Here is a 136,740-nt window from a genome sequence, read left to right as displayed (position 1 = left end):
GATGTTTACATTCTGACTAAAAGTGGGGTTGTATCTGGTATTAACTGTAATATTATGTTATTGTTATTGTTTTGTTCCGTTGTGAATTGTACAATAGGGAGGTGTATCTTCTCCTGTATTCGGTTGTGTAAACTAGTATAGTTTGCTACCTCCTGTAGGTAGAATCTTCAGGAGCAAATCTTTAAAGCTTGTCGGATTCCTCCAGGGCCCAACAATGTGTTGCAAGTGCTAGTCGTAACCCAGTCCGGGGTGGGGTTTCAGCTGTTATTATCGTATGTGCTATGTGATTGTTATCGTTGTATCTTGAATTGTAATGAAAACAGAGTAGGATGGCGTAGGTACAGTATTTCCGTAAGTACTTAACAAGAACAACACAGGTAGAATGAGTTATTTAGATTGGGCCGTCTAGAGGGGCTTTCTACAATGTCAAATGCCCTCAGGTCCCAACAGTGCGGACGTACCCTCCCCCACAGCCACCTAAGATAAAGCAGATATAGTGGACTATTCTGGTAGGATTTTCGGAACAATTCTTTACAGCACACCAGATACCCCCAGAGCCCTACCGCGTGCTAAATATTGAGAAATGATACAAGACTGTAATACAAGAAATAATCACCAGAGGGCAGCAGAAGCTTCTGAAAGTCTAGCATAAGCTTGTGTATCAGCCAGGTATGGAGCTGTGCTGCCTGCACAGTGGCTTGCAGTGAGATGTCCAGCACTGATGAAGGGGGAAGCCTTTTGGGGCAACAGAGGATCAGCACAGTCAATCAAATGTACATGCGATATATGGGATATATTGGGGGGAGCAGATGCCTTATGTGGATGTGTCACAAGCAAATTAGGGCCAGTATAGAGGGAGCGGGCCGCATGCAACAGCAGGGGTTAAGGGTAATGGGGATCTCAGGAAGTTCGGGAATAAGCCCAGGGGGTATATTGGACTGATACTTGCTGCTTAATCAGGGCAAGAAAGTCAAGGTCCCGAGTTGGTAGCCTCTAGTTAGACCCTAAAGGCACTCCTGGGGAGGTGAGGGTGAAAGCAGGATCTCACCATGTGCAGTATAACTCCAGGAGGGGACAGACGCACCTCAGGGCTCCAACACTCCCAATAAGGAATCCTCCTATAAAGGGGGATCTATCTCACCCCAGACGGGAAGCCGGAGTTCAGTAGGTCACTCCCTGGGGTCTCCACTGCAGTGGGATTCGGGCGCGGTGTCCCGGTACATACCACCTCTCCTACGTGCAGTCGCGCGTGGTCTTTGTGCCTCCAGCAGCAGCGTGGATCAGCTGGGCGGGAGCCTCCGGTCTGTGTGCGCCTCTCCGTGTCACCTTCTGTACGGCGCACTCCGCTCCTCTCGTCGGGTCTTTAGTGCAGCCGCGTGGACTACCTCCTTCTCTCTTCCCAGGAGTCCCGGTCTCCGGCCCGTGCACCTCCGATATAGTAGACCGCCGCAAGCCGCCTCCGGGTGTCCAGCGATCGCCTGGGTCCCCAAGTCACACTCTCATCACCCGACGGTGCTGAGGTAAGGTGGAAGAGCGGGTGGGACAGGGGCTCCGGCACTCGTCTTAGTGTGGAGGATGCTCTTGGGCTGATTAGGGCGCCATTACAGGCCGCCTGTGTCGACGGCCGGACCCCGGTGCAATATGCGCTGCTCCGGCTCAAAGGTGTCTCTGAAGGGGTTCCTCTGTATCCCACAGGTGGTGATTGCAGGAATTTAATTGCAGAGGGGTAGTAATGAGACCGATGGAGTTAGATTCCAAGAACCTTGCCCGGAGCTCAGCTAAAAAGCGGCCATGCTAGATGCCCCGCCCACCGGAACTCCCTTCTAATGAATTTAAATTACATGCTCGTTGGGGGCGTGGCCTGGCTGGCAATGTGAGCGGGTGCCGGGGGTGAGAGCTCCTGCAAGATCCTTCGACCATATCCTGCCCCGGGACCCCTGGACGTTGTATACTTACCCCCACCTGCTCCGGGACTGTTCTTGTGTTCTCTGCTTCACCTGAGGTTCTCTTCTTTGGAGCGTGGAGAGCTATCTGAAGATCTGGGCCTGCTGCGGTCTGTGTCTCCTCTCCTTTGAGTGCAGGCGCCATCTTGGATTTTCCGGCGGCTCTGGCTGGGCTCCGGCGTTTCTGAGGTGGGGTCCTGCGAATTGACTGCGCTGGTGTCCCGCCCGGTGTCTAGGTGGGTGAGGACGCCTGGTGACCCTCCGGAGGACTGGCGGTGGGGAGCAGGAGCTGTCTCTGCTGAGGTGCGCTACTTTGCCGCACGGAGACTCCGGCGCCATCTTGCCGGTCTGGCACCTGGGCTGGGGCATCTGTGCTGAATTACTCCTGCATATATACTGAGTTTCACAGACGTCCCTGTTCTAATTGGAGCCTGCGAGGTGGGGTCTGTATTGATGTGAAGTGCTGATTCCTGTAGCAGTGGCTGGTCACCTGCTAGTCTACGTGTTTGTGGATCTGCAATACCTCACTAGTGCTAGCTATAACCTGGGGAACTTTTGTTACTGGATCTAAATTAAAGTATACTGCTCCATTGGTACTTATGTAGTATCTGGGCTGCCGATTTTCTGATTGTATGCCTTACCTTAAGGCATACAATCAGATGCGAATTGACGCGATTTTCGGCAAAATCGCATATATGCGATGCGATTCGCTGCGATTTTGCATAGGATTCAATGTTAACAAGGTCCTGTTCATTTTCCCACTATCCAAGTGGGCATAGAGTTGATTACGTAAAATGTTTTCCGCGTCCCCTCGCAGGGCTCGCTGCGCTCGCCACACTTTATAAAATCAACTCTATGCCCACTTGGATAGTGGGGAAATGAACAAGACTATGTTAACATTGAATCCCATGGAAAATCGCATCAGATCCCATGCGATATCGGATGCGATTTTTCCGACCCGATTTTAAAATCGGGCGCCCAGATACTACATAAGTACCGCTCCATCTACTGTCACTGGCTAGTACATTCTGATATTGAGGTGGTGTGCTAGCCATCACTATCTTGCCTCCACTACTTCTTTGGAGCGTGTTTTCCATATATTACTCCAGCGATGTCTGACCCTATATTTCAAACCCTTATGGCCATCGAGGCTTCCACAAAGCGGATTCTTGCTGCTTTTGACGATGAAAGCACTATTATCCCATACCCTGTGCCTGAGATACAGGTACCCTCTACAGAGACACAGCTTCTGGATCCACTCTGCCAAACTTGTGGACTTTATATTCATACTGGATTTCCAGTTTATGTGATGGGTGCCGTGAAGCCCCGTCCTACACCCCTACTGATTGTACTTTCGTTGGGGGACCCCCTTCTCGCTTGCTCCTTCCTACTTCCTTGGACGGATAGGATGACTCTGGAACTTTTATCCCTACACTACCGATTGCTTTCTATGCATTTTTGGACCTATGATGGTGGAACTTTTCTATTTTTAGCTCTATATGGAAAGCAGGCCTGGCCTGATTAGCATCCTTTAGGTTCTATGTTTGTCACTACTACTATGACTCCAGGGTTCATGATGCTGTTTTACTAAGTATAATCTTCATACTATCTTGTCCATAACGTTGTTTTATTTTGTTGTTTCTCATTTATGCTAAATATGTTTATAGGCTACATTATTGTGGAGACAGTGCCCTTTAGATATATATTGTCCTTTTTAAATATATGAACCTGTGCGCTATAAACGATATATATGTGGCAGGTGTAAAATTGTTATCTTTGCAGGTGGGAAAACTGAATCTTGATCCGACGGTAATTAAGGACTAAGTTCATTGTCCCCGACATATATCCTTGCTATATTATCCTGACATTTGGGGGGGGGGGATAGGGAAGTTAGAGGGGAACTAGATAGGTAGTAGGTTTAGTTAGTTAAGTTAGGGTATTTAGTGGGATGGGCTCCAGGTATGCCTGAGTTGGGGATAAGTTATACAGGGTGGGGGGTTATGGGGAGGGTTGCTTTGGGGGTTTTATGGGATTATATTTTATTTTAGTAGGGTTAGATAGGTCTATTTGGGATTAGGTGTGGAGGTTCTGGCAGGAGGTAATCTTTTGCTAGCCCATTTTGATCCATGATATAGCAGTACATTCTTTAAACGTATCATTGCACAAATATACTCCTATATATCCTGTTCTATTGGTTGTCTGATTGGCGCCCTCAGGCAACTATGCTGCCATTATGTGAGCAAAGGGAGCTAAGGTTTTGTCATTTTTCATGTCTTTGTTGCAATCTTAATGCTCTACATATAATTAGGTACAGAATATTGTTTATGCTTATGGATATGAGCCTTTTGTGCCTCTGTCAGAACTTCCATGCCAGTCGGTTTTGTATATGTTTGAAAAACCAATAAAAAATACGCAATTAAAAAAAAATTATGTGCTCGTTGACAGGGATCAATACTTATATCCAGGGGTTAATGCCTATTGTCAGGGGTTACCGATTGCCGCCTTCCTGCCTGCTCACTGCCACCTTCCCTTGCTGTGCTCCTCTGATGAGACAGATGCTTAAGGGCATATATCACCTCTAGCATCTGACGAGGAACACGGCGCTGCAGCATTACCTGGAAATGCTGAGAGCGCTTATCGTTGTGCTCCCTGTCGGATGCTAGAGGTGAAATATTACCTCTACCGTCTGTCGAAGGTGGTGGAGGGGCGGGCGGCCGCAGAGCCGAGCGACTGTTTGGCGACCATTGGTCTAACATAACCTCCACATTCAAACATTTTAAATTCCTTGCTGCCATAGAGAGCATACAGTGTTCAGGGTGAAGCCTAATTCCTGTGTCTATAGGTTATTCCATCATTGTATAATGCCTGTGTGAACAGAGGTGTTTCCACATCTGTCTCCATGTGCTCACAGCAGTGTGTAAATTAAACTGTTATATGCTGGATTCTTGCAATGAATTATGCATAGCACAAATGTGACATTTCTGCTCACTTTTGTCTCCAAGAGGGTCATACAGACACAGAAAGCACCAATTACCAAAAAAAAAGAAAAGACCATAGAGGTCTGTATTATTGGGTGAAATCATTCAATTTATTACAATAGGCGAATGACAGATGCAGAGTAGTCATCTAAGAAAAATGAAATACTAACAAGTACAGTACCTGGACAATCAATGGAGATTAAACACCCTCAGGATCCAAAATATCCCCGAGTCTGGAATCTGCCCACTTGGAAGACTATCCCCTCTGCAATTTTCACACCTTGGCCCCTCTGTTGCAGGTCATTCATATTCACAGATTACATTTAAACAAACAATTATCATTTTCCAGAATCTTACCCATCATGGGGGGAGATGAGAGATGTCACCAAAATTCTCTAGGATCATTAGATGAGATAAAAGTGGGCTTTCGCATTTGCATAGCAAGTCATGTCTGCTGATAAGATCTTGTCCGTTAAGACCCATACACATCACCCAATCTGCGCTAATGCAGATATTGGCGGTGGCAGCATTTGCAAGTGCATACACACTTGCCGATGCTGGCGGTGGAGGGAGCGACTGCCATGCTGCAGCCGGACCATGGCCGTCATTAACAAGGACCTTGCTCGTCTAAACATGTTCAGACGAAGGAGGGGGTTGTTAACCTTGCATGCACCGTTAACAAAATTGAGTATACACAATATCGCTCAGAAAGCTCTCAATATTGCCTAATGTGTATGGGGCATAAGTACTCCAGATAAATACCTTCAGTTCCTGAACATCCCATGCTCCTGTTACCACTCTTGAATAAAAGACCGGCGTCTGCTGGCAACAGATGCTGGTTATATTTCTGTTCCTGGTCCAGATGTCCAGCCTGTCCTTATACTCTTACCGTCAGCTGGCACCACCAGGATGACACAGAAGCAGCAATGTCATCTCATAAGTCAGGGGCTATCCCTGCAGCCTATTTGTTATTTTTCTCTGTATTGCCATCCTCTGCATTGTTGCAGCGGCCAGCACAGAAGGGTCAGGTATTTTTTTTAGGGTCAGGGGTTTAGTCCCTATGCTGGTGGTTACAGTGCTCATTTTGTATTTCTTTATATCTCTGTGCATTTTTGCATTGTTATATTCTCTTGGTTACATCATCCAGGTAACATCTGTGCATTGTTGCACCCGTGGATTCTAACCCCACCTAGGTAAGACTGAGTGTGCCCGCTTAATCCGATCTTGCAGTTCTCCTAACTCCTGCGGGCAGCCTTGTCTAACGTAAGATCTGGCAGCGCCGGGCTGGGGCCGGTACTAATTCTGTCCCAGCTTGTAAGAAAAGCAGGAGCCTGAACTTCTTGAAGTCAATAGTAGACGAGCCACATAGCTCACACCAGGTCACATAAGCCTTTCAGAAGCAATGGTTTTGTCCGGAAGTATCCACCTTTCAGGCCCTGAGCATGGTAAGGATAACAGCCGATGGAATACTCTTCTGTCTCAAGATTGCCCTATGAACAGCCACACCGTCAAACGTAGTCACCTTAAATCTGGATATACGAAAGGGCCCTGTAGTAAAAGATCCTCTTGCAGCAGAAGAAGCCACAGATTGTCCACCAGTAGCAAGTGAAGGCTGAAATACCAAGCTCTGCAAGGCCAATCTGGAGGCGCCAACAGCACCCTGACCCTTTTAGACAAACAAAAATTCCTGGGTGTCATGAATGCATCCACTGCCACTGTTTCTGCGTCTCTAGTCTGAAAGTAGTACAATGGCAGTTGGTTGGACACCATGAGGTTGACTTGTGGAAGGCCTCACTGATGATTCAGGTGTAGAAACACCTGGAAATTAATAAATATTGCTGATATTGCCATGGTGTACATCTCCACGGGGCAACAGCAATGGTCGTCTCGGGCCCCCACACTCCAGTCTGCGGTGGGGGGCAGGCAGGGGGTCCCCGCAGGGACCCCACCACTGCCCATCCGCTGCAGGGACCCCCTGCCTCACCCGTGCTGCCCCTGTTGCCTTGTGGTGGATCCTCCACTGCCTGTAGGGAGGGCTGTTGCCCTCTGTGCAGTCAGTGTGGCAAGTTTGGAAGGCTCACCTGGGTCTGAACGTGCAGCTCCACTGCTCACCTCACTGCACACTACAGCACATGGGAGGCAGACTGACAACGGAGACCGTGCACCACTGAGACAGCCACAGCAGGAAGCATAGTGGCATAAGATGGATTTTCTTAGGGTATGTAAATCATACGATATGGCCAAGATGTCCAGGGGGGTTATTATGTGAACTATTTCTGCAATATTATTGCTTGCGTTTATGATTTGTCAGCAGATTGCAGGGATGTAGTAAACGTCTACATGTTTAAGCATATGTGCAGCCAGGGGAGGGGGGGGGGTGAGAGAAGGGGGTGCCCACAATTTTTGTTGTCCAGGGCCCCCAGAGATCTTAATCCGGCCCTGACTGAGGGCCTTATTTTGGTTCATTCTTTCTGACAAAATCCTTCTTAGATGGACAAAACCATGTGCACTGCAGGTGGGGCAGGTGTTACTTGTGCAGAGAGAATTAGATTTGGGTGGGGTTTTACTTCAAAGTGAGATCTATATTGCAGTGTAAAAATAAAGCAGTCAGTATTTACCCTGCACAGAAACAAAATTACTCACCCAAATCTAATTCTCTCTGCACATGTTACATCTGCCCCCCCTGCTGTGCACATGGTTTTGTCCATCTAAGAAGGATTTTGTCAGAAAGAATAAACCAAAATAAGGCCCTGAGTTATTTTTCAGAGGGTTTAGATAAGTGTGTTTAAATACCTAAAAAACAGAAATTCCGTCCCTCAACCTTTGGTGATTCCTGCAGTTGGTGGGAAGGTGGGGGGTAGCTATCTGTAGAGTACATATATTGTTTATCTTTATAGGAACAAACTGAGTGAATGGTCCTCGAAAACGGAAGTGGGGAAAGTAATTGTATTTCCAGTCGAGGAGCAAAAAATCTCCTTTGATTCTCTAGTAGTGGGTGTAGGTGGGGACATACACACCTTAACACTAGTTGTACTTGTTTACCCTGACTTCTTGCTAATCAGTTGTGTACTGCACCTGGGACTAATTTAATTTATACTTGCTCCTTTGTGTGTTCAGGGACAATTTATCAAGTGATATTCCAGTGTGCATCTGTTCCCAGTGTCTACATTTCTTGTTTAAAGATTATTCTCTCTTATAGCTGAGGGCTCCAGTCTTCTCAGCAATGGTCCTTCTCCATTGATTCCATTCCATAGAAAGTATTCAGCATTCATCTCTGTGACTTTTTGATATATATTTTCAATATTCCAAGATTGTCCACAATATATCATCAGCAATTCCAACTGCTCTGGTTGACTGCAAGAACTCTTCAGTGCATCAGTATCTGTTCCAGCAAGCTCTGTTCAGACCTAATGCCTGCCAACAGAGGCGTAACTAGATATTTGTAGGCCCCATAGCAAAAGTTTGTAAGGGCCCCCTATTTAGCAACTGATGGTGCTAAATGTTTGTAAAACATATTGCTTATACCCCTTTTACACCGCCGAAAAATCCGGGTCAGCGGCGGGTCAGACCCGGATCTTCGGCGGTGTAAATCCCTAACGCCGTGTCCCTTTACACGGGACTTCTACACAGGTCCTGACCTGGGTAGAACACGGCTAGGACCTGGGTAGAGGGCGGTGTAAATGGGAACGCCGGGTCGGATAACCTGGCTCCCATTTACATGAATGGGGAACGTCCAACCTGCGAACCGCAGCGTCCGCAGGTTGGACGGGTTGTCAGCCTGACACTGACAGCCGGCGCTGCTGTCTGCTATACCCTGCAGACAGCAGCGGGGGAGGGAGGTGAACAGATGCCTGTGTGCGGCATCCATTCACCTCCTGTGCGACGGCGGGGGGGTGCGCGCGGTGACTGGGGGCAGCCCAGCAGCTTACCTTAGTGCTGGGCTGCCCCCAGCAGCGTTTCGGTCCGGCGGCGGTGATTGGCGCTTGGAGATGACATCATCCTGTCATCTCCAAGCACCGGGAGGGGAGGGGGGGGTGCGGGCCGGGCTGTCCGCCCGGTGTAAATTGCACTAAACGCCGGGTCGCACCCGGCTTGAACCTGGGTCTAAAAAAGCCGGGTGCGACCCGGCGTTTTGGTGTAAAAGGGGTATTACACAGCAAACATGGTCCCTTTTCAGCTCTGGGTCCCATAGCAGCTGCACCTTGCCTGCCCTATCTACAGTGACTACATCTTGGCAAATGCTAGCATTTATCTGAGAATTTATTGTTGTATTACTTTATTCTTTTCTACAGTAAAGTATCTGTTGATTCCAAGAGGCATGATTGCTGAAGGTCAACTTTGGTCAGTTTTTATTGATTTAGATTAATTAACATCAATCTCAATCAATGTTGGTCTACTAGGGCTAGAATTAAAATGTACTAACACTTAAAAATTAATATAAAAAAATGATCTGTAAATGTGTGTGTTAGCCCTGGAAGCCCAATATTGATTAAGAGCGATTTTAACCCCTTACCGCCGCAGCCTGTTTTTGCCTTCCTGACAGAGCCCTTTTTTTCAAATCTGACATGTATCACTTTATGTGGGGATAACTTTTTATTGCTTTTACTTATCCCAGTGATTTTGAGATTGTTTTCTCGTGACACATTGTACTTTAAGTTAGTGGTAAATTTTGGTCGATACAGTCTGTGTTTTTTTGTGAAAAATACCAAAATGTCGTAAAAAAATTGAAAATTTTGCAATTTGCAAAATGTTAAATTTTCTGCTTGTGAGACAAATAATCATACCACTCAAAATAGTTAATAACTAACAAAGACCATATGTCTACTTTATGTTGCCATCATTATTTCAACCTCCTTTTAATTTTTTTGGACACTAGGAGGCTTAAAATATGAATAGCAAATTCTCAAATTTTCAAGAAAATTTCAAACACTGATTTTTTTAGGGACCAGTTCAGTTCTGATGTGACTTTGAGGGACTTGTATGTGAGACACCCCCATAAATTATGCCATTTCAAAAACTGCACCCCTCACAGTATTCAAAACAGCATTTTGGAAGTTTGTTAACCCTTTAGGTGTTTCACAGGAATTAAAACAAAGTGTAGGTGAAATTTCAAAATTTCATTTTTTTTTTTGCAGATTTTCAATTTTAATACATTTTTCTAAGGAACACAGTAGATTTTACTAGAGAAATGGGTACTTGTGAGTTATCTGGGCGTCCGATTTTTTGATTGTATGCCTTAAGTTAAGGCATACAATCAGATGCGATGCGATGCGATGCGATATCGCATCGCATCGCATGCGACCATCGGATGCGATGACCCGATTTTTCCATAGGAATCAATGTTAAAATGGACTGAGTCCATTTTAACATGGAATTCAATGGGAAAAAGGGGTCCTTTTCATACCCCTACTATCCAAGTGGGCATGGAGTTGGATATAAACCTGTGGCGAGCGTAGCGAGCCACCAAGCCCGAAGCGTGGCGAGGGGACGGTATTCCGTGTCCCCTCGCGGGGCTCGCTACGCTCGCCACGCTTCGGGCTCGGTGGCTCGCTACGCTCGCCACAGGTTTATATCCAACTCCATGCCCACTTGGATAGTAGGGGTATGAAAAGGACCCCTTTTTCCCATTGAATTCCATGTTAAAATGGACTCAGTCCATTTTAACATTGATTCCTATGGAAAAATCGGGTCATCGCATCGCATCGCATCCGATGGTCGCATGCGATGCGATGCGATGTCCCGATCTGACCCGATTTAAAAATCGGACGCCCGGATAACTCACAAGTACAGAGAAATGTGACTAAAAATTGATTCCCCCAATTCTTTTGTTTTCATAAATATCCTATATGTGGCCCTAGTGTGCACGTTGACCAAACCACAGGCTTCATAATAGAAGGAGCACCTACTTGATTTTGGAGCCTCCTTTTTATGAGATTATTTTTTAGGCACCATGTAGGTTTCTAGGCACCATAAGATGCTAAAAGTTAGGAAACCCCCCACAAGTGACCCCATTTTGCAAACTACACCCCTCAGGGAATTCATCTAGGGGTATAGTGTACATTTCAAACCCCCAGGGGTTTCACCAATTTTGGTACAACTGGGCTGTGAAAATGAAAAATTACATTTTTTTACACAAAAATGCAGTTCTGGCTCAAAATTTTTCATTTTCACAAGGAATGATAGAGACAAAGCATCCCAAAATCTGTGCCGCAATTTCTCCCGAGTACGGCAATGCCTCATATGTGACCAAAAAATACCATTTGGGTGCATGGCAGGACTCAGAAGGGAAGGAGTGATATTTGGATTTTGCAGCACAGATTCTGGTGGAATGAATGGTGGGTGCTATGTCGCATTAGCAAGACCCCCAAAGCACCAATACAGTGGAACCCCCCCACAAGTGACCCCATTTTGCAAACTACACCCCTCAGGGAATTCATCTAGGGGTATAGTGTACATTTCAAACCCCCAGGGGTTTCACCAATTTTGGTACAACTGGGCTGTGAAAATGAAAAATTACATTTTTTTACACAAAAATGCAGTTCTGGCTCAAAATTTTTCATTTTCACAAGGAATGAAGGAGACAAAGCACCCCAAAATCTGTGCCGCAATGCCTCATATGTGACCAAAAAATACCATTTGGGTGCATGGCAGGACTCAGAAGGGAAGGAGTGATATTTGGATTTTGCAGCACAGATTCTGGTGGAATGAATGGTGGGTGCTATGTCGCATTAGCAAGACCCCCGAAGCACCAATACAGTGGAACCCCCCCACAAGTGACCCCATTTTGCAAACTACACCCCTCAGGGAATTCATCTAGGGGTATAGTGTACATTTCAAACCCCCAGGGGTTTCACCAATTTTGGTACAACTGGGCTGTGAAAATGAAAAATTACATTTTTTTACACAAAAATGCAGTTCTGGCTCAAAATTTTTCATTTTCACAAGGAATGATAGAGACAAAGCATCCCAAAATCTGTGCCGCAATTTCTCCCGAGTACGGCAATGCCTCATATGTGACCAAAAAATACCATTTGGGTGCATGGCAGGACTCAGAAGGGAAGGAGTGATATTTGGATTTTGCAGCACAGATTCTGGTGGAATGAATGGTGGGTGCTATGTCGCATTAGCAAGACCCTGAAGCACGGTGAAATGATGAACCTAATAATCCATAGAGGGTGGTATATTTTAAAACACTCCTTCATACATAGGCCGGGTTTGTCGGGGCAAGTTTCACAGTGGAAAATAGTTTGCTTTCTTATTCCCTTTTTATAGCAAACTTTGCACCTTTTTTGTGTCCTGCCCTTTTTTCCAGTGGAGGGGATTTCGTTAGGAAAATGCTGCCCTGATACAATACGGGGGCCAGTACTAGAAGTACTGGGGCCAGTACTAGAAGTACTGGGGCCCTCTGCCTGCTGGTTCCCAAATATTAGGCCCTTTATGACTTTCTCTTGAAAGTGCATAAATGTCCCCGTCTGGCTGGTAGAACGGAATAGTACGTAAGCGTTATACAGTGCCATCTGGATGATATACACGGCCAGCTTCTTATATCATATTTTTGTTTTCCGCAGGGCACTGTACGGCTTCAGTACCTGATCTGAAAGATCCACTCCGCCCATGTACTTATTGTAATCTAGGATACAAATAGGTTTTGAGGTGTGGGTACTGGTACCTCGTGCAGGGACGGAGGTGGTACTGTCTCCGTGAATTGTTGTCAGTATAAGGACATCCCTCTTGTCCTTATATTTGACCAACAACATATTTTCGGTGGATTGTGCCCTGCTTTCACCCTTTCTCAGTAATTGGGCAACGTGCGTTTTTGGGAGGCCTCTTTGGTTCTTGCGCACAGTACCGCAAGCTGCTGTACCTCTTGAACCAAGGGCCTTAAACAGGGGGATGCTGGTGTAAAAGTTATCCACATAGAGGTGATAACCCTTATCCAGGAAGGGGTGCACTAAATCCCAGACAATCTTTCCACTAACACCTACGAGGGAGGGGGGGCATTCTGGCGGTTCAATTCTTGTGTCCTTCCCTTCATATACCCTAAACCTGTGGGTGTACCCTGAGGTACTTTCGCACAGCTTATGCATTTTTATGCCATACCTTGCCCTCTTATTGGGAAGGTACTGGCGGAATTTAACCCTTCCTTTAAAATGTATAAGTGACTCGTCTACACAAATGAATTTTTCGGGGATGTACATCTCAGCAAATTTGGCGCAATGACCGGCCTGACTTTGAATAGCCGGTCAAAGGTGGGATCATCTCTGGGTGGGCACTGTGCATTATCGTTGTAATGCAAAAATTTAAGGATCGTCTCAAAACGAGTCCGGGTCATGGCCATACGATGAAGTGGGGTGCTGTACAGAACATCTGTACTCCAATATTGTCTAATTTCTGGCTTTTTAACTATGCCCATATGTAACACCAGACCCCAAAACGTCATCATCTCTACTGCATCTACAGGGGTCCACCTAGCAAATGATGACGTGGGGTTTTGAGCAATAAACTGCTGGGCATATAAATTACTTTGGTCCACCATTAAATTTATAAAATCATCAGAGAAAAATACTTTGAAAAAGTCAATTTCTTTGAGGCCTGTAGTATCAAATTGGATTCCTGGGTTGGCCAAAAACTCAGGAACCTGGGGCTCAAAATTGTCTGGTGGTGGGGTCTATACGGGATCAATCATTTGGGGGGGGGGTCTCAGCTGCTCTACGGGGGCGTCTTTGAGGGGGTCCCTCATCACTAGAGGAGGAAGAGGAGCTTAAGACGAATGCAAATTCATCGCTTACATCACTGGCTGTGTCAGTGTCAGAGGCAATAAGGGCATATGCCTCCTCCGCTGAAAACAGTCTTTGGGATGATTGGGACATTTTTATTATTTTTGTGTTTGTGTAAGTGTAGTGTTTCAACACGTGTATAGTGTAGGGGGGGTACAAACTTTATTTCAACACGGGGGGTATGTAGTGTGTATGTAGTGCTGTAACACGTGTAAGTGCACTTAAGGGGCAGCAGCTTCAAGGCAGCTTTTGGTACAACCTTGAAGGGGTTAAAAGAAAAAAAAAAAAGCTCCTGCGCCAAAAATTGAGCACAGATGTTGGTCAGTAACGTCCGTCACTGATCAGCGTTTAGCGGCCACAGGACACCCACAAAATCACCGTGGGTATAAAAAAAATATAAAAAAAGACCCCACAGCACCCTCAAAAAAAAAAAAAAAAAAAATGCTGATCAGTCAAAGGCAACAGGAATTTGATCCAAAAAAAAAAAATTAGATCAACCCTGTCCCAAAAATGCTGATCAGTGATGTACGTCACTGATCAGCGCTCAGCGGCCACAGGACACCCACAAAATTACCGTGGGTGTAAAAATTTTTTTTTAAAAAGACCCCACAGCACCCTCAAAAAAAAAAAAAAAAAAAAAACTGCTGATCAGTCAAAGGCAACAGGAATTTGATCCAAAAAAAAAATTAGATCAACCCTGTGCCAAAAAATGCTGATCAGTGATGTACGTCACTGATCAGCGCTCAGCGGCCACAGGACACCCACAAAATCACCGTGGGTGTAAACATTTTTTTAAAAAAAGACCCCACAGCACCCTCCAAAAAAAAAAAATTAAAAAAACTGCTGATCAGTGATGTAACACTGATTAGCAGTGAGGGGCAGCAGGCGCACAACTTTTGGTGCAACCTGACGGGGTATATATATAAAAAAAAAAAACCTGCACCCCAAAAAAGTTGCTGATCAGTTAATTTATAATGATCAGCACAAAAGGGGGGCAGCAGGGGGCAGCAGAGACAAAATTATATTACACAATGACGCTGCAGCACAAAATTATATTACACAATGATGCTGCAGCAGCAGCACAACAACCAGGAAGCACCAGGAAGCACCAGCAGCAGGCAGCACGGATGCCACCACACCACCAACGCTGATCAGGTCAGTATAAGAGGACAGATGGGCACGGAGACCGCTCTGCACGCTGTTCCTGACCGGAATGGTGGCTGCAGGGCTGTCTCCGTTATTTTCTCTGAGGTGTAATGGCTGTGATTGGTCCGTCGGTCCAACGGACCAATCACAGCCTTGGGGGCAAGTGGGGTGAGGTGGGGTGACCACCAGTGACCCCTTTACACCCGGTGGTGATTGATGCTGTACTTAACAGCACCAATCACCACCGATCCCTGTGTTACCGAGCGCCGTTATTCGCCGGTACACAGAAAACGCTGCAATTGGCTGTTCACATTTGAACAGCCAATCGCAGCGATCGCCGATGGGTGGGGGCATCGCTGCCCCCCCTGGGCAATGAGGGAAGATGTCTGCTGTCAGGGACAGCAGCCATCTCCCCTCTGTCACCGCGTCTATAGACGCGGTGACACTTTAAATGCATGACGTACATTTATGCCATGCGTCGGGAAGTACATCCCGACCATGACGTAAATGTACGTCAAATGTCGGGAAGGGGTTAATCACTCTGAAACTGATCAAAATTGACCTTTAGTAAATATATTCAGAAAAGAAGCAATCCAAAACAGACCTTTAGTAAATGTACCCCATAGTGACTATTTAAACAAATGCTTTATTGATACATTTTGCATATCTAACTATGGTTTCTGCATTACACCCAATGTGTGCTAAATAAGCACACACGTTTACACTATTTCTGGTAGCAATGCTAACTTTATTTGAGGTAACTTTAAATACACAAGGGAAAGCCCCTTAGAAGAGACAATGTGAACTTACCAAAAGAGAACAAAAATCAGGATACCAAGTACAGTCCAGTAGCTAACCATCAAGCTCCCAAGTCACAAAATTCCATAGATACAAGGGGCCAAATGTAATAGGGCGAGAGTTTCAGAAAGTGAGAGAATTTGGGAGAGTTTTTCCATGTTTTTTAAAGCAGCAATCAACTACATAGCAAAATCAACCTGGTTTTGCAGTATAATTGATTGCTGCTTTAAAAAAAGGGGGAAAACTCTCCCAAAATCTCTCACTTTCTAAAACTATTAAGGCCCATACACACTTGACGATTTTCAGCTGAAAATCGCTCAAAACAGCCGTTTTGAGCGATTTTCGGCTCAAAATCGCATAGTGTGTATGGCCCAGAGATTGCCCACTAGCGATGATGCGCGCTCCCGCATCATCGCTGGGAAAGTGGTTCATCTGCTGGTTTTACCAGCAGATGAGGCGATGATGGATGGTTTTTCATCCATCATCGCCATGTGTGTACGCCTGCCGGGCTGAAAGATTAACCACTTTCAGCCCGGCGGACCGCCCCGCTGCCCCCTCGCCTGTCATACTCACGGCACCCTGCGCTCTCCCTCTGGCCGCCCGGATGGCGCTGCTGCTGCTGCTCCCCGGCCAGGTTAAACACCCGGCTGGCCCCGCCCCCCGCCCTGCACAACACGGAGCAGACAGCACAGAAGTGCTGTCTGCCCAGCTAAACACACTGACCACCAATGTTTATATATTTCTGCCCACTGCCACCAATGTATTAATTTAAAGGCAGCAAATATTATATATATATAAATATATATTATATTATATTATATGGCCAGGTAACGCCCCAGGCGGGGGGGGGGGCGCTCCGGCACTACTCGCTCCACTGGGGAAGGGGGTGTGATGCGGGTGCCGCGTTGCTCCACGGGGTATCGCTCCGAGGGAGGGAAGGGGCTGCGGGTGATGCGGCCGACGCTGCATGGCTCCACGGGGGGAGGCTGGCGGGTGATGCGGTGAGGGCTGCCACGTCGGAACCCTTGGAATTCAAACCCAGCCCATTTATAATGAAAGATTTTCAGCAAAGTCTTTCGCCCTTCTGAAAATCTCTTGCTCTTTGGGGACAATAGCTCAGTGTGTACTCACTACTTTGGTGAAAGATATATCTATCAAAGATTTTGGCAAAGTCTTTTGAAATGAAAATCTTCAAGTGTGTATGGGCCTTTACACTATTTGGCCCAATGTAACTTGGAGTTTCCAAAGAAGTGTTGGTCCGACTGCAAATCTTGTTAACCAGAATATTATTTGTAGTGCCTGAATTATTGGAGGAACAGCTGGACCCCATCAAAATGTCTTGGGGAGAATAAAAAATATGGTGACTGCTGGACATTCTTCTGCAAAAAGCATGTTTTGGCATCTCCCACAACTTAGTCTTTTTTACGCTGGACACCAGCATCATAGGGATCATAAGCTCTGCCAAGAGCTCTAAATCTGCTACACAGCCTGAGTTGCTTCACTTTAGAGCCACAACTCCAGGTGGGTCTTCAGTGCCACAGCCCAAGGAGGAATCCCCAGTTTATCTGACAGTCAGGGGTCTCCTAGACCCCTGCCCCATTGGGAATCTCCAAGTTTCTGGCCCCAGATGGGGGTTCCAAGCATCATGCCCCATATGCTGCTCTTGCAGGGTTGGAATGTATGACCAACATAGGCAATAAAGAACAGGGAGATATGAGGACTTCTACCTCTTCTAACTGTAGGACCAGGAAAATTTCATCTCCAAAAAGGACTGCACTTCTTTTGGGAGATTCCATAATTAGAGGAGTTAATCTGGGAAATGCTACTAAAGTAGAGAAACAAGTAAGGTGCTTACCTGGAGCCACAGCTCCAAGAGATAAAGAATGCATGCTAAGAATTGTAAAGGCAGCAAGAAAAGATGGGGAGGTGGATGTCATCGTCCACCTAGGCACAAATGACCTGGTTAATGCTGAAGTCATGGCCGTAAAAGATGAATTTAGAAAGTTAGGAACTGCTCTAAAACAGGTGGCAACCACTGTAACTTTTTCAGAAGTATTGCCAGTACACCAAGGGGAAGATAGACCTCTGAGAATTAGAAACTTCAATGTTTGGCTAAGGAATTGGTGCAACGAGGAGAGATTTGGATATTTAGGTCAAAGTCAAGCTACCTGGCAAGACAGAGCCTTATATAAAAGTGATGGCCTGCACCCATCTTCAAGGGGAACGAGAATATTAAGTGAGAAGTTTGGAAGCTTCATAAGCAACTATTTAAACTAGCAGAGGGGGGCAGTGAACCAAATAAGAATGAAGAAATCTGCTCCCCCAACCTAGAGGTATTGTCTCTGCAGGCAAATGGAACAGAAAGCCTATCCACTGCAACAGAAGATAATGCCGATCAAAACCGAATAGATATAGGCAGAAAGATGAACATAGCTAGCAGCAGGAGAAGCACAAACACAACTTTAAGAGCTATGTGTGCAAATGCTAGGAGCTTAGGAAATAAAATCCCAGAACTAATTGCAATAATGACAAGGGATGAACTGGATATTGTGGCTATTACAGAGACATGGTGCAATGAAAATCATGACTGGGACATAGCTATACCATGATATACTTTATTTAGGAAGGACAGAATGGGAAAAATTGGAGGAGGGGTTGCAATATATGTGAAAAAATATATAAAGACTACCTTAATACAAAGTATTGAAGAAAAAACGGGGGCCCTTTGGGTGACCATAGAAACAGGGGGAGAAGGCGATTCTTCGTATAGGGGTGATCTACAGACCACCAGGTCAGGAAGAGGAACTAGACAAGAGCCTATTGCAGGACATCAATAAAATGGCATTAAAAGGAGAGGTGATAATCATGGGAGACTTTAATCTACCTGATGTAAACTGGGAGCTGCCTGTTGCAAGTTCCACCAGAAGTAGGGACATGCTGAATTCCTTGCAAGGAGCATCCCTCCAGCAATTGGTGAGGGAGCCCACTCGTAAGGACGCAATATTAGACTTAATACTTACAAATGGTGACAGAATATCTGACATAAATGTGGGTGAAAATCTGGGATCTAGTGACCATCAAGCAGTATGGTTCAAAATAAAGACAGAGACTGACTCATCGCACACAAAAACAAAGGTGTTAGATTTTAGGAAGGCTGATTTTGTAGAGATGGGAAACTCTGTAAGGGATTCTTTGGCAGAGTGGAAGAACTTGGAAGGAGTGCAGGATAAGTGGGAAAAATTAAAAAGTGCAATTCTAAAGGCCCCCATACATTAGGCCGACTTGTCCTAGGGACAAGTCGGACCCAATTTACCTGCGAGCCGCCTGGCAGCTCCCCGGGAGGCTCACATACAATTTGGCACTTGGGCCCTTATTCTGATTGACGCGGACTTTACCGCATTCTTACGGATCGCGTCTTTTCGCCGTCTGCGCATGCGTGGAGAACGCAACGCGCATGTGCCACGCCTAGACTCCGTACCAGTTCGGCAAAATCCCGTCCAAAACTGTTGGCCGCAATCAGTCGGGAAATATGGGCGTATTATGGGCGTCATGCGGAATGGCACATGGGCGTAGTTTCAAAGTGGGCAAAACGGGGCGGAAACATGGGCGGACACGGGGGAGTACACTTATGTTGGGGGGCGTACATTCGGAAACCACTCCGAATGCACGCGATCAAAAAGGCCAGAAATGTGCGGTGTCCACAAGTGTACTATTGCTTTGCGGACACCACTCGTTCATGCGGTAGGCGAACGTACGCCTAATGACTACAACCATTAACACCTGAACCCAATAGAATCTACTCCTTTACTCATTACTCACTAATAGGACGCTTGTCAGTGCTTTAATTGAAACCATTGCTGCTTCAAGGAACCCGTACTAAACACCCACAGGATCCATGAGGATAGGTAATTGAATAAGTGGGTCATGTGATGTATAGCAGAAGATACTTCATAGTGGGTTGTTTGGCGTAAATACTCCGCTTACGTGCGGTAGCACCGCTTGGCTCCCGTTCGGATGCGGTATTCCCGAGCATACTCTGTAATACTCTGTAATACCGTGCCGAATCGGAGTGTTTCTCCCGCACACGCATGGTTTGTATGTCGTCCGTAAACACGCCCTGTTCTTAAAGAGTGAGTCCGTCCGAATGCGGAGGACACGTGGGCGTTTCTACGGACGATGGCCGCACGCGGCAAAACACCGTGGCGTGCGGACCGCACCGTAAGAATGCGGGAATATCCGCACCGATCAGAATAAGGGCCATAATGTGCCATTTTTACATGGGATAAATCGCATGCGATTTATCCCATGTAAAAAAAACCCCGGGGAGCTGCAGGGCGGTGAGCAGTAGTGGGGGCGGGCAGCGGCAGTAGTGGGGACGGGCAGCGGTGGTGGGGGCGGCCAGCGGCGGTAGTGGGGGCGGGCAGCGGTGGGGGGGGGCGGGCAGCGGCAGCGGGCGGCGTTTGCTATGAGCGCAGTGTACTTACACATAGCAGCAGCGGCGGGGACGGGACGCGCAGTGGCGGCTATTATATTTTTAAAATACTTGTCAAATGACCGGCCGCTCTCTGATTGGCTGAGAGCTCTCCGGCCAATCAGAGAGCGGCCGGTCATTTGACAAGTATTTTAAAAATATAATAGCCGCCACTGCGCGTCCCGTCCCCGCCGCTGCTGCTATGTGTAAGTACACTGCGCCCCCACCACCGCTGCCGCTGGCCGCCCCCACTACTCCCCCGGTGTCTGTATGCATATGCCTGTCAGGTGGCAGGCATATGCATACAGGGAGGTCGGACGTGATCGTATGTACAGACCGTCCGACCTCCCTGATCCGGTCCGATGCGCACGGGACCGCGCATCGGATCGGATCAAATGTCACATACCTACGATTTTGGGCCGATTTCATCCGATTATCGGCACAAAGTGCCGAAATCGGATGAAATCGTCCCAAAATCGCATAGTGTATGGGGGCCTTAAAAGCAACAGAACTTTGTGTCAAAAGAGTTAGGAAAAACACAAGAAAAAGAAAGCCATTGTGGTTTGCAAAAAAAGTAGCAAGTATTGTGAAAGCAAAAAAGTTGGCCTTTAAGAAATTTAAGCAGACGCAGAAGAATGAGGACAAAGAGGTGTATCTTGTTAGACAGAAGGAGGCTAAGAAGGTAATCAGATGTGCAAAAGCACAGGCTGAAGAGAAAATGGCCCAGTCAGTGGGTAAAGGGGGGAAAACTTTTTTTAGGTATATAAGTGAAAGGAGAAAAACAAAAAGTGGAATAATTAGACTGAAGACAGAGAGTGGAAGTTTTCTTGAGGGGGACAATGTAATAGCAGATAATATTAATAATTATTTCTGCTCAGTATTCACTGCTGAAAGAGAGGGGAAGGGGCCACAGTTAAGTTGCAAATATAGTCAGAAAACTGAGGGAGAGACAAGTACATTTACAGAGGAGAAAGTCCTCACAGAACTCTCAAAACTGAAAGTAGATAAATCAATGGGGCCAGATGGGATACATCCAAGGATACTAAAAGAGCTTAAAGGGGAGCTGGTAAAACCAATAACAGAATTATTCAACCAGTCACTAGCTACTGGAGTAATCCCAGAGGACTGGAAAACAGCGACTGTAGTCCCACTGCACAAAAGTGGAAGCAAGGAAGAGGTAAGCAACTATCGACCAGTGAGCCTTACATCAGTAGTAGGGAAATTGATGGAAACACTCTTAAAACAAAGAGTTGTAGAATATCTCAAAACCAGCAATTTACCCGACTAAAAACAGCATGGGTTTACTGGGGGAAGATCATGTCAAACAAATCTTATTGACTTTTTTGACTGGGTGACTAAAGTAATAGATCAAGGTGGGGCTGTAGATGTAGCTTATCTAGACTTTAGTAAAGCTTTTGACACTGTCCCACATCGCAGACTGTTAAATAAACTTGAAAGCTTGGGATTGGATTCTAAGATAGTTGAATGGATAAGAGCGTGGTTGCAGGACAGAAAACAGAGAGTTGTAGTAAACGGAGTACAGTCAAAGGAGGGAAAGGTTACAAGTGGAGTACCCCAGGGATCTGTACTTGGACCGGTGCTTTTTAATATCTTTATTGGTGATATTGCAAATGGAATTGAGGGTAAAATGTGCCTTTTTGCAGATGACACAAAGGTATGCAACAGGGTAGACACACCAGGAGGGGTAAAACAAATGATTAAGGATCTAGGCAGATTAGAGAAATGGTCAAGAGAATGGCATTTACAGTTTAATGCCAAAAAATGCAAAATCATGCACTTGGGTCTCAGAAATCCAAAGACTCAATATAGTATAAATGGCACTATAATGGAAACTACTGAGGAAGAGAGGGATCTAGGTGTCACTATTTCAGGGGACTTAAAAGCAGGTAGGCAATGTAACAAAGCAATGAAGAAGGCAAGTCAGATGCTTGGTTGCATAGGGAGAGGTATCAGCAGTAGAAAGAAAGAAGTAATAATGCCACTGTATAGGTCATTGGTACGACCTCACCTAGAGTATTGTGCTCAGTTCTGGAGGCCATATCTCCAGAAGGATATAAATACATTAGAGACTGTACAAAGAAGAGCAACTAAAATGGTGCATGGACTACATCACAAAACGTACCAGGAAAGACTAAAAGATCTTAATATGTATACTTTAGAGCAGAGAAGGGAAAGGGGGGACATGATAGAAACTTTCAAATATATCAAGGGCTTTAACAAGGTACAGGTGGGAGACATTCTTCACAGGAAGAGGAGCAACAGAACACGAGGACATGCACTGAAACTAGAGGGAGGAAGATTCAGGGGAAATGTGAGGAAGAATTTTTTCACAGAAAGAGAAGTAGATAAGTGGAATAGCCTCCCAACAGAGGTGGTAGACGCAAATACAGTAGTACAATTTAAACATGCTTGGGATAAGCATATTGATATCCTTACAAAAAAATAAGGATCAAATATGGTTTGAGGTAACATGTTTAACAAAAGGGGCAGACTAGATGGGCCAAGTGGTTCTTATCTGCCGTCAAATTCTATGTTTCTATGTTTCTATTTGCGGACTCCTGTCCGGCAGTCTCATTCGGTTTATTACTACTGACACCAGTCTCAGTTGGGAGCTCCAAACTGTCATCTCTCACAAGGATGCTGTCCCTCCACCCTACTGTCCTTGCATTCAGAGGTTCCATCCAGTATGCCTTCAACATGATGTTTGGTCTACCCATTTTGTTTGGGCATAATGTTCCGTGTGCACTTGCCTTTGGTGAGTGAATTGCTGCTGTGTCACCCACCAGTCTATTGGGACCACCTGAGAGTCCGGCTCAGCCAGGGTTCTAGTCCTGCATATAGGCATAGATATGAGGTTTTTATGAAAAACAGTGCCCGATTTTAGTGTTGGATTACATTTCTGACACTGAGTTTGTGGATGATTCATGCTGGGGGTCCATGCATCTATTACCAGGAAGGAACATCTGCGCTTTCAGTGAGATCTCAGCAGAAGAGAAAAATAAATCAGAAAAGATGAGCTTTTCTGCACCTTAAGGATTTACTGACATGATCTTTCACTGTACCACCTCATGCCAGTGTGCCAGGAACCTGAGTTAGTTCACGTTTGTTTTCTTAGTGTCCAAGGTGTTTCGAGGCCTGTTTGTATCCATGCTGCTGCTTGTATCCATAGATGGGCCACCCAAACCTTCACCACTGTACATAAATTGATAATATACCGTTGTGTGCATTTATCTATGGTATCGCCCTCAAAGGCAGCTAATATGCACACCTAAAGGGGTAAAGACTTAGGTAAGCCTGAGTTAAATGAAAGGCCTCTCTCATTTAATGACCAAAACCTTTGTCCACTCAATAATTATCTCTCACCTTGACTACTGCAAAGTGCCTCACTCCTATTGTGTTTCTTTCCAATCTGTACTTTAAATGTACATTACATTATGTCACGACTGGGGATTGGTGGACCCACGCGTGACCTAGGTGGATAGCTGGGTACATTGAAGGAAGTTTATTTACACAGTGGTAAATTATGGTACAGATAAATACTTGAGAAGAGGTGTATACTTTAAGGTCAGGCAAAGGGAATACTTTAAAGGAGCTAAAGACTTGATCAGGATACTGGACCGGACTTGGAGAGTAACACTGGAGACTGTATTGGAGAGTATCAATGGAACCGGACATGGAGAGTAACACTGGAACCGGACATGGGGAGTAACACTGGAACCGGACATGGAGAATACAGCAGACTGTGAGATGAAGCAGGTAGAGGAGTATGGGTGACATGTACCGGAAAATGACCAGAAGACTGGACCAGAGACAATGGAGTAATACAGCAGACTGTAGAATGAAGCAGTGAATGGAGTCTGGACACAACCAAGAGCAGGAACAGGTGAGATTTGCAGGCTGGAAGGTTCTGAAACAAGCTTAAACAGCATCAGAGCTGATAAGAGATAATGCACAAGCCAATGACTGCTGGTCTAAGCTGGGCACTTAAACCGCTTGGGTTGCACTGATTGGAGGGCATGGCAATAGGAAACTGCAAGCATTGGAAAGGATTCAGAATGGAGCAATCAGTGTGAAACTTGCATGATTCCACCGAGCTGAAGAGTTAATGGCAGCAGAAGCTCTCACACAGCTAGGAAATCCACAGGTGTTAATTATTAGCAATGCACAGTCTCTCAGGAAACATAATTGCAGTCTATCTTCAGCCGGCTGAAATACAGGTGACAGTACCCCCTCCTTCAAGGTGGTCTTCGGACACCTAAGGAAACTTTTAGAATAGTCACAATTCAGGCCTCATCGTCAGAACAGGTGGAGCATCCATCATCAACATAAACAGAATTGACATTGAGGATAACTAGAAGTGGGACTGGTACTATACATTGGACTTCCCTCTTGAGGGTAAACTTGGCTAGGTTGAAGAGGAACAATAGGGAAAGGCGTAGAGTCTTAATCCTCATCATAATCGGAGGTTGAGTCCAGAGGATTCAGTGGTATGAGGTGTTGTAGAGGGTTCCACTTGAGAATGAGACAGGGTGAGATTTAATAGGATGAGAGATTCAATAAGTGAGAGATTTGGTAAGAAATCTCCAGGTTTTTTTTAAGTGGCAACCATTTACACTGCACAACCAATTTGATTTTGAAGTGTAAATGATTGCCGCTTTAAAAAACCTGAAGATTTCTTCCCAAATCTCTCACTTTCTACATATGTCATCCTATTAAATCTCACCCATAGAGTGACATCCCACTCTTCTGTCCATGGGTACTTTAAATGTATGTTACATTATGTCACGATTGGTGGACCCAGACTTGGAATACAACACTGGAACCGGACATGGAGCGTAACACTGAAACTGGACATGGAGCATAACACTGGAACCAGAACATGGAGTGTAACACTGGAACCGGACATGGAGCATAATACTAAAACCGGACTGCGCAGCCAAGCACCTTCCTGCCCCTTCAGCAGCCCCTGTTCACCTGTTTCCCACTGTGGTGTTTGGAGGCAAATCCCGGGATTGAGACATCATTAACGATGATTAATATAGTCTGAACAGACAGGTCAATTTGGTTACATAGAGAGCAGATCAAGGTGACATCAATGAATGACGTTGGCGTCTGATATTGTTCTGCCATGGCCCCGTTGTTCAGTGTGTATGCGGTTTAGCATTCTAAAGGGAAGGAGAGACAATTGGAAGATATGCAGTAAGTTAAGGCCCCCATACACTATGCGATTTTCGGCCGATTTCACCCGATGTCGGCACTTTGGGCCGATAAATCGGGTGAAATCGGCCCAAAATCGCATGTGTTTGACATCTGATCTGATCTGATGCGCGGTCCCGTGCGCATCAGATCGGATCAGGGCGTTGGACCTGCTGAAGATAAGATATATCGGAATCTGGGCACATCTTGGGTGCTTAAAAGCACCTATGATGGGTCAGATCCGATATATCTATTGTGTAGCTCTAGACACTCCTCCTACTGACCCCCGCCCCCCATAGTACCAGCAGCCGCAGCATGTCACCGGAAGAAGCAGGGAGATGGGAGAGAGGAAACTCCGCTGCTGCAATGTCCTGAGCCGAAAGTGAGTTGTTCTCTTTGTATACAGTATGCTGAAATCAGGCTTCAGCTCCGGCGGAGTATGGTGCCTGATTGCTTATGCGGCTCTCCATGGACTGTGTTTACATTTTTATAACACAGGAGTCAATGGAGAGCCGCACAGGCAATCAGGCGCTATACTCCGCCGGAGCTCAAGCCTGATTTCAGTGTACCGATGTTTCCTGCACAGGAGTCCATGGAGAGCCGCATAAGCAATCAGGCGCTGTGCTGCAACGGAGCTCAAGCCTGATTTCAGTGTACTGTATATAGAGAGAACAACTCACTTCCGACTCAGGACATTGCAGCTGCGGTGGTTCCTCTCTCCCATCTGTACCAGTGTCCACCAATTATTGTAGTTTTACTTTGTCTAAATATTGTGTGGCTAACGGCTTAAGGGATGCATTTATCATTATATAGCGAGGCCGGCGTGATGACATCGCCGGGCATCGCATTGAGGTATCCAAAAGGAGCCCGTCCCTGCGAAGCCCTGACCCGGAAGCCGGGGGGTCTGCGCATGCGCGGTTATGTGCTGACCCCCGCCGACCTCTCTGACCACATTGCCCTGCCAGGGCAGTGTGATGTGTAGCCATAGGCTACAATGGGCTATCCCCATATCAGAATGGCGATAGCCCAGGGGTGCGAAGCCGGGCTGCCCGATGTTGATACATCGGTCAGCTTCGCATCCCCCATAGAAACCTGTGGGGGATGCGGCCGGCGGCGGTGTAGGGGGGGGATCGCAACAGGGATTGTAGATTCCTGCTGCGGTCCCCCTTTAATACATTTGGGGGATACTAAATATTTGCGGTTAACCCCCGAAAACAGGTGTTTTCGGGGATTTAGCTGCAAATATTACTTGATAAATGCTGCCCTAAGTGACCTACTGTATTGCTTGGTACTGAACATCAATGTGGCAGAGAACATAAGATGTGTCAGCTGATGAGAGTGCTTATCTGTCTTTGCTTGTCTAGATTTTTGGGTGTGTGGGGGGGACAATGGGGAAATTTACTAAGCAGAAATGGCTATGAATACACATAATCATAGCCATTTCTAGCCTTATCTAGCCAAATTTACTATGGTTGATATACATTCGTATTTGTATTCCAGGTGAATTCGTATTTTAAAATACGGTAAATTACGGTACATCCAATTCGCATAAGATAAATGTCATGTAATTTATCACAAGTGATAAATCACATGAGATTCATCTGACGCAAATTGGATGTAAAAAATGGCACATCATGTGTCAAATTGGATGTAGCCTTCCTGGGAAGCTGCCGGGGAAGTTCAAGGGAAATCAGATGCAATTTACGGGTCAAACAAATCTTTCTAGTGTATGGGGGCCTTTAGTGTAAGGGAAGCTAAAGGCAGGAAGAATGGATGGTGCAAGAAGGTGAGATAGACTACATGGTGACATTGTTAAGTAGTGGATGGATACCTTTTTTATGGTTTTATGAAAGTGTGCTTTCAACACCTGCTTGAAGCAACGTAGGCTGGGAGACAGTCTGACAAAATGGGAAGAACTTTCCAAATTCCAATGGTGAAGGACAGTAAAAAAAAAAAAAAAAAAAACTCAGCAAAATATGGTAATCAGATGGGAAGAAAGGCAGCAGTCATTGGCCAATTGGAGAGAGTGGGATGGAATGTGTATGGAGATGTTAGAGATAATAGGAATTTGGTACTCACCGTTAATTCCCTTTCTCCGAATCCGTAGGGGACACTGAAGTCTACGCTGGGGAATAGAGTGGTGTAGAGTCGGCACTTTAAGAACTTGAAATGTGGCTTGGCTCCTCCCCCTCTATTCCCCCCTCAGACCTCAGTCTTAGTTGACTGTGCCCGAGAGGAGAAAAGAGACCAGGGAATCCCCAATAGAGAGAGAGAGAGAACAATAACAATAAACAAACAACCATCCAGAGATGCTAAGAATTCCCCCGGTTCCAGCCCTGCGACCACAGAACGGAGTGACTCCATTTTGAATTTGTGGTACGCAATGTATTCGTTTAAAGCTTTCAAATTCAAGATTGGTCGAACTGAACCGTCCGGTTTTGGCACCAGGAACAGAGGAGAGTAAAATCCCTCCGTGCGTTGTTCGGAAGGAACAGGCATTATAACTCCCGCGGACAACAACCTCTGAACCGCTTGAAAAAGCAACTGGCGGTCCTTCTCCGCGTGAGGCAAACCCATCGTAAAAAATTGATGGGGAGGGGTACAGGCAAACTCCAGTCTGTACCCTTGTGCAATGACGGAAAGAACCCATTTGTCCTTGCAAGACCCCTCCCAGGCCTGCCGGAAGTCCAGCAGGCGAGCCCCTACTCTGGGATCCCCCAGGTAGGCGGGCCTGGAGTCATGCTGCAGGCTTTTCTGTTTGCTTGGAGTCTGTGCGACGAGCGCCTGGTCCCGAGGAAGTGGTTGCGCCACCAAACCCTCTGCCTCTGCCCCGAGAAGCGGTAAAGGACCCCCTGGACTTACCCCTGAACTTAGGTGCCCCCCGAAAGGAGCGAAAAGCCGGTCCTTGATAAGGCTTTTTGGGAGGAGGAGCCGCGGAAGGCAGGAAGGTCGATTTACCTCCTGTGGCTAGAGAAATCAGCTTGTCCAATTCCGGCCCAAATAGGACATCTCCCGTAAACGGAAGAACCTCTACCGCCTTCTTAATGTCCGCTTCCGCTTGCCAGGACTTAAGCCATAATGACCTCCTGGCCGTAATGGACTGAGCAGAAATCCTTGCCACCAGAGCCGCAGAATCCCTTGCAGCCTCTCCAATATACATTGCAGATTCTCGCATCTGCTCCGCTAACTGAATGAACTCCTCAGATGAACCCTGGTCATTCAGACCCTTTGACAAATCCTCCGCCCATTTCTCCATGGCCCTACTGACCCAGGAGATCACAAAAATAGGACGAAGCGACACACCTGCAGTTGAAAAAATCTGCTTAAGCCCCGCCTCCAGACGCCTATCTGGCGCCTCCTTAAGGGCCACCGCCCCAGGGATGGGAAGCGCCGCTTTCTTGGAAAGCTTTGACACTGAAGCGTCTGCTAACGGCGGAGTCTCCCATTTTGCTCTCGCCTCCGAAGCAAATGGATATGAAGCCTTAAAACGCTTAGACAATTGAAACTTTTTTTTCTGGAGACCTCCAAATGTCCAGAAGAGGTTTCTCCAATTCTATTGACTCTGGGAAGGTGACTACTGTCTTAGTAGGCCGCCCAAAAATAGAAACCTGCGTCGGCGGCTCTTGCTCGCCAACATTGAGGGTAGACTTAATAGCCTGAATGAGGGCCTCTATACCCTGGGCCTCCTCCTGAGGAACCTCCTCCACTGGAGCGAGAGGATCCTCCTGAAACATATCCCCTTCCAGAGGGTCCCCCGGCTCTTTATCTGAAGTATCTACCTGCAGCAATAATGGAACACCTCTTTTCCTAGGGGGAGGAGGAGCACTGCCGGACCCCGAAGGCACCGCAGTGGCTTGGACTAATGCATCCACAGACCTGATAAGATCTTTGGCCCAGGAAGGCTCCGCAGAAGACATGGAAGCCAGTTGCAAATGCAATGACTCCCTGTCCCTGCGAGACGCAGCCATCTCTGACGCCAGAGTGGCTAAGACACTGGTAACCCCCTCAGTGTTCAGGATGGGGACCGCCTGACTCTGTCCAGCATCCCCTTTAAAGCAATCCTTACACAAGGATACACCCTTCACATGCTGCGTAAACTGCTGTTCACACTTACTGCAGACAAACAGCTTTTGAGAAGCTTTTGACTGTGACTTGGCTGCCATACTGCACACACACACCTTACACACACTAAGGTGATAGAAGGTGAAATATGCTAAATAACCAGAGACCCAAAAAGGACCCCACACCTAGAGCAGAAGCACCCAAATTAATAGGGGGAGAGGAGCGCACCTTCCCCGAATTAGGCCCACCCTGAAAATCTCTCCAGCGGGGAAGTCTCACAAGAGAAAATCCTCTCCACTCACCCAGCGCAGTATATCCAGTGAAGCTGAGGCTGTAGTGGGAGAGAGAAACGTCCTGCTGTCCTGTTCCGGGGACCGTAGAGGCACAGCAAGCAAGGGCAGCAGCGTGGGCAGGTTATGGCGTCCGTACACGCCGAGGACCGCAGCTAGGAAGAGACAGCCTCAATAGCACGCCCCTTCCGTCCTCCGTCACTGCGCGCGCTGTGTACAGCGGCGCTGATTGGACATCTGCTCCCTGCTGGACCAGCGCATTAACCCTGGTCCAGCCGTCACCCAGCGCTATGCGCCCAAACGCCCTGCTCTCTCCGGCGGGCGACGAGGCCGCGGCCCCGTAACACAAGCCGCAGGCGGCTGTGGCGGGACCCCGGTGCCGATGCACCGGTGGCCGGAGTCAGCAGCGGGCGCCGCAGGCGGTGCCGCTCTGACCCCTCCGGAGAGCTATCCCACGATGCAGGCAGCCGGCAACGCGCTGGCTGCCTGTTCCACATTAAAAAATAAAATTATAAAAAAATATTAACAAAAAACAAAGAGCCCCCAAACGGAGCCCCTTGCCCAGGGATCCGACTCCTCCGGGCACTAAACTAAGACTGAGGTCTGAGGGGGGAATAGAGGGGGAGGAGCCAAGCCACATTTCAAGTTCTTAAAGTGCCGACTCCTCCATTACACCACTCTATTCCCCAGCGTAGACTTCAGTGTCCCCAAGGATGAAGGAGAAATAAGGAGAAGTGGAGTTGGAAAGGGCCTTGTTTATGGAATGATGAGATTGCAGAGGATTCTTTAAGAGCCAAAGAAGGGCTTAGCAGGGAGGTAAGACAGATGTGAAGTTTGGTTGCAGCACTGAGTACAGATTGGAAAGAAAAAGTATAGGAGTGGGGAACTTTGCAGTAGTCGAGGTGAGTGATGATTATTGAATGAACAAAGGTTTTGGTAGCATCCTGAGGGTTTGTGAGCATAAAAGGATGGAGGAAGAGAGGGCCATATTCTGTAGGAAGTGCAGTAGGAGAGGGTGGTCTATGGTGTCAAAGGCCGCAGAGAGAAGTGGCCCCTTCATTTGGCTGACAGGTAACTTTGGCCAGGGCGGTTTCAGAGAAGTAGAGGGGGTGGAAGCCAGACTGGAGAGGAACAAGGATATAGTTATTGGAGAGGTAGCACTTAAGTATTTTAAAGGTGAAAGGGAGAAAATAAATGGGTCTGTAATTAGAGAGTGATGGTTGGGGTTTATAAGAATGGGTGAGACAAGAGCAAATTTCGCAGACTTGTGCGACGTAGGATTTCACTGCATGGGCAGCAGCTAATTGAATGCAGCCCTCTGCAAATTCGCACAGCAGCAATCAAGTCGGAATCAGGCCCAACCAGACAGACCTACCAGGCACATCCTCCAGTGTGTACCCACTATGTCGATGTGCGCTCCTATGTGTTAGGACTGCTAGCAAGGGCTATTCTGACAGATATAACATGGTCGCAGCTCTGTTGCTGCCAGCATCTGCAAGTGTGTATGCACTTGCTGATGCCACAACTCATCAGCTGCAATGTCACTGGGTACACACATCGCCTAGTGCAGTGGTTCCCAACCCTGGTCCTCAAGTACCCCCAACAGTGCATGTTTTGCAAGTCTCCACACAGAATCACAAGTGATATAATTAGCTCCACCTGTGGATCTTTTCAAATGTGCCTGAATAATGAGTGCACCTGCCGGGTGATCTGGAAAACGTGCACTGTTGGGGGTACTTGAGGACCAGGGTTGGGAACCACTGGCCTAGTGTGTACCCAGCTATAGACTTAAGGTGGCCATACATCAGAAAGATATTGTACCCAATCATACAATCTCAACTGATTGTAAGATGGATTGTATGCAGATTGTGTGCACATCTTATGTACATAATCATACAATCAATCAGCAGATGGATTGTATGACTGATTGTAAGATGGATTGTATGCAGATTGTGTGCACATCTTGTGTACACAATCATGCAGTAGATGGATTGTATGATTGATTGTATGATCGATTGTGTGTAGATTGTGTGTCCAAAAACCACCAAGGACTGCCGGGGATTTCAAGGGAAATTGTACACAATCATGAGCGCAATCGATCTTAAGATCGATCTTTCTGATGTATGGCCAGCTTTATACAATATTTGGATTACTATCCTAGTCAGATGGGTTCGATTCCCACCATGGATCCATCTGTGTGGAGTTTGTATATTCTCCCTGTACTTGCGTGGGTTTCTTCGGGTCCCAACAAATTAACCCTAGAACAAACCTCCCAACTTTCGTGCTGAAGTAATAGGGACATGCGAGCGCCCGAAAAGGGGTCGGGGTGTATGCAAATGAGGGCGCGGTTTATGCTAATTAGTCACAACCTAATTTTCATATGAGAATAGACGCTGTGCGCCTGCGCACAGCGTCTATTCTATTAGATTGGGGGGGTCTCCCAACTGCCACCCCCGCAGCGAGACAATGCCTGCCGCGGGTGGGACAGCGGGACAGGACCCGAAAATCGGGACTGTCCCGCTGTAATCGTGACAGTTGGGAGGTATGCTAGAATGTCTGTATGTGCGTGTACATGTGGTAGGGAATATAGATTGTAAGCTCCACTTGGGCAGGGACTGATGTGAATGTTCAACTATATCTGTAAAGTGCTGCGGAATATGTATGCGATATATAAGAAACTGGTAATAAATATATAAGTACCGTCACCTCTAAACAAGTTTGTCTCGACTAATGACACCATCACCTATTTGCAGCTTACACTGAAAAGCCATGGTTTATCTTTGTCACCTTAACACATATAAATTAATGTGTCTTAAAGGGACCGTGTGTGTGTGCACTGCATGTGGCAGCGGTAGCACACTCCACGGAGCCTTTAATGATGTGCTGTGAGTGACTGCGGGGGAAGACTGAATCTATCGGACCCGATCGGCCGAAGAGGCTTCGATACAGCGGATATCCGGAGCTAATCTGTGTCACGTGATCAGTGGGCGTGGTTAGCGTTTACAGCTCGCCTCTGCTACGCATGCGCAGAGAGCAGCTGGAGACTCAGCTGCAATTACGCATGCGCAGCACTCTAGAGACGGGCACCGAGTGACAGAAACAGACAGAGGAACCGGTCGGGAGGACGTATCGACCGTATAGAGCTCGGCCTTTGCACGGACACCGGGAGCCCCGAGTCTCTAGGGAGTGAAGAACATCTACTGATGCCGAAGTGACCGTCGAGACCTCGTGAAGGGCTGGATGTGACAGGCCACAGACACAAACACCAAACTGTTTATTAGTACCCCCCCCCCCCCCCTTATCCAGACTGTCTGTCCCCCTCACCCACTCTGCCTGCCTGCCCCCTCACCCACCCAGTCTGCTTGTCCCTTTCGCCACCCCTGCCACTACATAGCCTCTGCGTTGTCTCTCTGTGTTCCTATGGCCTTCCCTGTATGACAGCCACCGGGGCTGGGCCCCTTCCCACACCTGGATAACAACCCTCTGTGGTCCTCTCACCCGGCTGGATTACCATGGGGGAGACCAAGGTTATCTACCACCTGGATGAGCAGGAGACGCCGTATTTGGTGAAACTGCCTGTGCCCTCTGACCGAGTGACGCTGGGAGACTTTAAGGGGGTGCTAAACAAACCCAACTACAAGTTCTTCTTCAAGTCTATGGACGATGACTTTGGGTGAGTAGCATATAGTAACCGGGGCAGAATATCTATTGGGTGTTCTGAGGGGGCATTATTTGTGTATTGTTTGAAATGTCAGCATATCAGCATTTTGTATTAGGCAAAGCACAAACATACTTTTGACTCAGACTGTGTACACACGGGGGTGATTATGTCTAATATCGTTAGCAATATGGTCGCATGAGCGACCATATTGCCCGCGATGGGACTGTGCACCGGCGATATATCGCCGGGTGCGAGCTCTCATTTTCTCCCCCATAGTGATCATTGGTCGCAGGAACATGCTCCTGCGACAAGCTGATTTCCACTGCCGGGCTCCCCTAGCAGTTTTTTTCAAACGGGACACTGAGCGATATATCGCTAATCGCGGGCGATATATCGCCCCGTGTGTACGGGACTTTAATGTTGCTAATATTGGGGTTTCTTTTATACCTGGTACTTTCATCTGCACAATGGTTTTTAATGTTTGAGTTTTTTGTATTTCTTAAATACTTTCAGTATTTATTCAAATGAGTGTGACTGTTCTATTTACACTTTGTAAGAAAGGTTACTTATGGTTTGGTTTCAAGGCAGGATGTGTCCCATGTTCTGCAAGTGACCTCATAGATTGGTAATCTGGTAGTTTACCATTCTAGTTGGGCACATGACCCTTTGGAAAGGAACTACTTTATATATGTAATCTGTTTAGGGAATTTGTAATACGTTGGTAATTCTTCATCTTTGTGGCCACTGCTTATGCTACGGAACTTACGTACTGTGGCGAGTGAAGCGAGCCCGCAAGGGGACAATGCTGCTGCTACTAAGCTTCGGGCTTGCTCTGCTCCGCTTCTCGCGCCACAACTTTACTAAAGGTAATAGATGGTGGCATGGACACAGGAGGGTCTCATGTCCATTGGCACATTTTCTCATGTCTCTTTGCTGCAAAAAAGTCACCACATCCTCCTCAGTTTTTGGTAAATTAAATAAAATAAACATCTTTTACCTGAAAGAATGCCTCTAGAGCAGATTTGTAACGGTTCCCTAACTGAAAATCCTTACGTAGTGATTAAGTAGCAGCTAACGTAACTGGCGTAGGGGTTGCCGCAAAGATGAGGAAGTACTAATAAGTCTTAATATAAATGTTAGGAATCATTCTGACGCTTGGAAATATGAAATATATAATGTCTTTTTAGATTTTTATTGTCTTGTATTTAAGTGTAGTTTTTGGAGACCTTAATAGAGAGACCAGTGTCAAAGCCGAACATGGTTATATTTTGTGTTTTTGATGCCTTTCCTTGTTACAAAATGATTCCAAGCACCCTTTTCTTGAGTGACATGAGTTCATTGTTCAGTGGGATTAGAGTATAATAACATTGCAGTGATTTTACAATTGTATGAATTTGTGTCACTAATCTCAAAAATAAGTAATGGATATGAAGTAATTTTTAGGGATGTAATTTATGGCCACAACTGCAGCAGTTTGTAGATGTAAATAAATACAGCGGCATTGCTCTTGGTCTGTTCTCGTCATCCAGTTCTCCTGTGTGCTCTGCCCAGGCCCTTTGTCTGTGAGAGACAGCGAGAGAGCACAGCTGCGGAAGTTAGCTTTGCTGTCACAGGCACCCAGGAAGAGTTTGGAAAAAGTAACTGTCTTCCTGCCAAATGTAAACCAGTGGCATAGGTTGATGAACATTGGCTGCTATTGCACATTATGCTATTTATATTAGCACTCTGAAGGAGGGGAATGCTGCTTCATTACACATTTCTATTTCAGGGAATTCATCTGGTTTTGCTTTCTTATGATTGAAATGAATTAAGTAGATTCCAAGCTTCAGCGATTTTGTAAGAGCAATTTAACAGTTGATCTGTGCTGACTATAGTGTAGTGTGACTGGCCAAAAATGGAATGCCTATTTTATGCTTTATTGCAGTGGTTCCCAAGTGATGTCCTCAAGGCACCCCAACAGTCCAGGTTTTAGGGATATCCATGCATAGGTACAGGTGACTTAATTAGTACGGATTAGGGGGAAAGGGGAAGGGGATATTTGAGAGTGTATCCGCACTGGTCAGTGGCTTTTCAGCCGCTGTGGGTTTAATAGGAAAAAGTATTAAATGTCTGTGAGAGACTGGTGACTGATCCTAAATTGGATGATGAGTCCTAGACACATATACAAATTTTTGCTAATGTGTGTCTATTTATTGGACCACCAGTGGTGCCCCCTGAGTATGAGTAGTATTATGTAAACACTGTTTCCAAGAGAGGAAAGAAGAAAGAAAGGTATACTCTTTGTGGGGGCACTCTTATCTCATAGACCAGGGGTGGGGAACCTCCGGCCCGTGGGCCGGATACGGCCCCCGCACCCAGTTTGTCCGGCCCGCCCGCCTGCCTATATTACAGCCGCCTGCCCGCCAATACTACAGAAGTATCATCCGCCCGGCCGCCTACATTTCATACCAGCCGCCGGGGATGGCTGCTGCTGCTGCCGCTGAGGAGATGTGCAGAAGACGCGCCCGCCAATCACTGCCGGCGCATCCCCTCCACAGCCACTGTGATTGGAGGGCGCGTCTTCTACACATCTCCCCGGCGGCAGCAGCCATCCCCGGCGCCTGGTATGTAATATAGGAGGGCGGGCGGCTGATACCTCAGTAATATAGGCGGGTGGGCGGCTGATACAGTAGTACATCAGTAATATAGGCGGGCGGGATGGCGGGCAGCTGATTAATCGATAATATAGCCGGGCGGGTGGCGGGGGAGATATGCAGAAGATGCGCCCGCCAATGCTGCTTCTCTCACCCTCCCTTCCCCAGTGACTGACACATCCAGGGGTTGTCATTTACCCCTGGATTCACCCCCAAACAGGTTAATGTGATTATGTCTGATTCTCATAATCAGACATAATCACATTAACCTGTTTGGGGGTGACACCCCCCCTTCCTCCACACTGTCACTTTTTATGTCGCTGCCCGTGTGTGTAATGCCCACAAGTATATGCCGCTGCCCGTGTGTATAATGCCCACATGTATATGCCGCTGCCCTTGTGTATTATGCCTACATGTATATGCCGCTGCCCTTGTGTATTATGCCCACATGTATATGCCGGTGCCCTGTGTATAATGCCCACATGTATATGCCGCTGCCAGTGTGTATAATGCCCACATGTATATGCCGCTGCCAGTGTGTATAATGCCCACCTGGGTGGGGGCGGGTGTTGGGTAGTCCTCTGTCACCCTGATCTCCGGTGCGGTGGTTAATAATAGCTAGAGTATTAACTAATGTAGCAAGTTCTGGGTATAGAAAATTGAAACAATGTTTGGGGTCCGCTGGACGTATCCAGCGGTTACCTTGCTTACCGGAGGGCTTTGCGATAGCTGTCAGCCACGAGCAACGCCGTGCAGGTCCTTCTCCGTCTGTCAGCTGTGCGCCGGTCACGTGAGTGCACCACATGATCGGCCTGTCCCCGACGTATGTTTCGCTTTGCGCTTGTTCACGGGTAATTAGTACCTCAGTTTTTTATTATACCATCTAAGCACAAGCAGTGCTATCCCTAAATTGGACTTTTGGGGTGCATTGAGGACCTAATTTCAGAACTACTGTGTTACTGCATTTCTTTCTTAGTTACAACAGGTAGAAAAATAATTGGTGCTGGTTTGGAAAGTAGAAATATATTTTCAACTGCTTGGAGATACAGATGGAGCACCTCTCTGCGGCTGGCGAGATAGAATAGAATCGCCAACCCTTGCAACAGTGGGAGGGGCTACATCTGTATGCTTATAGAGGTGTGTGGAAATAACCTTCACCAGTGCTTAAACCGTGTATAGGAAATAGTACTCTGAATCATAAGATGTCTTGTGCAGAGATTTTCCTGTGATTATGTTCTTCCACAATCCAATTTTATAAGTACATGAAATATTAACATAAGGATATCAAGTTTTTAATGTCTCGTTAACCTAAATCACACAATAAAAACATATATTTTCTGAACATGAAATTTATAACAAATGTGGAACATAAACGGCACATATATCAACAAGCTGTGATATGCCTGGTCGGCTCTGGGGATAATTATCAGTTGGTATTGAACTGTGCAGTAAACCGTTCAAGATAGGAGGACAGAAATACCAGCGTAAGCCCGGGCACCACACGGGATTCAGCTTCTTGGGTGAAATATCCACAGGACAGTCCCCACATCCACAAATCACTGACGCATTTCAGACCCGATCTGGTTCCTTCCTCAAGGTGTGTAGTTGTGTGCCTCCTGCTTCATGAGTCCCGTTTTTATAATTTCAAAATTCTTCAAGTCCGGAAAACACCTGTGCCGGTGTACATTAGAACTGCAAGCTGTGTTGACTGCTTGTTAGATGTCTTCCTTTGTGTCTTCTTTGTTAATGTATGTTTTCTTGTCATTTGTTTTCTGTATGCATGTAAAAGAAAAACAAAATGTCAATAAAAAGTATTGAATCTAAAAAAAAAAAAAAAACCTACGGGTACGGCACTCCCGCCGTCACTTCCGGTCTCCATGCTGGTTGCGATCATGTTGTCCTTCTTGCGATCACCTGACCAGTTTTGTGTCCTTCTATATCTCTGTTCATAAGTGTGTCTAAAAACACAGTTCATCTTGAACTTCAATAAATAAGAATAAAATATGGAATCAGAATCCTACACTTAGCAATGCGGCCCATGCTAAAGCAGCATACATTTTGAACTAGATGCAATCTAGTAAGTAATGACGTTGCCTTTACTATATCATAGTATAATGCAAAAACTCTGAAAATAATAGTTTTTATATGCTTTTCTTCAAAGATATTCTAAAATGGCCTAGCCCTAGACCGATTTTTTTTATTTATTTTTTTATTATTATTATTTTTGTACAATTTAAGAAATATAAAATAATTTGATTGTAGTCCAGTTTCAAAATAACTGCTTTAAATTTAGAAATCCAGTCACTGCTGTTTGTTGCAGAAAAATGGCAGCAAATGCTCTGGAGTCTGGACTGATGAGTCGATATTTGGCTGTAACAGAAGGCAGTTTGTACACCGAAGGGCTGAAGAGAGGTACAATAATGAGTATCTGAACTTTCTTATATAATGAATCCAGCTAAAATCTATTCTAGTTCAGTAAAAGTAAAAAAAAAAAGTTAAAAAATTCAAAGATGTTGTGCTTGCTTGTGACATAACCTAAAACCCAGAAGGTAACATAAAACTCAGAAGCCACAGTAGCATAACATTGATCTGTGTAACTAGACCGGGACTGGGCTCTGATTTTTTTTCGAGTGCAGTGTAAGCAGAACCGCACATTTTCTAGTATAGTAACTTAAACTTTTTGCATTTCTTCTTTGTTTAAAAATAAAATAATTATTAAGGTAATGGAGTGGGATATCCAGTGTAACACTTTCTGCTGTGTTGCTTCTAGCACAGAGTGGTTCTGTATTTCTGCACTGATCTGTAGATAAGACCTTCTAGAAGCACCACAGCAAACCTTTTAAACTTCCTCTGGAAATCCTGCTATTTTGCCACATAAAATACAATATTGCTCCCAATCACCCTCACCAATGTGTCTCACGAGATCTGTGTGATATATTTCGACACACAGTCTACCGATCCACAGAGGGGAGTAGAAAAGGGACCACTAGATCGGGCGCACAAGGAATCTCCGGAACAGGTGTCAATTATTTACAGTGTCAATTGCAGCTCTCAATTGATGACCTCTGTGTCTCTCAACATAGACGAAAGTTATACAGATTTAAACAATATATTGTTTAAATCAGTATATTTTGCCACATGTCTTCACCAGTACATTAAAAACATTGGGTTTTGCACCAAATTTACTATGCAGTGATTTTTAAAACATATTTTTGTCAGTTTGGCCACTCCATAGAAAATGAAACCAGTCTGTGGTTTGTTGTGTGTGTTTTTGGTTTTTAATTGTGTGTGTGAGAGACTATAATGAGATTTATTAACGTTCCTATAAAGCAGGCGCGGGGAACCTCAGGCCCGGGGACCGTATGCGGCCCCCCGTAGCCGGTCAGAGTGGCCCTTCCACCCGCCTGGCGGCTTTGCCGGGAGTAAAGTACAGGGGCATTATCGCAAGAGGTCGTTAGTTTTTGCGAGATTCCTCTTAATCAACAGCAGCCGGAGACTGTCAGTCCTATTCAGCGGCAGCCGCCTGAGCATGGGACGGCTGCAGCAGGACAATTTGTAAGAGACATTTTTACATATGGCCCCCGAAGGATTTTTTCCCCATACAAACGGCCCTTGGCACAAAAAAGGTTCCCCACCCCTGCTATAAAGGATAAGTGGAGGTGTTAGCAATAAATCTGATTCTAGCTATTATTTTCTAGACTTCCCCATGCTCTATTTAGAAGACTTGATAAATCTCCTGCTATGTACAGTATATTAACCACTTGATCTGCTTTAATTTACAGTGGGCAGCAAAGTTTCTGTGTGTAAGCTGGATACATGATAGAGCATGTCGTCCAATCCCACGAATCGTCTAGTGTGTACCCATAATATGGGCTGACAGGATGTTGATACCCCTTTCAGACAGAAAAAAAGACCCGGGAATTTCCCTGCTCTTGCCGTGTCGACCCGGGTTATTCTTCTGTCTGAAAGGGTCAACACGGGTCTAAAGTTCCGGGACTTCGACCCAGGTATTTACCTGGGTTTTTCCCGGGTCTGTATTCCAAAAACCCGGGTCGCCGGCTGTCTGAAAGGAAACGACCCGGGTTTTTGGGATTATTACACATTGTTAGGCACTGATTGGCTCTCCTGGAGAGGTGCTAGCTGATTGGTTGTGAGGATAGGCTTCTCTGATTGGCTGGGAGGGCATGGCAATGGAGCTGCCCTCTGAGGTCATTAGGGAGCTGAAAAAAGGATAGCATGGCCCACTGGTAGAAGCAAGAGGTGAGAGGGGAGGAGGATATCGGCAAACAGATGACTGGGACAGTCAAAGATGCCACAGTGTACTCAAACATTGCAAATATACTGACAGCCATGTGAGGTAACATGTACCTTCCAGTATATAAAAACAATAAAACTTGTTTACAACATATCCTTGTGTCATGCCATGGTTAATACACTGCAGTGAGCAGTCACCACCCACTTTTGATGACCTCATCTCTGTGTGCCTTTAAAACTGTCCTATTCTTATGACACACAGAGTTTTGCAGGAAAAATCCGGCTTCTGTGTGAAAGGGGTCGACACGGGAAATACCCGGGTTTTTGCTCCTGTGTGAAAGGGGGTCAGCCCCTTGCTGCCTAGTTGTACCCGGGTTTTTGTATCCGGGAAATACCTGGGTTTTTGGGATTTTTCTGTCTGAAAGGGGTATAACATGCAGCAGACTGAAGTCTCGTTATGGGGCAGAAGCAGTATCTGCGCTGTTATATGTGCTGATAACACTTCTCCCCCATGTATGATTGCAGGGATGTGTGCAATGTGACAGGGGTGTCATCTATATCCACGCTGCTATGTACAAGACTACAGGCTAATATGCAGGGGAATACATGGACGGTCACTAACACCTATCGATTTTGGCAGGTGTTGTTGTCCAGTCACTACAGCAGGGACAGCGGTTTCCTTGGCTGTGGTGACTGCTGGTTCCAGGCTGTATATGAGATTATGCGATAGTAGTGAGATCTCGCACTTGCTAGTGTTCATTCTAGCATCCCGCATCTTCCAAAATCCATGCAGTTCCTATTCCCTGCCTTGGTTGTATTCTCTTCTGTGTTGCTTCTAGCACGGTATGGTCTGTATTTCAACACTGATATGCAGAGCAGACCTGTGCTAGAACCACCACAACAGAGATCCCAAGAAGGGAATAGGAACTGCATGGGTTTTGGAAGATGCGGGTTGCTAGAACGAACACTACATGCCCTTGTGAAGATCATCCAATCTTTTTATCAATTTTTTAAGGTGCAGCTCTGCTTTCGTTCTGTTTTTCTCTTACATGCCCTGTGAGCAGACTCTCGGCTGAGAGACAATGCATTAGCACTAGGCTGGTGCTTTGTGGAGGCTGTCAGGGATTGCCAGAGGGGGTGGTTACATTCTCCCGCTCCAGCAAATAAGATGTTACTACATCTTGACGCTATTGCTACCTGCTCACCTCGGTATAGAGGCAAAGCGGAAAGAGAAATACCTGCAGGTCATGTGCCTGTATTACACATTCACACCTTTTGTGCTGTCTATGCACTCCGCAGGTGTATGACGGAGGCTGAAGTTTGCGGTTGGTTGACTGCCTGGAGATACTTTTACTAAATATATGTAAAACCCCCCATACACGGTCCGTTAATCGGATCCGTTGTGTGCTTAAACAGCACACATCGGATCGCATCCCTAGTGCATGCAGTGTGCATGCACTGCGATCCGATCCGATCCGATGTATAGCTAGTACAAAAAGTATGTGCAGCACATACTTTTTGTACCGTACTATGTGATGCGCGGGAGCGCGCATTGCATAGTACAGAACGGAGCCATACACAACGAACCGTGTATGGGCTCCTTAAGTGTATAAAACTTTGTGTAACCTGGCCATATTGTTTTCAGTATCGGAATCAACTTTAATGTTTTACGTTGTAATGTAACCATATAGTGGACAGAGAATTATTTTTGGACAATAAATTGCATTATATTCATTATATTTACCCTGATATTGAGGTATTATGTGAAAATTTCACACATATATTCGTTGCATATATGCAAATGAACGAAAGTTTGCCCATAATATTATTTTCATTGAATGAGCACTGATCATTTAAAGGCTCTAAAATAAAGATCACAAATCGAAATTATTTTCCTCTGTGAGAAGAATAAAGCACTTCAACTGATTAATAATGCCAACATCTCATACTTGTATTTAACGTTCATGTCTTAGACTATATTTCAATATTTCCATGGAGTTGCCCCTCTCTAAAGTTTTAAAATAGTCAGCTGCCGGTATTTGTATTCTTCATCATTTTTGAATAGTTTAACCCAATTTCTCTTCTCACTTCGGTAATAGCTATAGCTCTGGTGTTGCAAGAACTCCTGTTCTTCTCTGCCAGCTTGGAGTAGTATTGGATTGACTAATTACACACATGTGTAATTAATGCATATCGTTAGTGAAGGTATATGTACTCAACCACTGGCAGTCACCCCATCACCTTTAAAAAAGCTGTCATCAGTGAAACGCGTCAGCGGGGGACTACTAGACAAAGCATTCACACACCCAATTCACTGCCTGGGTGGATCCAACTTCCAGTGGCACCCTCAGGTCTGTCAACTACCACGTTTATCCACGCCCACTTGCTTATATGGTGCGTTGTGGACTTATAAGAAATAAGTCCACAACACACCATAGCTGGCTGGAAGAAAGTCCAATTTATTTATCACTTCCGTAAAGTTGGCCCAGGAAAGCAATTGCAAACCATGCGAACGTAATTCTGAATCCTTGTATTTAACATGTATCCAACATCACTGCTGGAAGACATACATGAATTATCAACTTATTCTGTAAAATATGGAAGTTCCTCCTTATGTTACCAATGTTCTGCTTATTCTATAAATACTGCCTTCATGAGCTCTTTTAAAACTGATCACATAGATTAATGTTTCTGACCTGTTGAAGTCTTTCTTCAGAAGTTCTGAAGATGAACTTTAACAGTCCGAAATGCATTAAGTGTGACCATTGTTCCCCACCTGCATTTGGACATTACGGATCATGCTTTATTAATCGTCTTTGTATTGTAAGTGCATTGAACTATTAAAATTGTGTTGTTTATCAAACATGGTGCACCAGTATGGTCTTCTTTGCTTGCTTGCTCGTCTCTCCAAAATTCTTTATTTATGTGAGGAAAAGAGGCAGTGTTCTTTTCAGGCACAAAGACTGTTTATCTGATTACTTGGGCTGAGGAGCCTTTATACTGTGGAGAAAAATGTACATTTTCAAAAGGTCATTATACTGTAGCATTCCCTTCTCACTTAAGGATGCGGTGTGGACTTTTTTGGTTTTTGCTATTTTGAGGGTAACTCTGTGTGACACATTATCGCTGCCGTTCTCCTTTTTGTAGAGATTGACAAATACTATATTTGTGTTACCTAGCTGTACTATTGCGCTTCAAATTCAGGATTTTTTTTTTTATTCATATGGAAATTTACTTTATTCCACGGCTTTCTACAAAGGGAAGGGAAGATAACACTTGATAACTGCATTTTCTACCCTAGCAGTAGGCTTTCTGTGTTGCTTTCCTCTGCGATATATCGCATGCGATCCCAGTAAAGCCTGCCCAGCTTCATTGCTTCGGCAGCGGGTGCGAATCGCAGTTTCCGGTGCAATGCACACAGGATTGCGCATTGCATTATACCTGCTGTCAGTCACCTGCTATTTGGGCTCTTTTCCTGTGATTGATCACTGCAATCACAGGAAAATAACTAAAATTGCCTAGTATATGGTGGCCTATACAGTTAAATCTTAATATAGGTTGTCCATTTTAAGATTCCAAGTTTAGACTACAGTTTGTTTCACTTATATTATGTAATAATCAAAGTGTTAGTTATCTTATATGTAAGAAGATCTTCCTTAATGGCTGGAGGAAACAAAATATTAATTTACCAGTGTGTTGTCTTTGCCTTTTCTCTTTTTTATTTCCTATTCTCTTGTAATCCTTTGTGTACTGTATCCTTCTGTTTATGCTGTAACATGTTTTAGGTCAACTACTGTACTCATTGTTGTGTTTGCATTCTGATACTTGTAACAATGGTAATAAAATAGCATTTCATACTGTGCTAGTATTTTATACAAACGTTTAGCAGCTCGTGTAGGATCTTTCAGTGTTTTTCCCCACAGTATACCTAAGAAAATGCAACACAATGAAGCAGATTGTACATTATATTTGCTGTGGGTTGATTGGCGCAGTCTGTTACTGTGGGTAATGTGCCCAGAACTATTTAATTAGATACCAGCGATAAACCGGGGAGCAGCCCAAAGGCAGCAGCTTGCACTTATTTCTGCTTGCATCATCCAGAGTTGTATAAAATTCCTTATTTTCTATCTATCTAATTTTGAATGTGTCCCCCCCCCCCCCCCCCCAAAAAAAAAAAAAAAAACCAGATTTATAGGCTTTTTAATTTGATGAGTTTGTTCTGTCTTTCTAAGGGTACCTGCAGACTGTATGGAAATGCCAGAGTCCCGGGCCCGGTGTGTAATTGTGGTGGCAATTCAGCATGGGTTGCATATGCGTCCCTCTGCACTATTTCCCGATGTCCAGAAAACTGTGTATTTGCAGCACAGGTCCTGTGCTTGCATCTCTATAATGCGATCGCCTCTGCCTGATTTATAAGCAGAGTAATTCACGTGAGGTAGTGGACAGGTTAAGGAGGCCAAATTTTCTTGGCCTCACAACCTGGGTTGTGCAAGGTTAGACACAGGGCGGTATGCAATGCGGCCGGCGAGGCAGTTTGAACAGTGAGGATGGCTTTTTCTCACTGAAAACTTAACCACTTAAACGGCGAGGTTCGCCACAAATGCAGCGACGAATCCACTTTTTTTTTTTGGGTGATCCCCGCCATTTTAATAATCACTAATCACTGTATCCACCTCGCCTCAGGGAAAAGCCGAGGTGGAAACAGCAAGGGAAGGGGAGGAAGTTGCATACTGACGGCAAGCTATCGGTGCTTCTCACAGATGATAACTCGCTGTCCGGGGCATTGAATAAACCCCTGGATCCGGCAGCATTCGCAGAGGGACACAGTGACTGACGATCGCTATGTTCCTCTTAAGGTGCACATACACTGATGCGACGTCTCGCAGCAGTGTTCGGACACCCGATACCCTTGCAGCCACCGGGACCTTCCCGGCGACAGAGACGCATGCCATCTGTTGTGATGGATCGCATGCGTCCTTGCTTCCCACCCACCTCGCTGCCTAGAGGGAGGTCCCAGAATGGGGGGTGGGACAGCCAGCCGGTCCGACCACCTGGTCGGGTCCGATGCGCATAAAATCGCGCATTGGACCATGTCAGGGAGAGGCGTTTTGGTCAGATTTTACGGGCCGATTGGTCGCAATCGGCCGAAATTGGACCAAATCGCCTCAGTGTATGGGCACCTTTAAACTTCAATTGCATCCCAGTTGGATGAGATTGCAAATGCAGGCAAAGGGTGGTATCCACCACCTGCTGCATTTGCACTGCTTAACCCTTTGAGTGCCGACATCTCTGTGAGATATTCAAGATATCCGCTGAAAAAGGCAGCATTGCTCACATTTGTTATATAAATTTTAAAAAAATTATTTGTATAAAAAAACGATTTATATTTTCCAGTGATCACTCTAGAAATTGGGCCGGGGCAGCCAACGGCACACTTGTGGGCGGTCCCGTACCGCCGACGTCACTAAAGTGGGCGGGCCCGCCCGGCGGTGTCACTAAAGTGGGCGGGCCCGGCCGCGCCGAAGATGCTGTCACCACAGGGGGAAGGTGCCTTGATGCCGGGGAAGCGCCGGGCATCGCCGTCTAAGGCGGCGTTGGGCTTCCCCGTGCAAGGAGTCGGGCCGGCACCAGGCTGTTTTAGCAGGGTGCTACTAGAAGGGCAGGGCACATTTTGCCCTTTAAAAAACAGGCAGGGCGCAGCACCCCGCTAAAACAGCCTAGCGGGAACACTATTTTCTATCTAAGGTAAACATGTTAGGTTATGGTCTTCATAATCTTAGGTTAGACCCAAAACTTTGGTATGACAGTTCTTCCTTTTCCATTTTTGGATGCATTCATTATTCCACATGCTTACGTATCAGCACTTTTGAAAACAATCCTCTTAGTAGGTTATTTATCAGAGAGATAACATTGTGAGATATTTATTTATTTATTTATTTACAGCTTATATAGCACAGCAGATTCCGTTGCGATTTACAATTGTAGACAGTGATAAAACAAACTGGGTAACAACAGACAGACTTGGAGGTAGGAGGGCCCTGCTGCAAGCTTACATCTATAGGGACATAGGAGGGAAACACAAGGACAGACATCAGTAATAGCATAGCAGTCCCAAGTTACAAGTCCAAAGGGAAATAATACATAAGTGCCTCAGAGGGTTATGCGTGTAGAACTTAAATATGATAGGCCTGCCTGAAGAGGTGAGTTTTCAGGGAACACTTGAAAGTTTGGAGACTAGCGGAGTGTCTTATTGTGCATGGAAAGGCATTCCATAGGGTGGGAGCAGCCTGATGAAAGTCCTGTAATATAGATAGATATAAAGTACCAGCCGTTCAGATAGTAACTAATTTTTCAAGCACAACCTGTGAAATGTAACCCAACTGCGGGTTGGCTGGTACTTTATCGCTCTAATTTTTTCTCTCTCTCTCCGTGCTTAAATAAACCCCCCCCCCCCCTTTTTTGTAATGTAGTTTTGATACTAGCACAACCTTTCTAGATAGTAATTGCTGTTCACTCAACTTGCAATAATAAAGAACAGAGATAGTATTAAAGTTGTACAGTAAGCATAGTAAGAGCACATAACTGAAATCTTCTCAGTCTCCCTTACAGCACAGTCATTTCTGTGTTCAGAGTTGGGCACATGGAATCTGTTCTATGGTTTCTGAGATCACAAGCAGACTGGAATTTGGGGCTGGCTTTGGGTCTTTTAAAATGGCACCCCTCCCCTTCAAGCACTATGCCAGACCATCTGAGGACTGCAAGCTGAGGGGCTGACTGCAGATGTGAGATTCCCATCGTGGGAGGCAGAGAGCACAAAAAGAATCCCTTAAATATCTTACACAGTCTGTAGCTGCTAGTAGAAGGCATATGTGGGTATACATTGTGCTTACTCATCCAAATTGTTTGTGTGTGACACTGATACTAGGCACTAAAAAGAGCTGAGGTTGAGTTAATATACACAAAATTTGTTTTATAATGGAGAAGTTGTATAAAAGCAAAAACAAGCTTATATGCTTACCTAGAATCTTATGAAACTGCTAACAAAGGGCCCATGCAGAGCTGGAAGTAAAAAAATATATATATATATATATATATATATATATATACATATATAGTGTTTTTCTTGTATAGCGCAGCATTTTTCATTGTGCTTTATTATTTGAAACAGTGATAAAACAAACTGGGTTGTAACAGGCCGACATAGGGGTATATTCAATTGCTGTCGGAACTGTCTTCTTGTCGGCAAGACGACAGTTTCTGACTTAAATAGGTCAGAAGGCTTTCCTACCTATTTAGTAAGGGCTGTTTTTTATCCGACAGGTCAGAATGCTCCAACCTGTCGGAAGCCAGGATTGGCGGCACAGCGGTCAATCCACCTGCTTTTGTCAGAAACACAGCCAAATCCTTGAGGTTTTGGCCCAGTTTCCTGCAATCTTATTCTGACCTTAAAGAGTTGAATTGAGGTGGGGAGTAAAGTCTCAACCGCATTCAGACCTCTGTCATGGGGTATGTTGGTGGATAAACTGACCATGTCAGCAGTACAGATCCACCATTTTTCCAGAATGTCAACCAGTCCAATAATTTTGTTCAGAAAAGAGCTGGTGTCTTTAAGGTAGGTAGTTTGTTTCTGAACAATCGGTTGTAAATAATAGTCAATGTACCTTGACACATCATATAGTAGTGATTCCCTTGCTCAGATTATCGTCCTCCCAGGTAGTTCTCGTGAATTCTTAAGTATAAAGAATGTGGGTACCTTTTGGTGTGGGTTTGTACAGTGTAGGAATAGTCTCTTGTGTGATGCTGCCGCTCAGAGTTGCTTCGCTGAGTGTCTCATGTAGCATTTTCTGGTACTGTGCGGTTGGGTCCTGTTGAAGACGCTGATAGGTTGTGTCATCGTTCAATTGTCTGTAAACCTCCTTCTTGTAATCTGTGAAGTTTTGGATAACTATTGTGCCCCCCTTGTCAGCTGGGCAGATAGATATATCCGCATAGGATTTAAAGTCCATCAGGGCTTTGATATCATCCTTAGAGAGATTTGGAGATTCGGCATGGTATTGAGGGGTTATTGTTGCAGTCAGATAGAAGGCAAGTAAATGTCTTTATGGCTTCATTGGATGAGACCGGATCAAAGGTGGATTTAACCTTGATAGGACATCTGCTGCTGGGTTGCTCACTTGAGCCTTTACCATTGAAATATTCCTTTAATTTCAATTGTCTATTGCAGGCATTCCCAACCACGGTCCTCAAGGCACACCAACAGTGCAGGTTTTGTAGATATCCAGGCTTGAGCACAGGTGACTTAATTAGTATCTGAGGGATTCTGATTAAACCATCTGTGCTGAAGCCTGGATATCACTAAAACCTGCACTGTTGGTGTGCCTTGAGGACCGTGGTTGGGAATGCGTGGTCTATTGAGTGTATAGCTATCCACCTCATTGGTGAACCCATCATGCATGGTTGTGGGCCAGGGCTTGACAATTTTTCAAAAAATCTAAGAGCCAGGATGAAATTGTAGGAGCCAGATAAAAAATAGTGACAGTGTGCGCCAAAAAGTAACACCATAATGCCAATTACACATGTCACAAACCCATTACATATTATGCCACAATGTCCATTACACATTATGCCACACATCGTAAAGCCTATTGCATACTATACCACACACAGTAATGCCCATTACATATACCACACACCGTAATGCCCATTACAGGGTAAACCAAACACATTAATGCTATTACACATTATCCCACACACTGTAATGCCTCGATCTGCCCTTGCATTAAGCCAGAAACAGGGTTTCTGTCTTGATGCCAGGCAAGGGTAGATCGAGAAAAAAATGACAGGGGAGGCACCATTATAGGATCGTGGATGAGGGAGGTAGAGATAGACAGGGAGAGGCAGGAAGAGCTGGCAGCAGCCTCTGGTGCCTCTGCGTAAGCAGTGGGTCCCCATGGCTGGTTATCTTATCATGAGCACTTACAGCAGCCTCGGGTGCCCCTGTTATCAGTCATGTAAGCAGTTGGCCCCCGCGGTGGGTTATACTGTGCAATATAACAGCTAGCACGGTGGCAGCCATGCAGAACGGTGCACAACTCTCCCGGCTGCCGCTGTATCAGAGCAGGTCCGCGGCGCGACTATTAAAAAAAAGTCAAGGCAGCTCACGCGCCAATCCGGAGCTACCACTGCAGCTCCATGGTTGAGTTGTGAAATTGGCGCACTGCTGACCTGCTCTGATACAGCAGCAGCCGGGAGAGTTGTGCATTGCTCTGCCGGCTGCTGCACTGGCTTTTATATATAACAGTATAACCCACTGCTGTCCATAACTCAAGCCACCACTCTGCCTGGGAGTTCGACTTCCTGGCAAATCTGGTCATCCTGTGTATGAGCATTCCAGTACCTGTCTCTACATTTTGGGGAAAGACTCTCACTTTTTATGGTATTTGTGCCAACACCAGTGCACTCTTTATTGCTCAAGGTTTATTTAGAAGAGTGGGTGTACTCATATATGCACCGGTGGCAGCACTCCTTATAATTTATTGCACAAAATGATAGAACCTACAACTACAGAGTGGTATACTTTATTTGCAACTACCAGATGATGACTAATAATTAGCTGATCATTTTGACACTAAACATGTGTAGGTTAGAGTGTGTTTTAACCTTAAACTATGTAGTGCATTTTTAAGCTAAATGACTATTTTATTATTATGAGAGTATAAGACTACAGTATGTGTACCATTATTTCTTCCTCTCGCTGCTTCCGTATGCACTTCACATAAATATGTGAACACAAATGGCGGCCATGACACTAAGGTGTGTATGGATGAAATTCAGTTTGACAGTCTCCTCTTCAATTGGACGGGATCCACCTGTTTTTACATCAGCTGGTTGGTCTCTCCCCTCAGGCAAGAATAATTCTTCAGTGGTGGTTGCAGGCCAATCATCTTCTGGAGGGACTTGGTGTTACTCTCTGTATTCAACGTTCCGGGGGGAATCCTCGCTGCTTTTAGCCGCAAGTCTCGCTGTTTCTGCGGACGCATACGCCAATTCCCCCTCGCTGCAAAATCAGAGCAAAGGGTGATCGGCGGATGCAGGGGAGTCAGTTGAATACTGACAGGGCGAGCTGTGACTGCGAGCAGGCAGCACTGTTCACTGTCACAGCTCGCCCCCTCATTGAATATACTCCAAAGGGCTGATTGTGTAATGTAGGTCTGGAGCTAGTAGTTTACCAACTTTTTAATTGATCTCTTTCTGTATAAGGGGCCTACACATAATGTGAGAATGCTGAGCTTTCTAAGCAATGTAGATCGCTCAGCACCCAGTGCTGCACAACGCTAAGTGCTGTGCAATCTGTCAGGGCCAGTGTTCTCCGGTGTTCTTCCTGGCCGGCAATTACTATCCATCATGCTGGATAAATTTACTTAATCACCAGGCGACATCGACGCTATGGCCCCTACATACTGAGCGATGTAAGGGTGTTTTCTAAGCATCTAGTGAGATCAATGCCCTGAAAATGCCCTGAAATCACCCTGTGTAATTCCTTTCTAAAGACCCTTTATTTAAGGAGTTTCGGTCCTTTAACAGTACAATACTGCACCTTGTGCACCTGCCATAATGTGATCGTGAAAGGCACTCTGGTTGGTCGCCCTATATTCTAGGAAAGGTAATGGCAAACTATTCCTTCCAGGCTGTCGTAGAAGGACACCGCAGCTTGTCTAGACCTCCCCTATTATGCTGCAAGTTCGAGTTACAGAAATGGTGAAAAGTAACAGGTAACATACCTTCTAGTTCTGGCTTGAAAAATACCTGAAACGAAAAGAGTTCTTTGAGGGAAATTAAAATAATAGAATTTATTTATTAGGGAACTAGACTAAATTATTCTACCATATGTGTGTGTCAGTGAATTACAGGCACATACATTTTAATGCGTTTGCTCATATTTTTATAGTGGCAGTAATTTAAATGGCAAAGTCGGCTTGTTTTTTGCCTTTTTAAAATATTTGCGCTCTAAAAATATGTCCAGACTTGCAAAAATTGTCCCATTCCTGCTTTGCATTTGGTCATATATGGCCTATTGCTTTAAGTATTGCATACACATAATGGTAGTCTATACACTTTAGGTTGTTTGTTGAACTCCTTGTTCGGCTCTACATTATTATTAGGTGTTAATGAGCTATCATTGTATGCCCCGGAATATTAACTATATTAGATGTGCACAGAGTATTACAAAGGACAGGTGTCCTCTATTTCATCTCTCTACTGGCAGCTGCTTTGTCCCAAGGGGTGTGAGAAAGGCCTTCTGCCAGAATGACACTTCATATATTGATATCGAGCTTCTCACAGTCCAGGAAGATGGGGGAGGTTTTGACAGTTTTTTTGGTTTAACAGCTGTGACCCAGGATTGTCTGGAGTTTTTGTATTGTATTGAGTGCATGATTCACAGCATAAGATACATAACACTGTTCAGTGTTCCCTTGCCATACATATCTTCACAAGTGGATGAGAAACGAGGATGATCTCTCAGGCCAAAATGGCAGTGACATGATGGGCATCTAGTTATTGTTGCCACGTTATACATTTTTGGAAGCTAATACAATTTTTGGTACTTGTGGATTATCACAGCTCCCATCGCATGCCATTTTTGCAGTTTTTATACCACGTTTTACAAAATCGCATGCGTTTTTTAACAGAAAAGCATCCAAATTCCTTGTTTTGCTATGCGATGCACATCGTGGGAGCCGTGATAATCCACAAGTACCCAATATTTTTTTTATTCTGCTTCTTAAAATGATAAATTAACATTACAAATGTATTTTGTATACAAATGCATGCAATGTATACAAATGCATTACAAAACTGTACGTTGATGGGTCTAATTCCAACCCATCTTACAGTATGGTCTGCCTGTCTGTCCTACGACTATGATCTGATGCGCATGGGACGGTGGGCCAATTTCACCCAATTTCTCAGCCTGATCTCTCAGAATCGGGTGAAAACGGGCCATAATCAGACTAGTGGATGGGGAGCCTTTAGTTGGGTGCCAGAAAAGATGAAGAACCCCTGGTGTGCACACTGTGGTGATTGTTTTTCTCCAGCATTTACGTCTCCATTTCACCATTATTATCTTATGTGTGTGAGATGTAATTTTCTCAGTGGGCGGTCTGGAATGACCACCTATGAGATGGGCACAGGTGGAAACTGCACACACGTTCATTACCAATGTCTTGTATCTAGCATTCATTTTGTACTGCTGTATAATGCGCTAAGCAGTTATTTGCAGATTTATTTTTAAGACCAGCTGGCATAGGCACAAATCACTAATCTGTGACTAGAGCAGTTCATTTTTGGCCTAATTATAACTTGATTAATCATTAAACAATATGCAGTCAATAGGGTAAAATGCATGTCTGCTACTTACTATTGAGTTTACTGTGTGCCTCTTTTCCCTTGTAGCATTTCTTGGTTTGTTCAGCTGTGCTAGTAGATTTAGTCCACAGCCATCCACTGTTCCCAGCAGGAATCCCTATACTCCTGTCTGTTGTTATTGTGTTAGTATATTCCCAGGGTGGAATTTATTCCAAAGGTTTATGTTATTGGGAGTGTCTGCTGCTTTGACTCTGCAGACATCTATTCATGTTCCAGAGGACCCTAATTGGGTGTGCTAGTGACAAGAATGTTTACTAAGACAGTAAAGGTCATGTCTCTGAGAGCATCCGAGTCTACCCCTAATATGCCATGTGGTTTTGTTTATAGCATGTATTCTCCATTTTGCTGCAGATTTGTTTCATTTAAGGCCTTTTCTTTGGAGTGCATTCATTTTCCAGGAACTAACTAAAGGGTATTAAGTAATACTGTAGGTGCTGCTGAGTTGCATACCAATAAAAACACAATTGGATCTGCTTACAAATATAACCAAATTGTTTAGTACAATTTGCACCATAAATAAATTGGTGGCCACCCTGTTAATGTATATGCGTGCATAAATAACCATAATAATCCTATAATAAACCGAAAAAAAGCTAAATATCTGGACTTTCAAACTGTGTCATTTTAGTGTAGATGGTTCTCTAACCACTGAAAGGTATTCGTTGGTAATACATGGGATATTGCCAAACTGCATAGAGTGATTTTTATGTAGCCATCTCTGATGACTTTTGTTCCAGCACAATTGGTGCGCTTTTATAAGCTTTGGTGAGTACAATTCATACTTGAAATGTAGTCCCGAAGGCGCCTGGATTATTAATTTGGGGCCTGATTCAACTTCACTCGGCCCGCAGTGAATTCAATGCAGGGACTGATGGTGCGGCACTGCGCATGCGTATTGGCGGTTATACGCATGTGCAGGGCCTATCACAGTCACTGAGTAGTTCGCACAAAGGGGGGCATTTCCTGGGTGTGCCCACAAAAACAGTGAATGCGCCCAGAAAACCGCTGGGTGCACCCATGCAAACACAGGCGGGTCGAAGACTGCACGGGGCAGGTGGCTGTCATCAGCACCCGCCCCGATCTTGGACATTTCCGAGCCCAATTTAAAGACAAGTTCAGACTGACTTTTTTTGCGAATGGGGGAAAAGCTTGCAGGCGAATTAATGTGTTAGTGCACACTTTCCATCTGCATGCTTCCGAGGGGATTCACAGGGGGGAGGCGGGCGTATGTTCACCCGGTAGGTAGAATTAAGCCACCAATTTAGCAGCAAGCGGTATTGAATCAGGCACTTTTTGTTTTGTAGTTTCCCACTAACTAAAGGGTGCTACTTATAGTGTCTTCCTTCTGTTATACACTAATGGAATACAGCAGAATGTTTTTTGATCATTTCACTCCCTAATAATCTACTGGGGTTGCATATTTAACCCCTTCACGACATTTGACGTATAAATACGTCATGGCCGGGAAGTACTTCCCGACACATGACGTATATATACGTCATGACTTTAAACTGTCACTGCGTCTAGAGACGCAGTGACAGAGGGACGATGTCTGCTGTCCCTGACAGCAGACATGTCCCTGCATGCCCAGGGGGGGCTGCGATGCCGCCCCCCCGTCGGCGATCGCTGTGATTGGCTGTTCAGTGTGAACAGCCATTCACAGCGGTTTCCTGTGTTACTGGCGAATCAGACGCTCGGTAACACAGGTGTCAATCACCGCCGGGCGTCAGGGGGCATGAGGGGGTCATCGGTGATGATGACACCTCACCCCACCCTCACCCCACCTGCCCCCAAGGCTGTGATTGGTCCGTGGGACCCACGGACCAATCACAGCCAAGGCACGACATTTAAACTAACGGTGACTGCGCTGCAGACGCCATTCCGGTCTGGAATTGCGTGCAGAGCGGTCACCGTGCCTATCTGCCGTGATACTGACCTGATCCTTGCTAATACTTACCTGATCCTTGCAAATACCTTACCTGATCACTTGATCACTGCTTGTAGCGTGCTGGACGCTTCCTGGATCTGACTTCCTGAGACTTCCTGCTGCTGCTGCAGTGTGATAGAGAGATAGAGAGAGAGATAGAGAGAGAGATAGAGAGAGAGATAGAGAGAGAGATAGAGAGAGAGATAGAGAGAGAGATAGAGAGAGAGATAGAGAGAGAGATAGAGAGAGATAGAGAGAGAGATAGAGAGATAGTGACAGAGAGAGCTATATTTTGTGTCTGCTACCCCCCCTTTTTGGGGGTGCAGGGGTTTTTTATATATAACTGTCAGTGCTGCTGCTGCAGTGTCATAGAGTGATAGATAGTGATAGATAGTGAGAGATAGTGAGAGATAGTGAGAGATAGTGAGAGATAGTGAGAGATAGTGAGAGATAGTGAGAGATAGTGAGAGATAGAGAGATTTGTGTCTGCTACCCCCCCTTTTTGGGGGTGCAGGGTCAGTGCTGCTGCTGCAGTGTCATAGAGTGATAAATAGTGATAGATAGTGAGAGATAGAGAGAGATAGTGACAGAGAGTGATAGAGAGTGTATATTTTGTGTCTGCTACCCCCCCTTTTTGGGGGTGCAGGTTTTTTTTTATACATATAACTGTCAGTGCTGCTGCTGCAGTGTCCTAGAGTGATAGATAGTGATAGAGAGAGAGAGAGAGAGAGAGAGAGAGAGAGAGAGAGAGTGAGTGTATATTTTGTGTCTGCTACCCCCGCCTTTTGTGCTGATCACTATATCTGAGGTGATCAGCAACTTTTTGGGGGCGCAGAGGTTTTTTTTTTTTATATATACCTGTCAGTTGCTGCCAGTTGCACTGTCAGTTGCACCAAAGGTTGTGCACCTGCTGCCCCTCACTGGTAATCAGTGTCGCATCACTGATCACCTTTTTTTTTTTTTTGTGGGTGCTGTGTGGTCTTTTTAAAAAAATTTTTTTACACACACTGTGATTTTGTGGGCGTCCTGTGGCCACTGTGCGCTGATCAGTGACGTACATCACTGATCAGCTTTTTCGGCACAGGGTTGATCTATTTTTTTTTTTTTTTTTATCAAATTCCTGTTGCCTTTGAGCGCTGTTCAGTGACAGACGTTACTGACCAACATCTGTGCTCAATTTTTGGCGCAGGACCTTTTTTTTTGTTTTTTTAACCCCTTCAATTTTTTTTTTTTGTATAAAGTATTTTTTTTTTCTGCACTACATACACACTACACACTACATACCCCCCGGGTTGAAATAAAGTTTGTACCCCCCCCTACACTATACACGTGTTGAAACATTTCACTACCAGTAACACAAAAATAAAAATGTCATCCCAAATGTCATCCCAGTCATCCAGAAGAATGTATTCAGTGGAGGAGGCATATGCCATGCTTGCCTCTGGTTCTGACACAGCCAGTGAGGCAAGCGGGGAATTTGAAGGATTCGTCTTAAGCTCCTCTTCCTCCTCTGGTGATGAGGGACCCCCTCAAAGACGCCCCCGTAGAGCAGCTGAGACCCCCCCCCCCCCAATAATTGATCTCGTATGGATCCCACCACCAGACAATTTTGAGCCCCAGGTTCCTGAGTTTTTGGCCATGCCAGGAATCCAATTTGATTCCACAGGTCTCAGAGAAATTGACTTTTTCAAATTATTTTTCTCTGATGATTTTATAAATTTAATGGTGGACCAAACTAATTTATATGCCCAGCAGTTTATTGCTCAAAACCCCACGTCATCATTTGCTAGGTGGACCCCTGTAGATGCAGTAGAGATGATGACGTTTTGGGGTCTGGTGTTTCATATGGGCATAGTAAAAAAGCCACAAATTAGGCAATATTGGAGTACAGATGTTCTGTACAGCACCCCATTTTACCGTATGGCCATGACTCGGGCTCGTTTTGAGGCAATCCATAAATTTATACATTACACCGATAATGCACAGTGCCCACCCAGAGATGATCCCACCTTTGACAGGCTATTCAAAGTCAGGCCGGTCATTGATCATTTCAGTGCCAAATTTGCAGAGCTATACATCCCTGATAAATGTATTAGCATCGACGAGTCCCTTATACATTTTAAAGGAAGGGTTAAATTCCGCCAGTACCTTCCCAGTAAGAGGGCAAGGTATGGCATAAAAATGTATAAGCTGTGTGAAAGCACCACAGGGTACACCCACAAGTTTAGGGTATATGAAGGGAAGGATTCAAGAATTGAACCGCCAGAATGCCCCCCCTCCCTCGTAGGTGTTAGTGGAAAAATTGTCTGGGATTTAATGCACCCCTTCCTGGATAAGGGTTATCACCTCTATGTGGATAACTTTTACACTAGCATCCCCCTGTTTAAGGCCCTTGGTTCAAGAGGTACAGCAGCTTGCGGTACTGTGCGCAAGAACCAAAGAGGCCTCCCCAAAACGCACATTGCCCAAGTACTAAGAAGGGGTGAAAGCAGGGGAATATGCACCGAAAATATGTTGTTGGTCAAATATAAGGACAAGAGGGATGTCCTTATACTGACAACAATTCATGGAGACAGTACCACCTCCATCCCTGTACGAGGTACCAGTACCCACACCTCAAAACCAAATTGTATCCTAGATTACAATAAGTACATGGGCGGAGTGGATCTTTCAGATCAGGTACTGAAGCCGTACAGTGCCCTGCGGAAAACAAATATCTGGTACAAGAAGCTGGCCGTGTATATCATCCAGATGGCACTGTATAACGCTTACGTGCTATTCCGTTCTACCGGCCAGAGGGGGACATTTATGCACTTTCAAGAGGAAGTCATAAAGGGCCTAATATTTGGGAACCAGCAGGCAGAGGGCCCCAGTACTTCTAGTACTGGCCCCCGTATTGTACCAGGGCAGCATTTTCCCAACGAAATCCCCTCCACTGCAAGAAAGGGCAGGACACAAAAAAGGTGCAAAGTTTGCTATAAAAAGGGAATAAGAAAGGAAACTATTTTCCACTGTGAAACTTGCCCCGACAAACCCGGCCTATGTATAAAGGAGTGTTTCAAAATATACCACACATCTATGGATTATTAGGTTCATCATTTCACCGTGCTTCGGGGGTCTTGCTAATGCCACATAGCACCCACCATTCATTCCACCAGAATCTGTGCTCCAAAATCCAAAAATCACTCCTTCCCTTCTGAGTCCTGCCATGCACCCAACTGGTATTTTTTGGTCACATGTGAGGCATTGCCGTACTCTGGAGAAATGGGGGCACAGATTTTGGGGTGCTTTGTCTCCTTCATTCCTATTGAAAATGACAAATTTTGAGCCAGAACTGCATTTTTTGTGTAAAAAAATTTAATTTTTCATTTTCACTGCCCAGTTGTATCAAAATTGGTGAAACCCCTGGGGGTTTGAAATGTACACTATACCCCTAGATGAATTCCCTGAGGGGTGTAGTTTGCAAAATGGGGTCACTTGTGGGGGGGTTCCACTGTATTGGTAATGCAACATAGCACCCACCATTCATTCCACCAAAATCTGTGCTCCAAAATCCAAAAATCACTCCTTCCCTTCTGAGTCCTGCCATGCACCCAACTGGTATTTTTTGGTCACATGTGAGGCATTGCCGTACTCTGGAGAAATGGGGGCACAGATTTTGGGGTGCTTTGTCTCCTTCATTCCTTGTGAAAATGAAAAATTTTGAGCCAGAAGTACATTTTTGTGTAAATAAAATGTAATTTTTCATTTTCACAGCCCAGTTGTACCAAAATTGGTGAAACCCCTGGGGGTTTGAAATGTACACTATACCCCTAGATGAATTCCCTGAGGGGTGTAGTTTGCAAAATGGGGTCACTTGTGGGGGGGTTCCACTGTATTGGTAATGCAACATAGCACCCACCATTCATTCCACCAAAATCTGTGCTCCAAAATCCAAAAATCACTCCTTCCCTTCTGAGTCCTGCCATGCACCCAACTGGTATTTTTTGGTCACATGTGAGGCATTGCCGTACTCGGGAGAAATGGGGGCACAGATTTTGGGGTGCTTTGTCTCCTTCATTCCTTGTGAAAATGAAAAATTTTGAGCCAGAACTGCATTTTTGTGTAAAAAAATGTAATTTTTCATTTTCACTGCCCAGTTGTATCAAAATTGGTGAAACCCCTGGGGGTTTGAAATGTACACTATACCCCTAGATGAATTCCCTGAGGGGTGTACTTTGCAAAATGGGGTGACTTGTGGGGGGGTTCCACTGTATTGGTGCTTTGGGAGTCTTGCTAATGCAACATGGCACCCACCATTCATTCCACCAAAATCTGTGCTGCCAAATCCAAAAATCACTCCTTCCCTTCTGAGTCCTGCCATGCGCCCAACTGGTATTTTTTGGTCACATGTGAGGCATTGCCGTACTCGGGAGAAATTGGGGCACAGATTTTGGGGTGCTTTGTCTCCTTCATTCCTTGTGAAAATGAAAAATTTTGAGCCAGAACTGCATTTTTGTGTAAAAAAATGTAATTTTTCATTTTCACTGCCCAGTTGTATCAAAATTGGTGAAACCCCTGGGGGTTTGAAATGTACACTATACCCCTAGATGAATTCCCTGAGGGGTGTACTTTGCAAAATGGGGTGACTTGTGGGGGGGTTCCACTGTATTGGTGCTTTGGGAGTCTTGCTAATGCAACATGGCACCCACCATTCATTCCACCAAAATCTGTGCTGCCAAATCCAAAAATCACTCCTTCCCTTCTGAGTCCTGCCTTGCGCCCAACTGGTATTTTTTGGTCACATGTGAGGCATTGCCGTACTCGGGAGAAATTGGGGCACAGATTTTGGGGTGCTTTGTCTCCTTCATTCCTTGTGAAAATGAAAAATTTTGAGCCAGAACTGCATTTTTGTGTAAAAAAATGTAATTTTTCATTTTCACTGCCCAGTTGTATCAAAATTGGTGAAACCCCTGGGGGTTTGAAATGTACACTATACCCCTAGATGAATTCCCTGAGGGGTGTACTTTGCAAAATGGGGTGACTTGTGGGGGGGTTCCACTGTATTGGTGCTTTGGGAGTCTTGCTAATGCAACATGGCACCCACCATTCATTCCACCAAAATCTGTGCTGCCAAATCCAAAAATCACTCCTTCCCTTCTGAGTCCTGCCATGCGCCCAACTGGTATTTTTTCTTCTACGATCCCCATGGCAGCCATACTTAGGGATATTTCCCCTTTCCTCAGCTTAGACAGGGTGATTTTTTTCCACGTAGGCTCCGCCCACCTCAGGTATATAGGCCTACTCCTCCCCTTCCTCTATGTCTTTTTTCCTGTCTCCTATTAGTTTAGACAGGGCAGGGTGTTATTTTTTGTTTTCAGGGCTCACCTAGCAGGGGGGAAGAAGAAGATGCAGGGAGACCTGTTTCAGCTCTACCCTGCACTTATGGAGATACGTATACGGCGTATAGAAGAAGTCACCTGTCAGCGGCGATGTCTCCCCGACTGTCAGGGTAAGGTCTGGGTCTGCAGGGCGGCGAGTCACATCCCCGCTCCAGCGGTCAGCTCGACACAAGCGTCTGACGCGTATCCTCTGTCTCACAGCACAGGGAGACAGCAGTACATGCCGGCAGCGTCACACGCCGGAGCGCGTGTACCGGAAGTGAGGTCTCCGTTATTGCGCCCAGAGGGCGGCTCAATGAGGGGCATTTTAATAGGTCTAGTGACCTGCGCTACAGAGTACTTCCGGGTATACAGCTGGGGATATAAATCAGGCAGCCCATGCTGGTTTATTCAGTTGTTCACGGTCCCTGTATATACTGGAGTGTTTGCTGCTGCTGCGCATCATGGATCCTTCCCCCCCATAAGACTGATACTGCTCTAGCGAGGTGAGCCTGCAGATTGTTTTTTGTGCTTTAGGAAAATATTTTATTTTCAGTTAGTAATAGATATATATATATATATATATATTGCAGTGTGCCTTCTTCTCCAAGCAAGAAATGTTCTTCCAAGAAGAAGCATACTACAATCAATTGTGTCACCTGTGATAAAGTATTACCCAGTTCCTACAAAGGCAATAAATGTGGAGAATGTACTAAAACTCTGACACAAGACAATCAATCAGAAATGTTATCCCAGCTGATGGATTGGATGAAGAAATCCTTTGTGACTAAGGAGGAGCTTACTCAGTTACAGTCTGCTAAGAGGTCTAGGTCTCAAACAAGTTTAGATTATGATAATAGATCTGAAGATAAACAAGAGGAGGTCTATGTTTCTTCAGGTGAAGAATCTGGGGAAATTAAAGAGGAGAGCTCTTTTAATTTGGAGTTAGTTCAAAGCGTGTTAAAATACATACATAAAGCTATTGACTATAAGGAGCCTGATAAGCCTGTGGATAGTCAGGATATTCTGTTTGAAGACCGTACGAAGGCTGGCAGATTCTTTCCATTTCATCGGGTGATGAAGGAGCTGATTGCCAAAGAATGGTTGTCAGTAGATAGAAGATTGGGTAAGATACCCAGGATTGAAAAGATGTATCCATTTAAAGATGAGCAGTTATTAAGCTGGTGCGAAGTTCCTAAAGTAGATGCTGCGGTGGCGGAAGTTACCTCTAAGACCACGATTCCTTTAGAAGATGGTGCTTCCTTTAAAGATACCATGGAGAAAAGAATTGAGAATTCATTGAAGAAAACACACATGGCATCATCCATTTCTATGAGAGCAGGTATAGCAGTGGCGTCGTCAGCTAGAGCGCTCAGATTATGGAGTACTGAAATGCACAAAGATATAGAAGAGAAAATATCTAGGCAGTACTTGTTGAAAAATCTGGAGATTATGCAAAAGACTATACAATATATATGTGAAGCTTCTCTAGACATAGTTGCTTTCTCTGCTAAATCTGTGGGAGCAGGGGTAGTAGCCAGAAGAGCTCTCTGGTTGAAGAATTGGAGTGCGGATGCAAATTCAAAAAATCGATTAGCGTCACTACCCTTCGAGGGAAATTTTTTGTTTGGGGCGAAATTGGATGCTATGATCCAAAGAATAACTGGAGGAAAATCTGTTCGCCTGCCCCAGGATAAGAAAAATAAATTTCCTATTCCTACTTCATCTAGACAGCAATTCAGAGACGCCAGAAGTTATCGACCGGGGCGACAGTATAATAGAAGAGGAGGTGCTCTGTCACGTAGTTCCTTTCGAGGTGCGAACAGAGGAAATCCAAGACAATGACTATCGTCAATCAGGTCAAGTGGGGGCGAGACTCTTAGAATTCGCAAGCATTTGGGAAGAGTCTATCCACGACAAGTGGGTGATCACAGTCGTGAAACAAGGTTATCGTTTAGAATTCCAAAGTTATCAACCAGCAAACAAGTTTATGAAGTCTCGTCCTCCAGAGAACAGGATGGAGAGAGTAGCTCTAACAAAGATAGTGGACCAACTGATGCAATCAAGAGCAATAGAAGCTGTACCAAGAGCACATTGGAAGAAAGGGTTTTACTCAAATCTTTTCTTAGTAAAAAAGCACTCAGGCGATTTCAGATCTATCTTAGATCTAAGAAGACTAAATATGTATTTGAAGAAGACAAGATTCAAGATGGAAACTCTAACATCCATACTGGCAGGGATCAAGAAGAACGATTTCTTAGTCTCTCTGGACTTAAAAGACGCCTACTACCACGTACCCATATATCAGTCAGACCGAAGGTTCCTCAGATTCTACCTGTTGGGTCATCATTTTCAATTCAGATGTCTCCCCTTTGGCCTCACTTCGTCGCCCAGAGTGTTCACAAAGATGCTGATTGTCTTAGTGGCACAATTGAGACTAAAAGGAATACAGATATGGCCCTATTTGGACGATCTTTTGATTGCAGGAAGTTCTGTCGATCAGACAAGACGAAGTTTGTCAACAGTGATACACTACCTGGAGAAACACGGCTGGGTTATAAACATCAAGAAGAGTCAACTACAGCCATCACAGAAAATACAGTTCCTGGGAGTATTAATCGATACTGCTCAATTTCGAGTCTCCTTGTCCAAAGAAAGGTGTGTAAAGATACAAACCTTGGCTGCAGAACTTCGACACAAGAAATCGATCAATCTAGGCCTAGGCCTTCAATTGTTGGGAATGATGACCTCGGCGATAGGAACAGTGCCTTGGGCACAATGGAACATGCGTCCCCTTCAGTGGAAGCTCCTGCCGTATGTAAGGTTGTCAAAGAACAACCAAGAAAGAATTCTCTTGGGAAGGGAGGTAAAAGACTCCCTAAAATGGTGGACACAAGATCTAGAACTCAAGTCGACAGACCTTCATCTACCCCGGTTCATCAATCTTACTACAGATGCAAGCCTGGTGGGTTGGGGAGCGCATATTGCAGAACACAACATTCAAGGAAGGTGGTCTCAAGAAGAATCAGAGCTGACGTCAAACGTGAGAGAAGCCCTAGCAGTATGGCGAGCTATTTGTCAGTTCAAGTCCCTGATAGAAGGCAAGCATCTCAAGATCTTCTCGGACAATATATCGGTGGTAGCACACCTCAATCATCAAGGGGGTACGAGAAGCAGAGACTTGATGGACATTATGCAAAAGATAGTTCCTTGGGCGAGAGAACTTGATATCCCTCTCAGCACTGTATGTGCCAGGAAAGGAGAATATAGTGGCAGACTATCTAAGCAGGAAGGAAGTTCTACCTGGAGAATGGGCGCTGAAAACTTCAGTCTTTCAGAAGGTCATAAAGAGGTTTGGGAAGCCAGATATAGACCTTATGGCCTCTCATGTGAATCACAAGGTAGAGAGATTTTACTCAAGGTTCTATCTTCCAACAGCGACAGCAACAGATGCGTTCTCAGTCAAATGGGATTGTCAACTGGGCTATGTGTTCCCACCGGTTCAGATGATAGGTCGAGTACTGAAGAAGGTGCAGGAAGACGGAGTATCAGTAATAGCAATATTACCATTCTGGCCGAGAAGACCTTGGTTTCCTGCAATACTCAAACTAGCGATACGAGAATCTATGATCCTCCCAATATCTTCAGATCTCTTGAATCAGGGACCTTTACATCATCCCAATCCAGGGATATTCTGTCTCAGGGCTTGGAAGCTGAGAGGCAATTCCTGATGCAGAATGGCTTGTCTGAGCAAGTGGCGGATGTTCTATTGAAGGCCAGGAAAGAAGTTTCTTCTTTGGCCTATTATAGGGTGTGGCGTAGATTCCTGCTATGGAAGAATGACTCCACTCTCATTTCACAGACTGATACAGCTCGGATCCTACAGTTCCTGTATGAGGGGTTCCAGATGGGCCTAGCAGTCTCCACATTGAAGTGTCAGATATCAGCTTTGAGCGTATTGCTAGATCGCAAGTTGGCAAAAGAAGAGATAGTGATCAGATTCTGTAGGGCCATAAAGAAGATGCGGCCTCCCAGAAAATCTATGGTAGTACCTTGGGATCTCAACATTGTACTAAATGCCCTCATGCAAGCACCGTTTGAACCTTTGTCACATGCAGAGCTTAAATATCTGTCCTGGAAAGTCGTTTTCCTGGTAGCGATAACATCGGCCAGAAGGATTAGTGAAATCCAAGCTTTATGGGCAGAGGAACCTTACCTGAGTATGTTTCCAAATAAAGTGGTGTTAAGAACACATCCAGACTTTCTTCCAAAAGTTGTATCCAGATTCCATTTGAATCAAGAGATTATATTGCTAACATTCTATGATGATCCTGCTAATCCGGAGGAAGAAGAATTGCATTCTTTAGACTTAGTGCGAGCTATTTCGCTTTATCTTCTAAGAGTTGAAGAAATTAGAAAAACAAAACATTTGTTTGTTGTTACGGAAGGAACAAACAAAGGGTTCGTGCCTTCTAAACAAACCTTGGCAAGGTGGATTCGGAGTCTCATCATCTTTGCCTACGAACAAGAAGGAAGAACTGTTCCACAGATCGTAAAAGCACACTCGACAAGAGCGATGGCTGCCTCATGGGCTAGGAAGGCTCAAGCTTCCCTCGTCGACATCTGTCAAGCCGCGACCTGGTCGTCTGTGCATACTTTCACTAGGCATTATGCCTTACACATTCCTTCCGCCCACTTCGGGGGAAATGTACTGAAAAGTGCCTTAAATAAATAATATTGCATTGATATGGTCTCCCGCCCTTTTTTGCTTTGGTATGTCCCTAAGTATGGCTGCCATGGGGATCGTAGAAGAAAACATCGAATTATACTCACCGATAATTCCTTTTCTTCTTAGAGATCCCATGGCAGCCACAAAAAAGATCCCTCCCTATGTATTGGATGATTTATTTCCGAGTGAGTAGGAGACATTCAAAAGACATAGAGGAAGGGGAGGAGTAGGCCTATATACCTGAGGTGGGCGGAGCCTACGTGGAAAAAAATCACCCTGTCTAAGCTGAGGAAAGGGGAAATATCCCTAAGTATGGCTGCCATGGGATCTCTAAGAAGAAAAGGAATTATCGGTGAGTATAATTCGATGTTTTGGTCACATGTGAGGCATTGCCGTACTCGGGAGAAATTGGGGCACAGATTTTGGGGTGCTTTGTCTCCTTCATTCCTTGTGAAAATGAAAAATTTTGAGCCAGAACTGCATTTTTGTGTAAAAAAATGTAATTTTTCATTTTCACTGCCCAGTTGTATCAAAATTGGTGAAACCCCTGGGGGTTTGAAATGTACACTATACCCCTAGATGAATTCCCTGAGGGGTGTACTTTGCAAAATGGGGTGACTTGTGGGGGGGTTCCACTGTATTGGTGCAACATAGCACCCACCATTCATTCCACCAAAATCTGTGCTGCAAAATCCAAAAATCACTCCTTCCCTTCTGAGTCCTGCCATGCACCCAACTGGTATTTTTTGGTCACATGTGAGGCATTGCCGTACTCGGGAGAAATTGGGGCACAGATTTTGGGGTGCTTTGTCTCCTTCATTCCTTGTGAAAATGAAAAATTTTGAGCCAGAACTGCATGTTTGTGTAAAAAAATGTAATTTTCCATTTTCACATCCCAGTTGTACCAAAATTGGTGAAACCCCTGGGGGTTTGAAATGTACACTATACCCCTAGATGAATTCCCTGAGGGGTGTAGATTGCAAAATGGGGTGACTTGTGGGGGAGGTTCCTAACTTTTAGCACTTATGGTGCCTAGAAACCTACATGGTGCCTAAAAAAAAATCTCATAAAAAGGAGGCTCCAAAATCAAGTAGGTGCTCCTTCTATTATGAAGCCTGTGGTTTGGTCAACGTGCACACTAGGGCCACATATAGGATATTTTTGAAAACAAAAGAATTGGGGGAATCAATTTTTAGTCACATTTCTCTAGTAAAATCTACTGTATTCGTTAGAAAAATGTATTAAAATTGAAACTCTGCAAAAAAAAAAGAAATTTTGAAATTTCACCTACACTTTGTTTTAATTCCTGTGAAACACCTAAAGGGTTAACAAACTTCCAAAATGCTGTTTTGAATACTGTGAGGGGTGCAGTTTTTGAAATGGCATCATTTATGGGGGTGTCTCACATACAAGTCCCTCAAAGTCACATCAGAACTGAACTGGTCCCTAAAAAAATCAGTGTTTGAAATTTTCTTGAAAATTTGAGAATTTGCTAGTCATATTTGAAGCCTCCTAGTGTCCAAAAAAATGAAAAGGAGGTTGAAATAATGATTGCAACATAAAGTAGACATATGGTCTTTGTTAGTTATTAACTATTTTGAGTGGTATGATTATTTGTCTCACAAGCAGAAAATGTGACATTTTGCTAAATTTTCCATTTTTTCACGATATTTTGGTATTTTTCACAAAAAAACACAGACTGTATCGACCAAAATTTACCACTAACTTGAAGTACAATGTGTCACGAGAAAACAATCTCAAAATCACTGGGATAAGTTAAAGCAAAAAAAAGTTATCCCCACTTAAGTGAGACATGTCAGATTTGAAAAAAAGGGCTCTGTCATGAAGGCACAAACTGGCTCTGTCATGAAGGGGTTAAGTCTGTAGGGAAAGATAACACTTCTTTAGAAAGCAATGAGGAATATGTTTTAAAGTGATACCGGGTCAATTAATTTCGCCTCATGGATGGTACATTGCTGTTGTAATGGCGAGGAAACACCGACAGTGGCGGAACAAATTGTTTTTCTTTTAATGGGACTAAAGTGATATAACTCGACTCCAGGTTTTCTCCATATTATATAGTATTCAAATCTGTCATTTGGTTGTCATCATGAATTATCATGCATTTTATTGGGATACGGTCATTCGCTCGACACCACTAGGTCGACATGGGTCTAGTTTTTTCACTGTTTTTTGAGCCGACATGTGCCGACAGGCGGTATTTCATGCCCAACCATCCACTAGGGCGTGGTGGGAGAATAAAATAGTGCTGAACGTATTGAGGCACCGTGCCCAAAGCATTATGAGCGAAGCGAGTGGATGCGGTGCACTTCCATCTCTGTCCATGTTGACACTGTTGACATTCAGGTAAAAAAAAACAGTGAAAAATCACAAGTCGACTTTTTGACTGTCGACCTTCCCATGTTGGCCTAATGCTTGTGTCAACCTATACCCATGTTGACCTAGCTGCCTGTCGACCTAGTTGTGTCGACCTAATGTTTGTCGACCTAGTTGCTGTAGACCGAACGATCCCAACCCATTTTATTGTATATTATTATTTTTGTTTACTTCACTTTATTGAAGCATCGATAAAAATAATGTTAAAAAATACAAAAGTGTATTAGTCGGAGAAGTCTGCAAAAGCAGGAACTGATCACAATTTAATACAATGCTTAACATCCAAATGCAGTGAACAAGGTTTATGTGACTCAGATGTTGGCAGTGGGACTCCCCCTTGTAGAATATTTGCAGTGTACAGTATTAATCATCCGTTTTCACAGAATGGTTATTATAGTGCATGTAGCTGCAGCCCAATTGTGACATGCCCTTTCTTAGGACTTTACAAGGATTTTACAAGGTTTGCTCCACAGACCGCTCCTACTGTAGCTGATAAAGATATTGGGAAATTTTCTAAAAGCGAGAATTCTCCTAAAGGGGCAATCTTTCCATGAAAAGTTAGTGTGATAACTCTGACTGTGACAGAGCATACATCATAATCTTTAGAATGAACTTTAGCACTTGTGTAATTTCACGGCGCCACTAAATCGCATGCGATTTACTATCCAGTTCATATCCCCGCTATCCACTAGGGCATGGAGTTGATTTTATATAGTGTGGCGAGCGGACACGGATTACGCTACTTGTGTTGTTTCACAGCGACTCACAATATCGCATGGCATTTGCATGCAATTCCGTGGAATACATTCTGGGTCCACGCTTTGGGCTCGGTGGCTCGCTGCGGTCACCACACTATATAAAATCAACTTCACGCCCTAGTGGATAGTGGGGATATGAACTGTATAGTAAATTGCATGCGATATCGTATGTATACTCGCATGCGATGTAGTGGCGCCGTGAAACTACACAAGTACCTGAACTTTAAAGATTTGAGCAATTAATGTGCTAGGGCCCTAGATTTGCATAACATTGGAACACCTCTTTTTACGACATAGATAATCCTTACATATATGATCTAAACTTTATTTCTCTTCTTCCAGGGTGGTTAAGGAAGAGATTTCTGATGACAATGCGAAGTTGCCATGTTTTAATGGAAGAGTCGTATGTTGGGTAAGCCTTTCTCTAGTTAGGGAATTAAGGGCCTGCGATTCAGAGTCTGTTGTACTTTTGCAAGGTTTCACAAAAGTACAACTGCCGATATTAGTCCCAGTACAATGCAAGGCCACACCGCTCGCTGGAACCCTCCCCACAATGTGCCCACAAACATTTGCAGGAATACAGAAATGTCAAGCTACCAAGATGCTGTACTTATACTCGTGTGATAAAAATGTAAACTTAAGTTTGTTTAGAAAACTCAAATACTATACATTGTGTGTGAACAGTAGTTTTGATAAACAGTCTTTCAAATGATATGGGTGGTGTCATATTACACGCTCGGTGGTGACCCAACCCATGGCAGCAAGGGTTTATGAGCTATGGGGTTTATGTGCCAACAGAATACTCAGTTTACCCAGAACCCCATAGGTATGTGCAGGAAAATTGTCTTTGTTGCTGTACTGTAAATGTGAGTGATGTGCGCAGTTGCGCATCACATTCCACTTGGAATCCAATCAGCTTAGCTCCTTTTAGTTGTAAAACCACTTGAGTTAAATCATTTGTGGTGATCATATTCTGTGTTGACACTTTGTTGGAAATTCAGTTGTGCTGGCTGTCTATCAGAGCAATTCAATTGTTGTTTTGTTCAGACATCTGAAAGCACGAGGATTAGCTGCTTTTTCACTAATGCTGCAGTCTGGGTGTCTAAAGTTCGGGCGCCCAAACTAAAGGCTTCAAAAAAAGTGTGTGCCATGAGTACTGGGTAACTGATCAGAGCAACAGTGAAATAGTCCTGATAGATGCTGCTTACTATAGACGGCCAGCAGTGGGCATGCACTATAATTGAATCCCCCCACCTAAACAAAGAACATAAGCAATACTTTTTTGAATAGAGCACTACTACAATGCAAGTAATGAGCAGACTGGCAGAAACACAAGAATGTATGTCTTTTGTTAATCATAGGTGCAGTATTGACGCATAGTACAGCCTTACCCGCCATTAGGGACTGGCAGAATGGGATTGGGCACAGTTAGGACAGCAAAAACACTATGCTGGTGACTGCTGGTGGTTTCTCACATAGGACAGTAGAGGCACTGTGCTTGTGACTGCTTCCTGCAGCACACACATACTGGCCACTTACCTTGTTATTCCTGTCTGGGATGCTTTTTCTTTTTTTTTAACTCTTTATTTTCTAAGAGAATCAGTACATAGTAAAATCACATTAGATATAAGGAAAAAAACATTCTCTTTTTTTCACATTGAAACAAGAACAAATAAGTAGGAAACGATAAGGGAGGGCACAGACAGGGAATGGGAGGAGTAGTAGGAGGAAAGTAGAGAGAAGGGAGAGACAGGGGTGAGAGAAAAAAAGGGGGGGGGGGAGAGGGTCAGGGACAGTTACAAATATACGTCATTTTCTTGTATATATGACATGATTCAGGTAAATACAAGTTGTAGCAGTTTGAGGATACGAAAGCATAGGGAAGAGCTTACTGTGTAGAAAGAGGTGTAGCCCCGCGGGGGCGTCGGGGCGGCTCGATACAGCAAAAGCATCCGCATCAGTCACAGAAGCGCACTAGGGGAGGGCAGAGGTTACAGGTGGAAGAGGTCCAGGGGCCATATGTAGGAGCCAAGGACCCCAGACAATATCGTATTTATGGGGACAATCGTGGAGGTAATAGGTGATCTTTTCCATTGCAGCTATGGACCAGACATAATTAATTAGGGCGGATTCTGTAGGGGGGGGCAGGAGACTTCCAGTTTTTAGCAATAAGGGACTTGGCCGCGGTTAGAATATGGGATAGTAGCTTATTCAAGGAGGAGTCGAAGTCTGGGAAAGGACGAGCAAGTAGAAACGACCATGGGTCTAGGGGGAGTGGGATACCTGAGATAGACTTCAAGAGCAGAGCTATCTTAGTCCAGAAAGAGGAGATAGAAGGACACGTCCACCAGATATGGAATAGCGTCCCTCTATGGCCACAGTTTCGCCAGCACATAGGGGTAGAGGAGGAGAACATTTTGGAGAGCCTCACTGGGGTATAGTACCATCTATAGCATAATTTGTAAGATGTTTCTTTGAGTCGGGTGGAGATAGAACTTTTAGCTATGCCTTCTTGTACTTCACCCCAGCAAGAGTCGTCAGGTGGCGGCCCCAGGTCCAGCTCCCAATCTCTTTCATGGCGGCTGGGAGAAACAGCAGTGGCTGTGAGTGTCATTGAATAAACAGAAGAGATCAAGCCCCCCTGTGTAGGGGGCTCTGGGATGCTTTTTCATCTTGCTGACTCCCTTGCTCGTGGCTGGGATTTATGTGATTGCTGCTGTGCCACATCCACCTACACCATGGGAGATACATGTATATAAGCACTGTTCGTTTAATGAGAAGCTGTCGCTGGTGTAGGGTTCTGGCAGTCTCCTTTTGCTGCTGCTATACATATGCAGGTTAGGGTGGGGGGAGGAAACAAGGGAGATGATGGTAGTGCTGGAGCTGTGGTAGATCATCTTGGCTCTAGTTCCCACAATTATTCCGATGCTATTCATCTATGCCCCACTCCCGTCACATTAGCAGCAGGGAATCTGGCTCCACATCCTATCCCTGTTGCAAATGGACACCCACATCCACTGCCTGGATTGGCAAAGGGGCAGTAGGGAATCCACAAGATTTGTGTTACTTGTCAGGGCTGTGGAATGCTACGAGGTGAACCGGGAACCTCCCGCAGGATGAGTGAAGGTAGGCAGGTACGGCTTAGAGACTTTCTATTATGTTAGAAATGCATAACCATGAAATGGGTTTCTCAGGAATCTTGTCCTTACATTGTTGTTGTTGCATCAAAATTTCTTTGTTTCCCGGGATTGCAAAAAATGACATTGGCATCCCTATGCAGAACTAACACTTTTTCATAGCAGAAAGGCCATATTTAAGAAATTTCTCCCGCAGGAGATTGTTTCTGAATTTGCTATTGTATTCTGGGCTTTTGTTCAGTATATGCTGTATGATCAGCTATTCTTTTTCTTCTAATAAATGCAATGATAATGACTAAAGTTAGGAATTTGTTTTCATCCAATATCCTGCATACAGGGAGCCGCGACTAGCGATGAACCCCTCCTGCTTGCGAGAGGCACTGGGTGTCTAGCCTGGGGCAACACTCTTCCACTAGACCACCACTGGTCTGAGGGAGAGGCGTGACTGCCTGTAGCTCCTCCTCTGCCCCTGGGGCGTACTTGCAGCCTAGCTGACTGCATGCCTCAGGGGCTCTCCTCTCTCTCCACTCCTCACTAGCTTTGGGGCCATATTGAGCACATTGCTGGATGTAGAGAGGGAGGTTTGTTCTTCAGTCTCCCTGATACCTTGCTTGCTGAGCCTGGTTTCATTACTGTGTATTACTTCCTGCTAGTGCCGAATAGTTGAGATTATACCCTTTGTTATCTTCTAGTTAAGATTTAGCATTAATTGTCTCCTTCCTGCTATTGCTGGATAGTTGAGCTGCTTCATTACCCTTTCACAGCAATATCAGTTCTGGGATGTTGGCCTGCCTTCTCCCTATATACAGTAGGAACACTTGCTTGGGCTTTTTTTCTGTGCTTCACATTACAGTTATGTTTCTTGTACAGCATGCCTCCTAAAGTCAGGCCTGACAAGGAGGCCATGACGCCTTTGCCCCTTACCCTGGTGTGTCAATATCCTCTCTTCACAGGACATAGAAGATCTCTGCTCCAGTTGTGCACTACCACATGGAATGCATCCTCAAGTGCCGGCCACTTCGCAGGAACCTGCCTGGACTTAGATGCTGACACAGTTCATGGCGCAGCTTGTGGAATACTTGTCCCCTCCACCTCCAGTTTACAGTGAGCCCTCACCCTTAGTTCCTGCAAATAGCAGTGTATGGTTTGCTCAGCCTTCTCAGTGGCCCTCGGCTGAACCGCCTTGGGTGCAGACTTTTGCGCAATCTGTGCTAGGTTTGGCTAACATTCACACTTCAGTGCAGGAAATTGTGGACGGGGACAGAGGTGCCAGACGCAGGCCTGCTGCGCATGAATGCTCTACTTCACTATGATGAAGAATCAAAGCCAGATTCCCTTTCTTGTCAGGACTCATCTCACTCAGTGCACATTTTACATGATAAATTTACATTAGAAACAAAAAAAGTTCATATACAAAACAATTGCACATTGCGCCAGGATTACGCCCATTTCATATTATGGCACACACCGTACTGCCCATTACACATGGTGGCACACACCGTACTGCCCATTACACATGGTGGCACACACCGTACTGCCCATTACACATGGTGGCACACACCGTACTGCCCATTACACATGGTGGCACACACCGTACTGCCCATTACACATGGTGGCACACACCGTACTGCCCATTACACATGGTGGCACACACCGTACTGCCCATTACACATGGTGACGTGATCGCAATATGCGATCCTTTCATCTGAATGTAATAACTTGCAGATGTAGGAACTGTAACCTATGAGGGAATCCAAGATTCCTACTGCGGTCCCTCCTACATACATTCTGGTGATACTTAATATTTGCGGCTAGAATAAGCTGCAAATATTATATGATAAATGGGCCCCATAGTTCTGTATATTCTCCCTGTATACATATACAGTGCATAATAATAAAAGGAAGCCACACACACCTGCTTACAGTGTGAATGCAGTGCATGCTGCTCTGTGCTGAGGTGTGACAGGGTAATAGTGTAGCAGACCTGTTTTCTGTGTCTGCCCAGCATTGTTAGCACAAAAGTACAGTAAATGCTCTCACCTTTTTCACATCTTTCTCAACTGTGTGAAATGAAGGTGTGCACCACCAGCAGCGCAATTCTGACAGTGAGCAGAAGCAGGGACAGAGCTCCGCAGATACGCTGATGACCGGGCTAGGGAGGGGCCCCCACTGCTGTCAGGCGGAGAGAGCTGGAATAGTGGACACTGACAGCCATGAATGAGAGATTTTAGAGGTCGCATGGCTGACCTTTTGTCTTCTATCTCCCAAGGATAGGTCAAAGTGGGAAGTTCCTCCTCTAGTTGACACCCATGTTGCTCCTCTTGTATGCTCCTCAGTGTTTCCCATACTGGATACTTCTTCTTTGAAGGATCCCACTGATAGGAAGTCTGGGACTTTATTCCCAGATGCTAGACATTAAACGTCCTGCCCTGGCTTCAGTCTAGGTGGCTAAGGCAGTGTCTGATTGGTTTGGAAAGTGGACTCTCCGACAGGACTAGCCATAGATACGGGACTAGCCAAAGAGCTAGTACATACCTTTGGAAAGCAGCTATAGATTCCTTAGATTGGCTTCAAAATCTCGGTTCCTTTGGTGGCATATAGACACACCCTTTGCTTGCGGTCTTGGCGTGCTCATGTTAATTTAAAGAGTTCTTGGAGGCTATTCCTTTTTAGGTGATACTCTTTGTCCTAGAACTTGATAAAACGGTTTCCACTCTTGCAGCACTTTTCTGCTTTTTTGCTGCTTCTCCTAGAACATAACTACTTTTCATCATGGTGGACTTCGAGGACAGCTTTCCTCAAGTTTTACCCCAACTCCTAAGGCATCCAAGCCACACGCCAAGCAGCCCTGGGCTACGTCCTGCTCCCCAAGCAATCCAAAATGCCTTCAGCCTGACAGATCGGACTTCCACCTGGGGGACCCCAGAGTGGGATGCCGTCTTTTATGTTTTGGTGGTCCTTAGTGGTTGGCAACTTCCGATGCCTGGGTCAGGTGGAGTGATTTCTTATGGTTTGTAAGCTTGCGAGCAGAACCCTCCTACCTCCATGTCGGTTTGTATCTACCCAGTTTGTTTAATCACTGTTGTAACAGTGTAACCATCCGCTGCCTGCCGCTGCACCTTGTGCCGCTCCCCGGACCAGTCCCTGCTCCTGCCGCTCCCCGGACAGGTACCCACTCCCAGCCTGCTCCTGATGCTCCCCTCCAGACGGCTGCACATGATTAATCTTATGTGCAGACCGTCCAACATCTGGATCTGATCCGATGCGCACGGGACCGCGCATCGGATCAGATCAGATGTCATACCCTTCGCAATTTGGCCAATTTCACCCGATTTCTCGGTCCAACCCTCCAGAATCGGGTGAAATCGGGGCCAAATCGCGTAGTGTATGGGGGCCTTTAGGCTGGATCTTCTATCTCAGGGTCCGTGTCTACACCCGGAAACTTCCCTGTCTAGTTAGATTGTTAAGAAATATTGCTTTAGTCGCCTGTGTGAATGTCTCATTACGTTTTTCTGACCGTTTTTTGCTAGAGGGTGTGGGACAAGGGGTTGACACAAGCATTTGGTCGACATAAGCATTTGGTCGACATGGGGTCAAAAGGTCAACATGGGTTTTAAAAAAAAAAAAAATCAGCAGTCACCATGGACACTAAAACGTAGCACCGGGTCCCCTCTCATGGCTTGCTGTGCTTTGGGCACGGTGCCTTGCTACGTTCGGCACACTATTTTATTCTCCCACCACGCCCTAGTGGATGGTAGGACAGGAAATACTGTCTGCCGGCACATGTTGACTGGAAAAAAAAGTGAAAAACCTCATGTTGACCTTTTGACTGTCGATCTAATGCTTCTAGCGACCTATTTGCACGTCAACCTTTTTGCATGTCGACCTAATGGTTGTCGACCTTTTTGGTGTAGACTTGTTGTCCGGATACCTTGCTAAAATGGTTTTATTCCACTCATAAATAACAAAGTCAGAGAACCATAAATAGAATCTAAAACATTTCTGCAGTTATAACTTAATTGGATCCTTTATGCAGCAAGCTAAGGTTTTAAATCCCTTTCGAATCTCCGGTTTCTTTCTCACTACATGTTAATGAGATAATGCATATTTTTGTAGGAATGTTCGTTTTTCAGTGAACCATTTGACACATCCAATTGCCTCCTGTATACAAGGGTGTCTAAATTAGTTTCACCACAAGGTGGTAGCAGACAATCTGTTGCTATATAGACTTTCAGGGTTAAAGAGTGCTTGTGAAACTTGGTGGTTTCATATTCGTATATTTGATGTGTTGTTTATTCTTTTAACAGCTTGTGTCTGCAGATGGCTCTCAGTCTGATGCCGGTTCTGTCTGCGCTGATAGCCAATCTGATTTGCCTCCGCCAATTGAGAGGACTGGGGGAATAGGAGATTCTCGCCCTCCATCTTTTCAGTAAGTATATAAATTGTCTGACCACATGGCTGCTTTATCCAAAAATTCTTTATCCAGAAAAAGACCTAGACACTGACGCAGTTCAAGGCGCAGCTTGCGGAATACTTGTCTGCTCCACCTCGAGTTTACACCGAGCCCTCACCCTTAGTTGCTGCGAATAAAAATTGGAGGAACGTTCTATGCAGTTCAGAAGAATGTAAAAAAGCTACATTTTAATTAGCGCACTGGGGTCACCCGGTGCTATATGGGTGTAATGTGAATCGCCCTGGGCAAGCCTTTGCTACTTAACCGTACTAACAACCTTGATTCCCACACGTCAGCCAATAACACACTGTTTGTATTTAGTTGAGACTTTAATTTATATTTTATGACTAAATTTGCCTTGATGATGTTTGTTTTTCTATAGTCCAAATACTCGAGGCAGTCAAGAAAATCTGGACAATGAGACCGAGACAGACTCTGTTGTATCCGCACAGCGAGATAGACCAAGGAGAAAGGAGTCATCAGAACATGGTAAGTTTATTGAAATTGGGTATGCATTTTAGAGGTTATGGGGTTATTCAATTACTCAGGTTTTTTTGCATAGGTGAAAAGAAGGGTCTATTTTAATGCCTGTGTATCCAATTGCATGCACGTCCGCCTATTTTATTTCTGTCAGCATGGCTTTCATTAACTATGTTCTCCCTCATCTGTACATGCAGGACAATGGAGGATATCATTAAAAACACGTTTATGATATAGGTTTTGAGCATATCGTTGACTATTATCTCCTAGTGTGCACACACATTTAGGGGAGTATTCAATGCCATGGCGAGCGCATGGCAGCGAATCCTGTTTTTGATTCGCAGTGCGCTCGCCATGATTTTTCACTCCCCTTCACTTCGCTGCCAGCCCACACTATTCAATGCGTCAGGGGCTCGGTGCCCCTGACGGCGAATAGTGTGAAGAGTGACGAATCCCCCTGCGCAGATGCTCCATGCCTGTCTGGAGTCTGCAGGGGGATGGGAGGGACTGGTGTCGCGGCGGGGGGGGGCGCGCTGATGCAGGCGGGAGCCTCCGCACAGCCTGGGGACAGGTCCAGCAGCAGCAGAGCCTCCGGCTCAAGCAGTCCCAGCGCTGACATCACCGTGCTGTGGCTGCCGGAGTCAGAGGTCTGCTACTGCTGGAGCCGTCCCTGTCAGCTTGTCCCCCGCATATCTCTCCCCCCTCCCGTCCCCTCACCTCCCTCCCCTCACCTCACCCCCAGCAGAAGGGCTTGCAGGGTGCTGCTGGGGTCGGAGCCGCTGCACTCACTGGTCCCGATCATCGGGATCAGTGTGCAGTGAATATATGAATATTAATGAGCGGCTCCGGCTCCCGGCCCCCTGCTGGCGAATGTGTAAAAAAAAAAAAAAAAATATTGTTAAAAAAAAAAAGATATATTAAAAATATATTCATGTGCTGCAAGTATATGAATAAAAATAGCATGCCCCTTCATAGGAAAAATATTCTGATTTTTTTAAACACCCCAAAAAAAATTAAACACGCTTTAATTTAAAAGATCACATTACAGTTCACCTAAAAAAGATGACGAATGCTAAACGGAGAATCATGGCGAAAATCAATGGAGAAAGCAGTTTTCCATTTGAGCATTGAATACACTGTCGGCGAATTCCACTAAAAACCCCATTGAAAATCACAGGCGAATTGTGGAGAATAATTTATGGCGAATCGGCAGACATTCGCTGTTCATTTGTGGCGAATTGCCTCCATTGAATAGGGCAGGGGTGGCCAACCGGTCAGAGGTAAAGAGCCGAAAATATCGGTAGTCAAGCAAAAGAGCCGACATCATGCGCGCGCCGAAGGCGCATGCGCCAAAAAAAGGGCCGTAGCCTATTTTGACCCCTTGGGTGGGTGTGATACAAATATGCCTCCAATAGTGCAGTGCCATATATACATATGCCCCCAATAGTGCCAGATACACATATGCCCCCCCACGGTGCCAGGTATGCACCACACGTGCCGGGTATGCCCCCACAGTGCCAAAAAGCTGGTATGCCCCCACAGTGCCACAAACGGCTATGCCCCCACAGTGCCACAAACTGCTATGCCCCCACAGTGCAAATTTCCCAGCAGCAGCACTCACCGTTGTTGCTGCTGCTGCCAGGCGGGGAGAGGACAGTCTGGTGTCCCCCTGCAGTCCTCCTGTCATGTCACCGATGGGAGGAGAGCACAGCACACCACGCGTCTCCTTCCCCCTCACTTCCCTGTGACTGGGCCGCCCACCAATCAAAGTTCACTGGCTGGCTCCTGATTGGCTGCTGGCCCACGAGCTCTGATTGGCGGACGGCCCAGTCACAAGGATGCACAGTAAAGGGTAGGAGAGATGTGCGATGCGCGCTCTCCTCCCCTCAGAAGGAGAAGGGATTCAGGGAACCGGCAGCAGGGGGGACTGGGACAGATGGTGGGCGGCAGGCAGCAGTGGGAGCAGGAGCCGCACTTTACAAGGGGAAGAGCCGCATGAGGCTCAAGAGCCACAGGTTGGCCACCACTGGAATAGGGAGAATTGTTTTTTTCTAACAGAAAATTCGCCGTAAACCCAGCGAATTGCCAGATTCACTGAAAAAAAATGGCGAATCTGAGGCATTGAATACTGGCCTTAGATTTGTTCTTAAGTTATACGTTTGACTACAGTGATTTTTACAGTTAATTGTTCAAAGCAACTAGACCAGAGGGCTTTCAATTAGAAGTCTATAGGGATATGCTATTTGGTTTTTTTATTGGTTCCTCACAATTTCCACTGGTTTAAATACAGGCCTATTTTGTCCAACAAATCTTTTATTCTAAAAAGTAGATGATTTTATTTAACTGCTGGGTTGCAGACAGTGGATGGAGGATCTTTTTTTTTTTTTTTTTTTTTTTGCAAATTAAATTTTTATTGGTTTTAAATACAGGTACAAAAAGCACATTCTTTAGTTTCACTGTCATACAGACAAACAATCTGCAAGTAAAATCGTACCAATATATTTCGGGAATAAATTGTAAAGTGGAAGAGTAGAGGGGGACAGAGAGAGAAGGGGGTGGGGAGGGGGAACACTCCGGGTCACTCAAGTTGGGGTTATCAAGTATACCACAAACACATAGGCCATAGGGAGATAATGGACCATCAAATACCAGAGGGATTGAGAGCTATATAGGCATAAGGAGAGCGGGTTCTACACGGTTGGAGACGCCATAACATCTTTATAGATCTTGGAGTCCCAAAAGACTAGCCAGCGGGTCCAAGTATCCCTGAACTGGGCCTGTCCATCGCATGCTGAAGACAGGATGTCTTCCATATCCGCATAGGAGTCCACCCTCCTAAACCATTCTTTGATCGTTGGGGGAGATGTGGATCGCCACCTTACCGGTATTACCGATTTAGCGGCATTATTTAAGTGGCATAGCAGGGATTTTTTATATCTTGAGAGAGGAGCAGGGGAGAGGTGGAACAACCAGAACAGTGGGTCCGTAGGGACTGGGTCTCCTATTATAGTCCTAGAAAGCTTGAAAACCTCTGACCAGAAGGGTACTATGAGGGGGCACTGCCACCAGATGTGAAGTGGGGTGCCAGGAGCCCCAGAGCATCTCCAACAAATATTGGGGACCTCGGTGCCCATCCTAGAGAGAGCATCCGGGCATCTGTACCAACGGGACAGTAATTTGTATTGGGTCTCGCGCGCGCCCACACTCGGGGAGCACGCGTGTGCCAGGGAGAATATCTTTTCCCAGTTGGTTTCACCGACCTCCCCACCTAATTCACGGTCCCAGGTGACAGTGAAGTGGGGTCGTTTGCTGCTAGTGTCGTCCAAGTGGAGGTTGTAAAGTATGGAGATCGTATGGGAGAGGGGAGATGTGTTATTACAGAGATGCTCAAATGGTGTAAAGGGCTTAGATTGATTATTGGGGCAGCCCATGGATTGGAGGTAGTGGCGGACCTGCAGGTAGTGCCAATATTCAGCATCAGGTAGGTTCCAATCCGCCTGAACTTTAGCAAAGGGCAGTATCCGTCCCCCACTCACCAGCTGACCGACCCGGAAGAGGCCACTATTTAACCAACATCTATAGGCCCTGAGATCTAGTCCCGGGGGGAAGCAGCTGTGTGCCAGAAAAGACATATACGAAGAGGACTTAGATGAAATAGAGGGGAATTTCCGCACCAGCTTCCAGGCACTCAGGGTGGGCCCTATAGTGGGGTGTTCTAAACTAGGAGGGGAAGGGAGCCACGGGGCCAGATAGACCGGTATGGGCATCTCTTGTTGTTCAATCTGGACCCATTGTTTCAGCGTATATTTCCTAGTCCATTCAAGAATTCTAGACAGCAGGCAAGCCTGATAATACCCCTGTATATTGGGAAGTCTAAGGCCCCCTCTGGACGTTGTTCTATGTAATATATCTAGTCTCAGGCGTGGTCGTTTACCTCCCCACACAAAGTCCCGGATTATAGCCTGAATGTCCCGGAACCAGCCTTGGGGAATCTTGATGGGCAGAGTCTGTAGGAGATACAGGATTCTCGGGAGGAAGTTCATTTTTAGGACTCCTAGTCTCCCAAACCATGAAAAGGGCCGAACTCTCCATGAGTGCAGGTCGTTTCGTAGTTTAGTCAAGAGGGGGGTAAAGTTGGCCTAAAATAATCGCGCAGGGTTTCTGGTGATGGCTACCCCAAGGTATTTCAGTTGGGAGTCGTGCCAGGTGAAGGGAAAGGCAGATTTAAGTCCAGAAAGCGTTTAGGGGGGTGTAGTGATATTGAGGGCAATTGACTTCGAGTAGTTAACCTTAAAATTAGAGAGGTCTCCAAACCGGCGGAACTCTCTCTTCTAACAAGTTGGGGAGGGAAGTGGTCGGGGAGGTTAGAGTGGCCAGGAGGTCGTCGGCAAAAAGGGCCAGTTTATATTCCCGGTCGTGAAGGGTATAGCCGGAAATATCTGGGTTCGATCTAATAGAGAGGGCTAAAGCTTCCATACATAAAAAAAATATCAGTGGTAATAGAGGGCAGCCCTGTCGGGTGCCGTTCTTAATGACAAAGGGGCTTGAGAGGGAGCCGTTAACTCTGACTTTGGCTGATGGGTTGTGGTAGAGGGATAGAATGCGTTGGTAGAAGATAGGGCCTAGCCCCATGTGTTGTAACACCCCGGACATGAAGCTCCAGTCAATCCTATCAAAAGCTTTTTCAGCATCGGTGGATAGTAAGATGGCAGGAGTCCCCCGTCTTTGGAAGTGTTGTCTCGAGCCTCGCGGCCCGGAACAAACCCCACCTGGTCACTGTGGATGATGGCCGGGAGGAAGGTCTTCAATCTATTAGCCAAAAGTTTGGCAAACAGTTTGACATCCGAGTTGAGGAGTGAGATAGGGCGATAGCTGGGGCAGAGAGAGGGGTCCTTGCCCTCCTTGGGTATCACAGTGATGTGAGCTTCTAAGGACTGCTTAGAGAAGGGGGTCCGGTCAGAAATGGAGTTAAAGGCCTCAAGGAGTAGAGGGAGTAGTTTACCCTTAAAGGCCTTATAATAGACAATGGTGAAGCCATCTGGCCAGGACTCTTCCCCACAGGGGAGGATTTTAAAGCCTCTTCCAGTTCGAGCATAGTGAAAGGCTTCTCTAGGCTCTCTATATCTAGTGGGGAAAGTTTTGGGAACCCAATCTTAGTGAGGTAATCACTAACTGCACTTTGCTTCTCTGTAACGCTGGCAAAGCAGCCTGCAGAGGTGAGGTTGTATAGGGAGGAGTAATAGGAGCAAAATGCCTCAGCGATTTTGTCAGTTTCATGGAGAGCTCGCCCCCCCCCCCCCCATCCCTAATAGAGGGTATAAAGGAAATGGCCCTCTGTTCACGCAGTGCTCGGGCCAGCATTTTGCCGGGTTTGTTGCCCCACTTATATAATCTACTACGGCATTTCCTATAGGAAAATTTTACCTTGTCAAGAAGGATCTTGTTTAGTGCTGAGCGGGCAGCAATAAGTTCAGCATAGATATCGGGGGAGAGGGATGTTTTATGGGATGTTTCTAGGGATTGTATCCTCTGCAGAAGACTTTCAATCTGTCCCGCTCTCTGCTTCTTTAGGAATGAGCCCAATTGAATACACTTCCCCCTCAGCACGCATTTATGTGCTTCCCAGATCGTAGGTTTGCTATATATCCCGTGATAGCCTCTTCGAGTTGGGACCTGCAATAGGGATCATTTAGCAGGGACTCGTTAAAGCACCATGATCGGTTGTATGAGGGAGGAGGTCCCAGGGATAGGTGCAGTGTAATAGGGGCATGGTCTGACCAGGTCGTAGGACCTATCTTGGCCTCTTGGACAATTTGGAGATATCTGTGGTCTAGCAATAGATAGTCGATTCTAGAATAGGACTGGTGGGGGGGGAGAAGTGGGTATAGTCTCTCTCTGAGGGGTGTAGGATACGCCATACGTCGGACAGCTGGTGAGTGTGAAGCAGTCTCCTTACCCTGCGGGATGTCCGTTCGGGATGGGAGGGTCCAGAGGAGGCATCTAGGCGAGGGTCAAGAGCCCAGTTCAGGTCTCCTCCAATTACCAGGATCCCATCCCGGAGAGACGATATCTTGTCGAGCATCTTCTCAAGAAAGGCAGGTTGGCCCTGGTTGGGAGCATAAATATTGACAATGGTTAAAGCTGAGTTAGCAAGCTTACAATTAACAAGTAGGCATCTACCCTCCTCCAACGTATGGGCTACTGGGTCTGACACAGGTAAATGTTTAGCAAAAAGAATTGCCACTCCTTTGGACTTAGAGTGTGGGTAGTTACTATAGAAGGCAGTAGGAAAGAAATAATTGCTAAGTTTGGACGCCATCTCAGAGTTACGGAAATGCGTCTCTTGCACCAAGACTACATCGGCCCTCTCAGCGTGGAAGGAGCGAAGGGCCTGGGATCTTTTTTCTGGGGTATTTAGCCCTCTAGCATTGATGGAAAGTATCTTAAGAGAGGTAGCCATATGGGAGGTAGAAGATAGTTTGAAATACTGGAAAAGCCCCGGAGGGGGGGTGAGGGAGAGGGAAACTGAAATAAGGATAGGAAACAGCGGAGGAGAAAAAAACAACAACAATAATCACTTCAGTAATCCTTAAACATTTCAAGCTATTGGTAATTAGTATGATAGCAAAAAATAACCGCATCCGGACCAAAAGAGGGACTACCAGAGTACCCATGTCACGGAGGGGCAGTGTCTTCGTCAACCTAAGAAAGCAAAACTTAAACAAGGTATAACATATATAAGAAATCACAGTGCGGGTTCCTAGGAGGTATAAGAGGTGTAACTCAGTCATGGAGGGCATCAGTCAACCGCAGTAAAGGAAACCAACAATATCAGAAAACTAAGGATAGCCTTTTGAGACGGTAGAGGCAGAAGGGGTAACCCTCACAGTGTCACGGGGGGGGGGGGGCGGATGCATTGGGGGAGTTAGCTCCTCTAGATTTTTTCTTGGAGTTCTCCACTTGTTCCCAGCGGGGTCTCCTCGGAAGGCTAGTTGGCGGCATGGAGGGGAGGGAAAAGGCCTGCCAGTCTGGCAGTTGTATGGAGTCCAGGCCGAGTGTGGAGCAGAAATCTGGGAGGTCTGGTGGGTCTTTGATGGTGATTATCCGGCCATCGTGCGAGACCTGAAGAGACAGCGGGAACCCCCACCTATATTTAATGCCCTTTCGGCGAAGTGCTTCTGTGAGGGGCTTCTGCATCCTGCGCTGTTGGAGTGTGCGCCATGAGAGGTCCTGGTAGATCTGTAGGCGGGCATCTCCGAACTCCACTCCCTCCAAGCCGCGAACCCTACGGAGAATCTCCTCTTTTTGAGAGAAGTAGTGGACCCGACAGATGACGTCTCTGGGGCGGTCTGTTGCCAGTCCTCTTGGGCGTAAGGCTCGGTGAGCCCGATCAAATTCTATAGAGTCATTGGGGTCTAAGTTCAGGATTTCCCCGAAGATCTTGTTGAGTGCGTCCATGAGGCCTGAGGGGGGGATGTCTTCCGGGAGGCCGCGTACTCGCAGGTTATTTCTGCGTCCCCTGTTATCCAGGTCGTCCAGTTTGTTTTGCGCTGCCCGCATATCTAGGGATTGTTGGGCAAGTGACTCACGCAGGCTGGACAGTTGGGAGTGCACGGCATCTCTGTCATCTTCTAGTGTAGCCACCCGAGAGCCTAGGTGAGATACGTCAGCTTGCACAAGGGCTATTTGAGACTGCATAGATTCATGAAGGCGCGTTTCTAGGGCTTGCATATCTTGTTTGGATGGCAACGATTTAACATGAGAGAGGATCTCCGTTATCTCACCTCTGAGCTGTGACAGGGAGTCGAGTGAGGCCTCGGATGTGGGAGCAACCGCCATGATGGGGGTGGCGGTGGTACCTTCACCAGAGGGGACCCCAGGGGTGTCCGCGGACTGTGGGAAGGATAGATAGGAGCGTAAGTTCTGTTGATAAGTGTTGTCACGTGGTTTCTGGGGGGTCTTACTCTGGGAGCCTTTCCCTCTCTTGCCCATTTAGAGAAAAAGAAAAAAGCTAGCGAGCAGTTACATGCAGATGGAGCACTGTGTAGGTAGGAAGACGAAGGTCACATTCCCCTGTTAGTGGGACGGCATGGCAGGGGAGGGGCGCTCACATTAGGCCCAGATGCTGAGTATGTGGAATCACATCGCCGCACATCTGAGAGGCGGCAGGGGGTAGCCCGGAGGTCCCGTCACTGATGGTCCGTGGGATGGGGCTGTCGGGAGTTACTGCTTAGGTATATTGTGTCTCCAGAAATTCAGAAGATGCGCAGTGGGCCGGGGGAGGAGCAAATGATAGCGTTTAATGGGGGGTGCTGTGGTTTATATAGCCCACCACCGTCACAGGCGGGAGAGTCAGCAGAGGCCGGGCGCCGACACCTAGGAGGTAGTCCGTTCAGGGTCTTCTGGGGCAGGTGGAAGCCGGTCCTCACATAGGAAGTATGGAGGGGATCGGGTGTGTGCCTTATGCTGAGAGGGTGCCCCTGTATAGTCTGTTGGAAGGACAGTTCAACTCAGTGGGCTCTGAACCTCTTAGCTCAGGGGTGGGGGTGGATGGGGGAACCCCAAAGGCTGGTGCATATGTGGAGAGGGGAGCTTTGGCTGTGGTGTAGGGGAGGACAGGGATAGAATGCAACTTCTCCAGCTGCTCTACTCACAGGCTGTGCAGCAGGATCTTCTCTGTCCCTGTGATCCAAGATGGCCGCCGCTGGAGAGGGATGCCCGGCGAGTCCGGCTTCTCTCCTGTCTCCTGGGTCCCCTAGGCAGGTAAGCAGCGTCAGGGAGGGGGGTAGGGGCGCCTCCCGGCCACCACCCCTGCTGGAATCTGTGTCCCAATCCGCCGCGTCCCGCCAGCTGCCGCGATGCGGCTGTGGAGCTCCGCCGGCGGGTGCCGGCAGATACTAGAAGCTGCGGCTTCAACAGCGGCTAGGCCTCAGACCGCGGATCGGGGTTTTCTCCGTCCCCAGCTCCACGGCGCCCTCTCCTCCGGTTAGGAGTGTGCGTCCAGGTCCCCCCGGCCGGTCAGGTAGTAGCAGAGTGGCCCCACAGAGCCTTTTTTTTGGGCTGACTGCAGGAGCTCTACAGGTATGCGTCATGTTCCCTGCACAGCCAAGCCACGCCCCCCGGATGGAGAATCTTTATTCTTCTAAAACATCCCAGCACACTGTGGGCAGCAGAGGTAAGTTAAATGGCAGATGCAGTGTCTGTGACTTCCTGGAGGAATCACACCATTAAGAAAATGTTAAGGAAAATGGCACCGTTCTTTCATCTACATTCCCGAAAACACCCTTCACTTAATCTGCACAAAATGTCTGCATTCATCTTGCCCACCAACCTGCTGTCTTAACCTATTCCCTTCTCTGCTCCATCTCCTCAACCATATGTCCATATTAGCATGCCTCTTCAACTTACCTCTCTCCCCTACTTCTTTATTATCCTCTTTTAAACTTGTGCTTATATCACTCATCTTAAAGAAACCACTTTATGGCATATCTCTGCAAGTACTTCCTTGTTTCTTTCTTCCTTTTTGACCTTCAATGCTAGAGCTCAAGGTGTAACAGGGAAGGGGAATTGGTTCATGGGTAGTGACCTCTCCCTTGTTGAAGAAATGTTGACGATAGAGGCTATTACAGAGAAAGACATACAACGGTCAAGTCAACACTGCATATATCAGAGTCTTTGTTGGGGCAATAATTCAGACAATGTTAAAATGCTACTGTTAACATTTTAAAGGTTTTGTTAATATATACAATACTTAATGTAATTTTCTCATTGGGTAGTATTCATTGCTCCCGATTCACCGTTTTTTGGTTTTTTTTTGACGAATCAAGCTGTTTTCACTCCCTACTTTTTCACTGAAAATTTGATTCACCCTATTCAATGTTCACTGTTTGCCGAAAGCAAACAGTGAATACCGGCCAGTTCTGTGTTTCATGCTCGCTGCAAGTCGCTGGTGTATTTCAATGGGGTTTTCACTGTGATTTGCCGAGAGTGTAGTCAATGCTAGGATGGAGAACTGCTTTCAGCATGATTTTTGCCATGATTCACCGTTTTGCATTCGACATCTTTTAAAGGTGAACTGGAATGTGTTCTTTTAAAATGTTTTATTTTTGTGTGTGTCAAAAAATCTGTAATTTTATTTTAAGGGGCATGCTATTTTTATTTATGTGCGTTTAGCAGGGGCGGGAGACACTCATTAGATATTCACTGCACACTGATCCCGATCATTATATATGCACGAACATGGACCAGCGCAGTGGCTCCCTCCACCGCGTCCTCTGCCATCTCTCCGGTGGGGCAGCACTGTGCTGCCTGTGTCCCCGGGAGCCCTCCTTCTTCCCCACACATTCTGGGGCAGGCAGGGAGGCTTCCATCTCCCTGCCTGCTGCTGTCTCCTGGCTCGTGGTTAAAAATCGCCGTAAGGGGCAGCGAGGCTGGCAGCGAAAGTTCCAGCCCTCCAGAACCCAGCGAATGTGCAGCAAATCCTAAACAGGATTCGCTGCACATAGCGAGAAATGTCATTGAATACTGCCCTTTGTACTGGTGCTAGCATACCACAGAGAGGGGAGCCAGGCAATGCTGTACATTTATTTACTGTGACTGAAAATGTAGGTGTGTGTGTGCAGAGGCAAGTAGTACATGATTTATGGCTGTCTCAAAATAATTCATGCAATTTATCGAAATTTACATTGAGATTTGAATTTTTAAACCTGGTGCACATTTTTTTTCTCCTATTTTTCTCCCTTTCACGTCAAAAATTGGCTGCTTGGGCGTCGTTTGTAAAACACCTATCTTGCTTGCGCTTACCTGATTCCAGCTCCACTCCTTTGTGCTTAACCTTAGATGCTTTTGATACTATTGAGTAGTCTTTCTCCATTTCACTGGCCTTTGTAAAAGCTTTTTACTGATGAACTTGATAAACTTACTATCCTACTGCTCAGGGTCTCTGGCACATCCTCCCCTCACATTCACACAGCCTGTTTAACAGCAATGCTTTGACCGCGCCCTGCCCAAGTAGCAAAATGCAGCCTGCTCTAATCATGATGCTCTGCTAAATCAGCCTGCCCTGTGCTTGTAGACCTGCCTGCATTCTAACAGGGACACTAAGCATATTGCAGTCGGCTAAATAAACTCAAAGCCTAGGATTGGGTTATAAATCAGTTAGATCAGAACATGGGTGCAGAATAGGGAACATTTGTGGTCATTGAGTTATAACGATGGAAATGTTACAGGGCTCTGCAGTTGGACCAATGCTATTTAGTATATGTTGGTAACATTGCAAATATTATTGAATAGAATTGATGAGTATTTGTAAATTACACAAAGATATGCAAAAGGTTAGACACAACGGAAGGGGTAAAACGATTGATGATCATAGGTAGATTTGAGGAATAGTCAAGAATGTGGCAACTTCAGTTTAATGCTACAAATTGAAGCACTTTAAATACTAATTATAGTATCATGGGTACTATAATCATACCTCCTAACTTCTATGCAGACGGAAGAGGGACACTGAGAAGTGCGCTGAAAATGTCAGGGGAGTGACCTAATGAAAGTGACCTATACTCGCTTCTCCCTGCGAGGCCACGCCCCCATTTCCATGCTATGGGGGCATGACCCAGAGGCTCTGTGAGCCTCTAGCCATGCCTCCAGCTCCCTGGCTGTGGGAATAGATGTTGGTAGGTATGCTATTATGAAAGTACAGAGCTGCAAAAGGGTCACTATTTGAAAGGACTTAAAGGCTGGGAAGAAATGTAACAAAGCAATGAGGAAGGCAAGTCTGATGTTTGGTTGCATGGGGAGAGGAATCTCTAGCAGGGAAGTAATAATTCCACTGTATGTCATTGTTAATGTCTCATTTTAAAATACTAAATAAGTAAATGCAGGACAGGAACAATCAACAGTTGTAAATGATCAAAAGTCGATACAGGGACAGAAATGTGTCCGCATTGAACAGGTGCAGCAAAAACATCAAAAGTTTATACATAGAGATGGAGGCATCTGCCAGTGTGTGGAGATTAGTGTTAATGACAAGCACATTCAAGGCCATGTCTAAAATCCTGCCAGTGGGTCCATATTCTATGCAATGTCACTTCTGATACGTTGAGGCAGATTCAGTTACTTTGTGGGCACCCTAATGTATTGGGCACTCACTGGGGTTATTCAGTTGTGGCCCCCGTAGGGCACGCATGCCCTATATGCGACACCATTAGCACCATGTTTTGCTGCGCAAAGTAGCTAAACCCATCTAAAGTCCTGGTTAGAGAACCCAATCCACGGCATTTTTGCACATTTCATTTCACACTTTAGGAGACTGCAATCTGAAATGCGTCTCCCCGGCTGCCTACCTTCCTGAAGAGAGCAACAAGTGAATTGGTCTGTTGGGCTTTATCTAGTGGCATTTTGGAAAATAACAATTTAATCAGCCTCACAAAGACTTCATGAGAAATGGTTACATCCACCAGAGACACCCAGGTAGAAAAAGGAGGATCAGCAGCCTTCTGATCTTTAAATGCTCCCTGAAAATCTCAGAATCTATCCAATTTACACCTGCACTGCTTATACCGTGGTAATCTGCAACAACCTGCACTGTGAGTCACACACACCTTTCTGATGTGTCCTTTTTTCATGTAGACTATTCTCTCTCCTGTCTATGCTTTGTTTACATGTCTGCATTTAATTTTTCTACTATGCACCACTATACAGAAGTGCAGAACACTGTAATGTATTACAAAATATGTAAACGGTTTATTGCAAGTGACCAGATGGCTCAGGTGTGGTGTCATCAACAGCAGTGTATGGCCACCTTTAGTGTTTGGTCACTCACATTATCATGCATAATTCAAAAACAAATAATGAAAAAACCTTTTCCACATATTCTCTTCAATATTATGCAGTGAGCCCACTTTCATCCAAATTAATTATTCTTCCATCCGCATGTCGCAGCAGATATTCCACACACTAATGCGGTGTCCATGTCCACATAGAAACCAAAAAACAATAAAAAGTCCAAGTCGACTTTTTGGCCGTCTGCCTTCTGCCTGTCGACCAATAGTGTTGACCTACTGGCTGTTGACCTTATGCTTGTCATCCTAATGAACCACACTGGCTGATTTAGCTACTGTAGCACATTTTCGATAGAAGCATCATAATAGGTCTTTGCTGCTCTAAGTGCACAGTAAATTATTTATGCAGACTGTTTATTCACATTATTATGTTGAAAAAGGTTTAAAGAAATCCTACATATGAGGGCATAGTTACACAGGAGTAGTGTATTCTCTGCCTCTCATGCCCTATTCACAAGCTTCCAAAGCGGCTATGAATTTTTAATTATAGTGCTTAAAGCTTAACCCGTTTACTCTCTGGTGCTTAGAGACTATGTCATTTTACATGTTTATTGTATAGTATATCTGCTTTAGGTGTAGAAGAATAAGCCAGTTGTCTGAGCAATTATTGTGGCCAAAAACTCAGATTAGACATGAAACCTGCCTTTATTACAAGCACTTGTTGTGTAAAACCTTCAGTTGTCCAGACATTTAGGAGTATTCAATGATTTTTTTTCTCCATGTGCAGCGAATCCTGTTTAGGATTCGCTGCACATTCGCAGGGTTTCGGAGGGCTGCAGCATTCGCTGCCAGCCCTCCCTGTCACCCTATTCAATGCAGCAGGGGCTTGTTGCCCCTGCTGGCGAATTTTAGCCCCTGCTGCGAATGCCGCAGGGAGCCGGGGGACGGAGGAAGGCAAGCCTCCCTGCCTGCCCCTGAATTTCTGTTGGGGAGAAGGAGTGCTTAAAGGGACACAGGCAGCAGAAGGAGAAGTCTCTCCGTCACTCACCATGCGCCGCTCCGTCCTGCAGCAGCTCAGAGTCGCTGATGTCGGAGAAGCCGTCACCCTCATTCTCATTCACCTGAGGTGCTGGTCGCTTATCCAGCCCAGCGGCAGGGGCGCCATTATCCCCGTCTGCCTGTGCTGCTGCTAGCTCTATGTTCTTATCGTTACTATTGGTGTAACTGTATCTATCCACCATCACCACTAGTGGCTTGCAGGGTGCTGCTGGGGTCGGAGCCGCTGCACTCACTGGTCCCGATCGTGCCTATGTAATGATCGGGACCAGTGTGCAGTGAATATATGAATATTAATGAGCGGCTCCGGCTCCCGGCCCCCTGCTGGCGAATGTGTAAAAAAAAAAAAAAATATATTGTTTAAAAAAAAAAAAAAATAATATTAAAAATATATTCATGTGCTGCAAGTATATGAATAAAAATAGCATGCCCTTTCATAGAAAAAAAAATCTGATTTTTCAACACCAAAAAAAAAATTAAAAACGCTTTAATTTAAAAGATCACATTACAGTTCACCTAAAAAAGATGATGAATGCTAAACGGAGAATCATGGCGAAAATCAATGGAGAAAGCAGTTCTCCATTTGAGCATTGAATACACTGTCGGCGAATTCCACTAAAAACCCCATTGAAAATCACAGGCAAATTGTGGAGAATCATTTACGGCGAATCGGCAGACATTCGCTGTTCATTTGTGGCGAATTGCCTCCATTGAATATGGTGAATTGTTTTTTTCTAACAGAAAATTTGCCGTAAACCCAGCGAATTGCCAGATTCACTGAAAAAAACGGCGAATCTGAGGCATTGAATACTGGCCATTGTATAATATATTTCACTGAGGAAGATATCACAATGATATTTCGTGAGAAAACATCCTGGAATTATCCATTGCAGTTTAGTATGTAAATGGCTGACTTATTGTCAACTACATCCTCATCACACACGATGCTGTAACTGGAGTTTACCACAATTATATATGGGCTGGATGTAGTCATCAGGTTGACAGTTATGATATAGATACTGTTGATGGGGCCTACACACGGGGAGATTTTGCTGAGCGATGCTAGACCGGAGAACACTGGCCCTGACCAGCGATCTAACTAGATTTATCCTGCATGCTGGATCTTAATCGCCGGGTGATAGCAATGTGCGGGGCTGCGTATTGTTATCACTATGGCCCTTACACACGGAGTGATGTAGTTGCATTTACTAAGCGATCTAGTCAGATTGCATAGTAAATGCCCTGAAATCGCCCCATGTGTAGGCCCCATAAGGCTAAGGCCAGTATTCAATGCCGGTGCGAGCGGCCGGCGAGGGGGTTAAACTGCGAGGATCACAGAAAACCAGTGATCCTCGCAGTTTAACCCCCGCGCCGGCCGCTCGCACTATGCAACGTTCCGGGGGAATCCTCGCAGTCACAAAACTGCGAGGATTCCCCTAAACTGCGAGAGCCGCGGCTAGTGCAGCAAACTCGCTGTAATTAGCCTCGGCTCTCGCAGCTTTTGGAGGCACATTCGCAAATTCCCCCTTGCTCAAAAAACGGAGCGAGGGGGAATTTGCGAATGAGGGGTGTCAGTTGAATACTGACAGGGTGAGCGGTGACTGCGAGCAAAAAGTCCTGCTCGCAGTCACCGCTCGCCCACGGCATTGAATATATGCCTAAGTGTTAGGCTGTGGGAGGGCTAGCTATACTCGCCGCCAGAAAAAGCATCAGGTTGTCACTGCTGGAACAGCCGAACCAGGGACATTTAGCTGGCATTCTAGTCAGTGTTGACATGATCAATGTCGACATTACGACCATGTCTGAATTCTCATGTCGACAAAATATACTACATTAGTATGTTATAAAATATTTTGGACTTGTATTCTTTACCAGGTGCCCAGCAGTACACAGTAATTGGCAGGAACAATATGGGCCAGACAGTGGCCATTTACCAACAGGGAATTGCTGCACCACCCTCCCTACTGCCCTGCTTAATGTATTCAAAGTAGACTACTTGCTGCATGTGCAGATAATGGACATCCAATCAGGATCTGAATTGTAAAACTTATTTTCAGGATGTTTTCAATGATGATAGAATTCTCCGAATTTGTTCCTACTAACAGCAATGTGAGGGAGAAGTTCAATTGTTTTTACCGCGGCAGCCAGTAAAGGACACTTTGATAGCAGCAATTCAGTTGATCATATCTCATTTTATCACAGTTTCATGAGGTGCAAGAAAAAACGTATGCAAACTTGGCACTTTGGGCATTCAAACAGTAGTTTGGACACCTAAAGCAGGATGTTAGAAAGGGTTTAAAATGGCTAAACCCATCTATTTGAGTGCAATATGTGCGATTATGTTCAGACAGAAAAAAAGAGATGCTCAAAACAATTGAATCCCCCCCCCCCCCCCCCCCATATTGAATAATTATGTAAATGTACAAAGATGCATTTTAAAATGGCTTACTGGTCAAACAAGCATAATTGGCCACAAATGGGCAACAAGGAAAATCAATCCTGATCCACTGTGATTGCAATGTCATCCAATGTGAAATGGCATGTATGGTAGATGCACATGACCGTTTTGATCACTTTATATAATGTAGCTCCGTCAGATCTGAACATTCGGCCCAAATGCTGTAATGTTTCAACACGAAAACTGTGGCTACACACTTTTATGTATCCTTTTGGTTGAGTGAGGCTACGATTTAGTTGTTCAGTTGTATCGCTAAAACATTTTGTTTAAGTGCCTCTACTCACAGAGAATGTAAAAAATATTTTAAGATTGAACGGTATTTTTTCAAAATGATTTTTTACTTCTAGTAATTGTTAGAAAAACAGAAGTAGAATTGTCTCTTAAGATTTGAATTTTCATATCCATGGCTAGTTTGAAGCCGGTTCTTTTAGCATCAATGCTGTCAGGTTGTGAGAGCCTCTCTGTTTTCAGAGCAATGATGGTGAATTATTCAGGCCGTTCTCTAAGCTCCAGTGGCACCAGGTGTGTGAAGGGTGAACAATAGTTTCCCTCCTGACTGTCACAGAGCATTTGACATAACTTTCAGGGAGACTGGGATCTGCCCACACCCTGCAGGTAGCTGCATTGTTTTGGGTTTGTTGCTCAGAGACTCTTTGGCCACTCCTCTACAAGGTAAAAGCGTGGGAGAGGAGGGGGAGGAGATTCCACAAAGAGGCATGAAATGCTGCAAGGGACAGCAGCAGCAAAACCAACTTGTGCTTTTTGAAACAGGTGGCTTTGTGAACAGCAAGTCTAATGAAAGAAGAATTTCTGATCATAGTATTTGGATGAAGACTAACCTCTGCTGATTCCGAGGAACAGACCCTTAATATGCACCAGGAATTATTGGATACTGTGTATCGTTTTTCATACTGTTGGTCACATACTTGAATCTTTAATGAGGGATGGAATGATTCCGTGGACAAACTGCTTCAACTACAAAGAAAGCTAATGTGATTGGAAGTACCATACTAGGAAAATGGTTGTGGTTCTTTGTTTTGGAAGCAGGGAAAGAAGTCGATCGAGGGCACAGTCTGTTGCGCACCAGGATAGACATCCGCTGAATGTGCACCCTGACTTCTGGTACCCAGGGCCTCATCTGCGGAGTCCCCAGTGTGAGTGTCTGAAATCTGCCTTTTTAACTCGTTACGATCTGTCAACTGTGCTCAATTCTCTTATACAAATGACAGTTGTTTGCAGAACAGAAAGTAAAAGCAGTATATATCTTGCATAAAATATTTCAGAATTGATTGAAACCTAAAAAAGATTATATTAAGGAGCCATGCAGTTTTTTATAATGGCGTGTTTAATTCTAGATAGGCTGGGAACATTGATTTATGTACACTATGTTCAGTTCTGCCAGGCTCTGCATTCTTTCTCCTGCTTTGTTACCGCTCTGTTTGTTTGGCTAAACCGGTTATATTGGTTACTGGAAGAGACATCACATGTTGCAGATCAGATATCCATGTAAAATCTGTCCTGCTTGTGTTTGTAATGTCTACTGCTCATGCTTTGCTTGAAGTATCGTGATCAACATAAGATGTGCCTGATGTGGCCTGATTTAGATTTTCTTTTGTTGAGAAAGAGACAAGTTTGTGTGAAGATCCCTTTAATACTGTATGCCTCCACACTAACCACCAGTGAGTGATGTGCAAGATTGGGAGTGGGGCCTGACGGTGAGGGTGTAATTCAGTTCAAGACCGTGCTTTGGGAACACCTTATTCTGAGAGAAACACATATGCTGTGTGACTATTTAAACTCAAGGACCAAAATATAGGGTAATAGGACATCAAAACAAAATACATAGAAAAAGACTTTGTGTCCTCGTAAGACTATTGTGTTGTATCAAGTATTAAAAAGCATGGGTTTGTAATCTATCAGTTTGAGACCAGAGGAATGTTGTGCAAGACTGTCTTTTCATATGCTGGTCATCTACAAGATCTAGAAGGAGGAGTTTGAGTATGTATGTATATATATATAAACATACACACACCTTTCAATAGAAGTGATTGGTTTCTCACAGTTATTTCGTCTGATAAGATCAGAGTTTAGTCCCAATGATTGTCTAATGCTAATGACCGGAGCCCACTCTTATCACAGGCTTCTATAATGCATCTCATGTATTCAAGTAAGACAGCTTTCACAGAAAGTATATCCATTCCAAGGTAACCATAATCGTTTTCCAAAACGCAGGCTATTTATATGCTAGTTATAGGTATGCAAATGAAATAAAAGGTCCCGAAATACTGGCCAGCCCTGTTACAAGTCATAAAATCTAGAAAAAATGTCTTTATTTTTATTTTTTTGATAAATAGAACTAAAGCTGCCCATACATGGTCCGTTTAACGGATCCGTTTGGGACTTCAATAGTACACATCGGATCGGATCGCATCCCTAGTGCATGCAGTGTGCATGCACTGCGATCCGATCCGATGTGTACCCAGTACAAAAAGTATGTGCAGCACATACTTTTTGTACCGTACTATGTGATGCGCGGGAGCACTCATTGCATAGTACAGAACGGAGCCGTACACAACGAACCGTGTATGGGCTCCTTAAGCAATATTGTTTATAGTGTTATTACTATCTAATGTATTATTTATTTAATATATTTATTTATTTAATGTAAGCAAAAATAAAAAGCCTGTTTTCTCAGAAATATTCTTCCAAATAGCCACCTGCCAAACATTGTTTTTCTTTATTTCAGAAAACATATTTTTTCCTGTCCATACCTTTTGGCAGCTGAATATTGAGATTTAGCACTTTGTATGGTCAACATGAGCTTATTACTCACGTTAATATATTTAACCGTGATATAACAAAATCCAAATATTTATCTCCTTGTTGTGTCAAGTTTGAGTTAATTTTATTTAAAAATGGCTTCTCTATAAATGGCTTCTTTCATGTTGGTCTCTATACATTGTTTGTTTTAGTGGTGAATTGTGGTGACTGATAGACTGCATATGCTACATCCAATAGCCGTATTAGGGAGATTATGTCCATAGACTGCAGTAGCATAAACACACACATTTAAAAGAACATTACAGCCTGACAACACTGAGTTTCAATTAACTGTGTGGAGTTTGTATATTCTCCCCATGCTTGGATGGGATTCCTCTGGGTACTCCTTTTTCCTCCACACTTAAATATACTGGAATAACTGGCACTGATAAACTTTATACCTGCAGGAATGAAATCTTTGGCCAGGTATTATTTTGAACATGGAATTCAGGGGTCTTTATCACCAGCCAATCATATCCTGACTGTTAAGTTACAGGCTGGGTTTAAAAATGGACAGTTAAGAGCTGATTGGCTGGTGAAAAAGTACCAGGCGCTTGATCACTTCTCCTCCCTTATTACTGCTTCATACATCTACCCCTCAGTTCTGTATCTGTACCAATCTTTAGTAATCATTTTATATAGTGCTCTGATTCTAGCTGCTACTAAATTATGTTCATTTGTAAATTCTTTGCAGCGGTCCACATGACATGATGCATTCAGTTATCTGTTGTAACTCCATAGCAGAAAATTCCTCCTTTCCTTGGTGGTTCAAGGGGATAGTGCAGGGGTCACGCTGAATGCAATAAGCTCCATCATGACTCAGCCAGACTCCTTAATCAAATAACAAGGGCAGAGCTATGGTGACATGTCATCGCATAGCGTGGAGGAGACCATGATCTCTGCAAACCGTATCACCAAGGCCCAACATGCACATGTCTCATAAAAGATCAGTAAGATGTGACAAACCCTTTCATGTGTCTTCCTCCATTCTGTAGTCTCCTGAACTTTAGGGCAGAATATGAAAGCATGTACAAACACGTGAGCACCGTTTGGCTCAGATTGATAAATCAAGTTTTGTTCTTATGTGTATTATGTTATTGGAGAAGATGATTGTTGTTGGACAAATTGTTACTTACGGATACATTGAGGGCAAATCAATTATGTATCATACCCGATTTCCCATCTGAACATTTGGGAGATCAGGGGGCAATAATCAATTTTTTATTTTATTGCACTGGTTATGTTATGCCCAGACAGTCCAGGTTTAGCCACATATGTAAAGTAAATCCTACCAAAGTGCTGGACGCGACCGGTTTAGTTTTGTGTGCCCTATATTGTTCTAATGTGTATTTCCATGTGAAAAACATAAAATGTAGTAATAATATTAAAAGAAGTGCTTTTTGGGTGCCCAATTGGGTAATTGTTTGGACATTCCAGCTTGTCAGCATGTGCCCGAATTCAATTACTCATTGGTCGCCATCTACTGGCAACCATGGGAATAAACATTTGAATCCCTTCGCCCCCCTCAGTGAGTTTACAGTTGACAGAAAATCTGTGTTTAATTTTTATCACAGATCTCTTTCTAATGGTGCGATTTTGAGCTATTGGTTTTGACTATAGTGTTCAATCTAGGATTTTTTTAGGGCAGGGTGCTGACCACCTGGCAGGGCATTTTTTTTTTATTGGGAGGCCACATTTTGTATTAGAGATTTACATAAGAAACAACAACACAAATAATATATATAAAAAAATTGCACTAGATTACGCCCATTAAACGTGGTCATACTCTGCTATGCCCATTGCATATTCTGTCATAATGACATTATGGCACACACTGTAATGCCTCTTACACGTTATACCACACACCATAATGCCCATTACACTTGATTGCATACACCGTAATACCCATTATACATGAAGGCACACACCAGAAGTTCTCAGTGGCATGCACAGTGCCACACACAAAAAGGGCAGGGTGCATTTTGAGGTTTGAAAAATGGGCAGGGTGCGGCACCCTGGAAAAGAAGTTTAGAAGGAACACTAGAATATATAGTCCAAATCTATATTAGTGTAAATCGCACCAAGTGATTTTATCCCGATGTGTTGCCCATCTGCATCATTATAAACGCAGAAGTAGACTGTGCAGCATAGTCTATTTCTGCTATGTCAGAACGAGGGCCATGCTGCGCAATTCAGCATGTCCCCAACGTGCTGTCCCTCCCTGCCAGCCGATGCCAGCACCTGCTGATATCTAATCAATATTGAGACCCGACAAATCGCGCTCTGTATACACACCATGAGATTTAAAAACCTACAGGGTGTTATATAGTAGTAAGAATGCTTTTTTCCTGTTATATTGTGTTCATTATATTTGCTTTTGAAGAATGATTAGAATTTTTTTATTTTTTTGATGCAGGTTTTTTTTTGTTGAACTTGATAATGACAAACAGTCTAGTGTTAATTAGCTTGCTAGTGCTTTTCTTTGTAATATGACTTGAGCTTAAAAAAAAACATACATACACATGGTAAAGTCCAGAATATTAAGAGAGTTGGCACTCACAGGCTTCATTAAGAATTTTGTCCCAATAAAGGTTGTTTTTAATGAAGTTGGTTTGAGTGCCGCCTCTCTGGATATTCTAAATGTTTTGTGCACCCTTTACTTATCACGGTTGTCACACTGAAATGCATTGGTTTTAGCAACGAAAAGCAGCTAAGTCCGTTTAAAGCTGTAGAAAATGCAGCCCAGCATTTTCATTCGATTTCTGCTCTCCACCACAGGTGGGTGCGAGCAGTAATTTTGGGTTTTAGTGCTACTCCAAGTTGTCGCTTATTTTCTTTTAAACTGCAATAGAGAGATTTATTCAGTGTGAATGCTGTAAATTCCATTTTTTGTTCAGTTACAGTCAGGTCCCTAATTATTGAGACATCGACACAATTGTCATATTTTGGGCTCTATACACCAACAGAATGGATTTGAACTGAACCAAACAAGATGTACTTTAACTGCAGACTTTCGGGTCTAATTTGAGGGTATTTACATCCAAATCAGGTGAACAGTGTAGGCATTACAACAGTTTCTATACTGAGTGCCTCACACTTTTTAAGGGACCAAAAGTAATGGGACAAACTAAACAATCCTAAATCATAATATATAAATTGTAGAACTGAATCTAATTCAGGTGTGGTATAAAAATTGTATACATGTTTCACTTGTTTGTTTCCTTTCACAGCTCCCAGGCTCAATGGTACTTCAAAGATGGAGAGGCGCAGAGACACAGGAGGATATGAAAGTTCATCCACCCTAATGAGCAGTGAGCTGGACTCAACTAGCTTCTTTGACTCTGATGAGGATGATTCTACCAGCAGGTATCCACAAACTGATCTGATCTGTGTGATCATGGGGGTGATCTGATCTGGCTGATCTGATCTGATCAGTGTGATCATGGGGGTATGGGAAACCATGAATGGGTAGTTTAAACGGGTAGTTTAAAATAATACAAATTTGACCTTAATATGTCATGTGAGGATTAACTATTTTGGCAAAGCTAAATGTTTACATGGTTTCCCATACCCCCGTGATCACACTGAAATGAAGTGCATACAATTATACTATAATTTTCTAGATATTGAGAGATCATTAGGTGTATAGGCATAATTTTCATAAGCAACATTGTTTAGCTGTCCACAATTGCATAGGTTTTAAAACGTATGCCCTCTTAAGGTGCGTACACACGGGACGATTTTGTGCAAAATCGCGGGAAATATGGTCGCTGAGGGACCATATTGCCCGCAATGGGAGTGTGCACCGGCGATATATCGCCGGGTGCGCGCTCCCGTTTTTGCCCCTGTGATGATCGCTGGTCGCAGGAACATGCTCCTGCGACCAGCTGATTTCCACTGCCGGGCTCCCCCCGTCAGTTTCTTTTTCATCAGCGACCATCTCTGGTCGCTGATGAACAGGAGAAACTGAGCAATACAGGTTGAGTATCCCGTATCCAAAATGCTCGGGACCAGGAGAATTTTGGATAACGGATTATTCCGTATTTCGGAATATTTTAATATTTCAATGATGTATTTTGAAGTATCTTGCATTTATGCTGTATAAACACATAATATACACACAAATATATTTTATTACCACATAAAATACACACAAATATATTTTATTTGTTCAAAAAACAAGGTTTCAAAACGTGAAACAAAATGTGTGTACTCTCTCAGCACTGAATTTGAATGCCAAGCAATCATTTTCTTGTACATATATAGTGGCAGTTACATATCATGTCCTCAGTAGTGCTGTTACAAATGTCCCCAGTGAGTTTTTAGCAAAAAAAAAATTTTTTTTCACTTTCTGGAATGTCCGTATTTCGGAATAATTCGGATAACGGATATTCGGATACGGGATACTCGACCTGTATATTGCTCAGCCATATATGGCTCAGCCGTATATGGCTGAGCAATATATCTCCCCCGTGTGTACGGGGCTTTAGTTGCCTGCAAAAATGCATTCTCTAAGGTGACCCATCTGGGCATACATGACTCACATTATTGTGTTTATCCATACTCTGTATAGATGAAGATTGTATGTTGCAAAGAACATTCCTGCTGGGAACATTGTCATAGATTTTAGGATAGTGTGAGCAGAGCCCTTTACTCATCATCTAGTCTACAGTGGTTCAATTAAATTTATATACAATCTGTATTATGCTCTGTTTTTCCTCTTGTACTATTTTATGGAACCCCTGGGGTGCCTTAAATTATATCAACAATTGTATCGATAATAACCAAGTACTGTTACCCTTATAATTTACAAAACAAGAAATAGACAAAAAACCTTAAGCGCTTATAAATGTCCTGCTGCTGCTGCTTGTCTGGCAAAATAATAGTAACTGTAATCGTAATAGTAACTGTAAACTATAAAAAATCAAGAAAAATGTTTAAAGTTTTGGGACCCTTTACAGCGCTAGACCCTTGGATTTAGAGCAAACTAGATGCTCAAATATAGTTCACACAATGTCCAAATTTAAAGCAACAATGTCCACTTTTAATAAGAAATATCCAAATTTTATTGCATTCAAAATATTGTGAAAAACTTTAATAAAAAAAACTTCAGTAAAAAATAGTAATAAAAGTGACAAAAAATTTCACAAACAGATGTCACTATTCAGACACACAGTCAAAGGGAAAGTTTTGATGTAATAAACCAGACCTTTTGGGGTGCTCCCTCTCTGTCAAAAAATGGCCATAGGGATAAGATGTTATTCCCGGGTACCCCATAAACGTTCAATGCATAGATTGGAAAAAAAAACTTTTAACAGGTCTGGATTATGAGGAATAATCAAAGGCACTCTCACCCATCCGCTGAAATTGCTGGCAGGGTCTTTAGGTCCTTTGCTCTGGGGGAATGCTCTTAAACACGGGTAGCTGTACTGCCACTGACCTAATGCCAGGCAAGAGATTTATGCTTGTGGATTGAAAGTGACTGTCACTGTCCAGCAGCTTGAGTGTTGGGGTGACCACCTCTTAAAAATTGGGATGGCTGCGACCAAACACCAATCATAGCTTTTTGGACCCCACCATATAACTATCCCTAACCTGTAATTCTTCATATGCAACACATTAGTGCACCCCAATTCTGAGTCTGTCACACAATAGTGGTTAATAAGAGTAACGCTTAACAGTGTAAACACATCCATGTTTCTGCAGCAGGCAAATGATTTTAGATAGGCATTGGGTGATCCTCCATTCCAAAATGAGACTGGTCCTCATTCTTCAACATGGCCATTGATGAATGAGGACCAGCTTCTGGTCTGTGGGCCAGGTTACAGTAGTTAGCAAGACACCTTTGGCTTGCAGGTTGTAGTTTGGGATGCCTCTTGCTCTAAATAGTAAAAGTTCCTATATTGGTTCGTAGATTCATCCATTTTGTTTTGTTTTTTTATAATTTATTGCAGAGCTACAGGCAGTGTTACATACATGCAATTCAAGTTCATATTTTAAATGAGCATAAACTTGGAGGGATATACAGAGTCTTCAAAATAACGCTACAAGTGACAGTAGTCGCTGCAAGCTACTGACCCCATATATACCACAAACACATTAATAAACAAAACTGAAATTTCTGGCACCAGTTTAGAAGTACAGCAGCAGGACTGGCTAAATACGGAAGGAGTAATCTAAAAAAAAAAAAGTAACGAAAAAAACACGGCCATTCCTAAACTAGAATTTCTGCATTTGAATTACAAATAGAATGGCATTTCTTTTCTTGTTTACACCAGAACCCTTTACAGTTAGAAACACTGTAGGATATAGAGCTCTTTATGGTTGTGTTATTCATACTCCTTTATTTGTCTAGAATATGTTAAAGGATGTTTCATTAGCCCAAATAACCACCTTCCATTGAACAGTAGGTCACACTACCTGTGGGCTTTGTACCCCTGGCATCTGTATTGGCAGTTGTGATGAGCGGTTTATGTACTGCCATGTCCCAGGCGGAAATAACAAAAAAAAACTTACTGTACTTTAGTTTGCATCATTATTTGTAACAAATCCGTTTACCTACAAATCTGCCTAATTGCCATATCCCCTGTAAGGAATTAAGGGGTAGATGTATTAAGCCTGTTGAAGAGAGAAAGTGGAAGGTGATAACAGACCAGCCAATAAGCAATGTTTGAAAAATGACAGTTAGGAGTTGATTGGCTGATGTGTTATCACCTTCCACTTTATCTCCACTTTATCTCTTCAAAAGGCTTAATACATCTGCTCCTATGTGGTTATTCATTGGCTTTAAGAAAAATGCCAGTGACTGCTTATCAACCATCAAAGTGGTTTATGATGTGTGTATAAAGAAGGAGCGGTATAATAGAGCAGGCAGTGCCTGACAGTCACTGCAGTGTGTAGATGCGAGTGGAAGTGAATATAGAGTTATTGGTAATGGGACAATAGGTTCTATCTCCATACCCGCTTGCTATTTGCTAATATTTGTAAAGAGACAAAAAAAAAGGCTAACAAGCTGGTTAAACACTGGTCAAAAAGACCATAGAGCACGAGAGTATGGGCACCAAATGGTTAATGTTCTTTTCCCAGCAACACAGGCTCCCTCTCCCATGCCCCCTCAGCCAGCTATTTAGTTTTAGTTTGATGCCTCAAAGGTGCAGTCATGTTTTCTTTTGTTGTGTTTGTGTGGGGGTGAGGGCAGCCTCTTTCGTTATTTTTATAATGAGTAGGCAGCAGGGCAGCGTGATTGAGGCGAAGTGAACACTTGGTTTATAAGGCTGCTGATCTGCACTCCTTATTGGTTTAAGTTGTCCTCTAAAGACATTCATTGTCGTTTTACCATTTTAAGCAAACTATGGGGTATTTTCTGGATAGCATTGCTAGGTCTTCCAGTGGTCATGCAGATAAGGTTCACAGAGAAAAGGGGCACTGCTGTGTTGAGCACATATATGCACATATATGCAGCTTCTTTTTTCAGCTTCAGCCCAATATTATGATGGTGACAATATTATGATGGGTCCCCTTCAAGAACCAGTGTGGGCATCTGCTCTGTCTTAGGCTATGCTGCAACTAACCACCCAGCTGCAGGCCTATTAACCTGCTGCACCTGCTAATTCTGTTATGGTGGTATCACAGGTGGCATTAACGGTTTACTGAAAGTCTCAATCGGTCTAAGGTCCAGTACAGATGTCCAGTTCTCTTCAGCATATGCTGGGTCATCTGTCTAAGCAGTAGTCATTCAGACAAGACCCGTTACCACCGCTACCAACTTTTTCATAGGATTCTTCCTGTGTGGAGAACATAGATGTTTATTCTGTCCCAGACTGTGTGCCAGGTGGAAGTTGATCCCTTAATTAAGGTTCTCTATGCACTGTTAATTACATAAACTGGCTCCAATCCCTATGCGAGTGTGTCTCTTTTTAAACTAAAGAAAAAGTTGGCAGTGGCATTCCTACTTCTCCACAACTGGAGGATCTGCTTGTGGAGGCTTGGACACATCCAAACAAGCGCTCCATAGTGTCCTTGCACTTTTTTTATTTTTACATTCATCCGCCTGCAGATATGGCTAGATGAGATCTTCACCTCCAGGTGATGCCCACATTGCTTGTTTGATCAAATTCCCCACTTTTATTCCTAATGAAACGTTTTGTAAGATCCAACGGATAGGAATTTGGACACCAATTCTGGTTCAGCACTCTTTCCACTCCTGGAATCTATGAGGGTGGCCTAACAAAGATTGCCTTGTTACTGGATGTTAAGACCTTTTTAAAGCAAATATTCCACCTTCAGCCTCTGTTGTTTTTCTTGTTTGTTTGTTTGTTTGTTTTTTAGCCAGTGGGCCTTTGTTTTGGTGATGCAAGCAGTTCAGGTTTCCTCATTTAAATTTTGGACACAGTGGAACTTTGCTGGCTTACTTTGAAGAATGTCTTCTTACTAGTCATTGCCACAGCCCAGCAGGTGTCTGAATGGAGTGCACTGTCCCCCTCTCATCTTCCATCCAGTTCGAGTGGTGCCACGTACAACCTTCCAAAAGTTGTGTCTCATTTTCACAGTAATCTGGAAATAAGTCTTCCTTGATCTGGTTCAGGACCTCCGTATTTACATTAATAGAAGGCAGGATCTTTGAGAAAGTCAGAGAATGAAAATGGTTAGATTTTCAAACACAGCCCTGGCCAGCATCTAAATAAACCTTGGTCCGCTCGCTTTGCTCCACTATCCGCAAAGCTTACCTTCTGGCAAACTAACTGGTGTGGGCTCATTCCATCATATTGGTGGGAACTTCATGGGCAGCGCTGCGTGGTGCCTCTACTGGGAAACTTTTTAGAGTAGCCACATGGTCTTCTGCCTAGAGCTTTATAAAATTATGTTGCTTTGATATCTAGGCTTTCTCTGATACTGGGTTTGGGTGTATGGTATTAATCGCAGCACTGGAGTATCCCCTCCCTTAAACTGTTTAGGGAAGTTCCATGGCCTTTTTGCCAAGTGTTCCTCATGGATTATAAAAGAAAAGAGGATTTTTTTCCTTTCCTGTTAAAAATCTTTTTACTGAATACATGGGGGACACCAGGTGCCGACCTTGTTGCCTCTGGCTGGGGGGTGTATTTAAATAAGGTTATGTTCAAGGCTTAATTATGGTTATTTTATGAGGGATCACTGATATCAAATATGTGCGTTCTAGATTACATCCCACAGTGACAAACTAGGTTATTCTGAATAGACTCTTTAAATAGCTGCTTTTAGGAATTCCTCAAAAAAAAAGGCTTTTACTTAAGTCTCAGGACATCTCCAGTGTAAATTAATTTTTTTAATTTTGTATAGGAGAAGACTCATTAATAATCTTGATCCAGTTCTGGTGTACAGTGCGTTCATTTCCAAGCCCTTTTTGATCATTATTATTTGTGGTATAAATTAAATTTTTACTTTGAGTGTACAGTTTGTGTTCAGTGTGCTTGGCTTTCACCGATAGAAGTTCTTGAAGTTAGCAATTCCTGTAATGGTAATTAACATGCCTGCAACAAGATTGTGCATAATTATACATCTCTTCACAGGTTCAGTAACTCCACCGAACAGAGTAGTGCATCACGTTTAATGAGGAGACACAAGAGGCGGAGAAGGAAACCAAAAGTCCCACACATTGAGCGGGTGAGTAGGGAGCATGTCCATTGTGGTTTAGGGATGGTTTCTAATCCATACAGACTTGATTAACCCTTTGAGTGCCAACATCTCTGTGAGAGATGTTCAAAATCTACTATATAAAAGCGAAAATTTGTCCTGTCTTGTTTACAAGCCAAGATCGTGAAATTTTACATGTGAGCGTATTAAAACGGCATGGCAACTTAAAAAATTTGCAAATAATTACAGTAAGTTTTTAATTAAAAACCACAATTTTTGTTTTACGCTCATTCCGATTACCAAGGTCACTGATAACACCCACTTATACAAGCCCAGCACAACATATGCTCTTTATACTGTGTGTGTTTAATATATAAAAAAAGTAGTTTTTATTAGGCAAAAAAAACTCATCACAGAGTAATGCACCACAGTAAGAAAATAGTACAAACAATCATTGTACACATATGAAAAGACGGTACTTATGTGTTAGTTGGGCGCCCACTAAGCAATTTGCTTAGTGAGCTATTCTGTGTAAGGAAATCGCATCGCATCTCGATTTTCCTATGTAATTTATTCACTGCTCTCTCAGCCCTGGGCCATCGCATCGCATCTGCCGCAAAATCGCATACGATTTAAAATCACATGCGGTAGTATAGGGTGTTCGATGCCATGACATTGGGTATACAATAATATCATTGTATGTCCCAAAAATAGGTTTAACGTGAACACCCCCCCACCACCACTATCCACGCCACCCTGAAGCATGGCGAGCGGCGGCGGAACGCGTCCCCAGACTTTCATTACCTCACTATCCACGTCAGCGTGGAGTTGATTTTATACAATGTGGTGAGCGCAGTGAGCCCCGCAAGGGGACGAGGAATACATGTAAAGTAATCCGCTTCCCCTCGCAGGGCTCTCTACACTCTACACGCTTCGGGCTCGCTGCGCTCACCACACTACATAAAATCAACTCCACGCAGGCGTGGATAGTCGGGGTATGAAAAGGTCGGAGGATGCGTTCTGCCTCCCCTCGCGGGGCTCTCTGCACTTGCCATGCTTCGGGGTGACGTGGATAGTGGGGGGTGCGTAAAAGCTATTTTTAGGACATACAATCATATTATTGTATACCTATTGTAATGGCATCGCACACCCGATAAAATCACATGCGATCGCATGCTATTTTGCGGGAGGTGCGATGCAATATTGTGGTAAAAAATAAAAAATTACATCGCATCGCATGCCCTTACAATAGCCCATGCGATGCGATTTTCCTACGTTACCGTCCGTATTCTAATAAGGCGCCCAACTAACATATAAGTACCGAAAAGACAAGCAAATTATGTATATTTCGGTGCTGTTACTACTGTATATCTTATGTAGAGAGACTAATAAATGTGCCAACAGCAATCCATCGTGTCTGCACTCTGTTATTACAATATAGCAAAAATTATTTTAACGTTTAACCATAATGAAGGGAAGGAAACAGAAAGGAAAAATTTTAAATCTAAGGAAGATCGTGCACTTACATTAAGCGACCCATATTACTATATGCTTTAATGGACCGTTAGATGGTGGATGGTGCATGTAGTGATCGGTTGTCATCCGGCCATCCTTATCTAGGGTAGCCGCCACTGACACATGAATCAATGTATGGGAAAGTGTGGGGAATCTAGCCACTTGGCCAATAGCTTATTTAGCTAGAGCGCCACAAGACATATGTGAGGGTTTAATATTTAAGTTGATTTTTGTGAACAAACATTCTTAAAATTCCAGCTAGTATCCAGTAAAAATGGCAGCGTTGCTCACATTTGTTAATTCAAATATAAATTGTTATGTTTTAAAAAAAGATTATATTTCCCATAGAAGGTAAACCGTACAGGTCATTAACTAGTTGCGTGGCAACTTTCACACCTAATTTGACAAATTCACTTGGCACTCAAAGGGTTCAAAGAGGATCAGCCACATTCTTAAAATATAACTAATCCGATATATATTATATGTGCTGAAAGGGAATGTCTATAACCACGCTAGTAACAATGTACTTCTCCCCTCCCAGTCCTCTTCATTCAGCAGCATTACAGACTCCACCATGTCTCTGAATATAATCACAGTCACTTTAAACATGGGTAAGTATAACTAACCAGTCACATTTTCCCCCAATTTGCCTGTGTGATGGCACAGTGGTTACCATTACTACCTCCCAACACTGGGGTCATGCGTTTTGATTCCTGAGTGCACACTGCGTTAAGTTTGTATATTCTCCAATTTTGTGTGGATACTAATGAATTTGCAAGTGATGCGATTGACAAACATTGTTTATACAGTTCTGTGTAATAGGGCCCTTTATTAATTAACACCGATAATACGTTTTGTGACATGGACTAGTGTTTCTGATATTGCTACCCAGTATTTATCTACAAAATATTATGCAGCAGTTTACAGTAATTTGAGAAATTGTCTTATGGTGTGTACAGTCTAAATTGTATACATAGTCTAAATTGTACAAGTGTGTACACACCTAGACTATATTAGACTATATTACAGTTTAATATACAAAGAGTGGTGATAACCTGCACTCAGGACTAGTAGTGGCTGGTGTATAGTAATTCTGATGTGCACATTGCTATAAATAGTGGTATTGGTACAAATATAATGCTGAACTGCACGGAAGTAACAGTGGTGACAGAAATGCAGTGTGGTGATGTGCACGAGGGAAATATGAATAACCAGAAAACACGAGATGTACAAACTATGAGATGCACAATATATGCTACACGGATGGTAATGAAGAAAATAGGCTGTATAGGCAAGCAGTAGATGGATTTATTGTGGTAATGCACAACAATACCGCCAAAGGTATGCAAGTGGGGATGGGGTATGGTGGGCTGCTGAGCAGCGGGGTGGTTATGGTGGGCTGCTGGGCAGCGGGATGGGGGTAAGTTCACAGTCCAGACGTGAGGGGAGAAAGAAATGTCACAGTCACAATGGGGATGGGTGAGTGCACAGGGGTGGTGGTGCAGAGGGGCTGGCGTCCTGTCCCCTCCGCAGTGCACCTCTCACCTGTGTTCACCGCTGCAAAGTTCCTCTGGGTCCCGGCTCTTCTGTCCGCTTGTGAAGTCCTTCTTGCCGGAGCTCGTTCAGCACTGCGGCTGTGTGGCGAGCCCGGCTCCACAGTGCCTGAGCGGGATTGTCACTTCCGGGTTGCGGCGCAGGGTTTCACCGTCACCCAGTGTCACTGTCCTGCCGGCTCCTGTGCGCTCAACTCCCGGCCGGGAGAAGACTTAGGTGGATGGGGTAGTAGCTTGAAAGAATGGTGTTGGAGGGGTAATTATCCTACGCGTGTCGGCTTCCTAGCCTTCTTCAGGGAGTAATTCCACCCCCATTGTGACTGTGACATTTCTCTCTCCCCTCACATCTGGACTGTGAACTCACCCCCATCCCGCTGCCCAGCAGCCCACCATAACCACCCCGCTGCTCAGCAGCCCACCATACCCCATCCCCACTTGCATACCTTTGGCGGTATTGTTGTGCATTACCACAATAAATCCATCTACTGCTTGCCTATACAGCCTATTTTCTTCATTAACATCCGTGTAGCATATATTGTGCATCTCATGGTTTGTACATCTCATGTTTTCTGGTTATTCATATTTCCCTCGTGCACATCACCACACTGCATTTCTGTCACCACTGTTACTTCCCTGCAGTTCAGCATTATATTTGTACCAATACCACTATTTATAGCAACGTGCACATCAGAATTACTATACACCAGCCACTACTAGTCCTGAGCGCAGGTTACCACCACTCTTTGTATATTGTATTATTTAGCTGAGATCTAGGTCTTTTCAGCCGTAACCTTTCAGCCGTAACATTGAGTAGACAACATTACAGTGAGCGCTGCCCTCCTTCCTCTCTACTATATTACAATTTAGACTATCTGCATACAATTTAGTCAATGCAGCCAAGAATTTCTGGCTGCGATAGGAGACCGTGAATCGGGAACGCATCGGGATCGAAAGGGTTAAAACCTGTGCGATCTGCATGAGATCCAGATGAGATTTTGACTATATAGTCAAAATCTCATGCACATTGTACAAGTGTGTACACACCATTAGAAGACACAACCCCCCTTTTGTATTGTGGTCTTCATTAATATAAGTTTCCATTTGAAAAGAGAAAGAAAGTGTGACACAAGGAGTGCGAGGCCATCACTGCAGAGGAGTGAAGTGAAAGTTAGAGCAGGCAGAATAATCCTCAAAGATAAGCGGAGAATCTGAGCAACAGCAAGTGCGAAGTTAAATATTTAGAGTATTATAATAAATGTTATGCCAGAAGTTGCCGATAAGTTAGTTCATGTTCTTTTTTGTCCAGAAGCTGTACTGCTAACCTCACACTTGTAGATCCCATTTGCTGTTTGCTGTAAGCATCAGAGAACAGCACAGACCACAGAATATGAAGCTGTTAATACATCATATCTTAAAATTAGCTGTATGCAGGGTTTACAAGTACAGGTTGAGTATCCCGTATCCGAGTATCTGTTATCCGAATTATTCCGAAAACCATACATTCCAGAAAGTAAAAAAAAAATATTTTTTTTGCTAAAAACTCACTGGGGACATTTGTAACAGCACTACTGGTGACATGATATGTAAGTGGCACTATATATGTGCAAGAAAATGATTGCTTGGCATTCAAATTCAATATCTGAGATAGTACACAAATTTTGTTTCATGTTTTGAAACCTTGTTTTTTGAACAAATAAAATATATTTGTGTGTATTTTATGTGGTAATAAAATATATTTGTGTGTATTTTATGTGTTTATACAGCATACATTCAAGATACTTCAAAATACATAATTGAAATATTAAAATATTCCGAAATACGGAATCATCCGTTATCCAAAATTCTCCTGGTCCCGAGCATTTTGGATACGGGATACTCAACCTGTAAATAAATATTGCAGAGCCAAATATAAGCAACATAATATACTTGCAAATTTGTAATGTATGTAAATATATACATTTGTCACTGAGGTGCCTGGGAAGGGGATATGTTAATTAATTGTTCTACTAGACCCATACTGACATTTTGGGGGTGTGCAATGCCGGATCACGGCTGTCGAACCCTCCCGACAGCCGTGATCCAGGCCAGTTTACGTTTTGCCTGACTGAAAATCGGCAGATGGGATTCAATGTCCCGCCTGCCAATTGGCAAAAAAGTGGGTGTGTTCGCGTAAACGGTTGTTCTGCGGCCGGGAGCGCAACCATCCACGGCCGTTATCGGCCGAACTCGCCCAGCTTCTTCTGAATTCAGGCTCGTTCTGCCGTGATCTCTCTTCAATGGTGTCGGCAAAGCGAGACCCACCGCTATTTCCCCGTTGGAAATAGTGGCGGAGCATTGCATACCCCCCATCGCCCTCTGTAAGACGTCCTATGTTAATTTCTTCCATAGATGGTTGTAATTTCAGTATGCTTTTTTTATTTGTAATATTTTCTATATTTACTGTATTTCATTAGAAAAGTACAATTTCCTTGGTATCAGCATTGTTGGACAGAGTAATGAGCGTGGGGATGGAGGCATCTACATTGGCTCTATCATGAAAGGCGGAGCAGTGGCGGCTGATGGAAGGATTGAACCAGGCGATATGTTATTGCAGGTACTTGTTGTCATAAAGATTTTCTATTGGTGGAATAATTATGGTGTTTGGAAATGCTTCAAGAATTAGACTGAAAGCTTTGCATTGAAATTTCAGAATTGAACCAGTCACTAACCTATTCAATTGTGTGTAATATCTACAGGTCAATGACATAAACTTTGAAAACATGAGCAATGATGATGCAGTCAGAGTCCTTAGGGAGATTGTGCACAAACCAGGGTAGGTGTACATTGAACAGCAAGCAAAGGATCCTACAAAGATTTTTCTAAAATTGTGTGTGTGTGTGTGTGTGTGTGTGTGTGTGTGTGTGTGTGTGTGTGTGCGCGCGCGCACCACATTGTATCATGTGGAGAAGTCTTGAAATTATATTCCACCTTTTCTTTAACAGACCTATCACACTCACTGTTGCAAAATGCTGGGACCCTTCTCCTCGGGGATGTTTTACATTACCCAGAAGTAAGTTCAGATTCTGTCATAAATTGTGTCTGGACCATATTATGTTACTCCAAATAACCAATTTCCTCCACACTTTAAAATAGCTATTATGATATTAATATTTACCGTATATACTTGAGTATAAGTCGAACTGAATATAAGCCGATGCACCTAATTTTACAAAAAAATACTGGGAAAACTTATCGACTTGAGTATAAGCCTACGGTGGGAAATGCAGCAGCTACTGGTAAATTTCCCTGTATAATAATAGCAGGACACCACAGGCTGCTCCCCCTGCAGAAGAGCAGGACACCACAGGCTGCTCCCCCAGCATGGGACACCACAGGCTGGGGGGGGGGCGCTGCTGACCTACTCCAGCTTCTACTCAACTGGGGGGAAGAGGGGTCGTGCAGCTGCCCCACTGAACTGCTCCAGGGAGGTAGGTAGGGCTCCGCACTGCTGATCAGCTCCGCGGGGCATCCGCTGCTGACTTGCTCCTGCGTCCACTGCTGGCTTACTCCAGTCCACGGTGCTGACCTACTCCGCTCCGTATTGGCCAGGCCTCCTGCACTAGACATGTCCTCAGTGCAGGAAGCCGGTGGCCATGTTGCCGTAGCCATGACATGTTATTAAAGCCACTGACTTGAGTATAAGCAAGGGGGGCTTTTTCAGCAAACAAAAAGGGCAGAAAAATTCGGTGTACACGAGTATATACGGTATTCTATATAATGTTTTTTTTTTTCTTCTTAGATTAGTATCTGGGTTACTGCTTTCACAAAATATTTATGTATTAAAGAAGAAAATATAATTTGGCTAAGTGTCCTATTAATGGGGTACACTGCATATGTATTGGAGATGATTATTATAAAATATGCTGTACTTGTTGTTTTGTTATATTGTGTATAAGCTGTTACACACTATCATTACCTTCTGGTGCTTCACTTTGCACCCCTTATTTCTACATTGCATAGCTCATTTCCTATGTGGGGTTTGTTTAAACGTTGTTGCGCTGGCCACGCTGTCTGAGTCCGGCCAGTCGGTCTGACTGGCCCTCTCCCCTCAATGCTCTGGGGCACTTATTGCATCCCCTATTTCTCCTTACAGTTCATTCTTATTCTCTCAAGTCTGACTTGCTATCTTTGCTTCTCACCAGGTGAACCAATCAGGCCTATTGACCCAGCAGCTTGGGTTTCTCACACAGCAGCAATGACTGGTACCTATCCAGTTTATGGTATGAGTCCATCCATGAGTACAATCACTTCAACCAGCTCCTCCATTACCAGTTCTATTCCTGAAACTGAGCGTAAGTAGTGTCTGATTGCACAATGCCTTTATTAACATTTACCAGTATTCAATGCCTCAGATTCGCCATATTTTACAGCGAATCTGGCAATTTGCCAGGGTAACTGCAAATTTTCTCTCATAAAAAACAATTCGCCCTATTCAATGGAGACAATTAGCTAAAAATGAACAGCGAATATCTGTCTATTTGCCGTGTGCAATTCGCCGGTGGTGTTCAATGGGGTTTTTAGTCAAATTCACCGAGAGTGTATTCAATGCTCAAATGGAGAACTGCTTTCTCCAGTGATTTTCGCCATGTTTCACCGTTTTTCATTCGTCATTGTTTTTAGGTGAACTGGAATGTGATCTTTTAAAATAAAGGTATTTTTTTTTTTGCGTTTTTTATTTTAGGGTGTCAAAAAAAAAAACTGATTTTTTTTTTTTCTGTGAAGGGGCATGCTATTTTTATTCATGTGCTTGCAGCACATGAATATATATTAAATTTATGGTACTTGTTTCCTAGCACGGCCACACCGATTCAGATCGGGGTGGTCGTGTCGGAAAAATCGGGTCGATCGCATCGCATGCGATTTGGTCGCATGCGATGCGATCGACGCGACCGACCGATTTTTGACCCGATTTTTTTCATTGAATCCAATGTAAATTGGGTTCCTGGGACCCAATTTTACATTGGATTGAATGAAAAAAATTCCCAACCCCCCCAAATTTAAGCGCGTTAACCCCAGGCCACGATAGACGCCAACCCGAAGCGTGGCGAGCGCAGCGAGCCCGTGAGGGGCGGCGGTACGCGTCCTCCGACCTTTTCATGCCCTACTATCCACGTCGGCGTGGAGTGAGAATAGAATAGTGTGGCGAGCGCAGCGAGCCACCGAGCCCGAAGCGTGGCGAGCGCACGCGGATACCTTCACAGGTAAACGCGTCCCTTCGCGGGCTTCACAGGTGTCCGCGTCGCCACGGACACCTGTGAAGCCCGCAAGGGGACGCGTATAACTGTGAAGGTATCCGCGTCCCCTCGCGGGGCTCGCTGCGCTCGCCACGCTTCGGGCTCGGTGGCTCGCTGCGCTCGCCACACTATTCTATTCTCACTCCACGCCGACGTGGATAGTAGGGCATGAAAAGGTCGGAGGACGCGTACCGCCGCCCCTCGCGGGCTCGCTGCGCTCGCCACGCTTCGGGTTGGCGTCTATCGTGGGGTGACGACGGGGACATCTATAATGTGAAATGGGTCATATTGGCCCATTTCACATTTTTTCACATTTTTACAGCATTTCAATGTTAAAATTTTTTTTAACATTGAAGCCTATGCAAAAATCGGGTGCATCGCGTCGCATCGCGTCGGGACCAATGTTAATGGTCCCGACCGACGCGATGCCCCCGATATTGTCTCCTAGCCGGCAAAATGGACCTGATTTCAAAAGAAATCGGGTCCATCGGGGGTAATCGTGTCCCTTAATTAAGGGACACGATTACTTAAGATTGTGGCCGTGCTAGGAAACAAGTACCAAATTTATTTATTTTTTCGAAACAATTTTTTTTCTTATTTTTACACATTCGCCAGCAGGGGGCCGGGAGCCGCTCATTAATATTCATATATTCACTGCACTGTGGTCCCGATTCTTACATATGCAGGATCGGGACCAGTGAGTGCAGCAGCTACTATCCCAGTCCCCTGCCAGCTCTTGGGGGGCTCTCCCTGTGTCCCTGCCAGCCCTCCTTCACCCCCACAGTGTCTGGCGCAGGCAGGGAGGCTTCCATCTCCCTGCCTGCCACCGGCTACCTGCGGCATTCGGCGGGGGGTTAAAATTCGCCGCCAGGGGCAGCGAGCCCCTGAGGCATTGAATAGGGGATAATGCAAAGACTTTTAAACACCAAAATAAACTTTCCACCAAAAGTTTGAAGATACACAGAAAGAAAAAAAAAAAACGTGTCACGCTAAGGGATCCCACACAAATATAAAAGTGAATTCACTACCCCTTACATCAAATTTTCTGTAGATTAGGGGGTTCAATATAAATCCTGGAGACGATTCTGAAACAACTCAGAAAGAAGGAGACATAGTGCAGATAGTAAAAACACCATGCACATTTATGATTTTGATATCCCACTCACATATTGGGTGATATTATAAAGGCAGAATATGGACACTGAGGTCCTGCATAGATCACTCTGACCCGGTATTGAAGTGACGATTCAATAAGTACCTACAACTTAGAAAATATATGATAGTGCAACACTGTATGGTTAAAATAACACAGGTTTATTACATGTTTGCACTCACATAAAACAATTTAAAACCGGCATATAACACAGGAAGGACCCCATAGGTCTGAAAACACGTTTAAGCCCAAACACCACCTTACTGGACCCCACGGAAGACGCTTTGGACTCTGCTTGCTGTACTATCTATCAGCTGTCTTGGAGGAGCCGGCACCGCGAGAATAAGCCTGCAGCAAGAATTATCCCTGGCTGATATCCATTTATCCAGTTATACATCAGTACACCCGCTGTGGTGTTATATGCCTGTTTTAAATTGTTTTATGTCACTGTGTTTTATGTCACAGTGCAACCCTGTAATAAACCTGTGTTATTTTATCTATACAGTGTTGCACTATCATATATTTTCTAAGTTGTAGGTACTTATTGAATCGTCACTTCAATACCGGGTCAGAGTGATCTATGCAGGACCTCAGTGTCCATATTCTGCCTTTATAATATCACCCAATATGTGAGTGGGATATCAAAATCATAAATTTGCATGGTGTTTTTACTATCTGCACTATGTCTCCTTCTTTCTGAGTTGTTTCAGAATCGTCTCCAGGATTTATATTGAACCCCCTAATCTACAGAAAATTTGATGTAAGGGGTAGTGAATTCACTTTTATATTTGTGTGGGATCGCTTAGTGTGTCACGGTATTGTTTTTTTCATTGAATAGGGGGTGAGGGAGGGCTGGCAGCGAATGCACCAGCCCTCTGGAACCCGGCGATTGTGCAGCGAATCCAAAACGGGATTCACTGCACAGGGCGAATTAGGGCATTGAATACCTGCCATTGTCTTCAGGAAGACATTGGCTACTATAACAATTAAGATATATATCTGTATAGTGATTGTGGATAACTGTCATGACGGCCATCCTGCAGGAGAGGAGGACTAAAATGATCTGCCACTTATGGGTCCATTTTACTAGTATTACAGTATTTTTTATTTTTTTTACAAGATAATTATAGAACACATGGTTTGTGTTCCACACTTAGGATCATGCAAGTTTTCCTAACATTTTACCTATGCTCCTGTATTGAGCTAGTCACCTAGGGGATGATAGCTTTGTTATAGAATCAAATTTCCAATACTACTGTTGTCACTTTTATTCACACCAGTGTCTATGGAACATGGATGGTACTTACACAGTGTTGCATCCAGGTTGTTTAAGCTCCTGCTATATGAGTACGTTAGAAATATGTGAGTTGTGTTCATAGATCGTCCCAGCACTTTAATCAGAACTTTGCATTTAAGTATTGCCTGGGACTAAAGCATGCAGGGGATTTAATTCCCTTTGGGTCAGTAGCTTTGCTCTGTTTTAGTTCCTGGCAAATTCTCTACCCACATTGATGCACTACTTGATGTTTTCATCCAAAATGTGCTTTATTTTGTCTCCTTACAGGCTTTGATGACTTTCACCTATCCATACACAGTGACATGGTAACAATTGTAAAAGCAATGAGCTCCCCAGAGTCAGGGCTGGAAGTACGGGATAGGATGTGGCTTAAGATTACCATTCCCAATGCTTTTATTGGTGAGTAAGTAAATATTGGCTAAAGCAGAGGTGAATCGATCAAAAAGATGATTTATGCAATTAGCCACCACAGAAAGGTAGACCACAATTAATTGTAGTCCATTATCGGATAAGGGCTAATGCACTCAATTTAAAGGGCCCCACACACAGCACAATTTTCAGGCATTTTCTGAGCGATTTTACTAAATCACTCAGAAAATCCCTGAAAATGCATGTAAATCGCTGTGTATATAGCCCACACAGCGATTTACATGCGCGCACCCGCCGTTCTGAATCTGCCCAAGATTCAGAACGGACGGGTTGTACAATACAGAGCAGTCGCTCAGAAAGCTCCTGCTCATCTCCTGCATGTGTGGGCGCGGGCAGATGAGCAGGGCTGTTCTGAGCGACTGAAGCCCCGCTGAACGCCGCCCGCATGACACCGCCGCTGCACCTGAGAGGACGCACCGCCGCCGACGACGACATCAGGCACTGCCGGAGACCACCGCCGAGCCGATGACGTCACACCGCCGGAGACCGCCGCCGCTCCTGATGACGCCGCGGGACAGAGAGGCCGTGATGCTGGACTCCGGAGTAGGTAAGTATATATTTTTTTTTTTCACTGTGCCACCAATGTTTGGGGGGTGAATATCTGGCTCAGGGGTTAATTATTTAGCCCTGTGCAGCAACACTATGCCACCAGCGTACTATCTTTTCATTATATATAACATCTATTTCATATCTCCACCAATATATATATATATATATATATATATATATATATATATATATATATGTGTGTGCGTATATACACACAGTGCAGTCTGATGGCATTGACAGTAGTGACAGATTTGAGATCTCCCGTGCTGAATCTCCCAATTTGAATCTCTGACACAAATCTCTCTGTATGTGGCTCATTGTCTGAAATGAGCCACAAGAGTGAAATCTCTTGTGCTGAATCTCCCGTTATGTATCTCTGGCACACATCTCTGCGTATGTAGGGCCCTTAAGTCTGCTCCGGATTGTTAATAGCAATTGCATAGGAATGCAGGCTTGGGCACGTTTGGTTGGAAAAGCAGGTTCGTTTTATAAAAAAATAAAAAATAAAATAAAAAATTCTGGATTTAATTGCACTAAATCAGGTACTTGTGTATTATCACGGCGCCCCCGATTTCCATCGCAGGGCACCGATTTTTAATTGTACAGGCACCCAGATGCCTTATTACCATGTTAAATGCCCCCCCCCCCCCCGACCCGATTTTTAATTGTATACCCACCCTCATGGGTCATGAGTATGTGAAATGCCCCCCATTGTTAACACAACCCCACTATGAACGCCAACCTGAAGCGTGGCGAGCGCAGCGAGGGGCGGCGGTACGTGTCTACCAACTTTTTCATACCCTAACTATCCACGTCGTTGTGGAGTTGATCTTATAAAGTGTGGCGAGTGCAGCGTAGCCACCGAGCCCGAAGCGTGGCGAGCGGACGCGTATACCTGTGAAGTAATGCGCGGGGCTCGGTGGCTCGCTGCACTCTATAAAATCAACTCCACGCCGACATGGATAGTGAGGGTATGAAAAGGTCGGAGGACGCGTACCGCCGCCCCTCGTGGGCTCGCTACGCTAGCCATGCTTCGGGTTGGCGTTGATAGTGGGGGGCCGTTAACAATGAGGGGGCATTTTACATGTTTATTACCCATCAGGGTGGGTATACAATTAAAAATCGGGTCTGTGGGTGCCATTTAACATGGGACTCAATGGCAAATTGCGTTGCATCGCATCGCATCGCATGCCATTGTAATGGCATGCGATGTGACCCGATTTTAAAATTGTATACTCAGCCCGGAAAAAAGGCTGAAATCGGGTCCATCGCATGCCATCGTATACCTTAATTAGTGGTATGCGATGCGATGGGCGCCGTGATAATACACAAGTACCCTAAATTATATTAGTGTTTGTTCAGTACATGTGGCCTTATAGATTTACTTTGTCTTTCCAACCTCGGCATACTGTGCATTTGCCTCACCCCCGAACCTCAGTGATAATTATCTGATCTTTTTAGCTACTGTTAAACGCGAATTGGCTAGGAAGAGATAGCTAGCTAATTCAATCCTCCCAAGCACCTCACAGACCCTGCCACCTGCTACATTTCCTTATACAGGTTGAGTATCCCTTATCCAAAATGCTCGGGACTAGAAGAATTTTGGATAACGGATTATTCCATATTTGAATTATGTATATTGAGGTATCTTGCATTTATGGTGTACAAGCACATGGAATATACAAATATATATTTTATTTGTGCATAAAACAAGGTTTCAACAGATGAAACCAAGTTTGTGTACTAGCTCAGGAACTGAAATTGCAATAAGCAATCATTTTCTTGCACATTTTTTGTGCCAGTTACATATCATGCCCCCAGTAATGCTGTTACAGATGATCATTTTTTTATTCACTCTCTGGAATGTATGGGTTTTGGAATAATTTGGATAAGGGTACTCAACCTGTATCATAACAAGAATGTCTTAGTAATCCAGAGGTGCCCTGTAGTGATCGCTGGGACAAGTTTTAACTTTACAATGGAAATTGTTTTGTTTTCAGGTTCTGATGTGGTAGACTGGCTGTATAACCATGTGGAAGGCTTTACAGATCGCAGAGAAGCAAGAAAATATGCCAGCAACCTCCTAAAAGCTGGATACATCCGTCACACAGTCAACAAAATAACTTTCTCGGAGCAGTGCTACTACATTTTTGGAGATCTTTGTGGCAGTATGTACCAATCCAGCTCCTTAGTTTCTTGCAATTCATCTGCTTATGAAGCCCAGCTGTCTGCTTATTCAGAGTTGGGTGCGATGTGATGCTGGGTACACACCAGAATGATTTGGGCTCAATTCCTCAATTTCTTACAACCGAATGTATGTAAAGAGAGCAGAATCATACCTGTTTTCACTACGGTTCCGATGCGCCTCCGCCGGTTGTGCATCGGATTGGAGATTTTATTTACTGCAGTAAATATTAACCAATCTACATGTGACTGGGTACCGATCGTGTGCGAATTGTGTGTATACCCCCATTTATTGTGAGACCATTGTGAGATTTCAAAGGAAATTGTTTCACGATTGTCGCACAATCATGGTTGTCCTGGTGTGTACCCTACATTAGAACTGGGAGCAAAGCCAAAATAGCACATAACTGTGCAGGTGGAGCAGACTGAAGCTGCGTATACACTAGATGGCATTACAAACAATATGGCTGATAACAACGGGTTCTGAGCAACAAATCATTCACATTGTTGATGCGTGTTTCAGCTGGGCGATAGTAGCTTCTATTAATCTTTTGAACATGCAGGAACATTTGTTAACGACAACATTCACCTGGATATGACCACTGAGTATCTTTTGCAAAATTGAACAGTTGCACAGCACTGTTTGCCTGGGAGTTCAGAGGCAATTGTTGATGACATTGCATTATTTACAAGTCGACTAGTGTGTGCAGACATTTAGTTTTGGGAGTAGTGTCTAAGATCTAATGTCGGCCATAAACCTTAAGATAATCTGTCACACCTACCAACCAACAGTTAAGATAAATATCTGGTAATATATATAAATCCCTGGAATTCGTTGAGACAAATTGGTTTAAATCAGTTTGAGATAAACAATTTGTGTGAACAACAGTTTTTATCTGTTTTATGGTGTTTGGGAGCAAATAGATGATTGAGTTGAATCCATACATTACCAGGCTAAAGGCCCCCATACATTAGGCCGACTTGTCCTAGGGACAAGTCGGACCCAATTTACCTGCGAGCCGCCCGGCAGCTCCCCGGGAGGCTCACATACAATTTGGCACTTGATGTGCCATTTTTTACATGGGATAAATCGCATGCGATTTATCCCATGTTAAAAAAAACCCGGGGAGCTGCAGGGCGGTGAGGAGTAGTGGGGGCGGGCAACGGCAGTAGTGGGGGCGGGCAGCGGCGGCTGCGGTGGTGGGGGCGGCCAGCGGTGGTGGTGGGGGCGGCCAGCGGTGGTGGTGGGGGCGGCCAGCGGTGGTGGTGGGGGCGGGCGGCGGGTGCGGTGAGCGCTGCTGACCTGGCCGGGCAGTGTACTTACACATAGCAGCAGCGGGGACGGGCAGCGCAGTGGCGGCTATTATATTTAGAAAATACTTGTCAAATGACCGGCCGCTCTCTGATTGGCCGGAGAGCTCTCAGCCAATCAGAGAGCGGCCGGTCATTTGACAAGTATTTAAAAAATATAATAGCCGCCACTGCGCTGCCCATCCCCGCTGCTGCTATGTGTAAGTACACTGCCCGGCCAGGTCAGCAGCGCTCACCGCACCCGCCGCCCGCCCCCACCACCGCTGGCCGCTGCCCGCACGCACCACCGGCCGGCCAGGTCAGTCAGCCGGTGCTCAGGGACCCGCTGCCCGCCCGGTGTCTGCATGCATATGCCTGTCAGGTGGCAGGCATATGCATACAGGGAGGTCGGACGTGATCGTATGTACAGACCGTCCGACCTCCCTGATCCGGTCCGATGCGCACGGGACCGCGCATCGGATCAGATATCACACACATACGAATTTGGGTCGATTTCATCCGATTATCGGCACCAAGTGCCGAAATCGGATGAAATCGGACCAAAATCGCATAGTGTATGGGGGCCTTAAGTTTCAGTGTAATAATAAAGGCGTGCAACATTTGTTGACTAAATGCAAAAGCCACTAATATTTATCCTGCATGCAAAATAAATAAACTGTATTTGCACTCCTTACATTGCAATATGGTTTGTCCATGTGCACAGTTACTTGTTTTGCTTTGCTCCCAATGAGGCCCAATGTGTGGCTAAACACAAGTATAAATACACCTAGGAAAAAGTTATATCTCACTACCAATGCAAAGATGCACCCCCTTCCACCTTCATACAATGTGTTCAGATGTGCCAGGAGACATGAGCTGTAACTTCACGTTGTATGAAAGATTTGCAAAAGCACAGGACACAATTATAGTAAGTGGACGGAGTGTAGACCAGGGTTATTCAACATGTCACACACCATCTGTGGTGGAACTGTACACATCAGCATGCCCCTCCACCTTTTTCGCCTGTTGAAAGCAAATGGAACAAGACAAAAAAACTTTTTCCCTAATAAACATCAGCAGCTTCCCAAAGGAGTGTTTAGTACACTGTAATCCTGCTGTTAGAATGCATTCTCAGCAGTCATACAATATTGGCATTATTGGGTGTGTCTTAGATGTGTTCGGTGACACTGACATGGAAAGCTCTTCATCGTCAGCTAGCAACTTGCACCACGGGCCAAATACCACAAGTCATCACCCTCCAAGCTTCTTGGGACAGCTTTTGCAGTAATACACTCTTGCTGTGCTTTGGCCACATCAAAGCACACCCTCTTAGTTATTTTTAGTCCCCTTGGAGCAGGGCTGGGCAACAGCGGCCCTCCAGATTTTGATGAACTACACATCCCAGGATGCTTTGCATTAGTTTTATTATGTGGCCATGCTGAAACTGATGCAAGGCATGCTGGGATGTGTAGTTCATCAACATCTGGAGGGCCGCTGTTGCTCAGCCCTGCCTTGGAGTAAGTGTTAAATGTGTCTTGAGTCTTCATGGTAAAAGACACGCACGTGCAAAAAAAAAAAAAGAGCAGGTTGTGGGGAAAGGAATATGCCGCTTGCTTTTATGTCACTCTGAATTTGATTCTTTGTCTTTCCATCTACCTTATCGGTTCTGCTGCACATGTTGGCCTCTGTGATATGTTTGTCATATGATGGTATTACAGATGGCTTTCTTTTTTGTTATCCTTCAGACATGGCAAACCTTTCCCTGAATGATCATGATGGCTCCAGTGGAACATCTGATCAGGACACACTGGCTCCTCTTCCGCATCCAGGAGCTGCACCCTGGCCTATGGCGTTTCAGTACCAATACCCCTTGCCTCATCCTTACAGTCCACACCCAGGATTTCCAGACCCTACCTATAGCTATGGAGGTGGCAGTGCTGGCAGTCAGCACAGTGAAGGTAATGCTGAAATACTCACAGATGCAGAACACTTTAACAATGTGCTTTTTTTGCCTCAATTCATTGTTAAGTAACCATAGCATGTACTCTTATCAATTAAGTCACGGTTTCCTAATTTATTGCTGATAGTATGTGTTCAATCTCTTGTGGTAATGAAATTGTTATTTAAGAATGATTTTGTTAGTTACAGCACCTTTTTTTTTTTTACTACATTTTTAAGGGCTTTCTCAATTTTTTAGTTAAATTGTCCCTTACTACTTTGCTTTTAAAAATAAGAATTACAGCAATGGTTTCCAAACTTTTGGGAATCACACACTATAATATCAGCATTTTTCTGTCATGGCACCCCTAGGCCAATACTTTCTTTTTGAAACCTGGGTTCAGTATTGAACCTGGGTTCAGTTATAAGGTGGTGGACAGGGTTATATTGTATGAAAAACAGTTTTCATCAGAAAGGTGAAAGCACCCTGGAGTGCTGCTATGTGTATATCTCTGTGGGCCACTACACTCCCACCAATACCATATACAAACAAAAAATGAAAAATACACTTCAGCGCTATCCAACAATAAGGTGAAATCCTTTTTTTGATATTGATTGTAGTCCCAATGGACCTGATATTTTCACGGTGGAACGTAAGGACTCCTACTGACCTCTATAGGGGTCCCTATGTTCACATAAAGGTATCTTTATGTATATCACCCGGGAAAATTCTTCTTCACTACACAAGTTCCTGAGGTATGGAATCACTCCGCTACTGACCTGTATATAAGGCCCTATTTGCACATAAAGCTATCTTTATGGCGGAGTCCCCAACTTCTGTATCACTCGGTAATCAATTTCCATAAACCATATGCACACCAGAAGCCACGTGGATCAACACTCACCCCAATAAGAGGCCCTATTTTCACCAAAAGGTTTCTTTGGCCTTTTTTTTATATTACCGGAGAAAGAAAAAAAGACCAAAGAAACCTTTTGGTGAAAATAGGGCCTCTTATTGGGGTGAGTGTTGATCCACGTGACTTCTGGTATGCATATGGTTTATGGAAATTGATTACCGAGTGATACATAAGTTGAGGACTCCGCCATAAAGATACCTTTATGTGCAAATAGGGCCTTATATACAGGTCAGTAGCGGAGTGATTCCATACCTCAGGAACTTGTGTAGTGAAGAAGAATTTTCCCAGGTGATATACATAAAGATACCTTTATGTGAACATAGGGACCCCTATAGAGGTCAGTAGGAGTCCTTACGTTCCACCGTGAAAATATCAGGTCCATTGCGACTACAATCAATATAAAAAAGGATTTCACCTTATTGTTGGATAGTGCTGAAGTGTATTTTTCAGGGTTATATTATATGACTGGCATCCATTTACGCTGGTTTGGCTAAGTCGCTTAGATAATGCCCCCACATCGGTGTGGGTGTGTGTGTGTGTGTGTGTAGTTGCTATAGCGACAGCAATGCGCGTCCCCATGTGTTGCTGTCACTGGTCAGTGACCATCAATCTCGCTGGTCACCAGTGTTCTCCAAAAACACTGGGGCTGTCGGCTCGCTCAGCACACAGCGCTGACAGCTTGCGCTGTGTGCTGAGCCGACCTAGCGTAGCTATGAAGCCCTGCACACGTTGGCATGTGTGTAGGGCCTAATATTTTACATAACAGACTGTTTATTATACCATTTGAGAACAGCACCACTGCCTTTCTCTTGACAGTGTATATACCAGTATGTTTTTGCTGTATGGGAGGATGTTTGTTCACCAGTGGGAACAGACAAAATGGGGATTAAATATAAACTCCAACTGCTAGCTCAGCAAATATAAACACTGTATTCATACTGTATGACTGCTTAATGTACAGTCACACTGTTATACATGAGGACATTTTTAGTCTTTTGATTTAACAAAAACTGATTAAAAAAAAATCATAGTATTGTTCTGACTGAAATACATTTGTTGCACATATAAGCAGGTATTCAATGCCGTGGGCGAGTGGTGACAGCGAGCAGAGCTTCCTGCTCGCTGTCACCACTCACCCTGACAGTATTCATCTCACCCCCTCATAAGCCAATTCCCACTCGCTCCATTTTTTGAGCGAGGGGAAATTGTCGTATGCGGCTCCTGAACCAGCGAGACTCGCGGCTAAATACAGCGGGTTTCCTGCATTAGCCGCGGGTCTCGCTGTTTTGGGGAATTCTCGCCGTCCTGTGACGCTGAGGATTTCCCCAGAACATTGAATAGAGCGAGCGGCCGGCGCGGGGGATAAACAGCGAGGATCGCTGGTTTTCTGCAATCCTCGCTGTTTAACCCCCTCGCTGGCTGCCTGCCGCGGCATTGAATACACCCCATAGAATAGTTTTGTAAAAATACAATACACAAATCTTCAATTAGGTCGCTTTGGATGAAAACTTCCACTGAAGACAATATATTGCCCTTTCGGATTTTTCTTTAACGTTCAACATAATATATATATAATTTCCTTTACTTTACACAGGTAGTAGAAGTAGTGGCTCCAACCGCAGCAGTACAGAAAAGAGGAAAGACAGAGACCCAAAGACTGGTGACTCAAAGTCTGGAGGGAGTGGAAGTGAGTCTGATCACACCACGCGCAGCAGTCTGCGCAGAGACAGAGCACCAAGTGAACGCTCAGTGCCAGCAAGTGAACACAGCCATCGGAGCCATCAGAGCCATCACTCCATAGCACACAGCATCCGGAGCCACCACACGCACCAGTCTTATGGTCCCCCTGGGATTCCCCCACTCTATGGTCCTCCAATGATGATGATGCCAGCACCTCCCCAAGTCTTGGGGCCCCCAGGAGCGCCACCTGGTCGCGATTTAGCCTCTGTGCCACCTGAACTCACCGCTAGTAGACAGTCTTTCCGCATGGCCATGGGCAATCCCAGTGAGTTCTTTGTGGATGTTATGTGAGAAAATTTTACACCTTTTGGCCCTGTTTTTAAGTTCGTGTTTATCTGGAAATACTCTAATAATTATTTACATATTGATACTAAGAACTGAAATGGAGAGGCCAGCACGATGAGCTGTGTGTGTGATGTTCGCACGGACCCTCCCACTTGCCACTAATCCATGCACCTAATCTTTCAGACCCCGCTCCAGACTGTGTGTTTGTGCAGAGGGAGGAAGCTGACCATATTCTTTGCCTGGTTGCTTGGCTTTTGTAACAGATTGATTTTAACCAATTAATATTGCATCTGTCTGAAAAACAAAACTGATAGAACGGATTTACTTATGTATTTACATTTTCCCCCCTTTTTTTACCATTGTGTTTTCTCTCATTAAGCAGCCAAGAATTCGGGGGTCTTTGACTTTCTCTGAGCAAGTTGCCAGTGAAAGTGCTTGATCCTCAGTCGGAGGGTATCCCTTCCTTTCAGCATGTCATGGCGTCATTGTGTAGATGAGGAGAATTCTTGCCACAGGAAGATTTTTTTTTTTTTTTTTTTTAAGTAGAAGACAACGGACTGGAGCGAAGCACCACAAGCCTTACACATTCATAAACCCACAAAGAACATGACCCTTTTTACCCTTGGAGTGCCATGATTTTTTTTTGTATTCTCTATAATAAATAGAACAAACCTTGTACTCAGTACACTACGGTTATAAGGAAGTCTGCTCTCACAGCGCTCTGAATTTAAAAAAAAAAAGGTACATATTTTTGGAGTGTAGTTGGATCTTAAGCATTTTTTTTTTTTATGTTACAAATTTCCTGCCAGCAAAGCTTGCAATGTCTTATTGTCACTATGTTGTACATCATACTGGCAGCAGAATTAATACCTCTTTCCAGGAGATGTGGTTATCTTTTAGCTGTCACACTATAAATATTCTTGCTCCGCACAGATCTTTTGCTGATGTCACAGGAAAGGTGCTAGTTTCTTTTATTTTATTTTTCCACAAACCATATTTCTAATCCTCTGGCAGCTGCCCCAAAACACTAATTTAAATAAAGGCACAATAGGGGCCCAGAGGCATGACAACAGATTGTACTTTCATTGACTTTGTAACTGATCTCAGACTCTGCATAAAAGCAACAACATGACTCAGTGGACAGTGCAAAATGGCACAATGGCAGAATATTGATAATATGCCTTAGCATCTGCCCAAAGGGAGATTGTTTTGTACAGCAAGGTCTGCTCCCAATTTCTAGGTTCGGCAATGGACTGAACCATTGCTACAATTCTGGTGTCTGGGAGCAAACATTTAAACAACTGTGAGCAGGAGCCTTTTTGTTTTCCATTGCTTTGTTGCACTGAGAGGTTTCTGCTGCAATAAATCTACACACATTTTACATATTGTCATATATTCTTCTGACTGCTCGTGCCCTTTTTTTATACAGATACTATTGTACTGCAGCATACATTGAAAGGCATCTTGAATGTGAAGGCTGGATTAAGTTACATGCAATCATTTACTCAAGGGTGTAACTACCATAGGTGCAGGGAGTTCAGCTGCTGTGGGGTCCACAGCTGAAAGGGGCCCACATTATCTGGCATAGTAATGTCTGCTACATACATTTTTCACCATTGGGTGGTACATAGGGGCCAATACAAACATTTGCTATGGGGCCTACATTTATATTGTTACGCCACTGAATTTGCTGTCTTGGAAAAAGTGCAGCATCCTCTGGTTTTTAACACCTGGGGCTGTTCAATGACAGCTCATTTTCCTTGCACAGTAAAGTAACCTGCTACTGCACATAACTCCTACTATTCGGGTAAGTTCCTGTGCCTACAGATCTGCAACACCTGTGATCAGGGAGGTTAATATGTATTTTTATTTGAGCCTCCACACTTAAATTGGATAGCCCTAGCCGGTCAATTAGCCCATGGTAATTAACCAAAGCTAATTGAACTTTGGCACTTCGAATCACAGAGTGACTTTATGAAATTGGCATACTCTTATGTTAAAATTCCCTGCTCCAGGTGATCATTTAAATCTATGCATTTAATTTACACAACATATACCTTTCAAGTCATACAAAACTATCTTTATGTTCTCATAATGTTCTCATATTTTTTTAGAGCACAACGTTAAGGTGACAAAACACATTGACATAATATCTGAATTAAATGTTGCCATTTTGTACAGACTACTGTTCTGTATTTGTTTGAAGATGTTACATTATCTGAAGACAGCCTACAGCAGGCATGTCCAAACTATGGCCACCCAGCTGTTGCGAAACTACACATCCCAGCGTGCCTTGCCATAGTTTTAGTGTTCCCTAATAGCAAAACTGTGGCAAGGCATGATAAGACTTGTAGTTTCACAACAGCAGGAGGGCCATAGTTTGACTGGCTTACAGCCTTAAAAATACTCAAACCACATGGTCAATCAATAACTGTATAATGTAAGAGTGTGAAACTTTTCACAGATGAATTTTAGGGTCTGTGACTATATTGTAGTATAGTTGTTCAACTTGCACCTGGTTTATAAGAGGTGTGTTAGGCTAACCTGTAAATAATCACTTATGAACTGGCCTACAAGACATTTGTTTGCATGAACATGCCCTTGCTGAAATTTGCATTTGTCAAAAAGGGATTCACATCCGTTTTGTCTTTTAATTTTTGTAAGTGCAGAGACTGTGCATTCTTTTAATTGGATGTGCTAATTTTCTGAGCCCATGCGGTGTGTGAATTCATATAGGATAAGTTTCCAAAGCCGATGTATATTTATGGAGACAAAGGTCTGAACTGAACCTTGACTGTTTGTGATGATAATTAGCTGTAGCTTTGGACCAGGTTATTATTCCCCCAGTCACACATAATACACTTTTGGACACTTTTTTATTACTGTAAACAACAGCCTGCTGTATAAGTGCACATTCCTGCCCTAATAGCAGAGCTACACAGCCCAGGTCATACTGGGATGCGCACGTTTACAGTACCTCAAGGAGCCTTATGTTGAATATCCTTGCTGTACATTAGGGTATGGGTCATTGGGTCAACCAACTTAATAAGGTTGACTTGCATTGGGTTGACCACTGTAGGTTGAGGTGGCTTAGGTTGACACCTGAAATAGGTCGACATGCCTACAGTTGATGTGAATGCAAGGGTGACACAAGCATCAGGTTGACAGCCAAAAGGTCGATATGGGTTTTTCATTTTTTCACAAATGTTGGCCTAGTCGACATGGACATCGTCTAAGTGTACCGCTGCGTTTACCATGCTTCGGGCACGGTGTCTTGCTACGCTCTGCACACTTCTATTCTACTTCCGTGCCCTAGTGGATGGTAGAGCATGAGATGCAGCCTGTCGGCACATGTTGGCTCAGAAAAAAGAAGTGAAAAACCCATGTTGACCTTTTGACTGTTGACCTAATGCTTGTGTCTACCGTCCATCTATGTTGACCTTAGGCATATTGACCTATTTCAGGTGTGGACCTGAGCCATATGGTCAACTTCAGTGGTCAACCCAATGCATGTCGACCTTTACTGAATCAACCTAATGACCGTATCCCATATATTCTCTTTGGCAGGTCTAAATGGCTGTCATAGAAGCTCCAGCAATATTGGTGTTTCTTTTCCTGCTGCATTATGTTGTGCCAAATGGACACCGCCCGATGAGGGCAATTTAATGTATAGTGATAGCTGCAGGTTGCCATCATTTCAACCATTTCACAAGCAACTTGCTGCAACAGAAATTACAGATTTACCTTCACAGCCTATAAACGTGCACAGCAGAATTTATGTAGCTCTATTGGAGTTCTTCACAGTGCATTTATTTTACACATTGATAATTGTTGAATTTGTCCCTAAAGTTCTTACACACACCTATGAATTTGTAAAGGTGCCCACACACGCACAGATCCCGGTGGTGCGATGGGGTGCGCGCTCCCGCGGCACCTCATCGTACAGTACAAAAAGTATGTGCTGCACATACTTTTTGTACTAGCTTTTTATCGCATAGCATCGCATGCACAAGGCATACGATGCGATGCTGTGTGCTAGTTAAGACTTTAATAGGAAGAAAGAAAACGGGTTGTCTTATGGTGGTGCACCATTTATAGAGAATGGAGTCATAAAATATACCTTTTATTATTTTTATTTAAAATGAAGAACACGAAATATGACATACAACATATAACATAGACACAAGTGAAAACAGTGTGTTGTTTTAAAAAGCACGTGCGAGTTCCAGAAGCAATTCCCTCTATTTTTATTATTTCAATGACACTTTATATTTTCTCCTTCAGGTTTTTACAAAAATAATTGAGGAATAATATGTGTCAATCTTAGAATAGTTTTTTGTGTTTTAATGCGTTCTTTTTTTCTAGCAGCCCAAGTAACAGCTACCTGGATGCGATAGTGAGCACTTGTTAGCTTGCATAGGACTACAACTCAATTGGCAGGATGTCTGTTTTTTACAGCTTATTGTATAGCTTTATAATGGATACAAATGTGCTACATTGAGGTCTCAGTAGTTGGGTGTTGTCACTTGTTGGGTGTTGTCACTAGTTAAGCACAGAACGCACGCCGGGATTGATGCGTCTGTGGGCACCATTACACATTGGAACAAATTTAATGATGAAAATGTATAAATCACCACTGTGTACTACCGTTACCTCCAGGGGCAGAACTGCTCTCCAGACCAGCAACTTGTTTCACCTGGCCCATTGTTTCCTAATCTGTGTGCCGTGGCACCTTGGGGGTATTTACAGGGGTGCCTTGTGTTGGTGGTCCAGGACCAATTAAAATGATGTATGATTAATTTGACAGGCAAATAAGTGCTTGTGGCTTTCCATCCCAAAAATTATGTGGACAAATATAAACAAATCTTGTCCCTCGCCACATAATTGAACATAAGGTTGACACATACACACATTTTACTTAATTTATTATTGTTTTCTAAATTTCGCCCTAAGAACATTTTTGGCCTAGGTGCGGGTGGAGTGACCATATTGCCAGCAATTGGAGTGTGCACCGGCGATAAATCGAGGGTGCGTGCTCCCGTTTTTAGCCCCCTTATGATTGCTGGTCGCAGGTGCTTATAGCAATTGCATTGCACCTAACTACATGTGAAGCACCGCTGGCACACACCTATGTGCAACCAGCTGTCGAAGGCATGGTCTATGGGGTGGGCAGCTTGTAGTGCCAGGGTCCAGCCAGTTGGTGGTGGCAGGGGAGGGGGGCAGCTTATACTGGTGGGCAGCGGTGTAGCTAGGTGCCATGGTGCCCGGAGCAAGGGCATGTTTCGCGTGCCCCCCCCCCCCCCCCAATCCCCCATGATTATTGCCGATGATTTGATCTTTACTTTATCTTTATTAAAAACTAAAATCCACCTTGACAGACCGCACAGCAGGGCGGAAGTCAGCCTCCTCCTTCAGGCTACAGCCAGCCGATGAAGTATTGGATGGGGTGCTGGGGCGGTTACAACCACCCTGAAATGGTTGGGTAGGTTCAGCTCTTCCCCTCTGTGGCTGCCCATCTCTGGCCTGGGGCGACTCACTGGGCCTGCCTCACCTGGTGACAACGTGCTGGAGTCGTGTTCTGGTGTCCATCCCTGCACCTCTCCGTCCTCCTTCCCGCGATGGGTCTCGGGCTGGATGCCGGGCTCCTGCACTGCCGGGTATTGGGTGGCTGCTGCTGCTAGTCGGGCGGTCCTCCTGCCCTCTCCGGCCACCGGCTCCCATCCGTTGCTGCTCTGAATCTCTTCTCTTCACCCTGCACGCTGTCTCCCCACACCTGGTCACAACAGCGGGATCAGAGACACTAACGCGGCGGCTCCCATTCGCACTCCTGTCAATCAAGATGGGGGACTCTTCTTCCCGCCCTCTGGTGAACTGGGTGAGTAATCCCCTGGGACCTAGTGTTTGTCCGCTCCCTGGTGTTGCGGTTGCTTAGCAACCTGTTTAACGTTGGCCTCCTGCGAGGCACTGGGTTGGTGGTGCCCTGGCCCAAAATGGGATACCTCCAGGTTGGGGTGCTGGTGGAGGGCGTCCGCAAGCACACAGCTGCTGGGCTGAGACTTAGTGAGCCCCGGACTCCAGTCCCGGCTCACTTGTGAAGGGGGGGGCAGCGCTCGGCGCCCGGAGCATGTGCTTCACTGGCTCTGCCCTCCCTATGCCTCTGCTGGTGGGGTCCATCTGAGCGGCGTCCGAGAGCTTGTAGCGGCAGTTTGCAGAGTGGGATGTGGCTGCTGAATATCATTTGTCAGAACATTTTGCGGGGCGGGATGTTGCTGCGGAATATTTTGGAATTACTGGCTGGGCGTTGATTGGCTGAGAGAATTCTCTCAACCAATCAGATAGGAGGCCGCTGATTGGCTGAGAATTTTCTAAGCCAATCAGTGTCCGGCCAGTCGTTTCAAAATATTCCCCCCAAACTCCTACATTAGCTATGGATATCTATGCTTGAGTCTAGATGGTTATATCATATTCACTGAGTTACTAATTAACAGTCTGATTCATATCTGAACCTTTATTAATAATAGTGAAGTGACAAAAGTCATGGGATAGGCACCTGGTGTAGGTAGACAAAGTGCAGCAATTTGATATGGCATCGAATGGAAGATCGTTGGATAGATTTCCACAGCTTCCACATATTTGATGCTGCAAGTGGACCTTCCTACCAGGCAACATAAATGCTCAATTGCTTTCATTTTGGGGCGAACATGGTTCCATTTGTTGGAACTCTCTACAATGCTTCTTGAACCAGTTCTGAACATCTTTGGACTGATAACTGTACATTATTTTTCAGGAATTTTAGAATACATAAAGTCCATGAAGGGTTGCAAATGGTCACCAAGCACTACAATTTACAGGCTACCTGTCAATGGCATGTTCAGGTGGACCAGCAGACCCATGCCATGTGAACACACTCCACACCATTATGGAACCACCACTAGCCTGCATGGTGTCTTGTTGAAAACTGGTGGCCCTCATGGGTTCTTGGCTACGCCTAAACCTTACTATCAGCTCAAAATAACTGGAACCATGACTTACTCTAATTAGTGATGTCAGGAATCCTGAGTAGCTTAGCCAGTGTCCAAACTGACTCGCTAAATGTTATGGGCCCCATACATCTACAGATCGATTGTCAGATTGGGCTGATTAGAACAAAAACCTGGTAGTATCTGAATGACAGTGACAGTTTTCCAGCATTTCCAAGAAAATGGTCAACTGTCATTTGCTCTCATCCATTACCAGGATTTTGTTCCAAACAGCCTAATCTGACAATCGCTCTGTAGATGTATGGCCAGCTTACTACAAATCATTCAAGTCTGGCCATTTTCAAGACAGAGAACCACGTACTATTATTGTTACAAATTGCTGTACTATGATTTTTGGAACTTTTCTGTGTATGTATACAGTATATCAACACACACTGCAGACACACAGGAACTGTTGGCACTCTCCTTTTCATTTGCTGTCCCCGGTCTCCTGCACAGTCCTTTAAAAATAACCGGGCAAATGCAGATAACTAACTACACAACACTAAGTACAATAACTGACACAAGGCAGTGGATAATAAATCAATGTTTAAATTTATTGAAATTCAAATGTATACACTGAATAAAAAGTATTTTGGAAAAAAGAAAAAGAAAATGTGTGCAGTGCCAGCCTGATCCAAAATGATAAATGCAGCATATGTGGTTATACAGGTAAAGCTTTCTGGCTTTATTGGCCTTGTTAAGGTCACATATATGTGACCTGATAAAGGGCAATAAAGCCTGAAACTTGTCTTTTCTATTTGAGCCACTGGCCTGAGTCTTTATTGAAAACCTGTGGTAGCAATCTACTGGATTTGTATATGTAAATATGTATACAAGTGAAATGATGAAAAAACAGCTGTACGCAGAGACTGACGGAATCTAAAACTGTCTTTTGTAGCAAGGTGACATGGTGCCTGGAGCAAGGGTATGTTTTGGCACCCCCAGCCCTTAGTCATTTTTCTTATAGTAGTGCCCCTTACACATTATGCAACACACCCCATTATGCCATGTGTCCATTACTCATTATGCCACACAAACTGTAATGCCCATTACTCATTATGCCACACAAACTGTAATGCCCATTACTCATTATGCCACACAAACTGTAATGCCCATTACACATTATGCCACACAAACTAATGCCGATAACATATTATGCCACAAAAACTGGACTGCCCGTTAAACATACCACACACCATCATACCCATTACACATTATACCACACGCCACAATGCACAGTACACCAAATGCTGTTATGGCTGTTACACATTATGCCACACACCGTAATCCTTATTACATATTATTCCTCATAAGTGCTGCTTATTTACATGCTCGTTGCCAGGGATTACATGCTGGTTGTAAAGGTTTCTAGCTTAATGTCAGTGGTTACATGCTTATTGCCAAGGGGCATTATATGCTCGATGCCAGAGTGAGGTACATTTTTTTATTTTTATTTATTACGTTTTTTATATAGCGTACACATATTCCACAGTGCTTTACAGAGAATATTTGAACATTCACATCAGTCCCTGTCCCAGTGGAGTTTATAGTCTATATTCCCTACTACGTGTACATGCACACACATTCATTCTAGAGTTAATAACCTACCAGTATATTTTTGGAATGTGGGGGGAAACTGGAGTATCCGGAGGAAACCCACGCAAAATTGGGGAGAAAATACAAAGTCTGCGCAGTTAGGGCCATGTTGGGAATTGAATCCATGACCTCAGTGCTGTGCGGCAGTAATGCTAACCATTACACCATCCGTACTGCCAAATATTAGAGAATATTTTATACATTCACATCAGTCCCTGCCCCACTGGAGCTTGCAATCTATTTTCCCTACCACATGTACACAGACATTCTAGGGTTAATCTTTTTTGTTGGAAGACAATTAACCTACCAGTATATTTTTGGAATGTGGGAGGAAACCAGAGTACCTGGAGGAAACCCACAGTTGGGGCCATGGTGGGAATCGAACCCATAACCTCAGAGCTGTGAGGAAGTAATGCTAACCATTACACCATCCGTACTGCCCAAATATATAGAAGTTTTGTAAATAAAAATTGTAGATACGGTACTTGTTTATTTAGTTTGCCGAACCCGGAAGTAGCGGGCGGCCATGCTGCCGCCGTGAAACTAAACAAGAACCGTAGATACATATAAGTTCTTTGCCTATATAGCCTGAAGGAGAGTGCTCAGTGAATATATTCATTCTATCCCACATTTTGCAGGATATTTACTGTGCATTCTGGTTTAAGTTCTAAGGCCCAGACCTGTTAAGGCCACTCTGTCCTTCTCTTTAACGTCTTCTCTCCTGAGATGTCAGCTCCCCAAAATCGCAAGGGGGTTTATTGTGTGACAGAGTGGCACCAAAAACAGGGCTCTCTGGGACACAATTCCTGGCGCTCTGCAGTTCAAGATCTACTTCTTTGAAAAAATGTGCAAATATATAGATAATTAGCAGAATTTGCCACAGCTGCTGCAGTAACTCCTGTGGGCCCCTCAGACCCACAAAAAGAGAAAGCTAAAGAAGAGGGTTGGAGTAAATTGCGCTGCTGTTTAGATGATTTTAATATCTGTAACACATTGGCTGTCTAGAAAGGAATGAATTATGGACACACTGTTGCTTTTAGAAAAATATTTATCACACATAAATAAAATATATTACATACAAATATACAGCATATAAAACAAGACAATTTTAAAAGGAAGAGAATGGGATCCCAATCAATTAATTATAATAGCTTTGATGTAATATCAGCAACAATTTTCCCACTGATAGAATTAGTGGATGTTATTCTCCTGCCATTTGATGAAGAGTATGTAAATGAAATCGGGCAATGAAACAAAGTTCCAGTTTAAGCAGAATAATATCACATTAGAAGCTGGTTGGTAACTTATAATAGATACAGTCACGAATTAGGTAGTATGCTCACCCGTATGGCAGACCTCGATCCCCTGGATGTATTATGGGGAGAGGAGGGTAGTGTGCAGCAGCTGATGGCCGGCAGCTCGGATGGAGGGAGAACTGCACTTCAGCTGTGATGTGTAGGTGCACCTTGCAGGTTAAGTTTAGCCCAGTAGAAAATACTCAATCAGCATGGAGCGTGAGATAGCTGGCAACTTGTCGGCAGATGAGATTCTCTGCTCCTACTGTGGGCATACACTGGTGACGGTGTACCGCGGAGGTCTCGATCCCCTATGTGGCGTGGGGAGAGGGGCAAGGTGCAGCTGCTGATGTCCGGCGGCTCGGGACAAAGGAGAGCCGCGCTTCAGCAAGATGGTGAATATGCACCTGTCAGGTGCCTGGTAGCGATACGCCGCGGAGGTCTCGATCCCCTTGATGTAGCGTGGGGAGAGGGACGAGGTGCAGCTGCTGATGTCCGGCGGCTCGGGAGAGGGGAGAGCCGCGCTTCAGCGGGATGGTGAATGTGCACCTGTCAAGGTGTGCGGTTATGCTTGTATCCAGCCGGGCAGCGTGGAGCGGCTAGTTGCCGGTAGTTGGAGAAGGTTCACGGAGAGGCAGGAGGCGAATGTGGTGTTTGCTGATGGGATCACCGTCTCAGGTGAGTAGATTGCGTCAACGCGTTTCGTTCCGTGGTCAGGTTGGGAACTTTATCAAGACTCGTCTTGATAAAGTTCCCAACCTGACCACGGAACGAAACGCGTTGACGCAATCTACTCACCTGAGACGGTGATCCCATCAGCAAACACCACATTCGCCTCCTGCCTCTCCGTGAAAGCGTGAACCTTCTCCAACTACCGGCAACTAGCCGCTCCACGCTGCCCGGCTGGATACAAGCATAACCGCGCACCTTGACAGGTGCACATTCACCATCCCGCTGAAGCGCGGCTCTCCCCTCTCCCGAGCCGCCGGACATCAGCAGCTGCACCTCGTCCCTCTCCCCACGCTACATCAAGGGGATCGAGACCTCCGCGGCGTATCGCTACCAGGCACCTGACAGGTGCATATTCACCATCTTGCTGAAGCGCGGCTCTCCTTTGTCCCGAGCCGCCGGACATCAGCAGCTGCACCTTGCCCCTCTCCCCACGCCACATAGGGGATCGAGACCTCCGCGGTACACCGTCACCAGTGTATGCCCACAGTAGGAGCAGAGAATCTCATCTGCCGACAAGTTGCCAGCTATCTCACGCTCCACGCTGATTGAGTATTTCCTACTGGGCTAAACTTAACCTGCAAGGTGCACCTACACATCACAGCTGAAGTGCAGTTCTCCCTCCATCCGAGCTGCCAGCCATCAGCTGCTGCACACTACCCTCCTCTCCCCATAATACATCCAGGGGATCGAGGTCTGCCATACGGGTGAGCATACTACCTAATTCGTGACTGTATCTATTATAAGTTACCAACCAGCTTCTAATGTGATATTATTCTGCTTAAACTGGAACTTTGTTTCATTGCCCGATTTCATTTACATACTCTTCATCAAATGGCAGGAGAATAACATCCACTAATTCTATCAGTGGGAAAATTGTTGCTGATATTACATCAAAGCTATTATAATTAATTGATTGGGATCCCATTCTCTTCCTTTTAAAATTGTCTTGTTTTATATGCTGTATATTTGTATGTAATATATTTTATTTATGTGTGATAAATATTTTTCTAAAAGCAACAGTGTGTCCATAATTCATTCCTTTCTAGACAGCCAATGTGTTACAGATATTAAAATCATCTAAACAGCAGCGCAATTTACTCCAACCCTCTTCTTTAGCTCCCCAAAATCCTTCATTTTGTGGGTCCCTTTTCCACTTGCACTCACTGCTGTCCATATTCTTCACCTCAGCCTTGAAGCCATTTGGGTACTCTTTACCTAGAACGGCGCCCGCGATTAGCATCGCGGGCAAAAAATCGCGGGCATCGCGGGTACATAAAAAACGGGTGCAACGCGATGCCCGCGATTTTCCCATAGGGATCAATGTTAAAAGTCAGATTGGACGCGATTTTA

The 136,740-nt window shown here is 44.7% G+C and overlaps 1 protein-coding gene across 1 annotated transcript; it reads left to right on the top strand.

Moving 5' to 3' along the window:
* The first annotated feature begins 32,709 nt into the window (after positions 1 to 32,709).
* On the top strand, positions 32,710 to 126,126 carry DVL3 (dishevelled segment polarity protein 3). The gene is made up of 16 exons (XM_083177425.1): positions 32,710 to 33,355; positions 68,170 to 68,239; positions 75,272 to 75,393; positions 75,800 to 75,906; positions 98,244 to 98,379; positions 104,559 to 104,652; positions 106,679 to 106,748; positions 110,144 to 110,283; positions 110,426 to 110,502; positions 110,672 to 110,739; positions 111,872 to 112,021; positions 115,681 to 115,812; positions 118,392 to 118,559; positions 121,611 to 121,823; positions 124,315 to 124,725; positions 125,128 to 126,126. Exons 1-16 carry the CDS (start codon positions 33,195 to 33,197, stop codon positions 125,157 to 125,159), a joined length of 2,151 nt encoding a protein of 716 aa, XP_083033551.1. The 5' UTR covers positions 32,710 to 33,194; the 3' UTR covers positions 125,160 to 126,126.
* Positions 126,127 to 136,740: the final 10,614 nt, after the last annotated feature.

Source organism: Crinia signifera, chromosome 3 (assembly GCF_055691185.1).
Source record: "Crinia signifera chromosome 3, ASM5569118v1, whole genome shotgun sequence".
NCBI lineage: Eukaryota > Metazoa > Chordata > Amphibia > Anura > Myobatrachidae > Crinia > Crinia signifera.
Note: the sequence above shows the minus strand (reverse complement) of the source record. Positions and strands in the feature narration are given on the sequence as shown.

Bases quoted from the DNA above. Each gene is read 5' to 3' on its own strand.
- DVL3 (XM_083177425.1), top strand. From the start codon at position 33,195: ATGGGGGAGACCAAGGTTATCTACCACCTGGATGAGCAGGAGACGCCG. The intron at 110,284-110,425 runs GTACTTGTTGTC...TAATATCTACAG, and splicing joins CAGGCGATATGTTATTGCAG to GTCAATGACATAAACTTTGA. The intron at 110,503-110,671 runs GTAGGTGTACAT...TTTCTTTAACAG, and splicing joins GAGATTGTGCACAAACCAGG to ACCTATCACACTCACTGTTG.